This window comes from Camellia sinensis, unplaced genomic scaffold (assembly GCF_055761805.1).
Source record: "Camellia sinensis isolate YWXY unplaced genomic scaffold, ASM5576180v1 Unanchor1, whole genome shotgun sequence".
NCBI classification, from domain to species: Eukaryota; Viridiplantae; Streptophyta; class Magnoliopsida; order Ericales; family Theaceae; genus Camellia; species Camellia sinensis.
Window position 1 is genome coordinate 4,270,596 of NW_028128987.1, and position 144,179 is coordinate 4,414,774.

General features: G+C 38.6%; 1 protein-coding gene and 2 pseudogenes across 1 annotated transcript in view; 1 reads left to right on the top strand and 2 right to left on the bottom strand.

The window, feature by feature from the left end:
- Window positions 1-14,504: 14,504 nt before the first annotated feature.
- On the top strand, window positions 14,505-15,135 carry LOC145814304 (putative 3-beta-hydroxysteroid-Delta(8),Delta(7)-isomerase pseudogene; annotated as a pseudogene).
- A 7,241-nt stretch (window positions 15,136-22,376) lies between these two features.
- On the bottom strand, window positions 22,377-88,851 carry LOC114269099 (beta-glucosidase 12-like; annotated as a pseudogene).
- A 48,558-nt stretch (window positions 88,852-137,409) lies between these two features.
- LOC114269100 (beta-glucosidase 12-like) overlaps window positions 137,410-144,179 on the bottom strand; it is an 11,647-nt gene continuing 4,877 nt past the window's right edge. Inside the window, exons 4-13 of the mRNA XM_082910772.1 lie at window positions 141,853-141,928; window positions 141,433-141,510; window positions 141,258-141,345; window positions 139,161-139,416; window positions 138,831-138,946; window positions 138,493-138,710; window positions 138,375-138,406; window positions 138,150-138,252; window positions 137,916-138,024; window positions 137,410-137,782 (exon numbers count right to left, since the gene is read on the bottom strand). Coding sequence (XP_082766898.1) covers window positions 137,605-137,782; window positions 137,916-138,024; window positions 138,150-138,252; window positions 138,375-138,406; window positions 138,493-138,710; window positions 138,831-138,946; window positions 139,161-139,416; window positions 141,258-141,345; window positions 141,433-141,510; window positions 141,853-141,928 — 1,254 coding nt within the window. The 3' untranslated portion in view covers window positions 137,410-137,604. The remainder of the gene's footprint in view (window positions 137,783-137,915; window positions 138,025-138,149; window positions 138,253-138,374; window positions 138,407-138,492; window positions 138,711-138,830; window positions 138,947-139,160; window positions 139,417-141,257; window positions 141,346-141,432; window positions 141,511-141,852; window positions 141,929-144,179) is intronic.

Genomic DNA, 144,179 nt, shown 5'->3' on the forward strand with positions numbered 1-144,179 from the left:
AGTTTAATCAGAGTTATTTTTGGAGATCCATGGAGTAATTTCAGATTTATGGTGACGAAGTCAATTATTATGAGGTAAATTCGGGTTGTATACAATATGCTCTATTTAAATCTCTTTGCAAAGAGTTCTATATTTTTAATCATCCTCAATTTGTAATCCACTTGATTAATGTAGTTATTAATAGATTTCGTAAAATCGTTCGTTGTTGAATCGTTGATATTCTGATCGTTTGGTAAAATTCTCGACAAATATTTCTGTGTTAAATGGTGATTTGTCTGGCTGAATGACATGGAAATACTCCGTACATGGATCGAGTGAATCTTATTAATTGTTTACACCAATATGCCCGGATAAGCGTGAAGCTTGGGTGAGGTGGGTGAATAAATGAATTTATTCACTGGTCATGTACTGAGTATGACTGAGTGTTTGGTCTAGATAAATTATGGTTGATTTGTTGTGCAGTTTGGTAAATTGCTTGATTATCGTATCGTTGATTTAGTGTCATAAATTGTTGGGTTTCTGTTAATTTATTCTGTATCCGAGCCTTGTATTCCCGTCGTATTGTATACTTCCCGAATTAATTTATTTTTCAGGTGCGAAGCAGATTTTAGCAGAGCTCGAAATTGAGAATTAGAAAGATTTATTAATACAGAGATTTGGGATCTACCACTTTAATTATGGAGATAGTTGTAATATTTTTTATTTTGGAGGATATTGTACCATTTGGAGACAATTTTGTAATTATTATTTTTAGGAGCAAAACTTATATTTTTTTTGAGGCTATTTTAGTGTATTTAACGACCCGAAAGTGGGGCATTACATGAGTCCGTGGCAGGAGTGGAGCTCAGAGAGGATGGGGGGCTAGTTGGCCAGCACTGCCCGTGACGATGACATGCAGAGGGCGGGGTGGGGCGACTTACCAGATCCCCATTGCTCCCCCTCCGGCTGATCATGAGCTAGTCGGGTTCTACGGCTTGCCTCCGATATGTACTACTGTATTTTGCATTTTGCACCGTTATTTCATTTCATTTCACTTGATATTCTGCAAAATACTAAGACTTCTAACACTTTTGTAGGCTTCCTCCGAGTACACTCGCCAGTCCCTGGAGTTGACCGCCTCTATGATGGGGATGCTCCAGCAGAGCCTCGACCTTCTGGCGATTTACAGTATTCCGATATGTTCTTCTGACCATGGTTTCAAACCGTAAACTATTCCACACAATCTGATGCACAACACAACACTTGATGCACGGCCATCATGGCATCTGACACATTGTAGCCCATAGACTGTTCACAGCACTACTCGCGGCATTCATACGCTGTACTCATACACTGCATTCTGCACTGATACACTGCTCACAGTATTCACACACTGTATTCATACACTACATTCTGCACTGATACACTACTCACAGTATTCATACACTGTATTCATATACTGCATTCTGTAGCATACTGATGCATTTGCCATTTGTACTTTTCAGCATCCCTTCCAGATTCCTACTGTAGGAGGTGCTCCAGCTGGATCATCTGTTCCTGTTCGAGGGGGAGATGGAGAGGGCAGAGTATACCCTCGCACCAAGGCGGGGCACACTCATGTTGGGAGTAGCTCACGGGCACCAGTCCCTGATGATGATGAGTCCGAGGCAGAGACGGAGGCAGAGTCATCTGAGGAGGAGACCGGAGATGGCACTGACTCAGGCTCAGATGACGGCGCTGATGACGATGCTCCTGGACCTTCGTCCAGGAAGAGGATGAGGACAGAGCCTTAGGCCTAAGGCCGCTTGACATTGATCCAGATTTTTGCTGCTTTTCTTCTTCTTCTCATTTTTTGTACTTTTCTTTTTTGCTGGTAGCTAGAGTACCTTGTATTGCCACAGGCAGGTTTTGTTTTTTCCAAAACTTTGTACTTGAAAAAGATAATCAAATAAAACAAAGCTTTTTATCTGAAAAAGTGTTACATTACATTACATCACATCACATAACAATGTAAATGGAATTGATCTCCCGTCTGAAAGTCAAATATTTGTATTGTAATAACCAGGTAACAAACCGGCCAATGGCAAAACAACTCATACAACCCACTACTTAGTCTGAACACTCGGCCCATACTCTGCTGGGAATTAATCTGCATACAAGCCATTTTGTTTATCCTACACACGGCAAACCCTGAACAAACAGTCCAATCTGACAAGATGGAATACAAAGGTAGAATCGGCTGAAGTTGAAGCACACTCGGACGCGCCAAATTTTTCCTTTCCTTTTTGCTTCGCATAAATGTGGAGAATGGCACAGCACTCTAAGAACAACATGATTAAAATTTTTGAGATTGAAAAAGGGGTTTTCAAACCGAGGTATTGAGCCTACAACTGAACTCAGTGAAAATGACTCAACAGCGGAAACAAAAGGGTAAACAACCTAAACACAACAAGACACGCTCGGAACGACTCAAAGCAAGAATCGAGACAAACAAAACAAAAGACACGACATACCGACGTGTTTACAAAAATGAGAAACCTTAAATCACGAGGAGCCAGTTCCTCCGGGCATTATCTCCCACCCTTTCTTATTTGTGATTCTCACATCACTCGGCTCTCAGGCTTGGTTTTTCTCTCAAAACCCTTTGGCCTGCTTTTTCTCTCAATTTATATCTCTCTATTCTTCATTCTCTCATTTTTTTATCCCTCCCTGAGGTGTTTGATGGATGAATAGAAAGTTGTGGGTTCATACCCGATACGGTTAGCTCGCGGCTATTTCTTCTGGTGGCGTTTGGTCGATGCCCCAGACAAGGGAATGGAGTATCTTGATCCGTTCCAATTTGTGCTTCGCACTTGGCTCAATACCTTGTTGCTTGGAGGTTGTTGAGAGCTTTCAGCCCTTTACTGACAACTTCAGTTGTGTCTTCTTCTGGCGAATATGCTGGCGATGGGGGAAAGACAAGAAGCCTGACTCGACTGTGCCCCTAGTTCATCATTTTGACCATTTTTTGTTTTGATTTTCTACTAAAACAAATTTAACCAAAACGAGAGTTAGATTAACATACTTGTGCGATTTTCTGATTTAAAATCATGCAAGTCAGGCTATGAGCACTGAAAATTTTCCTTTTTTGGGTCCAAGAAAATGGTCCAGTTTTGGAAAAGATAGAATAATTTTCGAGAAAATAGTCAACCTCAGTAAAAAATTCTCAAAAACTATTTTTACAAACGATCACTGCTCAACGAGCACGGAACTTACTCTCGAGATGTACAACCTCGGTTCGGAGGCAATGGAAAATTGCACCTTGCTTGAAAAAAGCTGCACGGCAACGGAAAGTTGTCCCTGGTTTGAATGGTGACTCATGGCAATGGAAAGTTGCCCCTTGTCTGGATAACGCCACAGCATTTTGTAAACAGTCCTCATTAGTGATAATCACGACCGAACTCTCAGACACGGAGAAGACGAAGATGGTAAAAACCAATATATGGACATAGTCACTTTGGAAGTGCGTGGTACTGAACTTCAGGACGAAGCTGCCTATGTATCCCAAACTGCCTACGTATCCCAAACATGGGAATCAAGGATGATTAAAACCATTACATGGACTTAGTCGCTATGAAAGCGTTGGGGGCTGGACTTCAGGATGAAGTTGCCTACGTATCCCAAACATGGGAATCAAGCCTTACGTAGTTCCGATTAAGGTACACTCAGGTATTAACCTTCACTTTTTAGGCTCTAATTTTTGCCAAGGCGCCCGTTGCGGGTTTTCGACCTTGCAAGCTTTGTTCTTCTTTCCTTTTCCAATTCTTTTCTTTTCTTTTTTCTCTCTTTTTTTTTTCATTTTTTTCTCATCATTTTTTTTTCATTTTTCTCTCATCATTTTTTTTTCTTTCTTTTTTTTTTGTATTTTTTCTTTCTTTTTTTTTTGTATTTTCTCTTGCTCTAACTTTTACTTGGGTCGCCCTTCCGGGTTTTCGGCCCAATGAGCCTCTCAAGGGGTAAAAGTGTAACAAGTCCATGCCAAATGGTTTTGAGATCCTAAAGTCATCGGTATCCAGGAAAACGACTGTTGTATTGATTTGCTGAAGGACCCATCTTCGGGTTTTCGAGCACATCGGACGTTTTCGCCCCTAGTTAGGGGGGTGCTTCTGTTCTAGCTTCACAAGCTTCTTCCGGTGAGATCTAATCTTCTTGATCTGACTTTGGTGCCTCTTGTTCGAGGGTTGCTTCTAATCTGGCCACGCAGGCCTCTCTTGATGGTCGATCGTTGAACACTCCGAATTGTGGTTCAAAGTTTTAAAGCGAGTGCTCAAGTCTTAAGGTTGAGAGCGATCCTAAGCCGCACAATCTCAAGAGCGTTTCCACACAGGTCTTCACAGGACCGCGCAAAACATTTTGTTTTTCAAAGTTTTTAAAGAAGCGACAAATCGCTCGCGCTGAAGATAGTGTGGAACCAGTCAAGATCAAGCCAGGGTCCTTCTCAGTACTCACGCTGACAAGCATGATTTTAATCATTAAGGGCTTAGCATGCCTCTCTTTCTCTTAATTTGATCAAAATTTTGCCAATCCTGGGGAATTCCTTCCCCTTTGTTTTCACCGCAGTGTTCAAAAAGGTTTTGAAAAACTTAGGTCAATGCAATGATTTTCAGGGCACAAGAGAGCAGGTGGAATGTACTGCTATTCCATTCAAATCCTCTGGCACAACTAGCTCAAAATAGCAGTAAGCATGGAAACATGATAGCCACAACTATTTCATTCAGATTCCCTGGTTGCAACTGGCTCCACAGCAGAGACAGACTCAAAAGAAAACAAAAAGATAATTACAAAACAAAACGGTGTTCGAGGCAACAACCCCAGAATTACCTGACATTCTACACAATGGGACTGACTCGACACAACAAGACAGACCCTTTAAGCAAGAAGACTGACTCAAGACAATGAGACAGACCCAAAACGAAAACCAAGAACTGACTCGACACCCAAGCTAGAAATTACAAAACTGCATTCACAAATGCTCTCGACAGTGCGTGCCAAACGCCACATCTGAAATATACCGAGTGTCGTCCGCAGGTGGTCCATCCCTTGATCACATACTCGCAGTATCCTCGAAGTCCAACAGCTCAGTGGCAACAGACTTTGCTGAGGTAGGTGGGAGGATGACTTCATTGTCGATCAAATCTTGCACTTCATGGCGAAGGCGGAAACAACCGTCGGTGCTGTGACCAGTTTGCTGGTGGTATGCGCAGTATAAGGCAGCATCATATGTAAGAGGGAGATTCTTTGGGAGAGGCCGAGGCTCGAGGGGTTAAAGATGCCCCTTTTTAGCCAAGATTTGAAATGCCCTAGACAAAGGCATGTAGAGGGCGTGAAAGACTCTACGCCCTCGAGGTAAGTACTTCGAAGTCTGAGGGTTCTTACTAGACGCATTAGCGAAAGGGTCGGCAGGCACTGCCCTGACTTTCTGATCTTTTCCCGATGCATAGTTGGGATTGAGAGAAACTATCTTGGCATGACGGGGCCCATCCTGATTTTTCGCCTGGCTTGAACTGCCTTCGGTTGGAATGGGGAAAGCATCATCCACAGCTTTAGCCACAACTGCGAATACTTGCTGCTTATTCATCCCCCCGGCTTTCAAAGCCTCGATTTCCCACAGCAGTTGCTCAACAGGATCAGCATCTGTTCTCACTTTATTCTTACCTCTAGCCTCAGCCTGATCAAGGGTTTGGGTTACTACATCAGAGCGAAACCCGGTTGTTGTTGACACGTCGTTGCTGTAGCTGGAGGCAACCTCTGGTTGGCTGAGCTCGATCACAATCCTCCCCAGTAGCAGGGGCTCCTATGGTACAAAATTCCCGGCATATGATGTGGCTGGTGGCGAAGCCGACATCCCATAGGCCAGATCAGCCACAGATCTCTGGAGGTCGCCGATCATTCCCATTAATTCAAACGTGGTGGGCTCACGAGTCTGATGCAACTGGGGGGTCCAGATCGTGTGTGCAGCAGGCGACCTAGGTGGATGTGGTACATCAACATTGGTCTCATCCTGCAAGATGATCCCTTGGTCTAACGCGGCTGCTATAACCACAATTTCCTCTGAACTTTGGGTCATCATAAGTCTGCTGAACTGAACGATGACCGACGAATCAGATATCTGTCTTGCCTCAGCGAAGGAGAACACGAAGTCTCTGAACGCAAATCTCTGAACTGAAAGGGAAAACAAACAGTAGCTCAACCCAGACGGAACAGACATGGCTGAATAACCGTACTCTACTACTGATCACTGTTCCCCAAAATCGTTATCCCAAAACTGAGTCTGATACCCGCAGATATAACTGATTCCCCAAAACACTGATACTGATGCCCTCAGGTCTGGTACTCAAACTTGCAAACTGATTCGCGCATTCCCCTATAGAGATACACTCTAAAAGCACATAGCAAGTAAATGAGAACCAAAACAGCCCTATGCTGGGGTGGGGTTTCCCTGTCCTATTTTATCAGGAGCTAGGGTTTCACTACGCACGCAGCGGTTTCAAACAACCTAACATCGGGTAAGCAACCTGTCCTAGTTTGGAATGGTCACTACGGATTTCGATATGCACTAGGTCAAATGGTCAAAAAGGGTGCCCTGGTAACAATCGGGGTTTGTGTTCCCATACTGGCAGAGCTCACAACCGGTCAGCCATATGGTTATGCCTTGACAAGGCAAGCCACTGGCAAATCGCTCAAGAATAGCAGATGGCAAACACGGTGTCCTAGGCGCACCAATGCACATGCAATGCAAAGAAACACATAAGTGTAGTCAAAACATGATATCATGAATTCGAGTCAACTTCTCTAATGTCCCCAGCAGAGTCGCCAGAAACTGTAGACGTCCCCGAACGCCTTGGGAGGATGAGTCTCGTTCTGTTCATATTGGGTTCACTACAGTTCAGGACTCTCAAATTGTCACGGTTTTTAATCTGAACCAAAGAGTCCAAATCTGGCAAATCATTTTGGAAAACAGTTTTTTAGAAAAGAAGTGCCAAACATGGACTGCTTTGCCAGATACAGAGTCGCCACCTAAATATTTTATTTTGAAAAATTTAGGAAACCCTGACTCGGTGCCAAAGGCCACGTGTCCGTCATCACCAAAGTTGCCTCGGCTCGGGAACTTGGGTACGATTGGGGAAGGTCAGCTATGAGCACCCCCTTTCGCCCGATCAAAGATCGGCCTCTACTAACCGTGATATCTTGTTTTGAAAGCATTATGTGTTCCTATTCCGGTTATTAACCTAGAATTACTATGTGATGCGTACAGCAAAACAAGTATAGACTAAATTGCCTAAGTAGAAACAAAGCATCGCATTTCCGTTTGTTTGGAAAATGATTTGAATTTTGCTACTAGCGAGTAGGCTAAAATACGAATTTCGATGAATTATCCCAATTCAAACAATCCAACCTTCACCCATAAGCACTCATTCAGTAATATCACATAAGCACATAGCCACATGGTAAGCATGCTGTCATGTTAATATTCACACTCATGTGAGATGCTAAAGCATAAATACTTACATCGTACTTCGTGCCAAAATAATGAACTAGTTAGTAATCATGCATGATCCTAGTTCATGTTAAAGTGGCTAATGCATCACATACAAAAATGTCATTAGAGTGGACTCGGCTAATCTAAGGATGACATGTGAAATACAAGAAATCGATGCACGTATTCAAGTTTGGAATTGAAATACTATGCGGTTAGCATGATGCGCCGAGCCCGGTGCATGCAAGGCTGATGAATGATGCACGCATGCATAGCATAAGGTATGCTAAATTAAACGTGCCCTAATACTAACCATCAAAAGCAGGTAAGTAAAAGGGAGAATGAAGTGGGGGTTAGAAGACATGCACACACGCACCAACACTTATTATAAATTCGCCTTCACTCGGAGGGACCAAAAGAATAATACAGATTTAACTAACCAACAAGCTAATTAAATATTACAGGCCACCCAATTAATTAACAAATCAATTAAGTAAAGAAAGCGATAAAACGCCTCAGGAAGAGGGTCCAATGCATGCGTGCTCGGATTTGCTCGGAAACCCGTTGCCATGCACAAGTTGCCTCTGTTTTCCCTGCTCTGCTCCTCTGAAAATTACAAAAGTCCCAGGGAGCACTCTATGGACACTGTGGAACACCACCGGCTAAGACAAATGGTCACCGACCATGGCAGGATGGTCATTGACCATTGATTGAGCTCTCGGCCACAAACTTTTGGTCGATCGGCACTCTATGTAGTCGATCGGCCATTTTTTTCTGCAGAAACTTGTTTTGACAGCAGCAGAGGGCAAAACATGGCATGGCAATGCATTTCAAGCAATGCTTGCACTAACCATACTCCTTATCATATTCATGACTCAAAGGAGCATGGTACTTGATTCTCGGACCACCAATCGTGCATTTCAATGCGTGATGGCCCAAGGAACCAAGTTATGCATTTTGATTTCAAATGTAATGCAAACCAAACAAACAAATGAGGCCTAACTTCTATCATACTCAATTCAAGAGGCAAGGCATGCATGTCAAATACAACCTAAGCATGCACTCTAAAAATGCAACTTGAGCATGCAAGGATGCAACTAACAAGCATGCAAAGTGTAATGTCAACATGCACACATGCAAGGCATATAACATGTTAGACAACTTAAAAAGAAATGCATACCAAACGCAACACTATTCAAGCATGCAACAACATGTCATGAACCAAATATCTAAACATACAATCATGCATGCAAACATGGTTCGACACTTAAGCACAAAGAGACAACTTTTAAGAATACTTAAAAGGAGATAAACATGGGCATATAGCAAGCATGCTAGGCTCTGAAATTGCATAAAATAGAGGTGCCAAACCAACTAATTAAAGCAAGCAAAGCATGCAAGCAAAGCCAAAACTCAAGGCAAGCCAAAGATGTATTGAACTACACTTAGCAAAATCAAACATGACATGATTTGAACAACCAAAATCAGAGTCTTAGAATGTTAAAACAAAGCCAAAAACACATCCAGATGGCATCCAAATGGTCTAAACATGCAAGCATACAAAAGAGGCCAAACATGGAGCATAAGATGACAACCTTATAAAGCATTAAAGGGACATCAAATGCAAGCATACAAGCATTCCATGAGGACTGAAATGATGCTATAAGTGGTTCTAAGCCACTGAAATGATGCAAGGATAGCATGCTAGAGGGTTCGATACTTAAGGCCAACAAGAGGGATTACATGGTAGCTATACAAAGCAAATCATGGATGACCCAAACAACCAAAAATAGTCCTCAAGCACACTAAAACATGCATAAAAGCTTCACAAAGCTAAGCCAAAACAAGTAAGCATAGTGGTCTAAATGCTAGATACATGTTAAGGCAATTTCATGGCATTACAAGACAAGTATGCAAAGCAAGCATGGTGTGTCTAAACCAAGTAAAAATAGTGCTATATCATGGCAAAATAAGCACAAATAGCACTTAAGACATGGCCAACATGAACTTAAAAAGGATGCTCACACATGAGGCAAAAATTTCCCTTTTCAAGGACAACAAGGAGAGGGGGTGGCCCTCTCCTTCTTAGGACCTCAAGGCACCATCCTCACCACTGAAATCCCTCAAGATTTCAGTGGTGAGGAGGCCCAAACAAGGTGGTCCCGAAGCTCACCCAAAATAGCACAAAATGGGGCCAAACAAGCCCCAGGAGGGGTCAAACGACCTCAAACAACAAAACACTCTTAAACAACTATTTAGAGCAAGCAAAAACAAGACTTTTATGTGCTACACATAGAGTCTAAAAATAGTTGCAAGATAGGCAAAAAGACTATGCAAATATGGGGTAAAAAGGACAAGAATCTTACCCTTGTTGACCCTCTTCAAGAATGATGCTCCAGCAGCTTCTTCAAGCTCAAAACCACCCAAAAACACCAAGAACAGCCTTCTGGTCCCTCAGCAACCAAGAGAAGGTGTAGGACTACGTGTTTGTGTGCAATAGTAAGACTAAACACACACACACAAGGCAAAAGAGATGGAGAAATAGAGATAGAATAGATACACTATGCTAACCTTAGAACCAGAGCTCCCCTAAGATTTTTTGTCTAACCCTAATGGAGGGACAAGAGGCTCCCTCTTATAGAGCTCACTCTTGTAAAACTTCTCAAGTAAGCTAGTCAAGAGGGAGATCCCTCCATACACGTGTATGGAGGGTAGGAAAGTGTATGCCAGCTAGCACAGCTCGCATAAAAATATCTGCAAAAGCAGATGAACAATGGTCGGCCAGCCAAAAATGTAATTTGACCAAAATACATGGTCGGTCGACCATCTAGAGTGCCGGTCGGCCAAATACTTGGCCGATAGCAACAAAACACAGCCGGTGGCCTTAAGCCATGGCCAGTGGAGTGTGGGGATGGCCAACAAGCCATTCTCTGCCCTCCAAAGCAAAAACACAAGTGTTTGGTGTGAGACCAAACACAAAACAGTGGAATCGAGAGATCCTGAGGCAAGACGCGTAGCCGAGATCTCCGGGAACACAAGACGAGCACAAACAAGGATGATCACCGAGTGTTCAAACAGTGACGTCCAAGTCTTGAGGACGGTCAAAAATGGGGTGTCTACAGCATCAGATTGTAAATCTAGGCTAATAATCGGAATAAGAGCACATAATGTTTTCAAAACTCGATATCATGGTTAGTAGAGGCTGATCTTTGATCGGGCGAGCGGGGGTGCTCATAGCTGACCTTTGTATATGCAATAAGGCCGATCTTTGTATGTGTTCTTGTCCTCATTTCCATAACACTTTGGCCACTGATTTGGGCTTATTTGAGAGCTGTCCATTTTGGTTTAAGTCCATCCCCGCATATTGTTGTATGCTTGCCTTGCATATTGTCACATGCTTGTTGCATATTTGGTAAATTGCATGTTGTGACATGCTAGTTCAATAGTGCCTTGTTGCATATTTAGTCTATTGGCATGTTGTTGCATGTTTAAGAGGTATTGCATTTCGCATGCATCTTTGGTTAAGTTGCTTTGCATGTTTGCATGCATTGTCCCTCACATGTTGTTACATGCTTGCCTATCCTTGAGTGTTGTCACATGCCTTGCATGTTTGCATGCTTGTTCACATGCTCATGTTACATTGACTTAGCTTGCATGCTTAAGTTGATTACATTGGGTTGCATTGCACATGTTGCATTACATTGGTTGCATGCTTTGCATTGTATTTGTTACACTTGCATAGCGTTATGTTTGGATTGGGGTGTCAAACTAAACACAAGGATCGAGGGACGTTTCGTACTTGAAGTGACGAAACGTGCCTCAATCCTTGGTCGCCAACGCTCTTGATCTAACATGATAGAGTGTGAGGCATTCATGTGTTTTGTGCATTCATTGTACATTAATTTGCACACTTGGCTCATTTGGCCATCATGCATTGAAATGCGTAATTGGTGGCCCGAGGGTCGAGAGCCATACTCCTTTGAGTCTTAAACATGATAAGGAGGCTGGTCGTGCACACATTATCTTGTAAATGCCTTGCCATGCTCTGTTTGTCCTCTGCTGCAGCAAAACAGCATTCTGCAGGAAAAGATGGCCGATCAGCTATCTGCAGTGCCGATCGGCTAAGTATTGTTGGCCGAGAGCTTCATTTTTGGTCGATGACCAATTCCCCTTGGCCGATGGCCTTTCCACTCGGCCGATGGCCTCTCACAGCACCCAGAAGGTGATTCAGAAGCATCTTTGAGACTTGTGCAGTTTTTAGAGGTGTAGAGCAATGCAAACAAAGGCAACATGTGGCATGGCGATGGATTTCTGAGCGAAGCCGACCGAGCATGCATGCATCCCTCTTCCCGAGGCTGTTCTACTGCTTTAGTAGCTTAGTTAATTTGTTTAATTAATTAAGTGTTGTGTAATAATTAATTAGCTTGTTAGTTAGTTAATTAGTTAATTTGTATTATTCTTTCGAACCCTCCGTCGAGAGGGCGCATTTTGTAATAAGTGTGCGTGCGTGAGTGAATGTCTTCTAACCCTACGTCTTTCTCCCTTTTACTTACCTGTTTTCAATGGTTAGTTTTAGGTCATATTTCATTTTAGCATCCTTATGCTATGCATGTTTGCATCCATTCATCTGTATTGCATGCACCGGGCTCGGCGCATCATACTAATTGCATCGTATTTCAATTCCAAGTTGAATACATGTATCGAATTGTCGCATCTCACATGCCATCTTAGAATAGCCGAGCGTATTTCTAGTTGCATTTTGCATGTGATGCATAAGCCATTGTTAAACATAAACTACAATCACGCATGATTACTAACTAGTTCCTTGTTTTGGCTCGGAGTACACTGTGAGTGTTTACGCTTTAGCATACTGCACGTGTGTTAATGTTGCCATGACAGCATGCTTGCCATGCGGCTAATTGCTTATGTGACTTAAACTACCTGAATGCCTATGGGTGAAGGTTGGATTATTTGAATTAGAACAATTCATTGAAATCTGTATTTTAGCCTACTTGCGAGTAGCAAACTCCAAACCATTTCCAAACAAACGAATATGCGATGTTTCGTTCCAAATTAGGCGATCTAGTCTATACTTGTGTGTTGTGTGCATCACATAGTAATTCTAGCTAATTAACTGGAATAAGAACACATGTGTTTTCAAAAACAAGATATCATGTTTAGTAGTGGCTGATCTTTGATCGGGCGAGCGGGGGTGCTCATAGATGACCTTCCCCAATCGTACCCAAGTTCCCGAGCCGAGGCAACTTTGGTGATAACGGACGCGTGGCCTTAGGCAACGAGTTAGGGTTTCCTAAATTCCCCCAAAATAAAATATTTAGGTGGCGACTCTGTATCTGGCAAAGCAGTCCATGTTTGGCACTTCTTTCTTAAAAATCAGTTTTCCAAAACGATTTGTCGGATTTGGACTCTTTGGTGATTTATCAGTCTTGCATTACACTTTGCGAGATCAGATTAAGAACCGTGACAAATGAGTCCGAACTATGGTAGCATAAGCTCGAGGGCGCGTCCACAGCCACGGTTTGGACAAGGTCAGATATTGCACACGCCGTTGGTGTGCTGAGTCGTTTTCTCTCTAATCCAAGTAAAGAACAATGGGTAGCGGTGAAATGGATTCTAAGGTTTCTTTAAAGGACTTTGAAGGTGTATTTGTGTTTTGCGAATGGTAAGCCGATGCTTAATAGGTTCACGGATTCTAACATGGCCGATGATATTGATTCTAGAAAATCTACTTCAGGATATTTGATGACATTTGCAGGGGGGTTGTGGCATGGCAATCTAAATTACAAATGTGTTGCTCTCTCAACTACTGAAGCTGAATTTATCGCCATTATGGAAGCTTGTAAGAAAGAGCTATGGTTGAAGAAATTTGTGTAAGAGTTAGGTTTGAAGCAAGAGAGGTATGTACTTTATTGTGATAGTCAAAGTGTTATTCATTTGAATAAAAATTTCACTTTTCATTCAAGATCAAAACACATTCATTGGATTTGTGATGTATTAGATTCGAAGTTATTGTAACTCAAAAAGATTCACATGGATGATAATATTTCGGATATGTTGACAAAAACTTTGTTGAGGGAGAAACATTTGAAGAGCCAAACTTTGGCGGGTATGGTTAATGTCTAAGTCAGTGGGGGAGAATTGTTGAGTATACCTCCTTAATGGAGTATAGGACCTAATTGGTTTATTAAAAATGTTTAATTTGGTTTGGTGTTAGTTATAATATATTTTAATATATTATATCTGACTTTTAGAGGCCTAATAAGTATTTAATAATCTGTTTGGTAACAACTAGGGTTTTGACAAAAAAAAAAAACCCAAGAATTAACAATATTTATGAGTATTGTTTTTGTTTTTCCAAAGAGAGGGCAGCGGCTGATTGACCTTTTCGGGGTGTGTGCTTGGTGATTATTTTCGGTGGGTTTTGGTTTTGTGTGGTAGCATAATGCTTTGTAAAAGTTCAATTGGTGGTTCCATTGGTATAGTGGCTGTGTATTTTGCTTTACTTCACTTTGTTTGAGCGTTTTGACAACTTCGACTCTGCTTTGAAGGTGCTAGTTGGATTCAAATTTGCGATCTTCTACATTCTGTTTCGAAAACTTTTGTTCATCTATTTGGTGAGATTTTCCATCTTATTTATTTGTGATTATTTAAAATTCACGTAAGGGTGGTTTATGAGACCATTCGTGTTTCGTTTGTAGTCGTTTGAAAACTTTTGGTTAATAGGGGAGTCGGATTGCGATCTCATAGATGTACCTCACATTGAGAGAACCATGTAAAATTTTTTGTGTAATTGTTGATTTACTTTTTCCGCATTATTTTTATTTCCATCGATTGATTTACCGTGGAAAATCATCTATTTTCTCTAACAAAAAAATTGGTCTCTAGTCTCCTTAAATTACATATAAATGATTAGGAGCAGACCATCTGAATTTAAACAATCATAGTTCTCTCTCATCCCTTCAAAATTTGCAAAATTCTGAACACAAACATGGAGGGAGCTGAAATAGACCTCCCAAGCTTTGTGCCTAATTCTCTTTCACAATCAACCATTCATGCCATCTATGGCATCTCTTCTCTACCGATCCTCTCTCTGGTTTGGCTCGTCTCTCTCCCCTTCACCAAAACTATTAACAACCGATCACCTCCTCATGTGCTGGTTCATTTTCACAGGCCTCATTCACATAATCCTCGAACGCTACTTCATTTTCTCACCAAAATTTTACAAAGACAAGACTGGTTTTTACTTAGCAGAGGTATGGAAAGAGTACTCCGCAGGCGATTCAAGGTATGCACTGAGAAATTCTTATGTTGTTTCTATTGAAATAATCACTGTTTCATTGGTGGGTCTAGCATGTCTTCTTGCTTTATATGCTATTGCCACAAGGAAGCCATACATTTACATACTTCAATTGGGTATTTCTGTGTGTCATCTCTGTGGACTTGGTGTGTATCATTTGACTTCTTACTTGGAAGCTGATAAGTTTGCCGCTAGCTTGTATTACTATTATGTTTATTATATTATTGCAAATACTACTTGGGTTGTGATTCCTTTTCTTGTAGTTGTTCGATGCTGGAGGAAAATATGTGGAGCTTGCAAGATTGAAAAAAGACCAGAATAAGATCAAAATTTGGTGAGATGGGGTTTAAAGTTTAGACTTTGCCATGTCTCAAATTCTGGAAATTCAGTCTATGTTTATTTGAAGTGGATTAGTTGGTAATTTCATATTTCTGTAATTTTATATCTTCATAGATTGATGTTGTTTTCACTATGCAAGGTTGCTCAAATTTGGAAAAAAATTATCCCAACAACTTTTAACTCTACGAATTTGTAGTCTAAGTCCAACACTCTTTTAACCTATTCGCAAATTTTTAGAAGTAATCGATAATACAATAAGTAAAACCTTAGCATCACTTGACGGATAATGTCACACATGAAATATTGAATTTTTTTATTATTGCATCATCTTCATCCATGTAATTATTCAATACACTAAAGTTTCTTTTTAAATAAATTTTTTTGGATGATAAGAAATTTTCAAACTAAGAAAATCATAAATTAACTAATATATATATATATATATATGAATCCATCTTAAAGCCAAAACCAAAAAGTACATGAGAATGCCAAAAAATAAATGAATGAATGAATAAAAATTAAAGAAATTTTAAGCAAATTAAAGCAAAAAAAACTAGCTCAATGGTTTCGAAAGCAAATTTGACTTGATTTTGGCTAGCAAGGCTAGGGCCTATGTGTGGGATACAGTTTTAGATTTTAGAATAGGCCCAACTCGAATTTGTTGTTAATTGGTCAAAGCCAAAAGGTTGGGTCTATGTTAGGCCCTTGGACAACTAGTTTGTGGTTTGGGCAAGCCTGATCTAACTTGACCTGTTAATGATCCTTAGTTGTTTGGCTTTTTCAAGGAAAGTCGTGAGAATGTGACCTTTGAAAATGGCAATTCTACACAAATCCTTGAAAATGGGAACAATGGTTTCTCTTGGTCTATCTAGACTGGAGAATATTCTTTATTTTGAAGGTAAATTTGTTTAGTATTAGCCAAATTTGTGATCGTGATCACTATATGTGTTCTAATAATAATAGTTGGTCTATTCTTTTTTCTTTCTTTTTTTTTTTTTTTTATCAACAAAAGAAAATTTTTATTGATGAAAGCCATACAAAGCATATGAATTTACATCAATAAAAGAGGTGAGAATAGTACCATATAGAGGTGATAGAACCACCATACAGAGCCCCAACCCAAACTAGTTAGTGAGAAACCAACCAAATGAGAAAAAAAACACCAAGAACACAAGCAAGACACTACCCACCAACCCCCAAAAACAAGACACCACCCTCCAATCCCCAAAGTAGCCCCATTCTTATCTATATCAGTACCATATCAGCTAGTAAAACCAGATTAGCACTACGTTGAAGCCCTCAGACCAACAGACCACTAATAAAGCTCCCCGAAAGATTAAACCCATCGAACCTTCCTAGATACAGAAGTAACAGAGTAACTAAGCATTTCCCCATAATCTGTTGAACCTGATTAGCTACATCTAATCTACTAAACATTATTGATAATTTCATGCACAACGTAATAGCAGCCTTTAGAATGAGGTTTTACCCAAATGGCAATTCTAAACTTGATCAAATTGCATACCTTCTCTAGATGCACTTGCTTTCAATTGAATACCACCTCGTTCCTAAGATTCCATAATGACCACATGACAACCATTGGTACAGCCCTCCAGATCAAATTTGCAAACTTTCTCCATCTAAAACCCCTCCACCAGTCAAGAAGATCCTCAACATTCTGAGACACAACCCTGTGCATCCCCCATCATTACATCAGACTTGACCATACTCTCTAAGCAAAAGGGCACCATAGCAACATATGGTGTATTGTCTCTAACTCCATCTTGCAGAATATGCACAAAACAGACGCATCTAGACCAAGAATCCCAATTCTTTACAAAAAAAATATAAGTCTTAAGTCTCCTATTGCAAGCCAACCACCCAAGAAACTGCACTTTTGGGGGAAATACATTGATCCACAGTAGCTTAGTGGCCAAAAGGAGGATAGAATGCACCGACAAAGAATAAAGGGAGGAAACACTAAACTGACCTGATGAATTTTCCACCCACCTTATGCAATCAGCCCTGTCTGATAACCAACCGCAATAGCATTCAGAAAAGCAGCCAATCTGATCAACTCATCTGATTCCCAACCCAGTAAGGCTTTTCTAAATCTGAAGTTCCAGTCTGTCTAGGCCTCCCTCCTCTCCACCACCACTCCAAGAGTGATATCCTTTTCTGTTGATAAGCTAACAGGCCTTGGAAAAGTAGTCTTAACACATATATTACCCACCCAACTATCAGTCTATAAATGGATTATGTTACCATTTCCCACAATCAACTTAGAATTTTCCATAAAAATATTGAAAAGATGAGAATTTGATTGACTAACCTTGAGAATACCATCTCAAATTTTTGAACAAATACCCAGTATTTCTAAGAAAGGGTACCACCTCCCACCATTTGAAGGATACTTACTACATATTACTCTTTTCCACTGGGAGCTATCCTCACACCCAAATTGCCACCACCATTTAGCTAGTAGACAATCATTCACTTCTTGAAATCTTCTAATACCCAAACCCCCATTGTCTTTGCTCTTAGTTGCTTCAGCCCAACTAACAAAGGTGAACTTTCCTTTTCAGATCTAACCCTCCTCCCCCCCCCCCCCCTCTCTCCCGGCCACAGAAAGTTTGCTTGAATTCTATCAAATGCCTTAGCCACAGATGAGGGCATCTTGAAGATAGATAAATAGAACGTAGGTAAGCTGGACAGTACAAACTTTATGAGCGATAACCTTCCTCTAAATGAGAGGAGTTTCCTCTTCCATGAGGCAAGTCTGGCTCTACATTTATCAAGTACAGGCTTTGAAGTCTTCTTAGCTACTGATACCTACAATTTAGTCTAGATGCAAACTCCTCCAACTCTTGCTCAGACACGCCTATTCCACATACAAAGCTTTTATGAAAATTAATTTTCAAGCCAAAGACTAACTCAAAGCATCTCAAAATCCTTTTAACTACCGTTATCACCTCTATGTCAGCATCGCAAAAAATAATTATTACGCTAGTGAATTGGAGATGTGAAACCGTAACATCTTGACCCACCATAGCCCCTCTAAGTAGCCCCAAAGACCTTGCCCTTAGCATCAGCATATTGAGACCGTTGACCACTAGGTTAAATAGGAAAGGAGACAAAGAATCACCTTGTCGAAGGCCTTTACTAGGGTTGAATTTAGTTGTAGGAGATCCATTCACAAGAACTGAAATTCTAGAAGATTCTAGGCACTCCCTAATCCATCCCCTCCACCTAACTCCAAAACCAAACTCATCCATTATAGATAGTAAACAACCCCACCTTACAGAGTCATACACCTTCTGGAAATCAAGCTTTAGAATAACTCTCTTTTTCTTAGTAACCTTCCACCAGACAACAATTTCATTAGCTATTAAAACCCTATCCAACATATTCCCTCCACCCAATAAGGCTGATTGTGCCTTAACAATAACCCTTAACATCACCTTCTTTAACCTATTAGCTAACACTTTGGCAAGAATCTTATACAGGGACCCAATTAGGCTAGTAGGTTTGTAATCTGAGATGCTAGCTGGACAGTCAACTTTGGGAATTAGAGTAATAAAAGAATTATTCACCCCAGAAGCCAACTTTCTATTGACCACCTTCCAACAATTTTGGAAACAAACCAAGTTAAACCCATCGGGCCCTGGGGCTTTATTCCCATCACAACTTTTAATAGTGGCCCATACTTCATCTTTCGAAAAATCAGCTTCCAATCCATCTACCAATTGGTCCTGGCCAATGGATTTAAAGTGCCTTCTCAGCTGTGGTCTTTTCCCCCAACCTTTACTAAACACTTGTCTGAAATGCCTAAGCACATCTTCTTTCACCATGGTTGGGTCCTCAAGTATTACCTCATCAACTGACAATGAGCTCAAAGAGTTCCTGCAGTGCCTACTCAATGCTATGGTATGAAAGTACCTTGTGTTTTTGTTGCCTTTCATGTCCTAATCAAACTTGGACTTCTGTAGCCACAACCATTCCTCCCTTTTGGTCAATGACCACACTTGTCTCCTTACCTCATTTCTTCGTACTACTTCATATTCTACCAAGTCTCTGGATTCAGCCACCAAATCCACCTCATGTAACTCTTCCTGAGCCCTCTTCAATGAAAAGGACACATTTCCAAACACCTCTTTATTCCACTTCTTTAGCTCCATTTTGAGATTTCTAAATTTCATTACAATCACAAATCCTGTCCACCGAGTAAAGACTGATTTCTCCCATGACTTCTTAATAATTGAAGAAAAGTTTGGATGTAAGAGCCAAGCATTGATAAACCTAAACGACTTTGGCCCCCAATCCCTCTCATCTTCCATCAAAAACAGAGGGCAGTGATCCAAAACACCCCTTAGCAGTTCCCATAACTTCAGCTTAAACTTCGTCATCCACTCTGATGACAATAATACTCTGTCAATTCTACTCCATCTGCCCCATCAGCTGAATTACTCCATGTAAATTGCATTCCAAGCATTGGCATATCAAATAGCTCTAACCCTTCAATAAAGTTATTGAACTCTAACATGCCTCTGTCCCTTCTTGTACATCATTTTCTTTCCTGTAAATTCCTAATCTCATTAAGGTCCCCCCCCTTCTAAACACCACGGACCAAAAAATCCTGACGTTAAATTAACGATTACATTCCACAAATGTCCCCTCATTGGAGCATCATTTGGTGTGTAGACATTAATGGAAACACAATCAAAATCTGGAAGCATAATACCTGATAGTAGTATAAAACATCTTAAGTTGTAACACTGTAACAGTACAAAAACCGATGGTCTCCAAACACACAGCAGCCCTCCAGCCGTTCCATTCGTATCTACACCCATAAATTCAAGCTCATCATCGGGCCAAACCGAACGCACCATATCTCTTGACATCCCATCTTTCTTGGTTTCTTTAAAAAAAAAAAAAAATTTGATTTTTCTCTCCTGGAGTAACCCCCTTATTTTTCTCATTTTCTCTGGTTTTCCAAACCCCTAACATTCCAAGACAACACCTTCATTAGCAAACAGAGCACAACACCAAGACCACCTGATAATGTTATTCAGTGATGAATAACACCATCCCTCTATGCTTCTCTCCTCGCATTGTCCTCTTCTAACTCCACGATTCTCTGTAATGCTTCTTGTTCATTACCACTGAAGTTAATCCCCAAAGTTCACCCACTTTTAAAGTCTCCTTCGCCTATTCCAAGACGGAATTTCCACCCCGATCAGACTGACCTCCCAAGCTTGATCTTGACGGCATTGCCGCAGCCACTCTAAAGACAGGTTCTTTATGCCATACTCCCATAGAAGACGAACCACCAAATCGAACAGCTCCCTTCCCACCTTTCTAAGCCAATCTACCTCTTTTTTATACCCTCTCCGGTACTAGGGCTGTTTTTCTTCCCAATGAATTTGCAATTCTGATTATGGGACACTCCAGATCCTCCAACAATCTTTCCCAAAATAGATATGGGCTATGTAGATGACAATGGTGAACACCTATCAACATGGACCTGAGTCACTTCCTTCCTTTTAGGACTATGTCTCACTCCCACAATTTTTTCATTGGGCTTGGCCACTCCCTTTGCTTTAATAACCTCATCCAATAATATTTGAATATTAATCCCAGGCCTTTCAGGCCTAGTACCGCTATGGCTTCTCATAAACCCAATCGTAACCAACCCCACCTCCTCCCTACCCCTCTCATTAATACTCCTCTAGATCACAACTATGCTATCATTGGCAATACAACTATTGCATGCGTCTGGTAACTTTGGGTTCTCCATACAAGTGTTTATAGTTTCTCCCACTACAAATAGATAAGAATCGTCCAGCTCTTTACCTCCTCCACTACCCTCATTGATTGCCACATCCTCCTTTTGGAGAGAGACCATGTCATCCTGGCTTGCCACTTCATTATGCATAATGCCTTTCACCTGCGCAACTTCTTCCAAGACTGGACTCCCATGGCTACTAAGCTTGTTCTCTGTACTGTTAGAGCTACAATAGTCATGAGTAGAGCATTTACAAGCTTATACTCTTGACACCATGACTTGCTCCTCACATACTCTTACTGGATAACTTTTACCTCTACACCTTACTTGCACTACTGTGCTAATGAAGCCCATAATCGTTATGGTAACTTTGACTCTGCCACATCTAAATGATAACTGATTAGACTTAACTTTATCCACCCTAATTACCTTCCCCCCATAGGCTCCCAATCTTGTTGAAAGTGTCAACACTCCATAAGTTAAATAGAACACCCTAGCAGCACAACCATACTCATCTCTCGTTCTCGAAGTGCCCTAACTTTGACCACTCTGTCATAGAATCACACCATTCCTTCCAGCAGCTTTCTAATAATACCAAGTTTGCCTTCAGCTCAATAGATGATTTGACAGACACCGCCGCTATCCTTCCACAACCTTTTCTTACTACAACTCCTTCTGGTCCTACATCACTGACTGTTTTTTTAAAGTCTAAGAAAGTATAGAAGGCTTTTAGCTTAACAGTAAGACTGTCATTTGACCACCCATTTCCCACTTTATTCTCATCAATTGGGCGGCCCGTAGTCTCCTAAACATTTCCCGCCTGAACGGCTTCCGCAAATGACTTCAACCCTATGAATGATGACGTTGATTTCCCTAGGTGCCTCCTACTATTCTCATCACCTCGCCCATTACCATTCCCTGCTACTATAGATTGACCCACTCCCCTAACACATGATGTATCCTTTGCAAGCTTTACTACATTGACCAGCAAAGCTTTATCATCGCACCACACTCCACTAGTCTTTTAGACTGCCATGTATGCCGCTAAAAGGCAATCAAACCTTGATCTTGTTGTTTTCCTAGTCTTGTTTGGAATGAATAGATCTCTAACAGCCCCAAACTTCATAAACATCGCATAAAGTCCCTTTGGATTCATAGATGAGGGAATATTGTCCACAAAGATTGTGTGAATACCTAGATTGCCATCGTCAGAACTTTGAAACTCTCTCCCTCTTCCATACAACACCGGTCGCCAACCTTTCGCCTCCCTTGCCATTTCAAATAATCCAATGTTGGCCTATTCATGATAATTTTGGTTTGTGAAAGGTAATAGATATTTTGGTAACTGTTACTGATTTCTTTCAGTTACATCTTTTTCTTGCATGACCATTAAATTATGTTTAAAAGCATATTGCTAGAGATTATTACAAAATGTAGAGAAGAATCTAACTTATTTTACTAATACATTTGTAGGATGTAAAATGATTGGAGAATTACATTTTGAATCATATGTCTCCATTTTGGAGAAGATTCTTGAACCATTTGGCTGAAAGTTTGGAATATCTTTTCAAACCATTTTTGTAATCCACGTAGTTGATGCCAAAACGAACTGTGTAACCCGAGCTCCATTCAAAATTATCCAGCAGTGACCATGCAAAATATCCTTTCACATTAGCACCATCCCTATATGAAAAACAAAATCAACAGCAAACTTCGTATGTAATAAAAAAAATTATAATTTCTAAAATTGTAACTTTCGCACTCATATATTTTGTAAATGCAACATTATTTGTTAGTCATCTTCAGAACTTACTTGATTGCTTGTAGAAGGAAAGAAAGATGGTGATAATAGTAATGTATCCTCGTGTTGTCGGCAAGTGCTTCTTCAAGTGATAATGTAGCGTTATTTGCCTCATCAATCCCTGAAATGGATGGGCCAAGAATGTTTAGTGTAAACTTAATTTGCAATCACAAATTTATTAGATTTATATGTTACTATAAATGAAACAATTTTATGTTAATGCAAAATTATTAATGAATTGATTACCATTCTCCGCGATATAAATAAGCGGATTATTATATTTTTTCTTCAGGTAGAGAAGAATATCATAAATGCCTCTTGGATAAACAAAAAAGCCAAGTTGAAGCAGCCTGTAAAATCGTGTAAAGTTATAGAGTTGATTATGAAAAACCTCTATTCATATGCAAGTTAGTAAATATATTAAATTTAAACAAGCTCCACAAGAAGAATTGCTTAAATTTCTATTTCTTACCATGGCACCGATAGGAACCTCATTCCGCTTAGCTAGCATAACAAAAGAATCATGTCTAGTTAGCATATATTAAGTTACAATAACGTTTTTAATTAATGGTACAAAACTTTGAACTTACTTGTAAGGTTAACTTGAGAATCTGTTAAATAACTGGCATTTACACTATTGGAGTTTGGTGCATATGCTGCATAATTAGTGGTGTAATAGTTCAGCCCGAGAAAATCAAATGATCCTTTTAACATCTTGGACTGTTCTTTGGAGAACTTAGGAAGTCGTTTTCCCACAAGAGTCCGCATTGTATGTGGATAGTCACCGGTTGTTAGAGGGTCCATAAACCTCCAATACACAAGGAAAAACATAGTTAGGACATATTATAAATTGATGACCCTACTTATGACAATATTGTTCAGTACCATGTATGCATTATCACAAAAAGGATAATTATAAAACACTCACCATCCAAACATAAAATCAAGGGCCCTTAGTGCAGCAGTATGGTCTTGTCTTTCTTCTGAGAAAGGTACCATCCAATGTGATATGAGTGTAATTCCAATCTTTCCTTTTTGTGATGTCTGTTTACATTTCCATCACTTGAGTAATTCAAAACTATCTAATATATTTGTATCCAAAATTTATCATATGTAGCAAATCGATTCTTAAACTTAAAATTACTTTAGTTTCCATCGACTATGGTTAGGAAGTAGCATTAAAATTAGCATATACTTCAAAACTCTTTGATAATAATGTGAATTATATATGTAGTTTCCTTGGGTTTTCAAGTGAGACCTGATACTTTCGCTTGTACAAATTTACTGCAGTTGCATGAGCGAGAAGTTCGTGGTGTGATACAATATATGGCTCAGTGCTTGAATCTCCACCAGTACAATTTAACTATAGCCATGTAGAGCATCGACCTGGTGCATAGTTAACAACTGCGTACCCACTCATGCGCTATGACCACAGCTCATTTAAGGTGATCCAGTGCTTCACCCAATCACCAAATTCTTTGAAGCAAAGTTCTGCAAAGCCTTTGAAATCATCCCTATAAAGCCGATCATCAATGTTGGAACATGACACAAACACAATACAATGTTTTACATATAACTTCAGGACTTCATGATTAATAATTCAATACTACTTCCATTTCTAGGTTACTATCGGATGCTAAAGTCCGACACGGGGTCCTCACTATAAGCACAGCAGGATGTGCGGTGCTCTAATACAGTACCGTTTTGCTTTCTTTTGGTTCCATTTCTTATGAAAGGTTCCACACAGCCACATTCAAGATAATATGATTTGCACATTTTTAATTATGCATATCTTTTAGTATATTTTTTGGGGGGATTTTGTGATAGCCCTCTCACTATCTAATTTGTCTTTCAAAAGGACAAGAATTATATAAGTACTTTCAAAACCCCTTAATATTTTAAAACTTATTTCTTTTACTATATTACCCTCATATCTATCAGCTCTCCTATTAAGTCATCTTCACTATATATTTCAGAGTAAAATTTTACTCTGTATAAAAGTAAAATTTTACTCTGTATGAAAGTAAAATTTTACTCTGTATAAAAGTAAAATTTTACATTCTGAAACTAAAAGTAAAATTTTACTCTGTATAAAAGTAAAATTTTACTCTGAATAAGAGTAAAATGTTACACTCTGAAACTAAAAGTAAAATTTTACTCTGTATAAAAGTAAAATTTTACTCTGAAAAACTAGTAAAATGTTAGACTCTACACAAAAGTAAAATTTTACTCTGTATAAAAGTAAAATTTTACTCTGGTTCTGTCAAATGAAATTAGATAAAAAAACAACAAAAATAAATAAAAAACAAACAAACAAACAAAAACAAAACAAATTAATCAAAAATCAACATATCTAATTGAGAAGAAAAACTTCTAAAACTCGATCAACAATCACAAATCTCAATGAAAAGAATACATGTGTTCAACAACACTCATACACACAAATATATATATATATACATACATACATATATTCAAAACTCAAATCTGTGTTTAAAAAAATATGTATAACCAACAACTCCACCCGCACTCTTTTCCACGTGGTCATTGCGAACTCGATGGATCTTCAAATTGCAATAGAAGCTTCAAATTGAGTCTAATTTCGCTTCAAGATAGCAAACACAAGTCTGATTTCGATTCAGTTAGCGAAGTCGATCTGCAAGTCGTTCGAACTTAGAGTTTACAACCTTTAAGCCAGATGCAAACTGAAATCGCAATTCCAATTAGAACTTGAAATCCAAAGTTCTCATCGAAGTTGACTCAAAGAACAACGAGTCACAAGAGAGAACCCAAGGTCAGATCGCGAAGGACTCCAGTTCGTAATCGCGAGTTCCAGAAGCTTGAATTCGGGTTGATTGTCGAATCGGATCAATTTTACGATGAAGTCCTTGGTTTCTTAACAAACGCAAATTAGATTAAAGCTTCAAACTAAGCTTCAATTCAAATACACAGGTCAGATTGTGATTGCTTGAACCAGGTCAGTGTTCTAGGTCAAAGATTGAATGAATCTTAGGCTTAGATGAACTCGATTTTGGCTGGCCAGAGTCATAGAGACCAAGAAGGTGGAGAGAGAGTGGGTGGAGAAGGTGGGAAGATTTAGTTGAAGGTATAATAGTCTGAAAAAATATTTAAATAATAAATTTTGTCATTTATGCAAGATTTTATAATTATGAAGGGGTTTAGAAAATTTAATTTTTTTCTTAGTCTTTTTAACAATGAAAGGAAAGTAAATGGGGTTTATAGCCAAATTTCCCTTTTTTTAAAAAAAATACTATGTACTAAGAAATACTTCCATAGTTTAAATTTGTAGTGTGCAATTAAGGTAAATACACTTTGTCCCTTTAAGTTTGGTCATTTTTACACTTTGTTCCTTAAATTTTATCCCCCACTTTAGCTCTTCATGTTTCAATTTTTATTTATTTATTTTTTTTTTAAACTCTAAAAGCTAACTTACGTCCAAAATTAGATATAAAATGATATATTAACAGTCATACGACATAAAAATATTTTATTATATATAACTCACAAATTTAATATAAATTCAAACTTTAATATAATAATATATTTTTTTACCATGTGGCAATTAACGTAATATTTTTTTGTTTAATTTTAAACAAAAACTTGGGGGGGGAGGGGGGGGGGTGTTTGTAAATTAAAGGTCAAAAGTGGAAAAATTGCCATACATAAAGTGAGCAAATAAAACAATTAAAAGGAAAAAAGGAAGAAAAGAAAAAGAAGAAAGAAACAAAGCGAAAACAAAACACAGCATCCCTGTTGTTCAGTAGGCATCCCATGTCCGCTAAAGTCCACGTTTCATATGGAAATGTCTTTCAATATTCTATAATATATATACTATTAGAACGTATAGGTGCCGTTTGGTAATACTTACGTTTTCAGTTTTCTGTTTATATTTACAAAAATTTAAAAAACTCAAATAAAAATTTGTTTGGTAAAATTTTTGATTTATAAATCAGTGGTCTCAGTTTATAAATTTGGCCAAAAAATGAAAACACAAAAAATGTGTTTTCATTTTGAGTTTTCAGTTTTTTTTTTTTTTTTACCACCCAACACTAGCCACCACCCGCCACCATTTTCTACCACCGTCTTCCGCCACCACCACCACCATTGCCTACCACCCACTTGCCATCCACCCGCCACCACCACCTACTTGCCACCACCACTCACCACCCACCTGCCACCACCACCAGCCACCTGCCACTCACCCGCCACCACCACCCACCACCCACCACCTACCACCACCACCATCACCCACCACCCACCCACCTGCCACCACCACCCGCCACCACCACCCACTCGTTACCACCTACCACCCGCCATCGTCACCCACCCACCACCACCACCATCCACTACCTAACCGCCACCGCCGGCCATCCACCACCCACCTGCCACCACCACCCACCACCCGCCACCACCACTACCACCACCCGCCACTGTCACCCACCCACCCACCATCACCACCCACCACCACCCGCCATCCGCCACCCACATGCCACCACCATCCACCACCCGCCACCATTACCACCACCACCCACTCGTTACCACCCACCACTCGCTACCGTCACCCACCCACCCACTATCACCACCCGCCACCGTCACCCATCCACTCACCACCACCACCCGCCACCTATCCGCCACCTGCCACCACCACCCGCCACCACCCACTCGCTACCACCCGCCACCATCACCTACCCACCCACCACCACTACCATCCATCACCACCAGCTACCCACCACCCACTGTCACCACTTTTCACCACCGTCTTCCGCCGCTACCGTCACCCATCCACTCACCACCACCTACCCGCCACCACCACCCACCTGCCACCACCACCAACTCGTTACCACCCGCCACAATCACCCATCCACCCACCCACCGCCACCATCACCCACCCACCCACCACCACCACCACCACCACCACCACCCACCGTCACCACTTTCCACCACCGTCTTCCACCGCCACTTGCCACAACTTGCCATTTCTCACTCTTTTTTATATTTTAAATTTTTTTTAAATATTTTGTCAATTACCAAACGCATTTGTAGTTTATGTTTTTCTAAAAATAAACAAAAAATAAACAAAAACCAGTTTATAAAATTTTTGTAAATATAAACTGAAAACGTAAACGTTACCAAACACACCCATAGTGTTCTAATTTTTTCATCAAATTTTATGATTTTTATTTTTAATTCTCAAAAAATAAATTGAGCACTCACTTGCAAGGCTTTGCGATGAAAATAAAGGATTCAACTGTTCACCCTAGTTTGACTTAAATAAACCATTTGACAACCATCAAAAACAAAGGAGAAAAACAAAAACTCAACTATTAAGAACCAGGGCCGGCCTGAGTTTCGGGAGCTTAAGGCGAAATAATTTATCGGAGCCTTTTTAGATATTTAAAAAAAATAAAAATAAAAATCACTCTGTTTGGTTTAGAATTTTTAAAAATAATTGTCTGAGTTTACAATTCGTATTTTTTAATATTTTTTGTATTTGGTAACGTTTTTAAAAAATACATATATATAAATATTTTAGTTTTTAAGTGTATCTAAATTAGATGTATCTACAAAATAAATAAATAAAAATTGTGTAAAATATTTTTAAAAAAAAATACTAAAAAACACATAATTGGGCCATAAAGAGAGAAAAAAATAGGCCACACAAAATTAGGTTAACGACTAATACATATACATATATTTAATATTTTATTTTTTTAATTGGACTAACAACTAAAACTTATAAATATTTTTTAATTGGATCTTTTATCAATTGGGCCAAATAGATTTTTTGAGGCCCCTTTTAAAATGGCCTAAATTAATTAAATAGAATTGGGCCATTTTAAATTTTTAATATAGTGTAAGACTAAATTTGGAGCTCTTTTTTGGGCCTAATTTTTGGGGCCCTAGGCACATGCCTCATCTGCCTTAGCCCAAGGCCGGCCCTGTTAAGAACTTATTGTCACTACAAAACTTTAAAGTTTTAGAAACCAAAATTTAAAGATAAAATTATTTTTTAAGAACCAAATATTTTTATTGCGAAAAGTGTTGTAATTATATTTTTAGCAACAAAAATTAGACATTAGTGATGAAATATTATTCTTTTGAGATCAAATTTTTTTTCTAAAAAAATAAAAGATTTTGAGACCAAATTATTTTGTCTCTAAAAGTCTATTTATTAATGACATTTTTAAAATTTTGTCGCTAAAAGCCTTATTTTTGACTTTTTAGAATGACCTTTTAGCGACTATCCTCATGACGATAGAAATTGGTTCCTAAATGTCTTTTGCACTAAAATTTTCATTTTTAAAGACCAAAATATATGTTGTAGTGTGTGATTTTAAATGAAGAGATTAACCATCTCAAAACTATAAGAGAAAAAGCAATTTGCTTTATTCCCTTTGATATATATTAAGTATGAACCAATAATTTAATTTAAAAGCAAAAATAGGGAATTTTCATATGCTTCTATCTAGTTTAAATATATACAAATATCACAAATTGACTAGCTAAAAAATTGAATCATTAGAAGAATATATTATTACTTACACAATTTTTGGACTTAAGAAACCACCATACTCATCTTCCAATGCTTGGGGAAGATCCCAATGGAAAAGAGTAAGGATTCTCTAGAGTTTTTTTTTCCTAAAGTTTCCTAGAGTAGTGCGTTGTGTGGTTGAGATTTAATGACAAGTCACATCAATTTTTCAGCATTAAATCTCAACCACACAATACACCACTTTAGGAAACTTTAAGAAAAAAATACTCTAGAGGATCCTTGGTGTCACAAATGGCTTTATACCTACAAATGTCAGAATAAGAAGATAAAATAATTTTGAGGAGAGAGATGCTATAGAATATATATATACATATGACAAATCTGGGTAATCACACTAGGAAAAAAAGCCATCAATGTGAATTACAATTTTAAAATTGCTATTACTATATTAACTTGGTTGGAAATATAAAAATTTTCATTCTGAGGAGAACTCTATACAAAATCAAACAAGATAGTTAATGATGACATCATTGAGTTGAGTCATAACCTTTTCCCAAGAGCTCATCTATAAGGTGGTTGTAATATTTGATTCCTTCCTTGTTCACTCCACCACTTATGCAAATATAGGTAAGAAAGATAAAAAAAAATAGTATGGTAACCACTGATTGGATCATCCTAGTTCATAACTTCTACCAATTTTTTCCCCTTTTTTGTTAAATGCCTAGGATTACTCAAATCAAATGATTATAATCTCATTTTGGGTCTTACTTTCTTTTTACATCTTCATTTGAGCCCATTTTTCGCATATTCTTTGTTACAATTGTGGTTTCATTTGCTTGTTCTTAGATAGGTCACTTCTTCCATGTATATATAATGCATATTTGACAACATTTAGAGAAACTGTATAATTGATCATCTTACGTGGCAATACTCTAGACCATGAGATAGAGAATCTGTAAGCATCTAGACCCATTTCTTTCATGATCTTTACATCTCCCTGTAACATCATTAGAGAAAAAAAATAACCAATAATTTTTTTTTTTTGGTGCAACAAATCAATTCAATTGTATAACTAAAATTTACTTATGAAAAAATGTTATATTTTTCCAGTTAAATTTACAACATTTCCAAGTGCCATAAGCTAGTGAGATTTATGTAAACAACATTTACTACATTTTAACTCGCTATAATAGTTGAAGTCCATCATTGGATTGTTGACCAATGTCAAAAGATGGAAACGATCCAGGCTGCGAGAAATTCTTGAAGTGGTTTAAAATACCAAATCTGGATCAAGAGAACCTTCTCAAACCTGAAGCCATGGTAAGTCTCATTACGATTTATTTGAGCCTCATATGAAACTTCTAAACCCAAAGGTGAATTTGGATTTCATAGGCAATTTTACATGAAAATTTCCTAAATTTTTAAATTTACCAAGACCATTTATTCATACTATTAAAAATATTTTCAATGATATAAAATTCACTTCATTCCAATTTGAAACCAAGACTAGGTAGTAGTGTCCTTTTAGGACTTCTATTAAGTAATTGGTTACTTATTGAGACTCTTGGCTTATTTTTGTTGTATTTATTAAAATTGTAATAATCAAGAGTAGTGATTAGCCTATTTTATAACCTATTTCAGAAAATTATTAAATTATCCAGAAAAATGGATTTTTATAGTTAACATCTTAAAATAGCTTTTATTTATTTTTTATTTTTTTTCAAAGAGTTATCCAATAATAGATTTTCTCAAACATTATCACTGAAAATGGATATTTCCTCGAATTATCACTTCTTTTTTTTTTTTTGAATTATTTTCAAATTGGATTTTGGATAAAATCAATCAAAATTTGGGTTGATTCCCCCCTTGGATGAGCTATTCCAATCAAGGATAAGACCTTATCCTCACCCCAAAATAGTTATCTTGTCCTCATCACAATTTTTTTGGGGGGAAAATTTCATATCAGTGTATAACTCAAAAGCTAATTACAAATAAGTGGTAAAGTTTATAAATATTAATAATTATAATTATAATTTTTTTTAATAAATATGTAATAATTATTTCAAATTACCATTGATTGGTGTAATTTCCCCACCTTTGTTTTTTTTGGAAACTTTGATCTCTCAGTACTCTGTATTATTAGTTATATATATATATATATATTCACTACAACATATAAGAGTTTTAATAAAACTAAATTTTTCAAATTTTAAAAATGAAAATTTTGTTGCAAAAGACATTTAGGGATCAATTTCTATCGTTGTGAGAATAGTCGCTAAAAGGTCGTCCTGAAAAGTCAAAACAAGTCTTTTTGCGACAAAATTTTAATAATGTCACTAATAAATAGACTTTAGGGACAAAATAATTTGGTTTCAAAATAGTTTATTTTTTGAGGCAAAATTTGGTCCAAAAATGATAATAATTCATCACTAATGTTTAATTTTCGTTACTAAAAATATAATAATAACACTTTTTGCAATAAAAATATTTGATTCTTAAAAAATAATTTTATTCTTAAATTTTAGTCTCTAAAACTTTAATTTTTTGTAGTGATTGGGAGAATGATTGATCGATGGGTCATGGTATGGCACACATACACGTATGAATGTTGGAACTTTCCAAATATATATAACTATTTACAATTATTGATTAATTAATCTATAATTACAAGTAAATGTTTGTAGTATAGATTCAATTTTATTTATTTCTATTTTTTATCAAAATTTGTTGGATATTTGCGATGAATTTTCCTCTAGTCACAAATCCCTAATTAATTTTATAATAAAATGAATTATTTGCTATGACCACAAAAAGGTGGCCAAAGAAGTTGCTACGGGGTAACATTTGTGGCTATGGTTACATATATATATATATATATATATATATATTTGTTTTTTTTTTTGTTGCACCGGCAATTTGGTGGTCGCAAATAAACATTGGACTTTTTCGTGGCCGGACACTTGCCGACACTGAAGGCATGTTTTTCATCGGCATTTGGGTGGTCGCAAATAAAATTCACAGCTAGTTTAGTGTTGATTTTCAGAAAATTTAATTTTTTTTTTCGTTTTTTTTTAATGATTTTTTTAAAATTTTGAGTAATTTTTGTTTAATTTTTAGACACATAACATAAATATACTTAAAAAGTATAATATTTATGATTTTTTTTAAAAGAAATTCACTAAATACCAAAAATAAAAAAACAAAAATTCAGTACATTTTTCATATTTTTGTGTTTATTGATTTTTAAAAATATTTTTTCCCAAACATTTTACTATTTAGATACATCTAAGTAAAGTGAATCTAAAAAAGTAAAAAATTTGCTTAAAATTTTAAAAATATTCATTAAAAACAAAAAAATTCATAAAATAGAAAGGGAGATTCGGTGAAGGATTCCTCAGTGTCTAACTTATCTTTCAAAAGGACAAGAATTATATAGATCCTTTCAAAATCCCATAGTATTTTAGAACTTATTTCCTTTACTATTATACCCTTATATATGTGTGTGTGTGTGTGAGTGTGTATCAACTTGTAATCACTCTCTCTCATCTCAATCTCTCTTCTCTCTGTCTCGCACTTATCACTATTCTCTTCATCGACACTACCACTGCTCACCATGGAACCCTTTCTCTGCCGTCTTCATCACCACCATCATCTGTTGTATCCACAACTTCATATCTGAGATCATTCACAATTGTCGTTACCGAAAAATGACGATTTATGACGGTTTGCAAATCTCAAATCTGAGATCCTTCACTCTTTCTCTCTCTCTTTGGTTTTGATGGTACATGCTCTCTCTCTCTCTCTCTCTCTCTCTCTCTCTCTCTCTCTTTTCTTCTTCTTCTTCTTCTTCTTGTTCTTCACTTGATCATCTGTTTCCGAACTCTGTCTCTCTACCTCTCTTTCTTCTTCTCATGATACTCTGTTCTTTCAACAGTAAAATTTTACTCTGGTTTATGACACAAAACTCTTCTGTAAAGCCATCATTGCAGCTTGTTTCAGAGTAAAATTTTACTTTGAATTATAATAAACTTTACTCTGATTCAGAGTAAAATTTTACTCTGTAATTAAACAAAAGAGAGAGAGAGAGAGAGAGAGAGCGAGAGTAAAATTTTACTCTTAATCAGAGTAAAATTTACTATGATTCAAAGTAAAATTTTATTATCATTAAGTAGATCAGTATATTGCTAACCAGAGTAAAATTTTACTAGTTTGAAAACATAGTACATATTAAATGAACGAACCAGAGTCAAATTTTACTTTTAGATCTATAAACAAACAAACAAAAAAAACTCTTAATTTTTCACTGCAATATCTCGATTTCTCATTTTTCTGTCAAATCTAAGTTTTTTTTTAATTATTTTATTTTTATCTCTGATCTAAAGTTATTGATCTCAAATATGAGTTCGTAGGTATCAAATCTAAGATGGTGATGGTTTAATAGAAAAAATGGTGATTGTCGGCCGATGGTGAGGATGAGCAACATTGATAGACAATGAAGATGGTGAAGACGATGAACAACCATCGAGTTTGTGAAGAGAGAGAGAGAGAGAGCTATAAAAGAAATGGAAGAAATAAAGGGTATAATGATCCGATAAAATATTCAAATAACAAATTTTATCCTTTATACAGAATTTTATAATTATAAGGGAGTTTTGAAAGTATTAAAAAAAATTTCCTGCCCTTTTAGTAAGGAAGGAAGTGAAGAGGGGTTTATGGCCAAATTTTTTAAATAAAAAACTTAATTTTTAAAAAATTAAATTTAAAAAATTAAAATCAAGCACACCGCATATTTTTTAAGAACTTTTTTTTGGGGGTAAAGTTGGCGACATTAAAAGTATGTCTTGCCGTAACGAATAATTAGTTACGGCTTAACTGCAGCGACAAATTTTTTTTTTTTTTTTCACCCCAATAATCGTGTTCCTTCTATGTTGACACAAAGCGATCCAAATGTTGCGTTTGCCAAACCTCGCCACTAGCCGATGCAAAAAGGCATTCTCTACTAGTGGAATGGCCTTGACAAAATGTAGCAATTATCTGGTAAGTTAGGGTGACTACATATGTGTTTAGTCAATGATATAAAATAATTTGTCCACCTTCTCCCTGTTATTTGGGTAATTTATTTAGTTATCTTTCTACTACTAATTGGACATACAACCAATATAAAATTCCTGTAAAATAAAACAATTATTTGACAAACTAGCCTTTGTCTCATGATGAATCCAATGTGAGCCATGTAATAATTTAGTCTACGGAAAAATTACAAGTGGAGTTCTGTTGAATAGACTTAAATACTTTTAAGTCTTGTACACCTTTTAAATATACCAAAAAATTATAAAATACTTATTTTATCCTCATTTTTATTTTGTGAAGGCCAAAAGTGTAGCGATTCCAATTTGCCACTTCGCTGAGTATATCGCGGATCGAGCTGCCCGGTTAGCTCGCGGGGTCCAGGGGATAGCGTCCCTTAGTGGGTCCAAAGGCAACGCCATGGTGGGAATCAAGCTGCCCGGTCAGCTCGCGGGGATCCAGGGGACAACGCCCCTTGGCAGGTCCAAGGGCAGCGCCCTAGCGGGGTCGAGGAGCAGTGCCCCCAAAGCAAAAATACAAAATGCATTCGAAATTGCTTATCTGCTTGAGCGGAGAATGTTTAGTTTCAGAAGTTTGACCTGTCTACAAAAGTACTGGGATAGTGTATTTGACGCTCGAGCGCGGCTTTCCACGCTCGAGCGGACCATGTTATATCAATTCGTGAATCTGATATTTCAGATCACTTTTGTATATATATCTCTCTCTAAAAATCATTTCATCTCCCTTCTCTCTACATTTCCCTATACCAAATTGGATCAAAACCTTGATTTCTCAAGATCCATTAGAGTTCTGCTATAGTTCCTTCATCAAAGTTGGTTAACTTCTTGAGGGTTTCGTTGTGTGTGATGAATATCGAGTTTCGACACCGTTGATTTTGGGGGTTTCATCTCATTTCTTCTTTAGAACTTGAGTTAGGAATTTTCTTAGAGTTATATATATATATTTGCAAGATCTATATGAATTCCGAAATCATTTTTCGATAGCTTTGAAAATTGATTGTTAATTCAAGAAATTGAGCGATTTTGAAAGTGGGTTTGTCTCTTGTTCTTTTAAAATGATCTTATGGATTTTGATCTTCGTTGATTGAAGAAAATGTGATTTTAGAAAGTTTTCTTTCAAAATATTTGAATTATATAGTTTTGGTGAAAAAATCTAGAATTTGGAGATTTTTTTTATGAGATTGAAAATCCATGAATGATATTGTTATATTTATTTTGTGTGTCAAAATAAATGGATATTCGGAAAATTTCTTATTTATATTTCTATAAATGATGAATTTCAGAGAATATGAGAATTATTGTTCATTTTGGAAATTATTGTTCAAAACGTTGAAATAGTCTTGAAATGACTAATTGTTGAGGATACTTGAGAAGAGAGAATTGTGTTATTTCTTGGATGATGAATTGGAATAACAGTATTTATATTCATCTTGTGTTATTGGCATATCAATTCATTTGATTACATTAAACTTTGAAAGTTGATTTGAAAACTTGCATTGAGAAAAGAATGTTGAGAAACAAGTTTTCATGGAATGGTTTTTGGGTAAATACATTGTTAAGTCTTGATAGGTGGTGTAGATGATATTGACTAAGTTGGCCTGAGAGTCTGAGGTGAAAGACTGAAAACCCGTGCGGATAAGTGTCAAGCCTTCCGGTTAATACCGGTAAAAATAACAAATTGGTAGTACTTGTATAGTCTACTTGCAGATACCGACATAGGGATTACCAAAGTCGTATTTACCACTCTTGAAATGAATTGTTAAGTTTTGAAGAATTGAAATTATATGACATCATTGAGCATGATGGTTTTCAAAAATGAAAATGTGATTTTCTTTCAAAAGGGTATAGCATGACATGTGCTTTCATCTCTTGAGACTTGTATAAAATGTATATATTTTGTTAAGGATTTCCTATTGGGATTTATGCTCACCCTACGGGATTTTTGTGCAGGAAAAGATGTGGTGATGCCGTCTAACTAAAGGCGAGGAAATGTGTGTTGAGAGTACGAGACTCTCATTTTGCTGTGACTCTGTGTGTAAGCCAAGGGCTGTATGTGTGTGGGTTTGAATAACCGTTTTGTGTAACCAGGCTTAAGCCTTGAAAACTTGTAAACCCTTGGGAGTATTTATTTGTTTATTTACTTGTTGTTAGATTAATGTATTGTTGCATGGAGAATTATTGTATCATGTAATGTAAGTTTGGAAATTTGTATTTGGTTTTTTTTGAAAGAGCTATGATTGTTGTATTATCATTTGGGCTAGAAATTTGGGGCGTTACAAAAAGGCAGCTCTTTCTCACTCCACTATCTCTTTAAGAGCCTCAAACCACCATCTGGCACCTCCACCTCCACTTTTACGATCATTAATCTACAATTTATTGTCGCCAATCTACACTAAAATCTCTTACCTATACTTTATCGTTGTTGATCCACCACTGCCGTTCACTAATCACCTCTACCATCACCAATCTATATTTCACTATCGCTGATCTTTAGAGCAACCCTTTAGATCTAGCCATTTATAGAATCGATCTACGATTTTGGACATTGATTTGGAGCTGTAACCATCTTCGCTGTCAAGATGTAGCCATTACATGGTGTACGAGCAAGAAATAATCTTCTCGTATAATCATGTTGATCAAATCCGCGCTCCTCCAAACGTCGTCGCTTTACTCCCTGAAAACACAAACATGAGCTAGCCGGCGGGTGTGTGTCGGATACCTCTCCGATGCCTAAGTCAGCAAAATGGACAAATAGACAAAAGCTCTGTGTATTCGAGAATCAAAGTTGTGTTACCTCTACATAGGTGATGTTGTGAGCTTTTATAGGTTCCGTGTGGCACAATCCAAGTAGGACTCTTACTCCTCCATGTAGAGTCCTCCTAGGAATCACTTTCCTGAAAGATAATGCTTATCCTTCAACACCCCCCTCACTGCTTAAACCAAGTGAGATGGTTTTACCTCGGTTGGATGTCAATACGACCGAGCTAACATGACCATGCTAAAGCCGCAGACTAGACCGAGCTCCAACTAGCTCGGTTCTTCCTTTCACTGCGTGCGCCTCGGTTTGACATACTCCAACTGGATTGTTTATTTAATACCGAGCTAACCAAGCTTGGTGCTCTAATTCACAACACCAAGCTAGCTAGGTTCTCGTACAGTTGTACCTTGGTTTCCTGTTGAAACCATGCTATCCATAGCGTGCCCAGACCGAGCTATTCAACAGCAAGGTCTTGATTAAAGGCCCACAATACCTCGGCTCAATTGGGTTTGACCGAGCTAACTGTCGCCGCTCTGACCATGCTGACCGAGCTAACTACAAAGCTCTTTCAGACCAGGCTATCTGCAAGGCTCCTCTGGACCGGACTAATTACAAGGCCCTTTTACTCCGTCCTTCTTACTGTGGCCTACAGAATGGCCCATTACCCAGCTCGGCCCAATTTATATATAAATTACCCTCTCAATTGCCCCTTAATTCCATCTGCGCAGCATGATAGGGATTACCTGTTAGCAGCCGAGCTAAGAAAAGCTTTAGCCTTCCAACCGAGCTAAAAAACTTTAGCCTTAGAACCGAGCTAAATTCATACTGTGCTATCAATCTGTCCAGTCAAAACGTCTCTTCAATCGTTGTAACTGAATCGCTTCTTATCCCAAGAACACATGGCACATTATCATTAGCCCAATGCAACTGTCACGCCGTCTTCGTATTTCGCGTAATTTGAACAGTCCCGCCCAATTTCTCCTTCTTCACACAAAAATCACTCATTTTGAATCTATCACGTCTACTATTCATCATTTTCTCTTTTTGAGCTTCTTCTCCCTTGTTCTCTTGCAACTGTGGAGCTCGTGTTCTTGCTAGGATCTTTTTCACCTTTGGTCCCTCCATTTTGAACTGGTAAGTAACTCAAATCTGTTTCCTGTTTGTTGATATCGTCCATGTTTATATAGCATGCTTAGTTGTATGTTTTTTCAAAACATATTCCATGTTTGCTTCCATTTTTCTGTGAAAAACCATGTGATAGAACCGCTTGTACTCGCGAATAATCTGAAGAACGATGTATTTGATCCAAAATCACACACCAACCGAACTAGGAAGTTGTTTTTATTAGGTGCGAACCCAGCCAACCTAAACAACTAAACTAACACTTTATGTCATACTTGTAGTTTCAATAAGTCTAAATACCTTGTGCTTTACTGGCCGAGCTAGCGGACTAGCTAAGGTTCGCGCAGTACTGTGCTAGAAAGCCTTACCCGTCAATCGAGCTATAACTTGGGCTAAACCAGCTCCCTTAGTTAAAATCGAACTAGGAATGCTGCTCTAACAGCTTTAACCGGGCTAAAGTCTCTCGCTCAAACCGAGCTAAAAACGATAGTACCCCATGTAGCCGAGCTAGGACTTTATTTATCTTTCCTTTGTTTCTTTCAGCATGGTTCAACGATCTGTGCTTAACACCTTTCTTTTTTACTTTGCAGACTCTGACTAGGTTGCCCAGGCACTCCTTTGAACGTTCGACCGAGATATCCAACATCTTCTCAGCACCGAGCTAACACTTAGGCTAATTTATACATAATTTAAACACATGGGAAAGTATAGGTTTTTAGTAAACTCACCAGGTGCTATGGCCGAGTTACGAAGGGACTACCATATCCCTGATGATATCCACCTCACCCTAGCCGAACTAGATGTCACACCTTGGGGAAACCCTGGTTTTGTTCCCTTTACCCTTCTTTCTATTGTAGAAATCGGACTAAGATTTCCTGTACAGCCTCTTCTCTGTGAATTCCTTAGGCAAACCAACCTCTGCCCTACCAGTTTTCCACAAATTCGTACCGTATAATAAATGGTATCGCCGAGCTAAACCGCCGGGCTGGCCTTAACCTCGGTTTAGCCGAGCTCTTCCATCAATACTCCATAGGATCGGCTGAAGATAGCTAGGTTTACTATTTAAGAATAAGGCACCGATGTGAAAAGATAATAAAGAATACCCCGGATAAAGATGTGAATGATAATGATTTCTTTTGGGTATCTGCAAACTTTGAGGACCAACAGGCCCAGATCCCGAGTGACAGAATAAATTGGAACAAGGGTGTAGCTGGTAGGATTACCTCAGCTTAATTCCATGCTTTTATTACTTCGGTTTCTTATCTTGAACCGTACTAACTGTTATCTTTTTTCTTTCATGCAGATTTGAACTTCCTTAAGTCTCAGTACAGCTACTCAAACTTAAACGTGCTTCGTGCGCACTCCGATATCCAAACAGAGGCTGGGCCGAGCTACTGAATTTTGAACCGACCTACCGATATAGTAGCCGCAGGAAGACTAGAGTGACCGATTTCCTCCTTGAACCTTCGCCAGAGCCAGATCCATCATTGCCTCAAATCAATCTCATCCCACTAACTGCCGAACAAGAAATGGCCAAGAAGAGAGCCGTAAGAGCACTCCTCACCGCGACGAACCCGCCCAAGGTACCACAAGCCGGTCAAACCCAGGAGACTGTGGTAGCCCTACCATCCCATCAACCTGAATCATCTCGGACTCGCAAGCGCGCTCGGTCTTCCACTACCGAGCCATGCCTCGTTGACGAGGATGAAACTGTGCTTCCCCCAACTGAAGTACCAAGCCCACAACCTGAGAGCCCAGACCGAGCTAACTCTTCTGATTGGGCACCGAAATTAACATTTCAGAACCGAGCCATCAGACCAACAGATTCAGTGGTGGCAGATAAAGATCACATGCTGGCCTTCAACTTGGCTAAGAGCGTGTGTCTGCCCCCTGATATGGATCACCACGCCCACCTTACCGAGCTAAAAGCTATCCGATTGGCCACCAAATCAATGGTGCTAGTGAGTACTCTTTCCTTTGTTTTCCTGTTTTGTGCAACTGTTAGCTCGATTCTCACTCAAAATTGCTTACCACATTTATGTAGGCCATGCAAAAGAACCAGATTGCTCATAAACGTGTGCTAGAGTTACGCAAAACAACAAGGCAAGCCGTGGCGGAGGCTGACAAGAAGACGGCCAAGCTAAACGAGGCCAAACAAAAAATGACCGAGCTACAATCTAAGGTCGCCCACCTCACCAGCCTAGTTGACTTAGCCGATGTGGACAAACAAAAAGCTTTGACCGAGCTGAAGGACTACTACCTGTGTGAGCTTGCCACAATGGAGCAGAACAAGAACGCCGAAATAACTGAACTTGAGAAGAAGATTGGCGATGCGGAAGACCATGGCTACAAAGAAGGTGAAGCAACCTACATCCTGCAGTGTGAAGCTACCAAGGATCTATTTTTCAAGTGCGGGTGGAAAACGGCGGTGGAACAGCTCGGTCACGGTCTAGAGACTGAGGTTTTCCTGAACCCTTCATCGCACTTCATACCGAGCTGTATAGTGGAGTATGCAGCCGCCATTCAACAAAAATTCCTTGAATCTGAGGATGATGAAGAAGAGACCGTGCCTAACAATGCCCCGGTCATCAATGATCCAGCCATCCAGTCAGCGCGGGTTGAACCACCAATGGAAGACCTGACAACTGAGCTACCAACTGAAACTGGGCTCCGACTTGAAATGGATGCTGATCTTGACGACCTGTTTGCTTGACTTTGTATTTTCTTCTTTTTTACTTTTGGAAAGAAAACTGTAGCCAGGCTGAAATCCCACCCTTTTGTAACTCTTGATTTGCACTTTCAATGAAATCTTCTTTTGTTCCGACTATTATTTCGGTTAACTTTCATGCATGTACTTTACTCTGTAATCTGAATGAAGTATAATATTCTCTGGCCGAGATACTTTATCTCAGTTTTAACTTTGCAATCTAACTGGCCATACATGCCAACCTCTTCAGCCTAGATCCTTATCTCGGTTGAAGAACAATAAGTGTTGGTTTTTCCAGCCAACCTCTTCAGCTTAGATCCTTATCTCTACTGAAGAACAATAAGTGTTGATTTTTCCAGCCAACCTCTTCAGCCTAGATCCTAATCTTAGTTGAAGAACAATAAGTGTTGGTTTTTCCAGCCAACCTCTTCAGCGTAGATCCTAATCTTAGCTGAAGAGAGCTCAAAGTTGGTTTTTCCTGCCAACTCTGAGGGAAGTGTTTGGTTATTCCTGCCAAACGTCTTGCAGCCTGGATCCTTATCCTGGGCTTAGGAGGGGTGTTGGTTTTTCCAACCAACCTCTAAGTTGGTTGTTCCTGCCAACCTAGAGTAAAGTGTTTGGTTATTTCGACCAAACGTCCTGCAGCCTGGATCCTTATCCTGGGCTTAGGAGGGGTGTTGGTTATTCCAGCCAACCTCTAAGTTGGTTACTCCTGTCAACTTAGAGTAAAGTGTTTGGTTATTCCGACCAGACGTCCTGCAGCCTGGATCCTTATCCTGGGCTTAGGAGGAGTGTTGGTTATTCCAGCCAACCTCTAAGTTGGTTATTCCTGCCAACCTATAGTAAAGTGTTTGGTTTTTCCGGCCAAACGTCCTGCAACCTGGATCCTTATCTTGGGCTTAGGAGAAGTGTTTGTTGGTTTTTCCAACCAACCTCTTCAGTTTAGATCCTAATCTTAGCTGAAGAGAGCGCAAAATTGGTTATTCCGGCCAACTCTGCTTCTGTTGCTCCTAGCTCACTAAAATAATTTTTACAGAATAAAACAATTATACTGAAAAGAAAACTACTTGTTTTATTGAGGAAAAGAAAAATGACAAGTATGTCTAAAGAGAAAGCTAAAAAAATAAAATAGTTTGAGATTGGCAGTGTTCCATGGCCTAGGAATAGCTTTGCTATCCTCGTCTTCCAAGTGGTATGCCCCTTTTCTTGCTAACCCAACCACTTTGTAAGGTCCTTCCCAATTGGGCCCTAACTTTCCATCTCCGGGTACTAGGGTGTTTCCCATTACTTTGCGTAGTACCCAATCTCCAACCTTGAATTGCCTTGGATGTACTGTCTTGTTATACTTTCTGGACAACTCTTGCTGGTATGAGGCAATGTGAACCAGTGCTCTTTCTCTTCTTTCTTCCGCAAGATCGAGCTCCAATGCTATGGCTTCCTCATTTAAGTCTGGATCAAAATTTTCGCTTCTGATGGTAGGGAGGCCAATTTCCAGTGGGATTACTGCCTCCATGCCGTAGGCTAAGGAGAATGGCGTTTCACCTGTTGATCATCGGGGTGTGGTACAGTAAGCCCATAAAACATGAGGAAGCTCCTCAACCCACTTTCCTTTTGCTTTCTCTAACCTTTTCTTCAATCAATCCAAGACAACTTTGTTTGATGCTTCTGCCTAGCCATTTGCTTGGGGGTATGCTGGTGTAGAGTTGTAGAATTCTATCTTGTACTCCTCACAAAAACCTCTAAAAATTTTGCCGTCGAATTGGGTGTCGTTGTCTGATATCAGTGCCTTGGGTATGCTGAACCGAGTGATGATATTCTACCAGACGAACTTCTTCACATCTTTCTCCTTTATTGATGCTAGTACTTCTGCTTCCACCCACTTTGTGAAGTAGTCTGTTGCTGCGAGGAAGAACTTTCTGTTGCCGGGTGCTGTTGGAAGTGGTCCTACTATGTCCAAGCCCCATATTGCGAAGGGCCATGGACTAGTTAAAGGTAGAAGCTCTCTGGCTGGCTGATGTATTTGGTGTGCGAACTTCTAACATTTCTCGTACTTCTGGACATACTTCTCCGAATTTGCTTGCATGTAAGGCCACCAATATCCCTGCTAAATTGCTCTGTAAGCCAATGATCTCCCCCCTTGGTGGCTTCCGCATACGCCTTCGTGAATCTCGAACAGGAATGCTTCGACCTTGCTGGGATGGACACACTTCAGGTAAGGTCCTGTGAACGATTTCTTGTACAAGGCCATTGATGAGGAGAGCCAAAATCGCTGTGACTTTGCTCTTATCTTGTTGGCCTCCTTCTTCTCTTCAGGTAAAATGTCGTCTTTTAGGAACACTATGATGGGATCCATCCATGAAGGGCCTAGTTCGGCGCAACATACTTCTTCTACTTCTGGTTCTTCAATGCTTGGTCTAGGTAGGAAGTCGATCAGTAGCGGATGTGGGATGGATGTATCTGCCATCGAAGCAAAGCCTACTAGTTCGTCTGCTCTGCTGTTTTCTTCTCTACCAATCTGCTCTATTCGTACTACTTCGAACTTCATGATCTCTTTTCTGACTAACTCTTGGCACTTAGCCATCCTTTCATCCTTTGCTTCGTAGTCGCCTGAAATTTGATTTACCACCAGCTGTGAGTCACTGTAAGCCATTAGCTCGGTGGCCTTCATGTAGAGTACTGATTTTAGTCCTGCCAGAAGCGCTTCATACTCCGCTTCATTGTTTGATGCTGGAAAGCCAAGGTTGACTGCCTGTTCCACTACTAGGCCATCTGGTGAGATGAGGACTATGCCGAATCTTGCTCCGTGCCTGTTGGATGCTCCATCCACAAAGAGCTTCCACATTTCTCCAACGAATAGCTTCCAACAGGTAGAGGGATCGGATGATGCCTTGGGGTCCTGAGTGTTGCTGGTGTTTTCTTCAAAGTCCACATTTACTGTTTGCCCCTTGTTATCTGATTGTACCAAGTCTTTATTTGTCGATGGGTCTTTGCTTGGTGAAGCATGGTTTGTTTCTCCCTTCTTTTGTTCACTCTGGTCTGTCCTGGGATGTGGATGGGTATCCTGTATTAGGGGTTGCGCTATTCCGGCGCCACTTTTCATCCCTATTTCGGTTGTACCCGTTAAGTCAACTGGGCAAATGTGATGACTTCCTGGTGTGAATTCTGCGACAAAGTCTGCCAAAGCTTGGGCTTTTATCGCGGTTCTGCGTTGAAACTTGATGTCAAACTGTCCCAACTCTACTGCCCACTTCAAGATTCGCCCAGAAAAGTTTGCTCTCTTAAACAAAACTTTTAATGGAAAAGTTGTGAGGACGATTATGGTGTGGGCGTGAAAGTAGTGTGACAATTTCCTTGAAGCCATCATCAAGGCTAAGGCCAGTTTTTCCAATGGTAAGTACCTGGTTTCTGCGCCCAGCAATGTCTTACTGACATAAAAGATGGGCAGATGTTGGATTCCTTCCGCTCGGACCAACACTGCGCTAATTGCATGCTGCGAAACTGCCAGGTACAAAAATAGTTCTTCTCCAGGTATTGGGGTTACTAGCAGTGGTGGAGAAGACATGTATTCCTTCAAACTCTCTAGGGCGCGGTCACATTCTTCATCCCACTCAAACTTGGCCTTTAATGCTTAAAAAAATGGTCGACATCTGTCTGACGAACGACTTATGAACCGGTTTAGTGCGGCTACCATGCTGGTGAGATGATGTACTTCTTTTACTGAGTTGGGCCTCTCTAGATCCTGAATTGCTTTGATCTGAGAAGGGTCTACCTCTATACCACGGTTGGTCACCAGGAAGCCTAGGAATTTGCTTGATCCTTGTAGACACCCCATTTTTGACCGTCCTCAAGACCTGGACGTCACCGTTTGAACACTCGGTGATTATCCATGTTTGTGTTCGTTTGGAGTTCCCGGAGGTCTCGGCTCACGCGCCTTGCCTCAGGATCTCCGAACTCGACCGTTTAATGTCTGGTTTTGCACCAAACACTTGCATCTTGCCTTTGAGAGGCAGGGTAGGGCTTGTAGACCATCCCCACCCACCACCGGCAGTGGCTAGAGGCCACCGGCTGGTTTTTGCTGCCACTGGCCGGCACTATTTGTTGTCGGTCAGCACTATTTAGTGCCGGCCGGCACTCCTTTTGGCCAAGATGGCATTTTTGGCCGGCCGATTACTGTGCATCTGCTTTTGCAGATATTTTAAGACAGCTGTCTTGCTTTTGCTCCCCTCCATACACGTGTATGGAGGGATCTCCCCCTTGTGAAGCTTGTCTTGTAAGCTTTACAAGACAAATACTTCTATATAGAGAGGGGTTGGTCTCTTGGCTTGAGGGGTTAGACACTTAAGATATTTTGAGAGCTTAGACAGCCATTGTTAGGGTTTGAGTTCTAGGGTTAGGGTTTGTTACACCTTATCTCTCTCTTTCCCTCTCTTTTGTGCTCTTGTGTGTGTTTTAGTCCATACTATTGCACAAGAGCACCTAGTGTTTCACCTTCCTCTTGGAACTGAGGTTCTAAGGGACTGATTTTGAGGTTTTGAAGCTGATTTCAAGCCAAGGAGGGCCATTGGAGCATCTTTGTTGAAGAAGTCTTCAAGGGTAAGAATCTCACCCCTTTTTATCCCATTTTTGCATTGTATTTCTACCTATCTTAAATTCGTTTTTGAGCTTAGTGTATAATACAAAAAAGTTCTGTTTTTAAGCCCTCTTGGTTGTTTGTTAAGAGTGTTTTGTGGTTTGGGTAAGTTTGAATACCCTTAGGCCTTGAAAGGCCTCATTTTGTGCCCTTTTGTGTGAACTCCGGGATTTTGGTGTTGAGGTCTCTTCACCACTGAAATCTTGAGGGATTTCAGTGGTGAAGGTGATGCCTTGAAGTCCCAAGAAGGAGAGGGCCACCCCCTCTCCTTGTTGTCCTTGAAAAGGGCATGTTTTGGCCTCTTGAGGGAGCACCATGTTAGAGTGTGTATTGACCATGACTTGGCTGCCTTTTATGCTTAATATGTCATGTTATGCCTCTGTTTTTACTTGGTTTTGGTACTCCATGCATGCTTAGCATAGTTGCCATGTAATGCCTTGTTTATGCCTTGATATGCCTTAGGTTGTTAGCCTTTGTTGGAGCATGGTTTAGGCTTAGTTTTGTGAAGATTATGTGCATATTTTGCCATGTTCTAGGTCTGTCCTAGGTTGTATAGGTCGGATTTGGCATGCATCATATGGTCCCTTTGCATTCCGGCTTGTTGGCCTTAAGTATGTGCATGTATAGCATGGCATCTTTGCATTAATTTGGTGATTTGGGACCATCTTACATGTTATTTCAGTCCCATTTTCATGCTTGTGTGACTACCTTGCATGCCTCTTTAATGCTTTGAAAGCATGTGTTGTATACCCCATGTTTTGGCATTTGTGCATGCCTTTGAATTTGAGTCATTTGGATGCCATCTAAGTGATCCTTAGGCCTTGTATTAATGTCCTAAAACTCTGTTTTTGGTCAATGAGTTCATGCCATGTTTGGTCTTGTTAAGTGTAGTTCAATGCCCCATTGGTTTGCTTTGAACACTTGGACTATTTGTTGCATGTTTGGCTTAATTTTGTTGCTTGGTTTGGCACCATGTTTTAACATGGTTTTGATGCTTATGTTGCATGCTATTAGTCCATGTCATCCCCCTTCCAAATGTGTTTGAGGGTTGTTCAATTTGTGCTTGAGTGTTGGCCCTCAATTATGTGCATATGTGTATGTATTTGGTCCCTCATATTATAGCATTTTGGCCACTGTTTTAGGCCCATTTAGAGCTGCCTAAATCATGTCTAAGTCCATCTTGCCATCCATTTGCATTGCCTCATGTTTGCTTGTATGCTTGCATAAGTGCCTTGCCATGCCATGTTGCATCCTTAGCTTGTATGCCTAGGTTGCATTGCATCTTGCATGCATGCCTTGTTCCTTGACTTAGTGATAGGAATTGGGCCTTGTTTGTTTGATTGGTTTGCATTTCATTTGACATGAAAGTTGCATACTTGGTTCCTTGGGCCATCATGCATGGAAGTGCGTGATTGGTGGTCCGAGAATCGAGGCATATGTCCCTTTGAGTCATTACAATGATAAGAGACATGATTGGTGCATACATGCCTTGAAATGTGCTGCCATGTTTTGCCTTGCCCTCTGTTGCTGTCATTTGCAAATTCTGCAGGAACACCCTGCCGACCGGCAGTGCAAAGTGCCGACCGGCAATCATTTCCCTGCCGACAGCTTAATTTTGTGCCGACTGCCACATACCACTGCCGGTGGCAATTCCATCTAGCCGGTGGTGATCCCCTCTGTCCAAGGGAGCAGTCCTGAGGTTTTGGTAACCTCCAGAGGAGTGAAGGAAGGAAAACGGAGGCAGCCTATGCGTGGCGGCGCATTTCCCGAGGCGGTTTACTGCTTTTCTTAGTTTATTTAATTTGTTAATTAAATTAGGCAATTTGTAATATTAATTAGCTTGCGTAGTTAATTAATTTGTAATATTTATTCGGTCCCTCCGAGTGAGGGCAAATCTGTAATAAGTGGGTGTGAGTGGTGTGTATGTCTTCCAATCCCCACTTCTTTCTTCCCTTTTACTTACCTGCTTTGATGGTTAGTATTAGGGCACGTTTAATTTAGCATACCTTATGCTATGCATGCGTGCATCCATACATTTGTATTACATACATCAGGCTCGGTACATCACGTTAACTGCATTTGTACTTCAATTCAAAAACTGAATATGTGATAGTTGCGCATTTTCACATGCCATGTTTAGGATAGCCGAGCCTATTCTAGATTGCATTTTTGCATGCGATGCATTAGGCACTTAACATGGACTTGGATCATGCATGTTTGCTAACAAGTTCTTTGTTTTGGCACGGAGTACTATGTGAGTATCTTAAAGCTTTAGCATGTCGCATGTGTGTGAATGCTACCATGACAGTATGTTTACCATGTGGCTAGATGCTTATGTGTTAAATTGTTTTAATGCCTGTGGGTGGAGGTTGGATTGTTTGAGTTTGAAAAACTCGTTGAAATCCGCATTTTAGCCTACTTGCGAGTAGCAAATTCCAAAGCGCTTTTCAAAACCGAACGGATATGCAATGTTTATTTCCAAATTAGGCAATCTAGTCTATACTTGTTTGCTGCGCGCATAACATAGTAATTATAGGCTAATAACCGGAATAAGAACACGTAATGTTTTCAAAATCGGATATCATGGTTAGTAGAGGCCGGTCTTCGGACCGGGCGAAAGGGGGTGCTCATAGCTGACCTTCCCCGATCGTACCCAAGCTCCCGAGCCGAGACAACTCCGGTGATGACGGACATGTGGCCTTCGACACCGAGTCAGGGTTTCCTAAATTTCCCTATAAAAAATATTTAGGTGGCGACTCTATATCTGGCAAAGCAGTCCATGTTTGGCACTACTTTTTCAAAAATCTGTTTCTTAAAACGATTTGCCAGATTTGGACTCTTTGGTTCAGATTAAGAACCGCGACAACGAAAAATCGCAAGTCCGAACTGTAGCACCGAGGTCCCCTCCGCGGGCTTGTTACAGTTTCTGGCGACTCTGTTGGGGATTTTTTTAGAGAGTTTGACTCGAACTCGTGATATCCTGTTTTCACTTCATTTATGTGTTTCTTTGCATTGCATGTGCATTGGTGCGCCTAGGAACACAGTGTTTGCCATCTGCCATTCTTGAACGGTTTGCCGGAGGCTTGTCTTGTCAATGCATGACCATAAGGCTGACCGGTTATGGGCTCTGACAGCATGGGAACACAAACCCCGGTTTACCGGGGCGCCCTTTCGACCATTCGACCTAGTGCATATTCGGATCCATAGTGACCATCCCAAGCTAGGACAGGTTGCTTACCCGATTATAGGTTGTTTGAGAACTGCTGTGTGCATAGTGAAACCCTAGCTCCTGACAAAATAGGACAGGGAAACCCTACCCCAACATAGGGGTGATTGAGCTCTCTTTACTTGCTATGTGCTTCTAGAATGTATTTCTACAGGGAAAGTACATGTCAGTTTGCAAGTTTGAGTATCAGACCTGAGGACACCAGTATCAGTATCAGTTATGAGAATCAGTTATCCGCGGGTATCAGGGTTCAGTTTTCGGGAACAGTGATTTCTGGGAACAGTGATCAGCAGTAGGGTACAGTTGTTAGGCTACACCCGTGTTTGATCAGTTTGGGCTGAAGTGCTGTCTGTTTTGTTTTCTTTCAGTTCAGAGAGTCGCAGAGTTGATACAGAATAGCCAGTGTCTCCCCTTGCTGAGGCAGGATTTATGGCGGCACAAAATTCAGAAGAAATTGTAGTTATGACGGCTGCATTGGAGCAGGGAATCGCTCCGCAGAGTGAGGCCAGCATCAATATGTCACATCCACCCAGGTCGCCCGTTGTGCACCCGGTCTAGGCTCCCCAGTTATATCAGGCTCGTGAACCCACCACCTTTGAATTAATGGGGATGATAGGTGACCTCCAGAGGTCCGTGGCCGATCTGGCCTATGGAATGTCAGCCCCACCCCCAGCAGCACCGTATGCCGGGAATTTCATACCACAGGAGCCTCCGCTGCTGGGGCGGATTGTGATAGAGCTCAGCCAGCCAGAGGTGGCTTCCAGCTACAGCCGCGACATGTCAGCAACAACCGGGCTTCGCTCTGAAGTAGCAACCCAAACCCTTGACCAGGCTGAGGCCGGAGGAAGAGACAAAATGAAGGCGGATGCCGATCCTATTGAACAACTGCTGTGGGCAGTCGAGGCTCTGAAAGTCAGAGGGATGAACAAGCAACAAACATCTGCGATCGTGACCAAAGCTGTGGATGATGCTTTCCCCACTCCAATCAAAGGCAGTTCAAGCCAGGCAGAAAATCGGGATGGGCCTCGTCATGCCCAGACAATTCCTGTCGTTCCCAACCCTGCACCGGGAAAGGGTCAAAAGGCCAAGGCAGTGCCAGCCGACCCTTTCGCTAGCGCATCTGGCAAGAATCCTCAAGCTTCAAAGTACCTGCCCCGAGGGCGCAGGGTCTTTCACGACCTCTACATGCCTTTGTCTAGGGCATTACTAATATTGGCGAAGAATGGGCATCTTAAACCTTTAGAGCCTCGGCCACTCCCGAAGAATCTCCGCGCCACGCATGATGCTACCTTGTACTGCGCGTACCACCAACAGTCCGGCCACAGCACCGATGGTTGTTTCCGCCTTCGTCATGAAGTGCAAGATTTGATTGATAGCAAGGTTATCCTCCCACCTACCTCAGCCAAGTCTGTTACCACCCAGTTGCTGGATTTCGAGGGCTCAGATACTACGAGTATGTAAAGTGAACCGCCTGCGGGCGACATTTGGTATATTTTGGATGTAGCGTCTGGCACGCATTTTTGAGTATCGGTGAAACCGAGTTTTGTAAATCCTGGCTTGGATATCGAGTCAGTCTTTTGTTTTGAGTTTGTCTCTTTGTCTTGAGTCAGTCTTTTTTTTGCTTAAGGGTCTGTCTTGTTGTATCGAGTCAGTCCCCTTTGTATATAATACCAGGTGATTCTGGGGTTGTTGCCTCGAACACCGTTTTGTCTTGTAATTATCTGTTTTGTTTTGAGTCTGTTTCTGCCGAGGCGCCAGTTGCACTAACAAATCTGAATGAAACAGCTGTTGCCATCTCACTTTCATGCTTACTTTCAGCATAAGTGCCAGAGAATTTGATTGGGTTGACAGTACATCTCGCCTGCTCTCCTGTGCGCCAAACTCATTGCATTAACCTAAGTTTTCCAAAAACCTTTTGAACACTGCGGCGATAAAAACGAAGAGGAAGAAATTCCTCGGGTTTTGCAAATTTTGATCATTTTGAGAGAAAGAGAGGCGTGCTAAGCCTTTTATGAATGAAACCATGCTTGTCGGCGTGAGTACTGAGAAGGATCCTGACCTGATCCAGATTGGTTCCACACTATCTTCGGCGCGAGCGATTTGTCGCTTCCTTAAAAACTTTCAAAAACAAGTGTTTTACGCGGCCCTGCGAAGACCTGTGTGGAATCGCTCTTGAGATTGCGCAGCCTAGGATCGCTCTCAGCCTCAAGATTCAACCCGCCCGCTTCGAACCTTGAACCCGTTCAGAACATCTAAACGGCCGACTGTCAGAAAGGGCCCGTCTGGCCAGTTTTGAAGTAGTCTTCAACCAAGAGGCGCCGAAGCCGAATCAGAAGGAGTAGACCTCGCCGGATGAAGCTTGTGGAAGTAACCGGGATGGATTCTCCGCAAATCAGTGCAATGGCCGTTCTCCTAGACACAGAGAGGCTTCAACTTCAAAAACCCATTTGGCATGGACTTGCTACACTTTTACCCTTTGAGAGGCTCGCTGGGCCGAAAACCCGGAAGGGCGACCCTAGCAAAAGTTAGAGCAAGAGAAAAATACAAAAAAAGAGAGCAAAAAAAATACAAAAGAAATGAAAAGAAAAGAAAAGAAAAAAAAAGAAGAATGTAAAAAAGAAATGAAAAAATTTTAAAAGAAAATGAAAAGAAGCTCGCAAGGTCGAAAACCCGCATTGGGCGCCTTGGCAAAAGTGAGAGCCTAAGAAAAGTGAAGGTTAAAATACCCGAGTGTACCTTAACCGGAACTACGTAAGGCTTGATTCCCATGTTTGGGATACGTAGGCAACTTCATCATGAAGTCCAGCCCCCAACGCTTTCATAGCGTCTCAGTCCATGCAATGGTTTCGATTTCATCCCAAAGTCCAGTCGTCAACACCTCCCAAGGTGACTGTGTCCATATATTTGTTGTGACCGTCTTCGTCATCGCTGTGTCCAAGAACTCGGCCACCGTCAATGAAGACTATTTGCGGACTGCTGCGGCACCATCCAAACAAGGGGCAACTTTCCGTTGCCGCGAGTCGGCGTGAGACGCCATTCAAACTAGGGGCAACTTTCCGTTGCCTCCCACCCCCCTTCAAACCAGGGGCAATTTTCCATTGCCTCCGATTCGAGGTTGCGCATCGCAAAGAGTAAGTTCCATGCTCGTTGACCATTGACTGTTTGAAAAATAGATTTTGAAAATTTTTACTAAGGTTGACTATTTTCTCGAAAACTATTTTGTTTTCCAAAACTGGACCATTTTCTTGGACCCAAAAAGGAAAATTTTCAGTGCTTGCAGCCTGACTTGCATGCTTTTCAAATCAAAAATTGAACAAGTACGTTGATCCGACTCTCATCTTGATCAAAACTGTTTTAGTAGAAAGCAAAAACAAAGAATGGTTAAAATGATGAACTAGGGGCACAGTTGAGTCAGGCGTTCTGTCTTTTCCCCGTCATCGATGTACTTGCCAGAAGAGCGCTCTACCCGCCAGAAGAAATAGCCGTGAGCTAATGGCATTGGGCATGAACCCGCAACTTCCTATTCACTCATCAACACCCCGGGGAGGGATGAAAAATGAGAGAATGAAGAATAGAGAGGTGTGAGTTGAGAGAAAAGAGAGAAAAAAGGGTTTTGAGAGAAAATCCGAGCTTGAGTGCCAGAGTGATGTGAGAATCATAAAATGAGAAGAGGGCGGGAAACAATACCCAGATTGAACTGGCTCCTCGTGGTCCAAGATCTCCCATCTTCGCTAACGCGTCTGTATGTCGTGTCTTTTGTTTTGCATATCTCAACCTTTGTTTTAGGTCTTTTTCGAGCGTGTCTCGTTGTGTTTAGGTCATGTACCTATATTTGAGTCCTCCCCCCTGTGTTCGGTTGTAGGCTCGATATCCTAGTTTGAAAAACCGTCATTCGATTTCAAAAATCATTTACACTCGGAATGCTGTGCCATTCTCTACATTTGAACGTGTTTCGACTCCAACCGGTTCCATCTTTGAGCTCTGTCTTGTCAGATTGGGCTGTTTGTTCGGGGTGTGCTGAGTGCAAAATGAACCGAATGCTGTGTTATGGGCTGTATGCAGATTAATCCCCAGTAGAGCAAGGGCCGTGTGTCCAGAATCAGGCAGTGGGCTGCTTGGGTTATTTTGCTGTTGGCTGTTTAGTTATCTGATTATTACAGTGCAAGTGTTCAATTTTCAGACAACCAATCAATTTCATTTACATTGAGGTGTAACATGATGGAATGCGATGCAATACATGAGATATGTAAATGTAACACTTTTTAAGCAAAAATCTGTTCATTTCATAATCTTTTTCAAGTACAAAGTTTTGAGGAAAACAAAATCTGCCTGCGGCAGTACAAGGTAATCTAACTACCAAAAGAAAAGAGAAAAAGTACAAGAAAGAAGAAAAATAACAAAATCCGCATCTGTGTCAAACACTGCGGGGGGCCATCAGTCTGTCCTAGTCCTCTTCCTGGACGAGGGTCCAGGAGCATCATCAGCATCGTCGTCAGAGCCCGAGCTAGAACCGCCTCCGGTCTCCTCCTCCGATGACTCGGACTCCGCCTCTGCCTCCGCCTCTGACTCCTCGTCATCATCATCGTCCGGGACTGGAGCTCGCGAGCTACTCCCGACATGAGTACGCCCTCCCCTGGTACGGAAAAATATCCTGCCCTCCTCATCTCTCCCCCGAGCAGGGACGGAAGGTCCAGCTGGGGCACCTCCTGCCATGGGAATCTGGAAAGGAGGCTGAAAAAGTACACAAAAGGGGAAACGCATCAGTATACTGTGAACAGTTTAAAGGTGCAGAATGCAGTGTATGAGTACAGTGTGAGAATGTCGTGGGCAGTTTAACAGTACAGAATGCAGTGTATGAGTACAGTGTATGAATGCCGTGAGCAGTTTGTCAGTCCAAAATGCAGGGTACAGTGCAGAATGCAGTGTATGTAGTGTGTCAGATGCTGTGAGATCAGTGTATCAGGTGTTGTGCCATGCATCAGATTATGTGAAGCAGTGTATGAATGGTTTGAGGCCAGTGTCAGAAGAACATACTGGTATACTGTAGAGGGCTAGGAGGTCAAATGTCCGCTGAAGCATCCCCATCATCGAGGCATTCATCGCCAACGACTGACGGGTGTACTCAGAAGAAGCCTGCAAAAGTATCAAATGCATCAATATTCTGTGGAATATCAAACTAAAATGACATAACTGTACAGAAATGCAGTAATACATACCGGAGGTAAGTCGGGGACACCGACGAACTCATGATCAGCTGGCGGAGGGGCGAAGGGGATCTGGTAGGTCGCCCCACCCTGTCCCTGGAAAGTCAGTACAGCAGGCAGGGCGGGCCAGCTAGTCCCCCGTCCTCCCTGAGCTCCGCCCCTGCCACGGACTCGGGCCCTCCTCGCAGCCCCTACTCCAACTCCCGCTCCGGCTCCAGCCGCCGATGCCACCGGCCTCGACCCCTCTGCTCGACGGCCACCGCTCAAGGGCCGCATCAGATACGTCTGCATGTACTCCCGATAGTCGCCGGTGCCTCGGAAGCCGGCCTCCTCCTAGCCAATGGTGTAGTCGTCCATCTGCTCGCTGGTGAGCCTCTCGGTCTCCCTCATGTCCGCAGGAGGGTGAACCGGGACTATCTGCTCAGGTAACCCTAGGGTCTGGCGTAGAAAACGCTCCCCCAGGTACCAAGCCCGACAGACCGGGCCCTCCAGCAGGATCCGGAAACGCGAGGTCTCCTCAGCACCAGCAAACCGATCCCGCATCGCCGCCGGCAATGGAGCCCACGGCCGCCAAGTGATCTGAAAGTGACATACAGTTTGTTATCTACTATTTTTGAAAAATACAGTGGAAAAGTGAAGCTTAAATGAACTGTAGGTAAAACATACCTCGACCGGGGTAATGGTGTCGAAGTATCGGCGGAAAAAGCCGAAAGTCTCTCGTGGTCGCCGGGTGCACCTCCCGTCAAAGCGTTGTGAGAAGGGGACGACCAAAGGAGTCTCTGTGACTGGTACGGGGGCAAGCCTAGGAAAGTAGGCGTAAACCCACAACTGCAAAACAGATGTCAGTATGACCATCAGATAAAGCAGAATATACAGAGTAAAGCAGAAATGGCAGAGCCGTGTGTTGTGCAGTGTATTGTGCAGAGTGTACAGTGTGAGCAGTGTACGGTCAGTATAAAGCAGAGTATGTGTGTGCCGTGTGTACAGTATACAGCAAGTATAAAGTAGACTACAGTGTGTGCAGTGTACAGAGTATAGAAAATACCGGACAGAAATGAAAAGTGGAGAAGAAATGTACCTCCCAAGCTCGCCAGTAGCCACCAAGGAGCTGGCCGCTGCCGCACGAAGCCGAGCTCATGTACCCGTAGAGAGTGGCCAGAGCGGCGCCACCCCAGTCATAGTGCAAAATGTCCCGGACGTCCACCAATGCGCTGAGAAGACAGAGAGGCACGGTGTTCGCCCGGTCGGCGAAGATGGTAGTCCCGAACAGGAACATGAGGAAGCCACGAGCATACCTCTCCACGTCCTCCTGGGTCATCTGCGCCTCCTCCTCCAACACGGGCTGAACCCGAAACTGTACCTCGAACCAGGAGTACCGCACAAAACCTGGACGAGCTAGTGGTGGCGCCTCCCCCAACAGATAAACCTGAGCGGCGGTCCACTCATCCATCGCTATGTCAAAAGGGATCGGATCACCCCCTACCCCGATGCCTGTGAGCATCGAGAAGTCATAAGGGGTCATCGTCATGTCCCCTACAGCGGAAAAGTGAAACGAATCGGTGGTGTCCCACCATCTCTCCGCCAGAGCGGCAAGGAGAGGTCTGCATGTGGAGAGCCTGGAGAGTCCTCGGTAGAAGGCGCCGAAACCTGCTCGATCCACGATGCGTCAGACCGCGTCAGGGAGCTCATCATACCACTCATGAGCGCCAGTATTCCCATACCCGCGGATGGTATGGGAATCCCCCTGCAAACAGAAAATAAGAATTGCAAGACAATATTCAAAATGCAGTTTTGAAAGAGCAAATGTAGCATGTATGCAAGTTTGACAGATTCAGACAAGTACCGGGTGTCGGTGTGCTTATAGTGAAATAATACGTGTGATGTGTCAGCGTGTTTGGGTGTTTCAGAACAGATATAGCATGTGTGCAAATTTAACAGATTCAGACAAATACCGAGTACCGGTGTGTTTAACAGTGAAAAACAGTGTGCGCCGTGTGTTTGAGTGATTCGGGGTTAGTGCAGTGTGTGTGCATGTGCCAATCTCAGACAGATGTCAGTTGTATGTATGTTTACAGTCGACTACAGTCTACGGTATATCAGATTCAAGCAGTTAAAGAGTACAACTAACTATAACAGTTTTGTATCCTACATTGCGGAAAGTAAAGCAAAAGAAAGAAAGGTACCTCGGAAACGCTGAAGGAAAGGTGGGAGGTAGGCTTGCGCAGTAGTAGCTCAGGCGCCACGTGCCTCTCGAAGCTCCGGAACTGACGCAGGCTGTCGGGGGGCAGAACATGGATCGCCGGTCGGTAGGTCGCCGGGTCGAACGGGCGCTCGCCCAATGGTAGGAGCTCGACCCCGGGATCTATCTCGTGGTTCGGGGGAGTCCCGCCATGTGGAATGTCATCCGCCATGTCAGGAATGATGTGAAAATGGCCGGAGGAAGGAAAACCGGGCCGGAATGCGAAGAGTCAACTGAAAAGTCAACTCCTGAGAGGGTCAAAAATGGCCGGAAAGGCCGGAATGTGAAGAGGCACGGGAATGAAGAGGAAAACAAGGGGAGCAAACCCCGAAAAGGCGGGAACGCCAAACGAGGCACCGAAACAAAAATGTGATCGGTTGAAAATGTCCGAAACGCGAAGAAAATCGCGAATCCGACGACGAAACGGGCGTAGAACGCGAAGAAACGGGCGAAAAATGAGAGAAAAACACACTAGAGAGAGAGAGCAAGAGTTTTCGGCGGTGGGGAAGTGAGGAAATAGGGTTTGAAACCCTATTTTAAAACACCCAAGGTGAATTGCCGAAACTGCCCCGACTCAGCAACTGTTTGCCGGTCAGCAATATTTTGTGCCGGCCGGCACAATATTGTGCCAATGGATTTATTTTTCAGCCGGTGGACAGCCGGTGGCCTCCCCTTCCGGCCGGTGGGGTTCCCACAGCCTTGTTTAGGCCATATGAGAAGTTTTTGGTCTTCATAGCTCAAGAAAGTGCAAGAAAGTGCATCTCCGATGCTCAACCGGCCTCCGTTTTGACCTCGGGTTGTGTCTTCTGTGCGTGGCACTCCAATTCATACAAGGTGTATCCTTTTCGTATCCTTTTGACTTTTACAAGATCCAAAAGTTGCCCCATGTGTATCGCATATCAATCGCACTGTTTTGTGCATTTCAAACCGTCGCACTGTTTTGTGCATTTCAAACCGTCGCGCTGTTTTGTGCATTGCATTCCGTTGCGCGGTTTTGCGCGTTTAATTACATTACCTGCGTAAACCGCATGTTTGTAATCATTTCTTTACTTGCGTAGACCGCATGTTAATTACATTACCTGCGTAGACCGCATGTTTGTAATCATTTCTTTACTTGCGTAGACCGCATGTTAATTACATTACCTGCGTAGACCGCATGTTTGTAATCATTTCTTTACTTGCGTAGACCGCATGTCAATTACATTACCTGCGTAGACCGCATGTTTGTAATCATTTTATTACTTGCGTAGACCGCATATTTATTGTTCAATTTCTTTACCTGCGTAGACCGCATGTATTGCTTGCGTAGACCGCATACTAATTGTTCAATTCCATTCCTTGCGTAGACCGCATATTTATTGTTCAATTTCTTTCTTTGCGTAGACCGCATATTTATTGTTCAATTTCTATACCTGCGTAGACCGCATGTTTTGATTGCGTAGACCGCATATTTATTGTTCAATTTCTTTACCTGCGTAGACCGCATGTATTGCTTGCGTAGACCGCATAATTATTCAATTTCATTACTTGCGTAGACCGCATATTTATTGTTCAATTTCTTTACATGCGTAGACCGCATGTATTGCTTGCGTAGACCGCATAATTGTTCAATTTTATTACTTGCGTAGACTGCATATTTATTGTTCAATTTCTTTACCTGCGTAGACCGCATGTATTGCTTGCGTAGACCGCATAATTGTTCAATTTTATTACTTGCGTAGACCGCATATTTATTGTTCAATTTCTTTACCTGCGTAGACCGCATGTATTGCTTGCGTAGACCGCATAATTGTTCAATTTCTTTCCTTGCTTAGACCGCATATTTATTGTTCAATTTCTTTACCTGCGTAGACCGCATGTATTGCTTGCGTAGACCGCATAATTGTTCAATTTCTTTCCTTGCGTAGACCGCATATTTATTGTTCAATTTCTTTACCTGCGTAGACCGCATGTATTGCTTGTGTAGACCGCATAATTGTTCAATTTCTTTCTTTGCGTAGACCGCATATTTATTGTTCAATTTCTTTATCTGCGTAGACCGCATGTATTGCTTGCGTAGACCGCATAATTGTTCAATTTCTTTCTTTGCGTAGACCGCATATTTATTGTTCAATTTCTATACCTGCGTAGACCGCATGTTTTGATTGCGTAGACCGCATATTTAGTTTCATTACCTGCGTAGACCGCATGTATTGCTTGCGTAGACCGCATAATGGTTTGATTTCATTACCTGCGTAGACCGCATGTTTTGCTTGCGTAGACCGCATGTTAATTACATTGCCTGCGTAGACCGCATGCTTATGATCAATTTCGTTGCCTGCGTAGACCGCATGCCCCACTCACATGTTTGTATTTTCACAGCGTTGTTATGCTCCCCGCTTGCTTTGCGCTGTCACGCATTTCAAGTATACTACTATGCATGTTGCTAACCATATTGTACCTGTTAAGTTTGTTTTCTTTTCAGGCACGATATTGTATGTATGGTTCATTTGAGGCTGGTGCAACCAGACGAGCCGCACAGGTATTGTATCTCCCGAGTGAGACGTATTGAGAATTGCATAATTCTCTTACATCCTTTCTGCATTGTAGTGTAGCCTGGTGTATGCTAGCTTAAAACCGTCACATGTTTGCTTCGTTACAGCTTTCTTTGCATGATCATAAGTTATGTCCGGCTCTGTGCATTGTCTTGCATTTTGCCCCTGCCTTCGGGCACATATCTTGTTTGTCTTGTATGTTTGTCTAAGTCTTCGGCCTTGTCAAAAATGGGTCGTCTCTGGGCTTTGACATTCACTCCCGTCATTGTTATGACTTTCGAGTTCTGTCAAAGAGGGGCAACTGTAGACACCCCATTTTTGACCGTCCTCAAGACCTGGACGTCACCGTTTGAACACTCGGTGATTATCCATGTTTGTGTTCGTTTGGAGTTCCCGGAGGTCTCGGCTCGCGCGCCTTGCCTCAGGATCTCCGAACTCGACCGTTTAGTGTCTGGTTTCGCACCAAACACTTGCATCTTGCCTTTGAGAGGCAGGGTAGGGCTTGTAGACCATCCCCACCCACAACCGGCAGTGGCTAGAGGCCACCGGCTGGTTTTTGCTACCACCGGCAATGTGTATTGCCGGCCGGCACTATTTGTTGCCGGTCAGCACTATTTAGTGCCGGCCGGCACTCCTTTTGGCCAAGATGGCATTTTTGGCCGGCCGATTACTGTGCATCTGCTTTTGCAGATATTTTAAGACAGCTGTCTTGCTTTTGCTCCCCTCCATACACGTGTATGGAGGGATCTCCCCTTTGTGAAGCTTGTCTTGTAAGCTTTACAAGACAAATACTTCTATATAGAGAGGGGTTGGTCTCTTGGCTTGAGGGGTTAGACACTTAAGATATTTTGAGAGCTTAGACAGCCATTGTTAGGGTTTGAGTTCTAGGGTTAGGGTTTGTTACACCTTATCTCTCTCTTTCCCTCTCTTTTGTGCTCTTGTGTGTGTTTTAGTCCATACTATTGCACAAGAGCACCTAGTGTTTCACCTTCCTCTTGGAACTGAGGTTCTAAGGGATTGATTTTGAGGTTTTGAAGCTGATTTCAAGCCAAGGAGGGCCATTGGAGCATCTTTGTTGAAGAAGTCTTCAAGGGTAAGAATCTCACCCCTTTTTATCCCATTTTTGCATTGTATTTCTACCTATCTTAAATTCGTTTTTGAGCTTAGTGTATAATACAAAAAAGTTCTGTTTTTAAGCCCTCTTGGTTGTTTGTTAAGAGTGTTTTGTGGTTTGGGTAAGTTTGAATACCCTTAGGCCTTGAAAGGCCTCATTTTGTGCCCTTTTGTGTGAACTCCGGGATTTTGGTGTTGAGGTCTCTTCACCACTGAAATCTTGAGGGATTTCAGTGGTGAAGGTGATACCTTGAAGTCCCAAGAAGGAGAGGGCCACCCCCTCTCCTTGTTGTCCTTGAAAAGGGCATGTTTTGGCCTCTTGAGGGAGCACCATGTTAGAGTGTGTATTGACCATGACTTGGCTGCTTTTTATGCTTAATATGTCATGTTATGCCTCTGTTTTTACTTGGTTTTGGTATTCCATGCATGCTTAGCATAGTTGGCATGTAATGCCTTGTTTATGCCTTGATATGCCTTAGGTTGTTAGCCTTTGTTGGAGCATGGTTTAGGCTTAGTTTTGTGAAGATTATGTGCATATTTTGCCATGTTCTAGGTCTGTCCTAGGTTGTATAGGTCGGATTTGGCATGCATCATATGGTCCCTTTGCATTCCGGCTTGTTGGCCTTAAGTATGTGCATGTATAGCATGGCATCTTTGCATTAATTTGGTGATTTGGGACCATCTTACATGTTATTTCAGTCCCATTTTCATGCTTGTGTGACTACCTTGCATGCCTCTTTAATGCTTTGAAAGCATGTGTTGTATACCCCATGTTTTGGCATTTGTGCATGCCTTTGAATTTGAGTCATTTGGATGCCATCTAAGTGATCCTTAGGCCTTGTATTAATGTCCTAAAACTCTATTTTTGGTCAATGAGTTCATGCCATGTTTGGTCTTGTTAAGTGTAGTTCAATGCCCCATTGGTTTGCTTTGAACACTTGGACTATTTGTTGCATGTTTGGCTTAATTTTGTTGCTTGGTTTGGCACCATGTTTTAACATGGTTTTGATGCTTATGTTGCATGTTATTAGTCCATGTCATCCCCCTTCCAAATGTGTTTGAGGGTTGTTCAATTTGTGCTTGAGTGTTGGCCCTCAATTATGTGCACATGTGTATGTATTTGGTCCCTCATATTATAGCATTTTGGCCACTGTTTTAGGCCCATTTAGAGCTGCCTAAATCATGTCTAAGTCCATCTTGCCATCCATTTGCATTGCCTCATGTTTGCTTGTATGCTTGCATAAGTGCCTTGCCATGCCATGTTGCATCCTTAGCTTGTATGCCTAGGTTGCATTGCATCTTGCATGCATGCCTTGTTCCTTGACTTAGTGATAGGAATTGGGCCTTGTTTGTTTGATTGGTTTGCATTTCATTTGACATGAAAGTTGCATACTTGGTTCCTTGGGCCATCATGCATGGAAGTGCGTGATTGGTGGTCCGAGAATCGAGGCATATGTCCCTTTGAGTCATTACAATGATAAGAGACATGATTGGTGCATACATGCCTTGAAATGTGCTGTCATGCTTTGCCTTGCCCTCTGTTGCTGTCATTTGCAGATTCTGCAGGAACACCCTGCCGACCGGCAGTGCAAAGTGCCGACCGGCAATCATTTCCCTGCCGACAGCTTAATTTTGTGCCGACTGCCACATACCACTGCCGGTGGCAATTCCATCTAGCCGGTGGTGATCCCCTCTGTCCAAGGGAGCAGTCCTGAGGTTTTGGCAACCTCCAGAGGAGTGAAGGAAGGAAAACGGAGGCGGCCTATGCATGGCGGCGCATTTCCCGAGGCGGTTTACTGCTTTTCTTAGTTTATTTAATTTGTTAATTAAATTAGGCAATTTGTAATATTAATTAGCTTGCGTAGTTAATTAATTTGTAATATTTATTCGGTCCCTCCAAGTGAGGGCAAATCTGTAATAAGTGGGTGTGAGTGGTGTGTATGTCTTCCAATCCCCACTTCTTTCTTCCCTTTTACTTACCTGCTTTGATGGTTAGTATTAGGGCACGTTTAATTTAGCATACCTTATGCTATGCATGCGTGCATCCATACATTTGTATTACATACATCAGGCTCGGTATATCACGCTAACTGCATTTGTACTTCAATTCAAAAACTGAATATGTGATAGTTGCACATTTTCACATGCCATGTTTAGGATAGCCGAGCCTATTCTAGATTGCATTTTTGCATGCGATGCATTAGGCACTTAACATGGACTTGGATCATGCATGTTTGCTAACAAGTTCTTTGTTTTGGCACGGAGTACTATGTGAGTATCTTAAAGCTTTAGCATGTCGCATGTGTGTGAATGCTACCATGACAGTATGTTTACCATGTGGCTAGATGCTTATGTGTTAAATTGTTTTAATGCCTGTGGGTGGAGGTTGGATTGTTTGAGTTGGAAAAACTCGTTGAAATCCGCATTTTAACCTACTTGCGAGTAGCAAATTCCAAAGCGCTTTTCAAAACCGAACGGATATGCAATGTTTATTTCCAAATTAGGCAATCTAGTCTATACTTGTTTGCTGCGCACATAACATAGTAATTCTAGGCTAATAACCGGAATAAGAACACGTAATGTTTTCAAAATCGGATATCATGGTTAGTAGAGGCCGGTCTTCGGACCGGGCGAAAGGGGGTGCTCATAGCTGACCTTCCCCGATCGTACCCAAGCTCCCGAGCCGAGACAACTCTAGTGATGACGGACATGTGGCCTTCGGCACCGAGTCAGGGTTTCCTAAATTTCCCAATAAAAAATATTTAGGTGGCGACTCTGTATCTGGCAAAGCAGTCCATGTTTGGCACTACTTTTTCAAAAATCTGTTTCTCAAAACGATTTGCCAAATTTGGACTCTTTGGTTCAGATTAAGAACCGCGACAACGAAAAATCGTGAGTCCGAACTGTAGCACCGAGGTCCCCTCCGCGGGCTTGTTACAGTTTCTGGCGACTCTGCTGGGGATTTTTTTAGAGAGTTTGACTCGAACTCGTGATATCCTGTTTTGACTTCATTTATGTGTTTCTTTGTATTGCATGTGCATTGGTGCGCCTAGGAACACAGTGTTTGCCATCTGCCATTCCTGAACGGTTTGCCGGAGGCTTGTCTTGTCAATGCATGACCATAAGGCTGACCGGTTATGGGCTCTGACAGCATGGGAACACAAACCCCGGTTTACCGGGGCGCCCTTTCGACCATTCGACCTAGTGCATATTCAGATCCATAGTGACCATCCCAAGCTAGGACAGGTTGCTTACCCGATTATAGGTTGTTTGAGAACTGCTGTGTGCATAGTGAAACCCTAGCTCCTGACAAAATAGGACAGGGAAACCCTACCCCAACATAGGGGTGATTGAGCTCTCTTTACTTGCTATGTGCTTCTAGAATGTATTTCTACAGGGAAAGTACATGTCAGTTTGCAAGTTTGAGTATCAGACCTGAGGACACCAGTATCAGTATCAGTTATGAGAATCAGTTATCCGCGGGTATCAGGGTTCAGTTTTCGGGAACAGTGATTTCTGGGAACAGTGATCAGCAGTAGGGTACAGTTGTTAGGCTACACCCGTGTGTTGATCAGTTTGGGCTGAAGTGCTGTCTGTTTTGTTTTCTTTCAGTTCAGAGAGTCGCAGAGTTGATACAGAATAGCCAGTGTCTCCCCTTGCTGAGGCAGGATTTATGGCGGCACAAAATTCAGAAGAAATTGTAGTTATGACGGCTGCATTGGAGTAGGGAATCGCTCCGCAGAGTGAGGCCAGCATCAATATGTCACATCCACCCAGGTCGCCCGTTGTGCACCCGGTCTAGGCTCCCCAGTTATATCAGGCTCGTGAGCCCACCACCTTTGAATTAATGGGGATGATAGGTGACCTCCAGAGGTCCGTGGCCGATCTGGCCTATGGAATGTCAGCCTCACCCCCAGCAGCACCGTATGCCGGGAATTTCATACCACAGGAGCCTCCGCTGCTGGGGCGGATTGTGATAGAGCTCAGCCAGCCAGAGGTGGCTTCCAGCTACAGCCGCGACATGTCAGCAACAACCGGGCTTCGCTCTGAAGTAGCAACCCAAACCCTTGACCAGGCTGAGGCCGGAGGAAGAGACAAAATGAAGGCGGATGCCGATCCTATTGAACAACTGCTGTGGGCAGTCGAGGCTCTGAAAGTCAGAGGGATGAACAAGCAACAAACATCTGCGATCGTGACCAAAGCTGTGGATGATGCTTTCCCCACTCCAATCAAAGGCAGTTCAAGCCAGGCAAAAAATCGGGATGGGCCTCGTCATGCCCAGACAATTCCTGTCGTTCCCAACCCTGCACCGGGAAAGGGTCAAAAGGCCAAGGCAGTGCCAGCCGACCCTTTTGCTAGCGCATCTGGCAAGAATCCTCAAGCTTCAAAGTACCTGCCCCGAGGGCGCAGGGTCTTTCATGACCTCTACATGCCTTTGTCTAGGGCATTACTAATATTGGCGAAGAATGGGCATCTTAAACCTTTAGAGCCTCGGCCACTCCCGAAGAATCTCCGCGCCACGCATGATGCTACCTTGTACTGCGCGTACCACCAACAGTCCGGCCACAGCACCGATGGTTGTTTCCGCCTTCGTCATGAAGTGCAAGATTTGATTGATAACAAGGTTATCCTCCCACCCACCTCAGCCAAGTCTGTTACCACCCAGTTGCTGGATTTCGAGGGCTCAGATACTACGAGTATGTAAAGTGCCCGTGTGCACGTATTTCGAGGCATCTCTTTTTTTACAGCATAGTGCATACTAGGTTGTATCTTAGATCGCATTCTGTCATTTTCTCGGTTTGCGTGCCCCCGTGCACGCATTTCGAGACATCTCATTTTCATAGCATTGTGCATGCTAGGCTGTATCTTAGTTGCATTCATGCATATCATGCATATCGCATCGTGTTCGGAATAGGAGTTAGCCCGGGCACGGGAAACGAGGTGCGTTTCGTACTCTGAGTGACGGAACGTGTCTCAATTCCCAGTCACCGACACTCCGGATTACCCATGATGGAGTTAGGTTCTTGTTGTGTTTACACGTGTATTCATTCTATATTAAGTTGCACATTTCGACTCCTCTGCCATCATGCATCGATATGCGTGATTGGTGGCACGAGGATCGAGGCATGCATATATTTGTGAAAATACATTGCTATGCCCCTTTCCTGCTCTCTGTTGCAGCAAATGAAGAATCAGCAACTTTCTGGAGCTTGGCACGCATTTCAAGAACGAGTGTAAACAGAGGCTAATTGGGGCATCCCAGTGGATTTTCGCGCAAGGCAGCCCAAACATGCATCATTCATCAGGAGCAAGGCAGTCCCTGGCTTGCACGCCGGTTTTACAGCTTTCTTAGTTAATTTGATTAATTAATTAGGAATTTGTACATTATTCGGACTGTAATATTTGGACTGTAATATTCTTTTATTCGGGACTGTACATTTATTTGGACCCTCTGCGCGAGGGCATAACTGTAATAAGTGTGCGTGTGTGTGTTGTATGTCTTCCAACCCCACGTCTTTCTCCCTTTTATTTATCCGCTTATGATGGTTAGATTAGGGCATATTTCAATTAGCATACAGTATGATAGCATGTTTGCATCATTCATCTGTTTTGCATGCACCGGGCTCGGCGCATCATACTAACTGCATTTGTATTTCAATTTCCAAGTTGAATACATGTTAGCTGTAGCATTCCATATGCCATGTTTAGAATAGTCGAGCCTGTTATAGTTGCATCTTGCATGTGTTGCATTAGGCATTTCTGTATACTTAGGATCATGCATGATTTCTAATGTAGTTCCTATTTTGGCTTGGAGTACTCGGTAAGTTTTATGCGTTAGCATCCTTGCATGCGTGTGAGTGACTGCCATGAATAGCATGCTTACCATGAGGCTATTTGCTTATGTGATATATCTGCCTGAATGCCTGTGGGTGAAGGTTGGGTTACTTAAATTGGAATAAATCAACTGTGAGTTTTAAGCCCACTAGATAGTGGCAAAACCATCTTTTCTAAGCCCACCCGAGGGTGGCAAAATCTGCATTTTAAGCCTACTTGCGAGTAGCAAACCATCTTTCAAATAAACAAACATGAAATTTTTTGTTCCAATTCGGGTGACCCAGTCTATACTTATATGTTGTGCGCATCACATAGTAACCTAGGCTAATAACCGGAATAAGAACACACAGTTTTTCAAAAATAGATATCACGGTTAGTAGAGGCCGATCTTTGATCGGGCGAGCGGGGGTGCTCACGAAGTGACCTTCCCCAATCGTACCCAAGTTCCCGAGCCGAGGCAACTTTGGTGATGACGGACACGTGGCCTTTGGCACCGAGTCAAGGTTTCCTAAATTTCCCATTAAAAAACATTTAGGTGGCGACTCTGTATCTGGCAAAGCAGTCCATGTTTGGCACTTCTTTCAAAAAAATCTGTTTTTCTCAAAACGATTTGCCGGATTTGGACTCTTTGGTTCAGACTTAGAACCGTGACATTTGAGAGTCCTGAGCTGTAGTGACCCCAAAATGAACAGAACGGGAGCTCGTTCCTCCCGGGGCGTTCGGGGACGTCTACACAATCCTACACCAAATGCGCATTTAGATGCATTAAAGCGCAATTTGTGCTTCTTTAGGATCTGAAACATCTCACCTAGGTCCCTGAGATGGTCATTCTCATCCTTGCTTTTGACTACCATATTATCGATGTAAGCCTCCATTATTCTGCCTAACAATGGTTCGAACATCTTGGTGATCATCCGCTAGAATGTTGCCCCTGCGTTTTTTAGGCCAAAGGGCATGACCTTGTAACAATACAGTCCTCTTAGTGTCGTAAAAGATGTGACCTCTTGGTCTGGCTCATACATAGCGATCTGATGGTAACCTCTGTACGCATCAAGAAAGCTAAGACGGTTGTGTCCTGCCGTCAGATCTACCAGTTGGTCTATTCGTGGTAAAGGAAAGCTATCCTTTGGGCATGCCTTGTTGACTGTTTTGTAGTCCACACAGACACGCCATTTTTCATTTTTCTTTGGCACCACTACTGTGTTGGATATCCACTTGGGATAGTGCACCTCTCTGATAGCTCCTGCCTCTAGAAGGTTTCCTACTTCTTCCGCCATTATTTCGGTATGGTGGAGTGCTAATCTACGAGTGCGCTGTATGATTATTCTTGCAGTTGGGTGGACATTTAATTGGTGACAGATGAAGTTTGGATCAATGCCAGGCATGTCATACGGCGTCCAAGCAAACACTTCAATGTTAGAGGTCAAGAATTCCATGTCCGGGTCCTTTTCATCTATTCTTACCTATACCAAGTCTTCCACTGCCTTCTGTTCAGCGGCTTTGCCAACATCCGCAAACAATTCATTGCTCTCAGGTTCTTCCACCATCTGAACAAACCCTTTGGCAGCTCGGCTTCCATTTACTGTGACGAAGCATTGCTTGGACATAATTTGGTCTCCATAGACCTCTTCAATTACTCCAGCTTCGTTGGGGAACCACATTACTTGATAGTAGGTTGACGCTACCGATCGCATGGCGTGCAGCCATGTCCTCCCCAAGATTATGTTGTAAGTGGAAGGGACTTTCAATACCCAGAATTTCACTTGTTTCGTCATACTTCCTGCTCTGACTGGGAGGATAATCTTGTCAACTGGCCACTCTGGCATTGAGTTGAATCCGATCAGGGGAGATACGGCAGGTGCCAAGTCTTTGTCCTCCAGGTTCAACTATTTGAAAGTTTCCTAGTACATTATCTCACATGAGCTCCCTTGGTCGATCAAAATTCGCTTGACGTCGTAATCCTTGACGCGGAGAGTGACGACCAGAGCATCATTGTGAGGGCAATATATCCTTGCCAAGTCTCTGTCTGAAAAAGACATGACATTCGTAGCCTCTGTTCTCCCCTTTTTAATGGTGGGCTGTGCATTTAATACCTCCCTTAAGTGCTCAGCCTTCTTTATCATTCCCTTGAGCTCATTTACTCGCTCAGGCTCGAATACCCCATGTATTATGTTTATCACGCCTTGAGGTGGGGCGTCAGTCGGTGTTTCGTCTGAGTGATCGTGGTTTTGGGGGGCTGGCTGCGTCCTTCTTTCTATGTACCAGTCTAGGTGACCAGCTGCCACTAACTCCTCCAGATGCTGTCTCAACGGTGTGGAATTTTCAGTGCGATGCCCCTTTTCCTTATGGAAGGTCCACCGAGATCTTTCGTCGTAGTCCTTTTGCGCTTCTCCTAGCTTAGCTGGCCATCTGATGAAAGGTTCATCACGTATCTCACTGAGAATTCGGTAGATTGGTTTCTTGAATACTGTGGTAATGGCAGTGCGGACTCTTAACCATCTTTTATCTTGGTCTTCTCCGTTGTCTCACCTGGCTCGCCCGTTCTTGCTTGGACGTTCTACCGTGTTGACTTTTGCTGTAGTTTTCTTATCTGGCGCTGCTGTTGCACCAGATTTTGTCTTCGCTCGGGCGCTGTCCTCCTTCACCTGAATGTGCTGGTGTACCCTCTCCATTAAGGCTTCCATTGTGAGGGGGGGCGTCATGGTAATTGAGTCTCTCAGCCTATTTTCGACTGGAAGACCCCTTTTGTATTGCGCGATGGCGAGATTTGTTGGGCAATCTCCTATCTGGTTGAATGTCTCACAATAACGACTGTTGTAGGATCTCAACGTCTCCTTGTCGCCCATGTCAATGGAGAGTAGCTAATCGATCTCTACTGGCGTCTTGGTGTTTGTTCTGAACCTTGTCACGAACGCCTCCGCTAATTGCGCCCAGGAGGCTATGCTGCCTTCTAGTAGCCTTTCGAACCAGGTTAAACCTAGGTCGCCAAGGCTGGATGGGAATATGATTGTAGACACCCCATTTTTGACCATCCTCAAAACTTGGACGTCACCGTTTGAGCACTCGGTGATCATCCATGTTTGTGTTCATTTGGAGTTCCCGGAGGTCTCGGCTCGCGCGCCCTACCTCAGAATCTCTAAACTTGACCGTTTAGTGTCTGGTTTTGCACCGAACACTTGTGTTTTGCCTTGAGAGGGTAGGGTAGGGCTTGTAGACCATCCCCACCCACCACCGGCAGTGGCTAGAGGCCACCGGCTGGCCTTTTTCTGCCATCGGCACTTTTGTTTGCCGGTCGGCACATTTTATTGCCGGTCGGCATAGTTTGTTGCCGGTCGGCACTGTTTTTTGTCGAAATGACATTTTTGGGCAGCCGACCACTGTTCATCCACTTTATGGAGATATTTTGTGCCAGCTGTGATAGCTGGCACCAACTCTCCCCCCCTCCATACACGTGTATGGAGGGATTTCCCTCTAGCCAAGCTTGTTGTATAAGCTTTGCAAGAGGGAGTCCTATAAGAGAGGGGCTTTCCTCTTGGTTCTAGGTTAGACTCTTTGAAGCAAAAACCAGCCCTTAGAGATATAGATACATATTATCTCTATACCTCTCTCTCTCTCCCTTCTTGTGTGTGTTTCTTAGCTCAAAAGGTGGTTTTTACCTTACTTTTGCACCATTACACACACCATTACACCTTATTCCGAGATTGAGGGACTTGGGGGGTTGTTTCTTGAGTTTTTGGACTGGTTTTGATCAAAAGAAGAGGGCTAGACCATTTGTTCTTCAAGGGTTCTTCAAGGGTGAGCATCTTGCTTTTTATTCCCCAAACTTGCAATAGTTTTCTACCTATCTTGCTTGCTGTTTTAGCTCTTATGTATAACATCAAAAAGGCTTATATTTTCCTGCTCTAGCACTTTCATTAAGGTCACTTTGTGGTTTGAGTGCAAACTCACCCTTATAGGCCTTGTTTGGTCCATTTTGGTGCCTCTTTGATAAGGTTTTGTTCACTTCAGCATTTTGATCTTTTCATCACTAAAAACCAGTTCATTTTTGGTGTTTAAAAAGTTGGTTTGAAGTCTTGCATAGGGGAGGGACACCCCTCTCCCTTTATGGTTTTGTTTCCTTGCTTTTTGGGCTCAAAAGGATAGCATGTGTGCTTGATGTTTCTTGGCCTCATTTCAAAAGTTTTTTAGGTGTTTTATATCATATGTAACCTCTGTTTTTGGTCGGATTTGTGCCTCCTTGTATGCTTGTAATACTTGCTTTGTATTGCTCCATTTTGCTTAGAAGTGCATCTCATGATTAGGCCATGATTCTTGTGTGTGTTGGCTTGGTTCCATGAAGCATTTAGCATTGTTTTTCCATGCTTAAAATCTGTTGGTTATCAACTTGGTCATGATTGGCATGTTTCTTATGGTTGCTATGCATTTTGGCTTGTGAGCCCTCAAGTATATGAGTCATAAGTGCTTTGGTTGGTCTACTTTGATGAGTGGAGGTTGTTTGCCATGCTATTTCAGTCCAAAAATCATGCTTGTATGTGTGCATGCATGGCCTCTTTTATGTCTTGAAGGTGTCCCCTTTTATGCCTATACATGGGCCTTAGTGCATGTGCATCTTGGGAGTCATCTTAGCTGCCATACTAGGAGGGTTTGGAGCCTTATTTTGCATGTTAATATTCTGTTTTTGCTTGCCCCAATCATGCCATGGGTGGTCATGTTGGTGGGGGTAAGTTGTCCCCTTTTTGTGCCTTAACTTTGGGACCATAAGTTTGCTTGTTAACATGAGTTGATTGTCTATCATTTTGAGCATTTTGGCCACTGTTTTGAGGAGGGTGAGGGTCTGCCCCTTTGCCATTTTAAGCCATCTTTGCATGATTGCTTCATGATTGATGTATGGTTGCTTCATATGTTGTTGTAGCATGGTGATTCTATTGCTCAAAGCGTCCGTGTTTACATCACATTTGTGTCTTGTATGTCTAATATTGCATGCTTGCCATACTAGTTGCATGATTCTTGGCATACCTTGCACATTGATATCATGTTGCATTTTAAGCCATGTTTTGCATAACATGCATTGCATTACTTGGTTTGGGGTGTCAAACCAAGTATGAGAGTTTAGGGGCGTTCATACCACAAGTGATGCAACGCGCCTTAACTTCCGGTCCCCGACGCCTTTGACTTCGCCATGATAAGGTTTCGGATTTCATTGTTTTTGTTACATGCATCCTTACATTAAATGGCAAATTCGGTCCTTTGACCCGCCATGTACCATTGATGGTTCAAGGATCGAAAGTCATGCTTCCTTGAGTTCAAAACATGACAGGAAGTATGACCATGCTTACATGTGCCTGAAAATCCCATGCCATGCACTGTCTGTTCTCTGTTTGCTGTCAAAATTGTCTTCTGCAGGAAATTTCTGCCGACCGGCAGAATTTAGTGCCGACTGGCAATCTCTGGAGTGCCGATGAATCCAATAAAATGCCGATGGAAATTTTGAAGTGCCGGTGGTGATTCTGTCCGGCCGGTGGTGCTCTGCAGGATGTAAGGAATTTGCTCCAGTACTTTGGCAATTTTCAGAGAGACAAAGCAGTGCAAACAGAGGCGGCAGGAGTACAGTACGGGTTTTCCGGGCGAGACGGATTCGAGCATGCATCATTCGCACATCCCGAGGCAGAGGCTGCGGCTACCCTCTTTTTCTCCCTTGCCATCTTTTCTTTTAAATTAAATTCGAAATTTTTTGTAATAATTTTATTTATTTATTATTTTGGGACTGTAATATTCATTTGAACCCTCTGAGTGAGGGTAAACATGTAATAAGTGTGGGTGAGTGTGTGTATGTCTTCCAACCCCCATTTCTTTCTTCCTTTTTATTTACCTGCTTATGATGGTAGATTAGGGCATTTTTGAAATTAGCATACCTTATGCTATGCATGCGTGCATTCATGAATTTGTATTACACGCATTAGGATCGGTACATCATGCTAACTGCATTCGTATTTCAAATTCCAAATTGAATACGTGAATCAATTGGTTGCATCTCATATGCCATATTTAGGTTAACCGAGCCTACTCTAATTACATTTTCGCATGCGATGCATTAGTCATTTTAACATGAACTAGGACATGCATGTTTGCTAACTAGTTTACTGTTTTGGCGCGGAGTACAATGTAAGTAGTTATGCTTTAGCATCCAGCATGCGTGTGAGTGTTGACATGACAGTATGCTTGCCATGCGGCTAAGTGCTTACATGAGATAAAATGCTTGAATGCCTGTGGGTGGAGGTCAAATTGCTTAAATTGGGATGATGCATTAAAACTATGAATTTTTAAGCCCACTAGATAGTAGCAAAATCATCTTTTCCAAAAGCCCACTTGAGGGTGGCAAAACCTGCATTTTAGCCTACTTACGAGTAGCAAACCATTTTCAAAACAAACATGAAATGCTTTGTCCCAATTTGGGCGGTTTGGTCTATACTTGTTTGCTGCGCGCTTAACATAGTAATTCTAGGCTAACAATTGGTTTAAGAACACATAAAGTTTTCAAAAATAGATATCACGGTTAGTAGAGGCCGGTCTTCGGACCGGGCGAAAGGGGGTGCTCATAGCTGACCTTCCCCGATCGTACCCAAGCTCCCGAGCCGAGATAAACTCCGGTGATGACGGACATGTGGCCTTCGGCACCGAGTCAGGGTTTCCTAAATTTCCCCATTTTAAAATATTTAGGTGGCGACTCTGTATCTGGCAAAGCAGTCCATGTTTGGCACTACTTTTCTAAAAATCTGTTTTCTCTCAAAAACGATTTGCCAGATTTGGACTCTTTGGTTCAGATTAAGAACCGTGACACAAATCGAGTCCGAACTGTAGTAGCGAAGGGCCCCTCGCCGGGGCGTGTCTACAATGATGCACATCAAAACCTTGTTCCGCCGGTATACTGCCATGACCTGGCGAAAATGGCTTAGGTGCATGTAAGGGTCCGTCTTCCCCTTGTAAGTCATAAATTTAGGCTGGATGAAGCCTGAAGGTAAGGGTGCGTTCTCAATCACCGGAACGAACGGCGAGCTATGTAGTCTTGCCAATGCTTTATCTGTTGGTTTGTAGGCAAGGTGTGGTATTGACATTCCTACCTCAACGCTTCCATGTGTCCGAGGAGCCAACCGCTGAAGGGCTGAAACTCTGTGTGGTCACGTGCCCTGGCATCCTCCTTCCGTCGTGCCCTTTCTTCAAGCACAGTCCGTAAGTTGGACGATCTAGGCAACTCCGTTTTCTTGGATGATGTCTGGTGCGTATGTGAGGGCCGATAGGTTCTTCCCTCAGTGTAAGACCTCAATGATCTCGTTCTCTCAGACCTGGAGTGACGAGTTCTGGAAGTCCTTAATTGAGTGTCGCCTGTGCTGAGGCTCCTACTCTCTGTTTGCGATGGCGTGGTATGCCTACCACGATCTTCTGAGTAGCGAGGAGGCGTATTGCTTTTGCGCCCCTCTCCTATCGCCACCCCTTTCCCTTTTATCTGGCGCATCATCAATTCCATGTCCGCCGCCATCTTCCTGACTAACTCATCTTGCTCCTTTACCCGATCCTCCAAAACTTGAGGGTCGAGCCTCCTCCTCTGCCTGTCGGGACTTGATGAGCGACGGGGGCTGTTACCTTGCCTTTCCCTTGCATCCCTCCGGGGATTCTGTCGCTGGGGCTCCAGATCTGCCATGGGAGGGATGGAAGGCAAGCCTTCGCGCCTCCCACCTCCCTCTGGGGTTTGCCCGTCAATGGCGGACTGTGGAAAATCTTCATTGTGCGCCATTGCGTCTAATCTAGCGAGGAAAACTTTGATCAAGAGGTTTTGTTCTTTCTGTGATTCCCACAGGCGGCGCCAATTGTACGAGCAAGAAATAATCTTCTCGTATAATCTTCTCGTATAATCCTATTGATCAAATCTGCGCTCCTCCAAACGTCGTCGCTTTACTCGCTGAAAGCACAAACGTGAGCTAGCCGGCGGGTCTGTGTCGGATACCTCCCCGATGCCTAAGTCAGCAAAATAGACAAATAGACAAAAGCTCTGTGCATTCGAGAATCAAAGTTGTGTTACCTCTCCATAGGTGATGTTGTGAGCTTTTATAGGTTCCGTATGGCACAATCCAAGTAGGACTCTTACTCCTCCATGTAGAGTCCTCCTAGGAATCACCTTCTTGAAAGATAATGCTTATCCTTCAACACCCCCCTCACTGCTTAAACTAAGTGAGATGGTTTTACCTCGGTTGGAACTCAATACGACCGAGCTAACATGACCATGCTAAAGCCGCAGACTAGACCGAGCTCCAACTAGCTCGGTTCTTCCTTTCACTGCGTGCGCCTCGGTTTGACATACTCCAACTGGGCTGTTTATTTAATACCGAGCTAACCAAGCTTGGTGCTCCAATGCACAACACCAAGCTAGCTAGGCTCTCGTACAGTTGTACCTCGGTTGCCTGTTGAAACCATGCTATCCATAGCGTGCCCAGACCGAGCTATTCAACAGCAAGGTCCTGATTAAAGGCCCACAATACCTCGACTCAATTGGGTTTGACCGAGCTAACTGTCGCCGCTCTGACCATGCCGACCGAGCTAACTACAAAGCTCTTTTGGACCGGGCTATCTGCAAGGCTCCTCTAGACCGGACTAATTACAAGGCCCTTTTACTCCGCCCTTCTTACTGTGGCCCACAGAATGGCCTATTACCCAGCTCGGCCAAAATTTACATATAAATTACCCTCTCACATGGTAATCAAAGCTCTTACTAGTGAGATCTCTCTCTCTCTCTCTCTCTCTCTCTCTAAGTAAAGATCTAGTACCAAATTTGTTGTTCATAAAATCCAAATAAATTTATCAATGAATAAAGTTACAATAATAAATTTGTCAATCTTACTTTTATTATTTATTTTTTATTAGTTACAATACAATTGTGTGTGTTTGTTTTTTTGTGAATGAATAATTGAGTGTGGATATAAGAGAGAGAGAAAGTAATTAATTAGTATTATCAATGATAAATTTATCACTACCAAATTTTCATTCTTCCCTTTCCTTTCTCTCCATCCATTTCTATTGTCACTGCCAGATCTGAGAAGATGGTGAGAGTAGTGACATGGCTAGTGGTACAACTCAGACGGATTTGGTTAGGTTGGAAGATCGTCCAAACCCAGTCTAAATTGTGCCGAGATCTGTCTAGTCCAGCCCAAGCCTGAATTATAACCCGAGTTTGTCTTCCCAAGCCCAATCTGAGTTAAATTCGAGTTGTCTGAATTGCACATAGATTTCAGTGTTTTTTTTTTTTTTTTTTTTTTGCGCAACTAAATTAATAATTTATTAAAATTAAACTCTATTTACAATTTTGTTTAGAAAATCATTAATAACATGAAAACAAATAATTTTTTAATGTAAGAGAGGTACCACTATGGTAGTCTTTACAATTTATAAGTGAAAATAAAAAATAGAAAAAATAAAAAAAATATTTTGTGTTGTGTTACTTGTGTATATAATATATTCAATATAATTTAATGATCTAAATTACTTTAATATCATGTAATGGCTAATAATTTTATATATATTTAATATTTTATATATATATATATATATATATAATTTGGGTTTTGGGTTGCTCAGGATGTCTTTGTCCAAATCCACCCAAATTTAATTCGAATTTCCAAATTTTTCTTCAAAAATATCGTATCCAAGCCCTAAAAAAATTAGGGCTGAACTCGGGTTGCTTAAGTTAATCCTGCCTAAGTTGCATCCCTAGACATGGTGGAGATGGACGTTTTTTCTAGAAAAATTGTTGAAAAAATATCTCCAAATACCAGAGGTGGTTGCTAGTGGCTAGAGACGGCTACCAGAGATGACGACTAATTGTCAGAGAGGTTAGCTAGAGGTTATTGGTCAAAGGAGGGAGGGAGTCCTAACATTGTTGATAATGGACATCAAGAAGGTGAGGGGAGCACATTTTGAGAATATTAATATATGATTAAAAAAAACGAAAAAAAAAAAGAGAGTAAGGGCTACAAATAAATAAGTTTGGTCAATAAAATTGATTTGTAAGCATCCCTAAATACGTTGAAGTGGGGTTTTGGAATTGAAAGGCTGTCAAATTCTTTGTAGTATGGCTGAGCAGCGGATATGTCGATCTGTCAAAATTGACCGAACCGATCCGATTCGATCTGCTGCATTTTGGACGGATGCGTGATGACGAGTGGACAGTTGCGGATTGATTTTCTCCAATCCGCCAATCTGGCGGACGAATGGCGAATTTGAGATTTCTTTGGCCGCAACCGAACCGCCAAACCGCGAGCACCTCTAGTAATTTATAAGACTTTGTGTTTTCAGTTTGTTTAAATATTCTGTTTGTGTTTTCAATTAAAAAAGAGTTTAAATATTCTGTTGGAAAAAAAGTTTTCAACTTGAATATCTTTTTTGAATTGAAAAAAATAAACGTATTATTTATCTATGTTTTTTGGTGTTTAAATCTATCTCTAAAAATAATAAATAGAAAATATGATATATGCTGGTTGATTTTTATTTTCAAAAACAGATATAGATGTAACAATACAGAGACATACAATCTCTACTACTGCTCTGTTCATGGTTTTAGTGGTTTGAATTGCTTTTATATTTTAAGAACCACAGATTGTAATATTTTATGTGGATGAGACATGTTGTGATTGTAGTATGTGGATGAGGCATGCAGTGATTGTAATATTTTAAAATTTCAAACTTTCTTGCTTTGGATAAGGCATGCAGTTATTATAATATTTGTTTAAGTCATCGACTATAATACTTTCTTCTTTTTTTTCTGAGGAAGTACACAAGTTAAATTATGTTGAAAATTTATAAAATTTTAAACTGCCAAGCCGATTCACATCCATCTACCAATCCACTCAATCCACATCTGCCGGATTGGCAGACGAATGCAGATTGATTTTCTTCAATCCGCCAATCTGACGGACGGATGACGGATTAGAGGTTCCGTGGCCGCAACCGACCTGCACCCACCCTTACTTTGTAGCCCGTTCACAATAAGCCCAAATTTAAATACAACGAGCTTACCTAAAAAGTATAGCACTGCCTGGGATATATATTTAAATGGACCAACATGTACTTTAATGGTTTTGTGAAGTTGAAAACAAATTATGTAAACAACCTGATAACGCTTAGATGGATGTATACCTTGTAACGATGATAAGAATCAATAGCCACATCTCCATTACCACCATCCTGTTTTTTTTTTTGATCAGCGAAGAAAAAGGAACTATTATTGATGAAGACCGAATAAAGAAATACATCAATAAAGAAGACGAGGAAGGGGGGTACAAAGAGCATCATAGCGAAACAAAACAATCCCAACTAGGTTGGCACTATTGAGAACGCCCAATCATATGCTAGCACACCGCCTAAAGATGGTGAATTGGTGAGAAACCAACCATAACAACAAACCCACACCAAAAATACAACCAAACCTAAGACATGCCAAATCCAACAGATAGAAATACTAAACCTAGCCAAAAAGCAAAATAAAACCAACAATAAAGCCCTTTGCTGGAGCATCCAGACAGCAGACCACACACACTGACAAGAAGCAAACCATCAGTCAGGCAAGGAGATAGCAAACCATCAGTCAGCCAAGAAGCAATCCAACAGATAGCAAACCATCAGTTAGCCACCATTCCTCCAAGCACACAAAAGCTCCTATGCTAACACAGGACCACCTTACAACCAAGCCCACAGAACTCCTTTGCTAACAGAGAGCAAATGACACTCAGAAGGCCTCTGTACTGCCTTCACAGACCAGCACCTAGCTGATACATACCACTCTGCAACCAATCTGCATACATACCAATCTGCTTTATACCCATCTGCTACCAATCGCACTGCTACCAATCAGCAGAGAATGATCTCTTCTTCCTTGTTTCCATCAGCAAACCATATCAGCTAATCAGCAGAGGATGGACATAACCTCACAGCAATGCAAGACTATTAAACAAAGGCACACAGCCAGCCCCCTAGAGGCCAGAAGCTCCACCTTACTGCTGCTAGGCAGTAGGACACAGCAGCAGACCAAGGCAGATTCTAGAACACTTCAGTAAGGAGCACCTGCAATGTCAGACTGTAGGACACTTGTGTTCAACCCAGATTTATTTAGAGCTAACTCTGTAGCCTATAACCAGAGACAAAATTACAATGTATGCAGAAAAACACATGGGGCCTGGCCAAACAAACACTTTTTCACTCAACCTCCATTTCTAATGCAGAACTTCACCTGTGGCAGGTTAAAGACCAAGTCATTAATAGAAAGCTCCACCTGGGTTGGTGAGGCTTTGAGCCACATAGTTACACGAACCTTCACTATTTCACACAGGTCTTCCAAGTTTGGTTGAAAGCCATTAAAGATGCAATCATTTCGATGCTTCCATGTAGACCACAGGACAGCCAGAGGAAGAACCTTCCAGATTTTCTTTTCCAACTTCTTCAATCTACAACCATCCCACCAATTCAACAGTCCATTCACTGAACCTGGTAGCACCCATTGCATACCCCACCATCAGACAATGTTGGACCAAAGCAGCCAAACGAAAGGGCAGTACAATAGAATATGTTCCATAGTTTCAATCTCATTGTGACAGAAGACACAATCCAGATTTACATTCCCTGTTAGAATACCAATTCTATGAAGAAAACTCGAAGTTTTAATCTTACCCAGCCAAGCCATCCACCCAAAACATTGAACTTTTGGAGGAGCGAAATTATTCCAAATTGAAGCAGTCACTGGTAGTATAGGTCCCAGATGTGATTCACTCCAAAGATATACTGAGGAAACAGAGAAAGTATTAGATGGGTCTGCACCCCATATGAGCTCATCAGATCTAGAATTGCACAGAATTGGTGCAGAATTTAGCAAATGAAACAGTCTGTTAGCTTCTTCCTCCTCCCATACCAACAGAGGTCTTCTAAAGTCCATGTTCCAGCCACTATTCTCTTCCCTTTTTTCGAAAAACACCCTTACCACACCATTTTTATCATTAGATAAGGAAAAGAGCCTTGGGAATTCCTCCATTAGGCATACATTACGCACCCACTTGCCTCTCCAAAATCGAACTCTCCTTCCATCCCCAGAACAATCTGAGCATTAGAAATATAAAAATGGTGCAGCTCTGGATTGGACATTACAGCTTGAATAATATCCGACCAGATCTTGGATTCTCTGCCTATTAACTGTGGTGTCCATCTTCCATCCAATGACACATACTTGGAGCAGATCACTTCCTTCCAAAGGGCTTTATTCTCTACACCAAATCTCCACCACCATTTCAGCAAGAGACATTGATTGAAACTTTTTATCCTCCTCAACCCTAACCCACCTAATTTCTTATTTTTAGAGACCACCTCCCACCGGACCATATGTATTTTCCTTCTAAGATCGGATCCACCCCAAAGAAATGCAGATTGTATTCTCTCAATTTCCTTTGCCACTCCAGCAGGGATTCTAAACAGAGAAAGATAATAGATGGGCAAATTAGACATAACCGATTTAATAAGAGTTAAGCGCCCAGCAAAAGATAACAACCTTCTCTTCCATGTGGACAATTTTTGTTTGAACTTATCAAGAACAGGTTTCCAAGTACTCCTCCTGCTGGGATTAGCCCCTAAAGGAAGCCCCAAGTATTTTAGAGGCAATTTATGGTGGCAACAATTTAAGGAGGAAGCAAACTCCTGCATCGAACCCTCATCTACCCCAATCCCACAGATAACACTCTTGTGATAATTAATTCTCAGACCTGATACAATCTCAAAGCATCTTAGAATTCTTTTAATGTTGCCCACCTCCTCTTTATCCGCATTACAGAACAAAATCGTGTCATCCGCAAATTGCAAGTGCGTGATTCTTAACCCACTAGAGCCCACCACCGCCCCTTGAATTAGGCCCAGCTGTCTAGCTCTGCTCAGCAAAATATTAAGACCTTCTGCTACAATGTTGAATAGGAATGGTGACAATGGGTCTCCTTGCCTCAGGCCTCTTTGTGGACAAAACTCAGATGTTGGTGACCCGTTCACCAAAACGGATATCTTAGCTGAGGAAACACAAGTTTTCATCCATTGTACCCAACGCGTTCCAAAACCAAACTTTGCTAACATGTCGAATAAAAACTCCCAATTAATAGAGTCATAAGCCTTTTCAAAATCCAATTTAAGCACCAAGCCTTTTCTATTAGATCTTTTCCAACCACCCACTATTTCATTGGCTATCAAAATACCATCTAATATATTTCTTCCCCCCAAAAAAGCTGACTGAGCTTTGCCAATAATCTTGGGCATTACCTGCTTCATCCTGTTCGCTAGCACTTTAGCAACAATTTTATACAAGGAGCCAATCAAGCTAATAGGCCTATAATCATTCAAGCAAGAAGGGCTTAAAACTTTGGGGATCAGAGCTATAAACGAGCTATTTAGCCCACAAACGAGCTTTGCATTCTGATGAAAATCGCTCATAAATTTTAGCACATCAACCCTCACAATTTTCCAACACTTTTTGAAAAATGACAAATTAAACCCATCAGGGCCAGGTGCCTTATTACCATCACAACACATGATAACATTTTTAATCTCCTGCTCTGTAAACTCTGCCTCCAATTGTGCCACAACTTGAGCACCCCCTATGTTCTTGAAAGGGCCAGCCAATTTGGGACGGACCTTCCAATTTTCTGAAAAAAGCTTCATAAAATGAATCTTAACGGCCTCCCTAATTGCCAAAGGCTCCTCTAGCATTGAACCATTTACAGCAATTGAACACAAGGAGTTTCTACTATTTCTGCTACATGCCATAATATGGAAGAACCTTGTATTTTTATCCCCTTTAGATGCCCAATTCATTCGAGATTTTTGTAGCCAAATCCACTCCAACATTTTACGTAACCTCCACACTTCACCCCGCACTTCCTTTCTCCTATACATTTCTGTATCAAGTAGTGGTCTATCCTCAGCTAACAAATCAAGAGCATGAGCCTCATCTTCTACACTTTTCAATTTTGATTCAATCTTACCAAACACCGCAACATTCCACTGTTTGAGGACCTGTTTCAGTGCTTTAAACTTCATAAGACATTTAAACCCTACCCATCCATCCACAGCAGATTCCGACCAACTTTGTTGAACACAAGATAAAAATTTGGGATGTAGAAGCCAGACATTGAGGAACCTAAAAGGCTTCGGGCCCCAATCCCTATCATCCTCCATCAAAATAATAGGGCAATGATCGGACAGAAATCTAGGAAGCCCCCATAGTTTGAAGGAAAAATTCTGCACCCACTCATAATTGAGAAGAAATCGATCAATTCTGCTCCATTTCTCTCTAACTTGAGAATTGCACCAAGTAAACTTCCTCCCTAACATAGGAATGTCTATCAACTCGAGTTGTGCAATCATATTATTAAAGTCCCTCATCCCACGATCCCTTCTCGAACACCCTATTCTTTCGGAGATGTTCTTAATTTCATTGAAGTCACCCCCCATACACCATGGCCCCAAGAAATTGGATTTCAGCCTCACTAACACATCCCAAGTCTCTTTTCTTTTAGCCACCTCGTTAGAACCATAAACGTTAATAATTACACAATCAAAACTAGAAAATAATGTACCTGATAAAAGGATGAAATTCTGGGTACTGCAGCAATCCTTCAGGAAAAACACCTCAGGGTTCCAAATACATAGTAGCCCTCCAGCTTGACCAATCGCGTCTACTGCCATGAAATCAAATTGATCCCCAGGCCACATAGACCTAACCAAGGTAGAATCAACTACTGCCTTCTTGGTTTCTTGTAATAGCACAATATCCACTTTTCTCTCTACAAGACTCTTCTTTATTTGTCTCCTCTTTTCAGGCCTTCCAATTCCCCTCACATTCCATGATAGTATCTTCATAAGCATATGAAAACCCTCTACCCAGCCGATCGTTTTAATCTAACTCGCATCCCCTTCGCCCGGCCTTGCTCTTTGTTGGTCTTGAGCTTCAAGATCATGCAATTTACTAAGCACCTCCTCTTCTTTACCTTCACACTCAAGGCCGAGGGCTTTGCCTATTTGAATTGAAGCTTCCGCCTCCGTCAATAATCTTCTTCCACTACTATTTCCGCTTGCCATTGATAGTGAGATGGCCGCTGCCGCCGACCTAAACACTACTCCTTTCCTCAAATTCAATGAAGATGCCCCCAACCCCGTGGAAACATCAAATTTCCTTTTCATTTGCTGCTTCTGAAACTGTTTTGTTGAAGCTGGAAGTGCTTTTCCTTTCATTTTTTCCTTCTTTGCTGGACAGACGGGTGCTGTTGCATTATGGGCTAAAAAACTCTTAGAACCAACAGTATTACGGTTAACACACTGCTCAAGCCCTTCAGGAGAAGTAATTGGGTCTTGGAAATTAGACTTGCCAAGGTGAACTAGCCCCTCAGTTCTTTAGGCCGACCCAACCAACCCACCCGCCATTTGGGCCCCATCAAGAGCCACTTCAAGGTGAATACCCAGCCTATTACTTCCAGACCCACTTAAACTTCTAATGAACCCAGGAGTGTATATGTCACCATCTACCCTACGTCTGACACTATCATCGCACTGCTTGCAGCTCATCCCTACCTCTGCCAATTGATTTACGCGTGCGCCACCTTCTGTTGACATTTCCTTCATCATATCAGTTTCAGCTACCCCTGAGACCTCTCTCAGTCTATCCTCCCCGTCCAGTTCAGCTGCAAGAATAGGTGATACAATAGTTCCCACTCCAGCCACATCACCCCGTAACTCTGATTTCTTGCCCAGCTGGACCTCCACATCACCCCGTAGTTCTGACTGCTTGTCCATCTGGACCTCCACATCATCATCTTCTTCCTCATACCTGCTGCTTTTGTCCGTGATCTGGGCCTCTGCACTTGTCTCTGAAAATGACCCCACTCCATTCTTCCATTTATTGGATTGGCATACACATTGATCCTGCAAAGTTTTAGAAGCTATAATTTGTTCCTCACACACCCGCACAGGATATAGTGTACCTTTGCACTCCAGATTAATGGTGTGATTAATAGTATCCATACTAGTCGTGGCTATCCTCACTTTACCGCAGTGGAGGGAGTTGAGCCGAAGAGTATCATCATCTATAGCATCCACTGTACCCCAGATCTTGCCAATGCTGCTAAATGTAGAGAAACTCCACAGATTTAGTGGAACTCCATAACAACTTAGCCAAACATGTCATTCTTGTTCGAGCACCAGCCTCTGCCGCCATACCTGAGCTGATTCACACCATGCGTTAAGCCACTCTTGCATTTCCTGAAATTTGACGTTCATATCTTCAACTGAGGTGAAGGTTAGAGCCATATCTCTTCCCCCACCCAGTCTCACCTTAACATCCCCAAAGCCTTGCCTTACTATTTCCTCCTTAAACTCAACCACTGATAAGGATGGTTTTAATCTTACTACTACGCTTTCGTACAACCAACCATTACCTTCCTCAACAACATGAATAGTTCAGATAGCAGCAGTTTGGATACCTCTTCCTCTGACAACCTCAGTAAAGGACCTGGTCCTTTGATATCCAGCAGTAACCATGAGACTGTCATTTGTAGCCATTCTTGTTTGTGGTACTTGTCTCGACCTGGGCTTCGGACCAAACACCTTTTCAAACTCCGCCATTTTGACCTTCAATGCTCTGTCATCACACCAAAGCCCATGTGCTTTTTGTACTGCCATGTCCGCTGCTACAGAGAAATTGTAGCGTACAAAGCCAAAACGAGATCGTGTCAACTTTCTTCGCTTGTTTGGAATAAAAGCATCCATGACTACCCCATAGTTGGAGAAGATATTGTATAACCCTCTAGTCCCCATAGCTTCTGGAATATTATCCACAAAAACAGAGTATATGGCTGCGTCTGCCCTGCTGCTCCACACTCCCCTGCCACCATGACGACGGACCACTGGTTGCCATCCACCTCCATCATTCCCATAACCATGCTGCTTGCCTTCTCGGGACATTTTTCAGTTCCTTAATACTTATACAGCTGATAATCGAAGCAGTGGTGATCATGACATGATCCATTACCACCATCCTGTATTTTACCTGCCACATCACATCAAAGGTTTATTATAAATGGTTTCTATCAAATTCAACTGTTGGTTGGGTGAAGATGAAGGGTTGTTTACGTCAAGTCGAGTTGTCAACCTAAGCCCGACTTGAATTATATAAATTCAACTTGGGCTATATTATTCACAAATTTAAGGTGAGTTACATTTTTTCTTTCCCAGCTATGCTGTTTAATTTTTTAATGTTGAGTCCTATTACCATTTTTTTTTTTTTGGACAAATCATAAGTAGCAACAATAACATAACAACTAAACTCTTTACAAAAATAATCTAATAATTGGTCTTGTTTGGAAAGTTGCCTATTTAGTTTTTTAATTATTTTAATTGGTTAAAAAAGTTGTGTTTGAGAAGTTGGTTGGTTTTTTTTTTTTTTTTTTTTTGTAGTTGATTTGATGGTTGTAAGAGAAAAAGTGAAGCGATCACGGATTAAATATAACATTTTGTCTTATTAATTATTTTAGCTTATTTTGTCTTAATAGGCTATTTTAGCCCAACTTTCTTTCCAAGCACCCCCAATATAACAAAGGGCAAAATAGTGTGTACCATTTTGGGAAGTGAATTAAAAGTTACTTTAGCTTTTAACCCACACTCTCACAAAAAAAGTCAAAAAATCAAAAAAAAAAAAAATCAAAAAATCAATTTTTAACAATCTTCTCAAAACACTCCAAGTTATGACATTTGTGGGGTTCACTACTATAAATGTCATAATTCAATACTATGCGAATCATAATTATAAAAATAATAATAATAATAATAATAATAATAATAATAACCAAAAATCACACATCTTAGGTCAAAATTAATATCATAATAAGTCATAATTAATACTATAATGTATATAAATAAATTATAACTAAAATTCTAATAAGTTATAATCAAAAATCACAAAAATAATAACTAGAAGTACCTGACACACCCCAAAATGAGTGGTACCATAAAATTTATCTATAACAAGCAGGACACCGAAACCACATAATATAAACTTAAGAGTAGAGAGCAGAGACAAATAGCCGAGATGGTTGCGTTATGAATATAGAAATGATCACATGAGTTAGGAATCCATGTAATTATGTGCCCATCTAATAATATCTTGTAATTTTTTAACAAATATATTAATTTTAGGGTTATGTAATCATTTAGGCCTTTATTAAGAGAAAATTGGTGAAAAATCAATTCTAAAATGGTACAAAGAATTTGATCTAAGAAAAATCTTATTTTGTGATAAGATCATGCCGGAAAAAGTTGTCGAAAAATTGATCAAAAAAGTCGTTGGCGACGGTGATGGCGGCAAGTGGGTGGTGGTGGTGAGTAGAGAAATGTGTGATATTTAATAGATATGTTGTTAAATGAGTGACATATGTCACATTTGAACAGATAGATTGTTGAATGAGTAACATGTGTCACATTTTAACAGATAATTAGTTTGGTAAATTTTAACAGATAGAGAGATAGATTAATTCCAAAAGATAGATAGATGTATTGATTTCAACATATAGTTATTATTTTGGACAAATTTTGTTTTTTTTCAAATTTTTGAATTGCCATTCAAACTCCCACTAAATTTAGTCTTTAGTCAAGTTGCACAAGTTAGCCAGAACAACTGATTATGTAAAACAAGACAGTTTAATATGTTATTCAAATCTTAAAAAATTTAGGGTAATTTATCAATAATTCTTAATAGTCGAATTTTATTTCCATCAACTCTTATTAAAAATAAATTCTAATAAAATAGTTGCGAAAAATGATTTTTTGTATTTCGCTAAAAATTTACAATTAGTAACTTTTTTTGTCATTATTTGTTTTTATAAATTGTTGTTAAACCTTACAATTAGTGACTTTTTTTGTGAATAATTTTTCAAACTGTCACTAAAAGTTAAAAATTGGTGACTTTTTTTGTAACGATTTTTTTAAATTGTCTCTAAAACTTATAATTAGTGATATTTTTATAACAACTTTTAAACTATCACTCAAAAATTAATAATTAATAACAATTTTTAATAATATTTAATTAAAAAATTATTAATTATTATAAAATTTATTAAACAATTAATTCACTTATTAAAATTTACACTTATCTCTTCCAAATATTTAAAATGGGGCTTCGATTGTTGTGACCCTCCGAATTGGACCATTATGTTTGACTGTAGCTGAAGGACATTACATAGTTACCGACGCTGCAGGTTTTACAAGGATAATAAACACAAAGATTCTAAATTGTTGATTTATTAATTGCACAATAGGACAAATAATGTTTGTCGAAATTGTTAAAATTTTTCCCATGCTTACCATGCTTTAGATCTTAAATTTGACCTCCAAACCTGAGGTTCTAAATAAAAAATTTCACTTATGTTGCATTTAAATCATAAATTTAAATTAAAATCTATATTAAAAAAAATAATAAATTATAAATACGCCCCCTGAGATTTACTTAAAATATTGATTGTTCCCTGTGGTTTGAAAAATTACAAATACTCATTTTTAGAATTTTTTATTTAACAGAATTAACTAAAAAAATGAAATTCATAATTGCTCTCCTATACAATAATAAAATTACCTAAATTATTAATTGAAACACATTTATAATATTATTAAAAATGGTTAATTGACTTGATGATTTATTAATAAAAGGAGCGATTTGTTATGAAATTAGAAATCTCAAAAGGTGAAATATAATTTTCAAAATCACAAGGAACGATTTTAATTAAATCTCAAAGGGTGTATTTGTAATTTACCAAAAAAAAATGCAAGTGCAATATATTCATTTACATTTCACTCACCTTTTCATTTTTCTTTACAAATTCATATTGAAATCTATAATTCAAACGAAATCTTAGGAATTTTAAATCTTATTCAAATCTTAGGAATATTTGGCATGATAAAACTCAAATATTGGGTTTGAATTTAAAATTTGTGGAGAAATTAATGAAAATAAAAAGAAAAAATAAAAAAAATAAAAGTAAATACAATTGAAGTTAATATTTTTTTCTTCATTTTTTCTCCCTTTTTTCTTTTTCCTGTATAAGTTTATTTTACAAATCCAAGATCTAAACTCCAAAACAAAAAAACAAAAACAAACCAACAAACAACAAATGTCAATACCATGGGCTTATGTCATTATCATTTAATAGAGGGATTTAAAAAAAAAAAAAAATTTAATATGAATGCTATTTCCAAACTTGAAAATTTTCATTTTTGACATTCAAAATGAATGAGGCCTATATTGAACTTATGTAAACAACTGCACTTTTGTCTACCAAACTTTATAGTATTCCTGGATTTTCCAACAACAATAATAATATGATGGGGAAAAAAGAAAATCACAATAACTAAACCACAGCTTCAAAATTTGAAACTTGAACTTTACTCAAAATTTTATCTCATTGAGTCGTCGAAAACAATCAATTAAATTTTGATTATCAAACTTGATATAATATACAATAAACAAGATTGCCAGAAATTTTCAATATCTTAAAATATCATAGTTTTATATTTGCTCGTATGAAGTGAAAATATATGAAATAAAAAATAGAATGAGAGAATGAATAATTTATAATTTTTATTTATCGTCTTCGCTGTTTAACAAAAGTGAAGTTTACATAGATTATGTAATCCTATGAATTGCATACACATATATATATATATATATTAATGAGCTTGCGATACATAGCACTCATTTGGAAAGTTGGATTGGGGTGGGTGGGGTTAAAATAGTTACGAAAAGATAATATAAATTTTTTAATTTAATAGGACAAAATGTCACATCCAAATCATAATCATTTTATTTTTTTTTTTATAAAAGTCAAATAAGTCAAAAAGTCCATCCCAACCAAGATTTTTTAGCTCCGGCTAAAATAGTCAAAAAGTCAAAAAACCAACTCATATTCCAAACCAACCCATATAAAGCTTGATTATTGAGTTTTTTTGTCAAGTTAATATTATTTTTTTAATCAAGCTAAGTTAACTTATTTTAGTCAAATTGAGTTGTAAAGATAAAATTCACTTGAGTAATCCTAAATAAGTCATTCTCAATATTTGTCTCCCACCTAAAAGACTCAAAAAAAAAAAAAAATAATAAATATATGGGAGAAGTAAGACTTTGAAATGAAACTTTTTAATTTTTGAAGCATTACATAAGTAATGTCACATAATAATCTATAAATAATAGATAATTATTGGTAAGAGGGGATACCAAATTAGAGAGAAAGAGAGAGAGAGAGAGAGAGAGAGAGAGAGAGAGAGGAGTATATAGATGAACTAATTTGACAAGTAGATTAATTAAAGAAGAAAATTTAATGTGAGAAGTGAGACCTGGATATCTATGCGTGAAGGTATCCCGTATGCTAGGACCTCTACCACCTTCATTTGCTGCACCTTCATACTGAAAAAAAAAAAAAAAAAAAAAGAAAAAGAAAAAGGCATGCATGTGAAAAATATTATTTGTCACCTTGACTGAATTGCTTCAGGCACATCTAAATAGTTCATTTGTTTGAGTCCTATATAAATTCCATAAAAATTAATGACTCATGTCTATTTGAAAGAACATGTCATTTTCCTATTGATCTTTTTAATTTTGATGCAAAAAACAGTTTACGAAATTAAAAAAAAAAAAGATATGTTTTTTGGTGTTTTGTAAAAGATTGTTATTTCAAAACAAAATCCCCCAAAAGTTTTAGGAAACAATTCACCAAACTTTTTTATTTTTTGTTTTTGTTTTCTAAAAATAAAAACAAAAATGAAAAGCACAAACCAAACAACATAACTTTTTCTTGATGGGCAAAACAGCATAACTAATAGCACAAATATGAACCATAATATACGGCAGATTGAGGTAGATATATAGGAACCTGATAAGCAGCAGAGGCTGTGCCAAAGGTAAAACCGGGTGGAAAACTGGTGCGATTGAGAGAGTCACTGCCATAACTACTATGTGTTGAAGCTTCTTCACTACCATTTGCTGTTGTTGTTCTTGATTGAGCTATTAGAAGGAGGGGGGACAAGAGTATATAGCCCATAACTGATTTTGGTTACCCTCTCAACTCTTGCATGTTTTGGCTTTAAATATATAGTGCCATGAGAATAGTTTAAAAATTTGTTTTTTCAATGAGAAATTTTTGTATGCTAATAAGATAATATGTGACATTATTTTTTATCAATCATAAATGTATATATGCTTCATATCATTCTCTAAACACCCAATATAAATGTAGTGGACCTTATTGTTAAAATCAATCACAATAGTAAAAGATACCACATGACATATACCTTATCCGCATACAAAAATTACTGATTTAGCGAAACGCGAAATGATAACAATGTTAAAATCCATTGATTCAAAAAAGAATATCAAAAGTAAGATTCCTCTTTAAACTCATTAATTTACAAAGAATACTGAGAATAAAGACTCAACAACAGTTGATTCACAAAGTATACCCAACGTTGAAACAAAAGAGTATAAAACTTGAAATTTATTAACTTTCAAAACTATCCCCCTTGCGCGAAACCTTACATCTTTATTTATAATAAATCCAATTTTTGTTAAATAAGAAATAAAATCGAGACTAATAAAATAGGAAATAAATTCAAAACTAATAAAGTAAGAAAATCGCATCATATCAAATCAGGAAACTAAATAACTATATAATTCTATAATATTCTATACTAAAATAGAAAATTCCTAATTTCAAAACAATAAAATAAAAATATTTATTTTTTAAATTTCGGCTTGCATCATTACGATTTTTTTTTTTTAAAATTCAGTTGCATCATTATGCAAGCCGAATTTTAAAAAATAAATATTTTTATTTTATTATTTTAAAATTCATAGTTGATTAGGAATTTTCTAGTTTTAGTATAGAATATTATAGAATTATTTAGTTATTTAATTTTCAAATTTGATATGATGCAATTTTCTTGCTTTATTAGTTTTGATTTTATTTCCTAGTTTATTAGGGTCTGTTTGGTAATGTTTACATTTTCAATTTATATTTACAAAAATTTTATAAACTGATTTTTGTTTATTTTTAGAAAAACATAAACTACAAAACGCGTTTGGCTTAGACAAAATGTTTAAAAAAATTTAAAAATATAAAAAAGAGTGAGAAATGGCAAGTGGTGGCGGGTAGTTGGTGGTGACGAGTGGTGGCGGCAGAAGACGGTGGTGGAAAATGATGGCGGGTGGTGGTAGCGGAAGACGGTGGTGGAAAGTGGTGGCAAGTGGCGGGTGGTGGCGGCGGAAGACGGTGGGTGAGTGGGTGGTGGGTGGGTGACGGTGACGATGGCGGGTGGTGGTGGCGGGTGGGTGGTGAGTGATAGTGGTGGTGGTGGTGGGTTGTGGGTGGTGGTGGCGGGTGGGTGGTGGGTGGCAGGTGGGTGGTGGCTGGTAGCTGGTGGTGGCAGGTGGTGGATGGTGGTGGCAGGTGGCTGGTGGCGAATACGTGGCGGGTGGTAGGTAGTGGTGGTGGTGGGTGGTGGCGAGCGGATGGATGGTAGTAGCGGGTGGTGGGTGGTGGGTGGTGGGTGGTGGCGGCGCGGATAGATGGTAGTAGCGGGTGGCAGGTGGGTGGCGGCGGCGAACGGGTGGTGGCGGCGAACGGGTGGTGGCAGGTGGGTGGGTGGATGGTAGGTGGTGGCAGTGGTGGCGGGCGGGTGGTGGTGGCGGGCGGGTGGTGGCGGGTGGGTGGTGGGTGGTGGCGGTGGCGGGGGTGGGTGGTGGTGGCGAGTGGATGGCAGGTAGGTGGCAGGTGGGTGGTGGCAGGTGGTGGTGGGAGGTGGGTGGTGGTGGTGGTGGCGGAAGACGGTGGTGGAAAATGGTGGCGGATGGTGGCTAGTGTTGGGTGGTAAAAAAAAAACTGAGAACTCAAAACGAAAACACATTTTTTGAGTTTTCATTTTTTAGCCAAATTTAAAAATTGAGACTATTGATTTATAAATCAAAAATTTACCAAACAAGTTTTTATTTGAGTTTTTAAAATTTTTGTAAATATAAACAGAAAACTGAAAACGTAAGTAATACCAAACGGTACCTTAGTTTCTTGTTTTACAAAAATTGGGTTCATTATAAATAATGATATAACCCTTAAGGTAAGGGAGATAGTTTTTGAGAATTAATACATTGAGTTTTATACTTTTTTTGTTCCAACATTGGATATTCTTTGTGAATCAACCATTGTTAAGCCTTTATTCTCAGCATTCTTTCTGAATCAACGAGTCTAAAGAGGAATTTTACTTCCGGTATTCTTATTTGAATCTGCAGATTTTAAGATTGTTACTATTTCGCATTTCACGCTGCATCATATATCCTATCTACATACAAAAATTACTCTTAATAAATTGAGAAATTAGTCAATAATTTATGTAAGAATACAGTTTGTTTGATCTTCTTAGTCAAATTCCATCATCTGTGTCTATTTAAAAAAAGAAGAAAAAAAAAAAAAAAAAAAACCATTGTGTTATGTCACAAAAATATACATTATCTCCTATGTAAAAAAATTATCTACAAAAATTCTCAAAATTTGAAATATTTGTCTCAATTTGACTCTAATGTGTTCCACTAAATGTACATTCAAACTTCAAATATTTTTCTCGATACATTTATACTCTCTCTCTAGCTACACATTGAAATCTTGCTTGTGAGCCATTTTATTTTGCCAACTTGACTCTTTTTTGCAGCAATCTCACTCACTGCCATGTGCTTTTTCAAAATCACGTGGTAGTAAGTAGGATTGTTTATTATGACATAGGTGCTATGAATTCAAATATCATAAACAATTTTTTCATATATTAGGAGATGAAAACGTGAACATTATACTCTCTCCAGACTCTCTAGTGATAAAAATCTTGTGCCACTGCCCTCTATCCTGATTGATGTTCATCTTCACATATCAAATTTAAAGTTTATGCTTATCATAGAATCGTTAGAGAGTTGAACCATGGCAAGTAGTGAACATTTTTTGAGAGAAATGTTATCTACAAGATCACACTTTGCAATGAGAAAAATAGCTTTTCAGACTTTGCAATGAGAAAAATGGCTGTGGTATCATCTTAAAAGTCATTCATGTTTGTTGATATCCTAATAAACAAACATGCTGATCTTTGTTCTTTTTTTTGGGGGGGGGGGATTATTGTTGTTTGGCTCCAGTTGGCTGTTGACCGTGTTGTTTTTGTTATGCTATTTGTGATGGCTATTTTTTCGTCTATTTGGCTGGTTTTTCACTAACTCTCGGTAGTTGTGCTTACATATAATTGAGCATAGTTTTCGGTGCCAACCTTATTGGAATCATCTTGTCTCTTTATGATGCATTTTGCACTCACCTCTTTTTTCTCTTTATTAATGCAATATCTTCTTATTTTGTCAAATTTTATCAATAAAATTTGTCTTTGCCCATAAAAAAAAAAAATAAGAAATACAAATGGGCAACCTTGTGCTTGGAAAATTATGCATTACACTTGTAAATGATGAGACTTTTAGAGTTGTTTTGAATCTTAACATACTGTTAATCTTTAAAAAATTGTCCAATAATGCATGCAATTTGATTGGGATGCAATTCTTTATTGGTTTAATGTATCCTCTCTAGTGTAAATTGGAATATAATAATTAGAAGATTTATGTCTTCTTTTCAATATGCATTGATTGAATTAGACTCCTACACAAAAATTGACTTTGACTCCCAGGTTCAGTAATATATGGTCGTGCAAATTTGTTTACGTTGAAAAATACGCAACATTTGATTGATTCATTTTGTATTTTTGGTGGACCATCTCCATGGTTCAATTAATGGAAGAGTAAATTACAGATACACTTCTAAAATTTGTTTAAAGTATAAATTATTTTTTATGATTTAAAAAATTATAAATATTCTCTTATTAAAAAAATTATTTAATAGAATTAATTAAAAAATAAAATTCATAATTACTCTCCTATATAATAATAAAATTACTTAAATTATTAATTGAAATATACGTTTAACATCATTAAAAAATATTAATTTATTTGATAATTTATTAATAAAATAGACGATTTAATATGAAATTAAAATTCTCAGGAAGTTGAATGTAATTTTCATAACAACAGCGAACAATTTGTATTTTTATTAAATTTCAAAAAATATATTTATAATTTACCTTTTTTTTAATCAACAAATAAAATCTGAATTGATGAAATCAGCATTACAATGATGACAGTTCCAATCACCATTGAGTTGACCATTATATTTACAATGATCATAGTTCCAATCATCATGTGGCACGAATTTCTTTGTAGTCTTTCAAATGTATAATCGATTACAATTATTTTTTCTTTTTATCTTCTAGGCAAATTAGACCATCTCCAATACTTCATTAAATTTGGCATCAGATTTAAATTTTGATAAAAAAATAACTTTTTAGTGTTTCAACGATTTTACCAAATCAATATCAAATCGAGAATTCACCAAAAGTTTCACCAAAATGAGAACAGACTTCAGATTTCACTATTTCACTGTGCGTTACCGTCGGAGGAAACCAACCGGTCGACCAGCCGGCGGTGGGCCGATTCCCTTGCAAATATTTTGGTTCAAACAGGTCAAAAGGTTCGAAGAGGTAAAAAAAAAAAAAATACACCAACCGGTCAACCCAATAGCTGTTTCAATCTACTTCATTCTGCTTTACCCAGTCGATCACAGGAGTCGGCCTCGTCGCCGACGTCTTCAACGAATCGAAGCTTGATCAGCTGGGTCTTCAATGCTAAAAAATGTTCAATTTTCAAAACTAGTTCTGATACAGAGGTGGTACTCCACTGTTAGTTCTTCACTCATGCATACCTGTTGTGCAGAAAATCAACCAGACCAAACAACTCCAAATTCACCATTACCATGGCTTTATCTTCTTACTCTACCCCCCACACAATCCTCACCACCACTCCCTCTTCCTCCTCACATTCACTCCCAAAACTCCTTCATCTTCCCCAGCTCCACTTCCTCTGTTTCCCAATCAAACCCACCACCACTCAATACATCCAAAATCTTTATGATGAAAGACGATCTTCTCTGGACTTCGATTTACATATTCCTTTTCCTTTTTTTTTTCTTCTGTTTTTTATGGTTCAAACAATTGGGATTTATGGTTTTGTGAATTCAATTTCAGTAGAGTTGTTGAAGTTCTGCTAGATCTTTGTTGAACCAGGAAGCTCCATGATTGCATCGTCACCTTCAGGGTCGTTGAAGAGAACAAGGGCTATTAATGGGACTCAAAATTTCAGAAATTGAGGAAAAAATTTCAGGTCAACCCACCGGACATTCCCAGCATTTTGATGCAAACCAAGTGCAACCGTTGGAGCACCTCGTATCAGATTGAGAAAATCGTCATTTTTTTCCTCAGATTTGATGAAAAAATAAGTTCACCGTTGGAGATGCTCTTAGTTAAGATTAATTGGTGAAAAATCCACTTTTTCCACGTGTATGACATATGGTCTTATGATTGATTTGTTTTGCTTATAAAGATGTATGATTAATGAAATATATTGATAAAAAATACTAATTATTATTTTAGAAGATAATTTTTTATCCTTTTTTTTTTGAGTAAATTGGTGATAAATCCAATCTAAGGAGGGTATAAGACATTAAGTCCAATGAATATTTTTTTATTGGTGAGAGATCTACCAATTGTGAAATAGTTTGGTGAGAAGTCCTTTTGTTAATTTTGAATGATTTTTTGTTTTCAATTTTACCCCTTAATATATTTGTTGACTTTTTTTATTTGTTGACTTCTTTTGATTATTTGTTCAAATTTATATCTATCTATTCAAATTTACATCTATCTGTTCAAATTATTAACTATATGTTCAATTTTTTTTGCTATCTGTTCAAATTTATATCTATCTGTTGAATTTTTTTTCCTATCTGTTCAATTTTTCTGTGAGCTTCTCTTTATTTGTTTAAAATCTATGAGTTTTTCTATCAATTTAAAAAAAATACAAAAATCTAATCTATCTGTTCAATTTTTTTATATTAATATTTTTAATCTGTTCAATTTTTTATCCCAAAATATTTTATCTGTTCAGTTGGCATACCTTACCTTCGACCAGAAACTTGCTTTTGAATTGATCTTGGTAAAAACTACTAATTATAAAAATGTTTGTGAGAGAGAGAATATGTTGTGTATGTTTTATTTGTAAAATTTTTAGATGAAACAACAAACTACAAACAAAATCACAATCAATTCCTATCTGTTCAAACCACTACAAAAAACAACTCATTTACATTAAATGTACAAAGCTCAACTCAACACTAGATTTGAATAGATAACCACAAAAAAAAAAAAAAAAAAAAACACTAGATCTGAATAGATCGAAGAAGAAGAAGTAGAATCTAGATCTATAAACCACCGGCGACTCCGACTATGAAGGCGATTACATATATCCCCAATTTTCCTTGCAAATGAAATATTTTATGTAGAAAAACAAAAATTGTGTGAGAAACCTAAGGACAAACAAATCACCAAAATCACCAAACAACAACTAGAGACAACCAAATCCACAAGATCTGCCCAAAGTTGAGTACGAAATCTCACATTCAGAGATAGTGTTATGAATTTTGGCGTATTTCTGAACGATGTTATGGTTGTTGAGACCTTCTCTTTCTCAATCAACGACTCAGTGGAGCCTCTATTTTTGTTTCATCGCCGCGAAAAAGGGTTTTTCCAGTGAGAGCTTGACTTTGGAGACGAGCACCCACTAGAATAAAAAGAACACAATTCTCATAACGGTGTACACTAGGATTACTATCTCTATGCTGAAATCTGAGAGCATTGCCTCCCTTATGATTAACCTTTTTGGTGGTAGCGTACGGTAGAGTTCGACTCACTCAGCTCGGCTTCATCGCAGTCTGTCGGTATCAGTTGTTAATCATGGACTCAAGAGAGAGAGATAGAGAGAGAAAGTTTGGTACAAGATAGAGATCGCGATGGCGATGAAACTACGAAACAAAGACATGAGAGGAAAGAGAGAGAGAGAGAGACAAGAGATAGGACGGTTTTGTTTTTTGCTTCACCGTGGATACCATATATATAAGGGTTATTTGGTCATTGTGTAGAAGCTTGTCCTTATGGACACAATAACTTTTCCCCTGGATCTTTGAACAAAAGAAAATCGAATTTGGACTTTTGAAGCGCCTTTTTTTTTTCTTTTTTCTATTTCTACTTTCTCAATCGCTACACATCGTCGCCTCTCATTACTACCTACATCGTCGGCGACTTGCTGAAAAATTGGCCAATGCTAAAAAAATCATCGTCAGAAAAATGGACACGTGTACTAAGCACAAGAGGATACAACCCTTATAACCTATAACTGATTTTGTTGCACTGTCTGCTCTTGTTTCATTTATATATGGAGTGTGTGCCATCCAAGAGGCACAATAGTTAGAATTTTGAGTCGAACACACCATTTAGTAGCAAGCTAGTTTCTCAAACAAACATGGTACGCCAGTTTAGTTTTGAAATTAATTAAAGAATTTTTAAAATTCAAAATTTATTTGATTATAAATTTTCAAAGTTATTTTGATTTTTATATTTGCAAAATAGAAAACAAGAGAAACTGGGGTCCTAGGCCATTCAGGTTCCTAAATGCTTGGATCCTGCACCCAAGCTTCACATTTGTTGTGCACAAATCATGGTTGGATTCGTAGGTGCAAGGGTGGGTTAGGTATAGAGTAAAGATCAAATTATACAGTGATAGGAAATAGCAGCAGCCAATTAAAGTCTATAAAAGGCGTGGATCCGACGGTTTTAATGCCCAAGCCTTAATTTGGCATATGCTAGATGATACAGGGCCTACTTGGGAGATTAACTAGACTTGAGATTTATTTAAAAGTGTCTTTTGAGTTTCTTAGGTCAAATGTCTTTAAATTTCTAGTCAAGATCTTTGGGTTATTTAGTTGGTTAAAGAGTCTTCTGGTATCTTCCACATAATTAATGTATTAAACAGTCCTAGGGAGTTTAAGTTAGTGATGTCATTTAATTTGGAAAGTTTTAGAGTCAAGATGAAGTTAGTATAAATTAGATTGTAAGTCTTGTGGCAAATGATGGATTGAATTAATGAAAATTAAGCTTATACTTTTATAATTGTGCGATGCAATCTTTCTTTAGTGCGATGCTAAAGAGCCCCTTGGTGTGATACCTTGGGTTTTTTTAGATGTGATACCTAGACCTATCCTTCTTTAGCCCTTCATCTACTTCCTACAACTCACTATTCATGCCTACTGTTCACGTCCACTGTTCACAGACCCCAAAACAAGCCTGTTATTTGTGTTTTGCTCATACCTAGGCCTATTTTGAATCTGTAGCGACCCTAATTTTCTTTAGTCATTATTTATTATTATTATGGTTATTATTATCTTATTTTATTTTTGACTTTATTAATTGTGTGGTCACATGAGAGTTAATGTGATATTTAATGGATTTAATGTTGTAATTATTAATTGGGTGGTTACATAAGATTTAATGTGATATTTAATGGATTTAATGATGTAATTATTAATTGGGTGGTTACATAAGGTTTAATGTGATATATAAGGCATTTAATGTTGTAATTAATAAATTTACTGCATATTATAGTTTATTAAGCTATTATATATTGAGATTTAGGTTTATAGTATAGTATTATTAGGTTATACTAGCTCTTAGGTTATTACATATATAATAACATAGAAGTATTCAACTAGGTTTAGGAGATCAAAAGGAAAAGAGAGTGACCAAGTTGTGTGTGTGAGAGAGGGAGAGAGATGGGGATAATTAGAGAAATCAAAGAAGACAAAGAAAGGGGCGGCAGCAAGGAAAAAAGAGGAGAGGGAAGAAAAGGAAAGATTAGGGTTTTGTTTTGGTGACTCTAGTAGTTTTCTAAATATTCTTTGATCTTCAATAAAGTATTGTGAGTACAAAACCCACTTCCCTTGATTTATATTTAATTCTTTATTTTTATTTATTTATTTGATATTAGTTTGATTTTGTATTCACATAAAGATGATAGATTGATTTTAATTATTTTGACTAGTGGTGTATGTAAAGTTTAGGGTTCTTAGATAATGGATTGATTTTAATTACTTTGATTAGTTGTGTAGGTAAAGTTTAGGATTTTTAGATGGTTGATTAATTTTAATTATTTTGTTTAGTTGTGTATGTAAGGTTTATGGTTTATGTGTGGGTAAAAATCTGACCACACTGCCTGCTTAGTGATCAACTGGAGAGCACAGGCAGAATAAATGGCTTCAGCAACCTGTAACAGAAAGAAAAAGCTCCGGCAGTGGTTCTTCCACCCGGGGGCACTCCGACGATCAAGTCAGTATATCTCTCAAAGATAATCAAGTGCTAAACTTAATACTCAAAACATAAATTGCATACCTTAGACCCACGGGGGTGCCTCTCTTTTATAATATACTCAATCCAAGTCCCACTAGAAGTATGACTTCTATGAACTCCAATTCTGTGCTTACTTTGGATTCCTCAAGAGATAAAGATAAACTTCCTAAGAGCTTTATCCTTATCTTGGTTAAGTCCCCTCTTCGTGTTAGGACTCTTGTCCCTTATTCGTTAATCTCGGACTCCGATATCTTCGGAGATAACCTCGGCAACACCGAGATCACCTCGGCTTAACTACCACGACACGTGGCACCTCGGCTGACACGTCGGCGTCACCATGCCACGTGTTGGTATTCAGAAAATATATCCCCACAACTGCCCCCTAGGTTCTATTACCTCGGCATTCTGAGGTGATGAAACCTATATTTGATATTTCTTTCTGCGTTGTGGCCAAGAAACTGTTTGACCGAGATAATTCTTTTCCAAGCCGATGTGTTCGCTTCTGAGAACAAGAATTCAAATGTACTCCACCACGCGCATGAGCTGTCATGCATATCTAACCGTTCCTTTCACGTGCTTTGTTTTTATTGGCCCGTTCCTGCGACGCGCCTTAAGGCTGTTTTTTCATCCGTCTGCGCCGTTTGACGTATCCGGTGCTCCAGGCGCAATAAATGCCCTGTTTTGCCGCCGTTTTAAGTTTTTGACAAAACTTTTCCTTGCCCCTTTCTTTCTTCACTTTTTCATTCTGATTTCTTGCTCTTTCTCTCTCCGAAAGCCCTTTTTTCTTCGAATCTGCCATTGCTCCAATCTCTCTTCTGCAACTGTCTTTAATCTTCCATTCTTGCGAAGCTTTCTTTGCTGTCACAACCGACATCTGATTTCGGCGAATACTGCTCCGGCTTCATTTGTTCTGGTAAGATTCTGTTCCTTTCACTTTTAGTTCTCTTTATGTGCTTTCGTCTGCCTGTTGTCATTATTGCTTTGTTCAAAGCCTTGGATTCGTTTGTATCTTGAATCGTGGCTACATCTTGAATATTTTGCACTATTTCACCGCTTTTCTTGCCATAATTCTTGACTCTTAACCCTTTGTATTCTTCGTGTTTCTGATAGCCCACCGTTGTTCTTGAATCTGAAATTTTACCATTGTTTTCTTGTTTTTTCGTATCTGTTTCAGATCTGTGCCTTCGATTTTGATCTTTATAGTTCTTTGGCTTGGGAGTTTGTGTGTAGAACCTTCAATTTTTTAGGGAAAACTGAAACAAGCCTTGTCAGTCCCTTCCTAGGTCTTTGCCGAGGTTATTGCATCCCTTCTTTGAACGCCCATTTTCTGAAATACATTCTTCTTTTGTTTAAGTCGACGTAATGGGTATGTGGAGGCATAGGGTTAATACCCCAACAAAACTCGAATACTTTAGGTAGGAATTCTCTATCCCAGCCGATGTTCACCTTAAGCTAGCTGGGGATAATGATACCATTATGCCCACAGACCATACGATGCCTTTTCCTATAGTAGCCTTCACTGAATGTAGACTTCGGCTTCCACTGAATCCCCTGTTTCGTGAAGTTCTTTATTTCTACAAGCTGAACCCTATGCAACTTACTATCAACTCCTATAGGGTGATTAACGGTATTATAGCTTTAGCTAGACAAGAAAATCTTAGGATCACCCTGGCCGACCTTCAGTACTGTTATACAATGTGCCCCCTCAACCTGAAGGAAAGGGGCTTTGTTTATTACCTTAAGCCGAGGTCTACCGAGTTCAAAATTGTAGCCGACCTCCCAGACTCCAACAAGGGGGCTGGGGATGACTTTGTTATCGCTTCGGGAAATTGGGAATTTGGCCCAGATGAAGATGTCCACCTCTACCCTCTTCCTCGAACAGTTAAAGAGGGCAAGGGTAAGAGACCAGTGCCGACGCTTAGTTGTTTTTATTTAAGTCTTTAATACTTTCTATTTCTGACGTCTGTTTCTTTGTCCTGCAGATCTTCATCAGCCACCGAAAAATTTCCGTCAATCCTTCTTCCCAGGAACAGATCTGAAAAAACTCCTTAACCTTCCAATCCATAAACGAAAAGCCCCACTGTTACTAAACTTCATCCCTACATATAAATCCACTTTACCCGACATCCCAAAAAGGAAGAAAAAGAGTCTTTCTCCACCTTCTGCCACAACTCCTTCCATTGCTTCCATATCACGGGCCGACGAAGGATCCACTTCTGATCCAGCCGATCTGCCATCTACTTCGGCCCCCTACTTAATACCAATTCCAGAACGTAAACGTCGACGAAGACTTGTGAAGACTGCCGAGATGGTTCGTCTAAGGCCTGTCGCTCAAGATCTTCTTGCCGACCTTCCAACTGACGCCGATGCTGTACCAACGCATGCGATGCCCCCACCAAAGCCGAAAAGAGTAAAAAAGGCTCAGCCCAAGGCCAAGGCTACGGATGCTGAAGCTAAGGATGCTTTGCCTATTTCTCAGCTGGTAGAAAGCAAAAAATCAACCTCTGCTTCTACCAAGAGGTCTGCTGAGGCCCAACCCTCAGGGTCTACACAATCAAAAAAGCCAAGGTCATCGTCTGCGATGACCTCGGCGTCCAAGAAGACCGACGTTCCATGGGCCCCTCAACTAACTCTGGAGGATAGGCCTATTATGGCCAGCGAAAGTGCCGATGATATCAATGTTGGTGTCGCCGTCAGCACTGCTCTTCTCCTTCCGAAGGATTTGGAGCGAAATGCTAAGCTCAGTGAGTATGAGAATTACGCTCTCATGCTCCAACACTCCGTTCAAGTAAGTGTTCCTGTTTGCACTTGTGATTTTTTCTTCTGTTTCTTACTGAGAATATTTTCTAATACTTCTGTTTTTTCTTCAGGCTATCCAACACGCCCATTCATTTTCAATGCAATCTTTTGAAAATCGTCAAAGATTGGTTGATATGAAGAGGGAGTCGTCCTCTCTGAAGAAGGAGATAAAGTCCCTTGAATCAAAAATGAAAAAACTCGAGGATCAGGCCGAGGCCGCAACTAAAGCCCAAACTTTAGCCGAAGAGAAGGCCGAATCCGCTGAGGCCGTCAAGAAAGTTGCTGAGGCCAAAAAAAGAGAGGCCGAGGCTAAGAAGGCCCAAGCGGAGAAAGAGCTCCAGCAAGCTCTGGCCACCAAAGAGGCCGAAGTCAAAGAGGCCGACGAAAAGGCCTATGCACAGGGCATGGCTGATGTCACTGAGGACTATAAACTTCAAGTCAGGCAAGCATGCAACAGGGGATTTTCCCTTGGTTGGATGGCCCTGATAAAGAAGCTTGATCTTCCTGCTGACTCGCCATTGCGCCAGGCCGACGCTATTCCTTTACCATTTCCTCCTCCAAGCCAGGTTGAAGATGAGTCAGAGCTTGAGGTTGATGCCGAGGATGAAGATAAGGAGATCAATGAAGAAGCCTTGGTGAGAAAACCCAGGGATGCTACCGAAGCCAAGTCCCCTCCTCCACCTGAACAGGTTATGGACTTAACCTTGGATGAGGAGAGTGATGAGGTTGAGGAGGCAGCCAAGGAAATTGTCATTGGGAAGCTATCGTCCGATCTTCTCTTGGTAGAAAGAAGTGTTGAGAAAACATTAGCAGAGATTGATGCCGAGGTACAAGCGGAAAAAGTGGCCGACAAGGTTCCACCAGAATCGCCCGAGGTCCCAGTCCCTGCAGCTGCTAATACTGAAGAGTCTTGATTTAAAATGCCTTTTGTACTTTTTTTCTCCTTTTTCTGCACTTTGCACTTTGTACTCTCTTTAATTTCTGGACAATGTAAAACTTCTTCTTATGACCGACGTAACTTTTTCAATATGTAACTGCAACTGTTCTTTCTATAGATGTTTTTTAATCTTGTGATGTTCCGTTGATTGCTTCTGTGTAATTCTACACTTAGAAATTTTTACATGCTTTTCCATCTTGCTTCCTTGGTGCAATCTTCTCGGGGTTACATACCTCGGGTATAACTACAAAACTTTTACTTCGGCAAGATACTGACCTGCAAACCTTGCACAAATTTTAACAAGTATAAAACATATACTACTCAATGTAAACTTTGCAAGCTTCTTCTCAAGTTTCAACAAGTATTAAACAGTGATCTCGGTCTAACCTACTTGTAAATTGCTACAAATTTCAACAAGTGTTTAAACAATATACTTAGCCTTGATTTCAACCTGTAAATTTATGTATACCTCAGCGGGTGATCATATGTTGGCTTAACATAAACTTGTAAATTGCTACAAATTTCAACAAGTGTTAAGCATCTTCCTTAGGGTGAAGCAACCCACATATTGCTTGTGAGACTTAAGCAATAACATTGGCTTAATTCCAACTTGTAAATTGCTACAAATTTCAACAAGTGAATTAAGGAATAATCTCGGCTTAACTTCAACTTGTAAATTGCTACAAATTTCAACAAGTGAAGATAAGGAATCATCTTAATTCCAACTTGTAAATTGCTACAAATTTCAACAAGTGAATTAAGGAATAATCTCGGCTTAACTTCAACTTGTAAATTGCTACAAATTTCAACAAGTGAATTAAGGAATAATCTCGGCTTAACTTCAACTTGTAAATTGCTACAAATTTCAACAAGTGAAGATAAGGAATCAGCTTAATTCCAACTTGTAAATTGCTACAAATTTCAACAAGTGAAGATAAGGAATCAGCTTAATTCTAACTTGTAAATTGCTACAAATTTCAACAAGTGAATTAAGGAATAATCTCGGCTTAACTTCAACTTGTAAATTGCTACAAATTTCAACAAGTGAAGATAAGGAATCAGCTTAATTCCAACTTGTAAATTGCTACAAATTTCAACAAGTGAATTAAGGAATAATCTCTGCCTTTTCTTTGCCCCCAATGTGAACCTGAGTTTGACTTGGGCTCATATTAATTATGTCTTCAATCAATGCATAACTTTATCAATTATATGTGTTGAAAGAATTCTGAAAAGACTTTATTGATGATATCGGCCAAAAAATGATGCACATCTAATAATAGAAAATTTTCAAATTACAAGTATTCCAAGGTCTGGGCAATGCTTTGCCCTCATTATCCTCAAGCCGATAAGCTCCATTGCCTAATACTGAAGTAATTCTGTAGGGTCCTTCCCAGTTTGGGCCAAGCTTGCCTTCCCTGGGATCCTTCTTGTTCCCGACGACTTTTCTCAGGACTAGGTCGCCGACTTGAAAATATCTTGGATTGACCTTCTTGTTGTAAGCTCTGGCAAGCTGTTGCTGGTATACTGCAAGCTGAATTGCAGCCTTCTCTCTTCGTTCTTCCAGCAAATCCAGATTTCGGGCTAAGAGGATGTCATTGGTGCCATTCTCTACTCCCTGGGTTCTGATCCCTGGGATGCCGATCTCCAATGGGATGACCGCTTCTGTGCCATAAGCCATGGCAAAGGGGGATTCTCCTGTTGATCTTCTCGGTGTAGTCCGATATGCCCAAAGTACGTTGGGTAACTCGTCTACCCACTTTCCTTTTGCTGCCTGCAGCCTCTTCTTTATTCCATCCATAATTATTTTGTTGGATGCCTCTGCTTGCCCATTGCTTTGAGGAAAACTTGGCGTTGAGAAACAATTCTTGATCTTGAATTTTGCACAAAAGTTCTTGATGAGTTTGCTGTCAAACTGTGTTCCATTGTCGGCAACTATTGCTCTTGGGATCCCAAATCTGGTGATAATGTTTCTCCATATAAAATTCTTGACGTCCACATCTCGGATTTTGGCAAGAGGTTCTGCCTCTATCCATTTTGTAAAGTAGTCTGTCGCTACCAGCAAGTATTTCCTCTGCCTAGTTGCCTGGGGAAGTTGTCCAACCAAATCCATCCCCCATTGGGCAAACGACCAAGGGCTGGATATTAGGTTTAGGTCAGCAACTGGCTGATGTATCAAAGGTGCAAACCTTTGGCACTGTTCACACTTCTTCACATAGGCTTCGGCATCCTTTTGCATGTAAGGCCACCAATACCCCTAGGTAATGGCCCTGTGGGCTAATGATCTGCCCCCAGCATGGCTTCCACAAATTCCTTCATGAATTTCGTAAAGAAAATCTTCAACCTGCAAAGGGTGTACGCACCTTAAAAGCGGCCTAGTGAAGGACCTCTTGTAGAGATGGCCTTCTGCTGTTAGACTGAATCTAGCCGACTTCAGTCTGATTTTATGTGCTTCCTTATGGTCTTCTGGCAGCTTCCCCTCTTTTAGGAATGCAATGATTGCATCCATCCAGCTTGGTCCCAAGTCCACGCACATTGCTTCTTGTTCGGTGCTCTGTTTATCTATGCTCGGGGCCGACATGTAGTCGATCATAATTGTCCTTGTTTTTCCAGTTTGAATTGAACTGGCCAGGTTAGCCAACGCGTCGGCGTGGGTGTTGTCATCTCGGCTAACTTGGAGTAATCTGCAGTTCTGAAATAGGGCTGCCAATCTGATGACTTCCTTTGCATATGCCGACATTCTTTCGTCCCTAGCTGTAAATTCTCCTGTTGACTGGTTAACAATGAGTTGTGAATCACAAAAAACAATTACATCATCTGCTTCTGCTGCTGCTGCCAGCTTTAGCCCTGCAATTAATGCTTCATATTCTACTTCATTGTTTGAGGCTTTGAACCCCAAACGGATGGACTGTTCTACTATTTCTCCATCTGGAGATATCAGTAGTACTCTTGCCCCTGCTCCCTGGCGGTTTGAACTTCCATCGACGAATAGTCTGAATGAATCGCCGATGTAGATGCTGCAGGGTCTGAGCTTCTCCTTCTCTTGCTTTTTTGTCTTTGGCTGGGATTCTTTTTGCTTGTTGGGACAATGCTCATCTTGGCTCGACGGAGCCTGATGTTCGATGGTTTCAGGTGTGAGCTCTGCGACGAAGTCGGCCAAAACTTGGCCCTTTATTGCTGTTCTAGGCCTGAACTCCAGGTCAAACTGGCCCAGGGTTACTGCCCATCTTGCTATCCTTCCAGTTAAGTCTCTTTGTTGCAATAAGGACTTCAGTGGGTGCTCTGTTAGGACCACAATCTTGTGTGCCTGAAAGTAATGGTTCAACTTCTTTGAAGCCATTACTAAGGCCAGCATTAATTTTTCCAGTGGTAGGTATCTTGTTTCTACGTCGGCCAAAGTTTTACTTACATAATAAATTGCCTTTTGCTCGCCTTTTTCCTCTCAGATTAGCACTGCACTGACTGCATGTTCTGAGACTGCTAAGTACAAAAACAGTTCCTCCCCAGGTACTGGGTTGGAAAGAACCGGAGTTGTGGTCAAGTACTTTTTTAGGTCGGTTAAGGCGGCTTCACATTCTTCTATCCATAGGAAGTCTGTGGCTTTTTTCACCAGGTTGAAGAAGGGTCTGTACTTATCTGAGCTTCTGCTGATGAATCTGTTTAGGGCTGCGGCCCTTCCAGTAAGCACTTGAACTTGCTTTGCCGATGTCGGGCTCTGTAAGTCCAGGATGGCCTTGATTTGGTCTGGGCTGGCCTCAATGCCCTTTCTTGTTACCAGATACCCTAAAAATTTACCTGATCCAACTCCAAAGGCGCACTTCGAGGCGTTGGGTCGGAGCCGATATCTTTTGAGTATGTCAAAGACCTCTTTTAGGTCAGCAAGATGACCCTTTGATTCCTTGGTCTTCACGACCATGTCGTCGATGTAGACTTCTACTGTTTTGCCAATCAGGTGCTTAAACATCTTTGTCACTAACCTTTGATAGGTTGCTCCTGCGTTTTTCAACCCAAAAGGCATTACCTTGTAACAGTACAGGCCTTTAGGGGTGATAAACGCGATCTTCTCCTCGTCTGGAGGGTACATGGCAATCTGGTGGTATCCTTTGTATGCATCTAAAAAACTCATCTTTTCATGTCCTGAAGTGGCATCTACTAGTTGGTCGATCTTGGGTAGAGGAAAGCTGTCTTTGGGGCAGGCTTTGTTGAGGCTGGTAAAGTCTACACAAACCCTCCATTTGCCATTCTTCTTTTTTACTACTACTATGTTGGACAGCCATGTTGGGTAATGAACTTCTCGGATGGCCCTGGCCTTCAAGAGTCTGTCTACTTCTTCTTCTACTGCTTCGACGTGCATCAACGTCGGTCTTCTGGCTCGTTGAATCACAGGTTTTGCCGACCTGTCGACATTCAGTCTGTGGCAAGTGACCTCGGGGTCAATGCCTGGCATTTCGTAAGGTGTCCAGGCGAACACCTCTATGTTTGCCCTTAAAAAATCTTCCAGTTCTCTCTCTTCTTCTCTAGCTAAGCCTGAGCCGAGAAGAAAGAAACGCTCTTCGTCGCCCACTTGGACGAAAACTTTTTTTAGCGCCTCTTCGCTCTTTTCGGCTGGTTCTTTCCCGACGTCTTCTAGGACCTCCATGTCCTCATCTTCAACTTCTGCTTTCCTTGGCTCTCGTATATTACAGCTGGACTTCATTGCTTCCATGGAGCAGTTTTTTGCTTACAGTTGATCTCCTCTGACTTCTTCAATCCCATGCTCTGTTGGGAACCGCAGTAGTTGATGCAACGTTGAGGGAACTGCCCCCATTGCATGCAACCATGGCCTTCCCAAGATGATGTTGTATGGTGAGGGCGTGTCAATTACCAGAAATTCTGTCTGGATCTTCTTAGTGCGGGCTTGTACTTCCAAGCTTGTTGCGCCCAGTGGCCATGTCGGCGTTCCATTAAAGCCGACCATCGGGCCGCTGGATTGTTCTAAGTCATCAGGGTGAAGGCCCAGCTCCTTGTAACATCTGACATACATGATGTCACAAGAGCTGCCTTGATCTATTAGGATGCGTTTCACTTGGCACTCCCCAACCTGGAGCAATACTACCAAGGCATCATTATGCGGATGTTGGACCAATTCTAGGTCGGCTTCAGTAAAGGCTATCATCGGCCCTTGGCATTCTTTTGGGCGATGTCTCTTCTCCCCGACTTGGTAGACATGCTGTAAATGTCTTACCCTCTGGGTCTCCCTTCTGACTTCGTTTTCGTTGACCCTTGAGTGGATCACATTAACCACCCTCGGTCCTCCTGCTTGTGGTAGCTGTGCTGGGGGAGGCGACGCTGCTGGTGCTTGAGGCAACCTTGCCTGTTCTTCCCTTGTCCTGGCTTCATCGACCAGGTCCCTTAGAAGGCCTTGTCTCACCAAGTCCTCCAAGTGTGCTTTCAAGGCTCTGCAACCTTGAGTTGGGTGCCCTTCTTCATTGTGGTAGGCACAACGTCTACCAACGTTCCTTCCCATGAATTCCCCTGGTGCTCTTGCCGGAGCCCTGAAATAAGGTTGGTTTCGAATTTGATCTAGGACTTTATGGATTGGGATTCGGAATACCGTCGTTACCACCTGTTTACTTCTCAACTCTGTTTCTTGTTTGGTCGGCCCATTGTTGCCTCGGCCTCGCTTCGGCGAGCCGTTTCCCTTTTCTTGCTTTACCTCTTTGTTTCCCGATGTATCTTCTTCGGCTCTGGCGTACTTCTCAATTCTTGCCATTAGTTCTTCCATGCTTTTTGATAATGTTTTTGCCAAAGACTTCCGTAGTGGGCAGTCATCTTTCAGGCTGTTCTTGAAAGACACGACCGCTACCTCTTGGTTGCATTCGGGTATTTGGTTGAACACCTCGTAGTACCTCTTCGCATAGGCCCTAAGGCCTTCTTCCTTGGTGATTCTTAGAGCCATCAAAGCATCAACCCTCAGGGGCTGCAGCTTGTTAGGTTATTACATATATAATAACATAGAAGTATTCAACTAGGTTTAGGAGATCAAAAGGAAAAGAGAGTGACCAAGTTGTGTGTGTGAGAGAGGGAGAGAGATGGGGAGAGAGAGAGAGAGAGAGAAATCAAAGAAGACAAAGAAAGGGGCGGCAGCAAGGAAAAAAGAGGAGAGGGAAGAAAAGGAAAGATTAGGGTTTTGTTTTGGTGACTCTAGTAGTTTTCTAAATATTCTTTGATCTTCAATAAAGTATTGTGAGTAAAAAACCCACTTCCCTTGATTTATATTTAATTCTTTATTTTTATTTATTTATTTGATATTAGTTTGATTTTGTATTCACATAAAGATGATAGATTGATTTTAATTATTTTGACTAGTGGTGTATGTATAGTTTAGGGTTCTTAGATAATGGATTGATTTTAATTACTTTGATTAGTTGTGTAGGTAAAGTTTAGGATTTTTAGATGGTTGATTAATTTTAATTATTTTGTTTAGTTGTGTATGTAAGGTTTATGGTTTATGTGTGGGTAAAAATTTGACCACACTGCTTGCTTAGTGATCAACTGGAGAGCACAGGCAGAATAGATGGCTTCAGCAACCTGTAACAGAAAGAAAAAGCTCCGGCAGTGGTTCTTCCACCCGGGGGCACTCCGACGATCAAGTCAGTATATCTCTCAAAGATAATCAAGTGCTAAACTTAATACTCAAAACATAAATTGCATACCTTAGACCCACGGGGGTGCCTCTCTTTTATAATATACTCAATCCAAGTCCCACTAGAAGTATGACTTCTATGAACTCCAATTCTGTGCTTACTTTGGATTCCTCAAGAGATAAAGATAAACTTCCTAAGAGCTTTATCCTTATCTTGGTTAAGTCCCCTCTTCGTGTTAGGACTCTTGTCCCTTATTCGTTAATCTCGGACTCCGATATCTTTGGAGATAACCTCGGCAACACCGAGATCACCTCGGCTTAACTACCACGACACGTGGCACCTCGGCTGACACGTCGGCGTCACCATGCCACGTGTTGGTATTCAGAAAATATATCCCCACAGTTTATAGATGATTGATTGATTTTAATTATTTTGATTAGTTGTTTATGTAAGGTTTAGGGTTTTTAGATGATTGATTGATTTTAATTATTTTGATTAGTTGTATATGCAAGGTTTAGGGTTTTTATATGGATTGATTTTATGATTGTAATCACACTCATGATTATATAAAATTAAAATAAACTTAGAATCCATAGATATTGGTTGAATGATGGATTGATTCGTTATTTTTATTTATTTATTTTTATTTGATGTTGGATTGAATTTGTATTTGCATGCAGATGATGGATTGATTTTAATTATTTTGATTAGTTGTGTATGCCATGTTTAGGATTTTTATATGGATTTATTTTATGGTTGTAATTACACTCATGGTCATATGAAATTAAAATTAATTAAGAACCTATAGATAAATTTCTTATACTCCACCATGACTCCATGGATTGTTGTTTTATTTGAGTGATGGTGAGAAAGAGTGTATAAAAAAAAGTGAGGATTATGAGATTTATTTGAATGCCTTAGACTTGGCATTGTTATGTTTATTCTCATATGTGAGATGCTGTGTATATATATATTGTTGTCTCGTTCTCATGAGTAGACGAGTGTTTTGATTTGCGCGCGTACGTATATGCTAATTATCCGGGGAGTGTGAGTCAAACTCGGGACGATATCCCCATACAAGTTTGGCTTCGGAGCGGTGTTAGGTATACGGGAGGCACATGGGATATATGTGTAGGCCGGAAGGGGAGGGCCGAAGTGGTGGAGTTAAAGTACAAAAATTTAATTATGAGTTTATTGATTTGTACATTTTGAAATATAGTAATCGACCTCAATAAATTATGAGTTTTGAGGAGAGGCATGTATACGTGATTTTGGACAACTTTTGTGTTGTAGTTTTTTATTAAAAAGATCGATTAGAACTTATAATCGGATGACATTGGTTATTGTCGGTTTGATTCATTTTGGTAATGTAGATTTTATAGGCTGTTTTAACCCACGAAACGAGTTCATTTTTATTGGTTTCGCGTAAACTGAAGTAAAACATTATTCTACACACTTTTCGTGTTTTGAAATTTTTCGAAAAAAATCATCTTAGGGCAGTTTTTATTCTTTTTCAGTTTCAGATTTTTCGATTGAATTCTATCTAGATTTTTATATCGAGTTTTTCTCTTAACCTGTTCAGTTTTTGTTAAATTCGTTCACGTTGTCTTTTAGGAAATTTGATTCTGTACAACTTTTGTTCTTTGAGTTTTGGTCAATTCAAATTATTTAAGCAGGAAACAGTGCATTTTTATACTTATTCAGCGAGTTACTTATGATTAAATTATACTAACTTTATTTTTTTTTGCAGGATTGTGGGTCTTACTAACTTTTTATGCAGGGCTGACCCACAATATTTTTATTTCTATTTTGTCTATTTTATAATCAATTTATATTTCGTTGTGTACGGACAAGAAACTAAATGCCACCGTATCTCGAGAAACTACCCATTCGTCTCAGTACGGTTAGAACTACTTGTCTTGTTCGTAACAAGAAATAATGTACTTTTTGTTTGTGTCTGGTGGACACGTGAGTGTCAATTCTTGTACTCATACCAGTATACCTGTATACTGACCCGTTTTGTCTCTTGGCAACTCGGGTGCATTCTGTTTGAGCACAGCTGAGCTTCCTTTGCAGGATTAGTAGAGGCTTTGGTGGTGATGTGGATTTACGATAGTGTTGGACCTATCGTTTGGACTTCTTTTGTTTTATTGAGCTTAGGATTGATATTAGTCTAGGTATTTATTATTCTCTTTATGACTTTAGTATTGGAATAATTTAGAATGGTTTGTAACCGTACATTATTTAAGTTATTGTTACTTTAATGTTGAGGTATTGGTTAGTTATGGAATTATGGTGAATGTTTTGGTTGGCCTTTAGTTTTTTTTGTTTCACCCCTAAGATTTGGATGATGGAATGTTATTGGGGTTTAGTCCTAATTTAATATTTAATTGTCCGAATTTTGGGGCGTGACAGAATCTGTCCTACATCATGCAGTCTTAAACCTAAATAGAAAATGTGGAACACTGAAATGTTTGGTTGTGTGGAGGATCAACTGAAAAAGATTGAAGATGAGTTGCATAAGTTTGATTTATTGGCAGAATTGAGGCTATTAGAATCTCTAAAAGTTGCAAGAAGAAGGGAGGTGAGGAATTTGGTATGGTCATTAAAAAAGAAAAAGAGTTGGATTTGGTTCCAGAAGTCTAGATTGAACTGGACTCAAAGTGGGAATAGAAATACTAGGTTCTTTCACATAATTGCTAGCCAAAGGCAAATAAAGAACTTAGTGGACTCAATGGTAATTGATGGTGTTAGCATTGAAGATCTAGAATTGGTGAGAGAGGAAGTGTTAAGGCATTTTACAAAGGCATTTTCGGAGGATTGGCCATCTAGACCAAAATTGTCTGGTAGCTTTGTGAAAGTAATGCTAAAGTGGTGGAGCTTCTTAAAAAAGAGTTCACAATGGAAGAAGTATGTGATGCAGTAAAAGGTTATGATGGGAATATAGCGCCAGGACCGAATGGGTTTCACATGGCGTGCATCTAGAAATGCTGGAAGCTCATGAGAAGTGATCTATTCCAATTCATGCAGGAGTTCTACAATAATAGTAAGCTGGTCAAAGGGCTCAATAGCTCATTTGTTACCCTTATTCTAAGGAAGATCAACCCCTCAGGTTTGACAGATTACAGGCTTATAAGTTTGGTGGGTGTAGTGTATAAATTATTGGCTAAGGTACTTTCAAAAAGATTGAAAAGGTATTACCATATGTGAGTAGTGATGTGCAAACTGCCTTTTTGGGAGGTAGGAACATCTTTAATGGAGTAATGATTGCAAATAAGGTAACGGATTGGTGGAAGAAGTCCAAAATGAAGGGAATGATATTCAAACTTGATTTTGAAAGAGCATACGATTCGATCAACTGGGAGTATTTGTTTTCTATGATAACAAATATTGGGCTTGAGGAGAGATGGTTGGGTTGGATACGAACTTGTGTCACTACGACAAGGATTTTAGTACTTGTTAATAGATTGCCAACCGAAGAGATTTGTCCACAAAAGGGATTAAGGCAAGGTGATCCTTTATCTCCTTTTTTGTTTAATATAGCACTTGAGGGACTCAACCTATTGTTGGAATGGGCAAATCTTTGGGGTTAATAAATGGAGCTACTATTAGGCTAGCAAGTTTGAAACTGTCTCATCTCCAATTTGCCGATGATACTATCCTATTTTGCAAAGTAAAGTGGAGGAGATTGTGGCTGTCAAAAGGATTCTTACATACTTTGGGCTTATGCCAAGACTTAAAATAAATTTCCACAAAAGTATGGTGTGTGGAGTTGGGATTAGTGATGAAATTTCATAAGTCTTTGCCTCAAAACTATAGTGCCTATGCCAGAAGTTGCCTCTTAAGGACTTGGGTCTACCAGTTGGGGTAAATTCAAGAAGAAAGAAGACTTGGCAGCCTGTGGTGGAGAAAGTAAAGGCCAAGTTAGCTTTATGGAAGAGAAAGATGTTGTCCTTTGTTGGTAGGTTAACATTGATAAAATCTGTCCTATATAGCCTCCGTGGATTTTACATTTCCATTTTCAAATTACCTAAAGGAGTAACAAAGGAAATTGATAAGTTGAAGGAAGCATTTCTGTGGGGTAGCTCAGAGACAAGAAGAAAAATTCATTTAGTGAATTGGAAAGAAGTAACTCTGAGCAAAGAACAATGAGGGTTAGGCATAAGAAGGGTAAAGGATATAAATGACTTTATGATAGCTAAGTAGTGGTAGAGGCATGAGGTTGAAGATGATTCACTGTGGAAAAAAGTAATTATCAGCAACTATGGGGCAGTATGAGGTAGATGGTTACCAGTGATGGAAGGGGTTGGAAATGAATCTACTGTATTGAGTGACATACTAAGTGTGTCAAAGACTAACTTTGGACTATTTGATTTTTTTCATAGCTAATTGTAAGATTATGATTGGCGATGGGTGTAGGATCGATTTTTGGCATGATAGATGGCTTTGGAACTTTCAATTAAAAGTGGAATTTCCCAGATTGTTTATATTATCTGTGGAAAAAGAAGGGACATTGAGCTCTTTCATGCAAAGGAGGGATAACTCAGGGGTTTGGAAGCTATTGTTCAGATGACCACTCCTTGCTTGGGAGGAAAATAAGGTTAGTAGGCTGAAAGCGTTGATAAGAGATGCTCCTTGGCTTAATGTAGGGCTGCAGGATTCAGTTAGGTGGGATGAATCCCTTGATGGTCAGTTTACTGTGGCAGCAATTAGAGAATGGCATGAGTTGAGTCAAGGTCCAAAATTGCAGGTCCCTAGGCTACTATGGAAAGGTGTAGCTCCACCAAAAGCTTAGTTCTTGAGTTGGTTGGCATGAAGGGAGAGGATGAAAACAACTGGTCTGTTACAGAGGTTTAGGGTATTGAGTAGCACTGTGGAAAATTTATGCCCATTCTGTAAACTGGAAGCAGAGTTAGTGGATCACATTATGTTGTAGTGGTCTGAGGTTTGGATGGTTTGGTCATCTCTATTAAAATGGTGGGGCTTATCTTAGGTCACACCTGTTACTGTTGATGGAGTGCTGCTATGGTGGCTGGGAACAAAATTTAAGAAGATAGTTAGAAAGATTTGGAGGCTTGTACCAGTTGCAATGTTGTGGTCAACATGGAGGTTAAGAAATGAGCGTGTTTTTAATGGGAGTCAGCCAAACATGAAGGAGCTTCATGAAATTGTAAAGGTAACGATTGGGTTGTGGGTGAAGTCCGGGTTGCCTGCGATCCCTTATTCAATGCATTATATTGTGGAGAACATAAATCAGGTACAGTTATGTATTTGAGGAGGGTGTTTAGTTGTATAGGTAAGTGCTAGTTTATGTGGGGTTGGTTTTTTATTGAATTTGTTGTTTGTTCTTTGTTAGTTCCTCACCAACTTGGGGTTGGGTGCTGTCATATAATTGTTCTTGTTTCCGGGGTGCCAACCTAGTTGGGATTTGGATTTTAAGATATGATGACTTTTGCTCCTTCCCCTCCCTCCCTCTTTCCCTCTTTTATTGATATAATATTTCTCAAATGTTGTATTGTTTTCTATTCATCAATAATGGTCTCTTTTTGATTGATCAATATATATATTCAAAATAGTTTATAAAAATTTGAAATTTGTTTTTTCAAAAGAGTTTTTTTTTTTTTAATAATTAGTTGTCATTTTAATTGGAATTAGTCAATAATAATTTATAGGACATACTTCATTTTACCTCTCTGTAGTTTAAGCCATGTGTGGTTTATCTCTATAATGTTTGGAAATGACCACATAACCTTCTTGTAGTAGTGGATTGAAGTACATCGTTGAACCCATTAACAATTTAATGAAAAAGACTAAAATATCATTATATTTTCGTTATTTGTTTAGAAAGTAAAGTGTACTTTAACTATATATACTTTATTCCATATATGATTTAACCTCGGTACTTTTTCAAATTATGCAATGATAGAAGTCTTATTGATGCAATGCACATACACGATGACAACATGAAGGCCCGACACCATCGTAAGGCCGATGAACATCAAGACTGTTTGCACTTTGAGTTTAGAAAATTTCCAAAAATCTTATCGACACCATCGTAGGGCCGATGAACATCAACACTGTTTGCACTTTTGAGCTTAGAAAATTTCCAAAAATCTTATTCCCAAATTGCACGACAAGATCTATAGAATGGATAATTTGTTAGGAATTTTATTGTGAAAGGAAACTAACTCCATAGAAATTGAAAATGTGCGACCTTTTAAGGTACCTGTTCGCATGAAATAATATAGCCCTTCATAAAACGAGTTATAACTTTTCAAAATAATCACCAATGCTACTAAAACACAATCCCTATGACATTTATTTGTAATTAGGGATGGCAATGGATAACCTATCCTGTGGGTATCCATGGAGACCCAACCCAAATACATGAGTTTCCCCTTTTTTTCTTATCCATTGGGTAGGGTAAGTGATATTCTTTAAATATCCATAGGGGATGGGTTGGGGATGGGTACCCACTAATTTCCCCTTTTTTTTTTTTTTTTTTTTTTTTTTTTTTAAGATTCACAACCAAAACTAAATATACATTCAATTTTTTTCTTTTATTTATTTATTTATTTTTTCAGGTTCACAACCAATTTTTTTTTTTTTTTTTTTTTTTTTTTTTTTTTTTTTTTAAGATCCACAACCAAAGCTAAATATACATCTAATTTTTTATTTTTATTTTTAAGGTTCGCAACCATTTTTTTTTTTAATTTTTAAGATTCACAACCAAAGCTAAATATACATTCAATCTTTTTCTTTTGTTTTTCTTTTAATTTTTTTTTTAAGGTTTAAGGTTCACAATTTTTTTTTTTTTTTTTTTTTTTTTTTTAAGATTCACAACCAAAGCTAAATATACATTCAATCTTATTTTATTTTATTTGGCTCAACAATAAAATCAAATACACATTAATTAACATTGTCATATTATTCTTGTCAAATTTTATGCATATCTAGAATTTTTTAAATTTATTTAAAAAAATTAAGGACACTGTCTAGTGCAAGTTTCGGTTTGCTTTTCTATGTTATTTTATTTTGTTATGTATTGTAATTTTCAGAATGGTTTGCTTGTTCTGAAATTTCAATTAACGAGTATGAATCTATTTGTTTTATGTTATCACACAATTTATACAACATATATATATATATATATATATGTATGAATGTATTTGAAAATAAGGAAATTGTAGAGAATCAAAATAAGCATGAGTCGTGATTGGTTAGAAAGGATGGGTACAAAGATTTATTTGCTGGAAAAATAAAAAGGGGATATAAAGTCTTACTAAATAATTTTTTTTTTTAAAATAAAAGAATTTTTCTTAGTTATGAACAGATTTAACTGAAATCAGCTTGTTTCCCAATGTTATGCTTCATTTATTTAGATAGAAAATATTTTTTAATGAAAAATATTTTTTATAAAAAAAATAAAAAATATATTTTTTTTATATTTGGTGGTGGTGGTGATGGAATGAAGGTGAAAGTAGAGATTGTGACATAGTGGTGGGGTGATGGCGGCAGTGATGATGGTAGTGGCTATGGTGATGGTAGTGTGACAGTGAAGGTGAGAATAATGGTGATGGTGTTGTGAAATTAGTAAAAATTTAATTGAAATTTTTTTTTTTGTTTTTTAAAAGTAACAAACAACAAACTTCGTGGGGGACTTGAGGAAGAAGATGGAGGATGGATTGGGTGTGGTAAGGCATAGATATCTTAAAATGAATGGTTCAGATTTGTTAAAGGTATAATTAGATTTTGGATAAATTAAAATGAATGGTTCAAATTTGCTAAGAGAAAGATGGTTTAATGTCTAAAATATCCGTGGCTAAGAGATCAACAAACAATTCCTTATTTATGCCCTGATGCAATTTAATATGGGTCTTATAACACTTTTGTAAAACAGGTTCTTTCACATTTTATTTCTTCAAACAGGCTCTTATAACATTGTAATCAGGTTCTTGTAACACGTAGGGGAGAGAGAGAGTGAGAGAGAGAGATGGTTGTAATTTTTTGTTAATCTTCCACGTTCTTCCACATTTTTTTTTCAATTACTAAAATTTATTTGATTGTCTCAAAATTATATATTTGATTATTATAAAAAAAACTTTTTAATTAATTAATTAATGTGTATTTGATTTTGTTGTTGAATCAAATAAAATAAAATAAGATTGAATGTATATTTAGTTTTGTTGTGAACCTTAAAAAAAATAAAAAATAAAATAAAAAAATAAGTTGTTAACATTAAATATATTAAAAAAGAAAGAAAAAAGATTAAAGGTATATTTAGATAAAACCTTTATAAAAAAAGAAAAGAAAAGAGAAGGTTATTAACATTAAATATATTAAAAAAGAAAGAAAAAAGATTGAAGTTATATTTAACTTTTGTTGTGAACCTTAAAAAAAAAATAAAAAAAATAAAATAAAATAAAATTGTTAACATTAAATATATTAAAAAAGAAAGAAAAAAGATTGAAGGTATATTTAGTTTTTGTTGTGAACCTTTAAAAAAAAAAAAAAAAAAAAAAAATTGTAAACATTAAATATATTAAAAAAGAAAGAAAAAAGATTGAAGGTATATTTAGTTTTTGTTGTGAACCTTAAAAAAAAAATTAAAATAAAAAATAAAAAATAAAAAATGTTAACATTAAATATATTAAAAAAGAAAGAAAAAAGATTGAAGGTATATTTAGTTTTTGTTGTGAACCTTACAAAAAAAAAAAAAAAGTGGTTGTTAACATTAAATATAAAAAATAAAAATGGGGATTAAAGTGGGTGGGGGAAAATCCATACCCATTAAGAAATGGGGAGGGTGGTACCCATGGGGAATGGGGAATGGGGAATGGAGAATGGAGAAAATTTATTATAGGGGAATGGGGATGGAGAATTAATATCCACCTCATTGCCCCCCATTGCCATCCCTATTTGTAATAAGAGTTTTAGCATTCATATACATTACATTAAATCTAATATAAAAGAGAAAATAAATGAACAACGGCATTCGTCAGACTCACAGATTGAAGTGTTGTTGCAAGATTCTTGATCGTTGTATTTTGAGAGACAGATGCCCATTCGAACTTGTGAGTACCAAAGAGAGGCAAAATTTGTTTTAAGGATATTGTGTCTAACACAAGTCTTAATCAAATTATTTTTTATTTCTAGAATTATACATTATATTTGGAAGTCTTTTCAGAATTATTTTCTAAATTCACCAAATTTATTTTCAGTTTCGATTTATTTATTAATTTCTAAATCTAGTTCAAAGTTTTATCTGCCACATATGATTTATTCTAACATGATTTACACTATTGACCTTGTCAAATTTTGGCCAAAATCAATCGTCTTGATGACGCTTTTGGCTTGTTTTTGTTTTACAATAGAATTTTCTTTTCTTATTTTGTTCTTTTTCAATGTTCAATGTCTTTGATTAAGGTATTGTTTAGCAGCTTTCCATTTTGTTTAATATTTGATTTTTTATTTTTCTCATTAATACACTCTTAGATTTTTTTTTGTTTTATTTTTTATTTTTCAAAAAAACTAAACTAGTTTAACAAAAATAAGCACTAGATATTTTTTTCTTCTTAAAAAAAGAAAAGAAAAGAAAAGAAAACCATATAAAATCATGAGTCTTTCTTTTTTTTCTTTTTTGTTTTCACCAATTTTAAATTTTTTGAAAACAAAACAAATAGAATTTGAAACTCAACCAAACAGAGTAAATAATATTTTGAAACTTTCTATATTCTTTGTCAATCAAACCACTACTAATATTTTGAAACTTTCTATATTCTTTGTCAATCAAGCCTTTATTCCAACCTTCTTTATGAATCCACGAATTTAGAAAATAATTTTGTTTCCGACATTGTGCTACATTTATTTAGGTGAAAAATATTTTTTAAGGAAAATATATTGTATGAATTTTTTTTTCTAAAAAATAAATATTTGTTTATTAATAAAATTTTAATTTAAAAAATATTTTTCACCTTTTGAAAGTGAAAAATATTTTCAACTCATATTAAACTTGTTTCTGGACCATAGAAAATGTTTTCCATACACCAACAAACACAAAAACCATTTTTCAACCCAAACAAATGGATTAGTTCAAATTGAAGGACTTAAAAGTCGTGTTATCTTATCTATTATACATTTCGGTTGCACGTTTCTATCACATCGCGTGTGTAAATTGTAATGGAACTGATATATTCATACATCAGTTATAAAAATTCATATTTGTCATATTATGAATCACAGTTTAAAGGAATCTTATCTACAAAAAGTAAAATAAAGATTAATATTTTTAGAGTTTGTTTGAGATGAGAGATTTAATAATAAATGAATAAAAAATTAGAAGTTATATAAAAAAAATTAAAATTATTTTTATTATATATATATATTTTATAAAAAAATTAAAAAACCATTTCCAAACAATTTAATTTTATTGATCTCTTATTTTAATAAAAAAACAACTTAAAAAGTGACTTTTCAAAACTTTACATCGAGAAACTTGTCATTGATGTTGATGTCACAAACAATATGCAAAGACCGGAAATTTCTCCTTTACTCTTCAAACGATAGACTTTAGATTTGCTAAATCTTCACATATAATCTTACAATAATCTTCACATTCAATTATTAGGTTAATTGTCAAATAATCTTCCTATTCAATAATTGTCTAATAATCTTGGCATTCAGTGGCGGAGCCACCTTGGGCGAGGGGTCACGTGCCCCTAATTTTTAAATTTATTATTATTTTTATTTTATTTTATTTTATTTATTTGTTTGAGTTTGGTCTTGCTCACAGTGTCCCTATTACACAGCTCTTCCAAATGCATTCCAAACACACTGACACCACATGCCCCCACAGCAATTTTTTTTTTATTTTTTATTTTTTGAATCTCAATCCCAACCAAAGACTGACATACAATTTTTTTTTTTTAGTGAGTGCATATAACTCTAATTACGGCAAGGCTAAAATCCTAAAATTCTAGAAGCATATGAAATTTTTTATTTTTTTATTTGTTCACAGTACTTGTTAAGTATTTTCGTTTTTTTTTTTTTTTTGTCTTTTTTGTCTCCCTTTATTGCTTTGCAATTTACTGACTGGCAATTCACCAGATTAGGATCACACAACACAGATTTGGGACCACACTACAATCTTGATATCTTCTCTTCATTGTTTAAAGGTTAACTTTATTTATTTATTTTTACTTTTAAATAAAAATTATAAGTACTAATTTATAGTTACTTGTTAAATTTTGATTTGTAAATTTTTTTTATTTGTTATTATTTATGTTAAAATAAGAGATATTGATATGTTAAAATTATGAATCTTAATTGGTGGTGATTTATATTAAAATTAGGGATTTTAGTTTATTGTTGTTTATGCTAAAATTAGGGATTTGATTTGTGCTAAAATTAAAAATATTAATTTGCAGTGATTAATATTTAAATTAGGGATCTTGATTTGTTATAATTTGTGCTAAAATTAAAAATTTTGATTTGTTGTGATTTGTGCTAAATTTAAATTTTTTGATTTGTATTAAAATTGGAGATTTTGATTTGTGGGGGTTTGTGATTTTGATTATGAATTTTTATTTTGATTTTCAATTTTTTCAAACAGTCATGGAGAAAGTATTTCAAAAGAAAATCACAGTTGGAATCATCTCTTCCTCAAGAACAAGATGATAATTATTCTTCCGTAAAATAAAGTCGCATAGAAATCAACTTAGTAGACCTTCCTGCAGATCCAGGACTACGACCTTGGATTATGGACTATAATGCTAATGATCGAGACCAAATTTGTAGGGCATATCTACAAAAAAGGTTCTTGTTAACCTCATGACCATAATTTTTCACAAAAATTATTTGGACAAAAATTTCGACGATTTAATCAGGCTTGATTTAGTGAATTTCCTAATTAGTTAGAGTATAGCGTAGCAAAAGATGCAACATTTTGTTTATGAATATTAATTTTTAATGTTTAATATTAGTTCGAAAATTATTATTATGTTATTGTTATTGATTGGGAAAGAAAATTTTGAGATTATAATTAATAGGTACCCCTATATTAAATTTCTGACTCCGTCACTATTCACATTCAATTATCAGGTTAATTGTCTAATAATCTCTGCATTCAATAATTGTCTAATAATCTTCACATTCAATTATTTATTTGGTTAATTTGTCACTAGTGTAACTTGAAATATTGGAGAGAGAGAGAGAGAGAATAGGGTAAAGGAATCAAATCTCTTGTTTGGTATATCCAAATCACTAGGAATTAAGATTGAGGCTATCCCTAATCGAATGTGTGACCAATGGTTGCCAATAGAACTGCACATTCTTGGTAGGATGGATATTCGATTCTCTTCATCTGTTTCTATCTTTTCCATTTCTTTTTATTGACAATTATGCGTGTAATCGAAATATTTAAATTAAAAAAAAAATAAAAAAATCAGATGTGTTATGTCTCTTAGTCGTCAGTCTTATATACCATTTTCCCAAAGTTCCATATACATCCCATAAGGATTTAGTGGGTGTAGTGGGTGTCTTTACCAATGAACAAAAGGATTATTGAGTAATTAACTGTTGATGAACATTTTGAAAAACAAGTATGCTAGAGACCAGATTAATCCATTCAGAAAATTTTGGGTAAGTAATTGTGTGGTGAAAATCAATTTGTACAGTGTGAGGTTTATATGTAGAATATATCTAAATCATAAAATGAAAATTTTAGATAATTTTTGGGAATTCGTAATATTATTCTTTGAAAAATTATTTTTTCTCACTCAACTATCGAATAAGTGTTTAGTAACATTTTTTATTCAAAAAATTTTCTACTACACTATTAGTTTAAAGTAGTACATGGTAATTTTCTATTTTTTATGTTTTAGATTTTAAAATGTATTGCGCAGTTTAGTTTCTTTTTTCAAATTTATTTATAAAAAAATGTTTAAATTAAAATTAAAAGCTAGTTTGGGTGGGAAAAACGAAATGTAAAATAAAAAGCACTCACTTTCATATAATTTTCTCTTTTTTAGGGTAAAAATATTTTTAATATTTATTTTCATCAAACTGATTTATATTATTAAAAAAATTAAAAGTAAAATTTTGAAACAAATCTAACCAGACTGAATAATTATTATGTTACACATTTCTAAAATTTATAATTTTAAAACCTATTATCATGATCTATCAAACAAGATTAGTACATTTTTTGTTTTTATTATTTTTTGAAATTTGATAATATCATAACTTTCATCGCACATTTCTTTTTATTTTTATTTTTATAAAATTATATATTTCAAACCTACTTATTGAGATCTTTATTGAATATAAATTACGTAATAATTAAAAAATATGAAAATTTTTATGAAGTAATTGTACACACCTATTAGTGTGCTAACATGAAAATTATTCATATGCATTATCGATTTCCAATTTTCCTTGTTAATATAGAAACTTCTCATTTTATTTTGTTATAATATATGTATTATTTGTTTTATTGAAAGAACTATTTCTTTTATTTTTAATTTCAAAAGTTGCTTTGATGAATTTATTTCATTTCATTTCATTTAGTTTTAAACTAATTGCTACATGAATAATTAGAAAGTGAGAAATTCTCAAATACAAAGAAATGGGGCAGGTTATAAGGGTGTGATGGAGAGAGGGGGATGGATTGCAGTGCTACAAAGAAGAAGAGGGGGAATGTCAGGAAATGATCTTTGTCAGAGGGATTGTTTACAGTATTTGTGGATGATTTACCAAACTCCATGCATCCAAAGAGGCTGTTCTCCTTGTTTGGTAAGTTCGAAGTAGTAAAGGATGTCTTCGTACCGACAAAGAGAAGAAAAGGCACGGGAACACGCTTTGGTTTTGTGAGGTATGATTGCAGGGTAGCAGCTGATATGGCGATTCAGAAAGCTAATGGATTGTGGTGTGAAAATAAGGCATTAAGGGTGAAGAAAGTCGATTACCAAAAAGGGGAGCGGAAGGTGAAGAGGGCAGGAAATAGAGGGGAGGCTTGGATGGGGAGGACATCTCAGAAGGTTCTTCCTCAAATAGGACTGAAGAATCAAAGAAGGCGATCATACGCAGAAGCCGTGCAGAATGATGCGACCGTAGAGAAGAAGCGGATGGTAGTTAAAGTAAGAGAAGCTGGAAATAGATGGTTGTATGAAAACACTGGTGGTCGGCCGGCCATCTGTGATGGTTGGAAAGGCACATCAATGGCTGGCAGACAAGAAGTGATGACCGGCAGCCTCCAGGGATGGCCAGCAGGCCACCAGAGATTGCAGGAGAGAAAGACCAAGGCATGGTCCAAAAATGAGACAAAATTGATGCAAGGTTTTGAAAGGCTCAAAGCTGTGGCGTTCCACTGAGGACTTCAAGCGCTCGACGAGCAATCAGACTCGTCATCGGATGTACTTGCAAGAATATCCAAGTCTTGAAGGACCATAAAAAATGGGGTGTCTACAACGAGGAATTAATTCCTTCAGTTTTTTACTATAATTAATTCTTCCCCTTGGTAGTTAAATTAGTCCTTCATTGTTAACTTTCAATACTTAAAAAACAATGTTATGCTACTGCTCTCTGTTCCTCAATGAAAGCACTTGGTGATTGTCTAGATCTTATGGTTAAATTGTTTGACCAATGAATTGATTATGGTTATATAGAAATGCAGGGTAGGGATTCATAAAGGGATGTTTCAAGGTTAAAACAACCACAAGCATGCCAAAAGGAGTGTATCTATTTATATTCAAGGAAAAGGAAGAGACTAGAACTCTATCCTTTGCCCGAAAGTAAACTGTAGAATAATGTTGTACAAATATAAATTTCTTGCAGGATGTTGTTAAAAATATATACATACATATATATACATATATATATATATATAGAATCATTATGAATGAGGCTTTTGTACAAAAATTTCTATATGCTTAGTATTTTTCACAGAAAAATTATGATTAAAAAAAAGGCAGGCTAAGTTTTTCTGGCAATGGTGACAATGTTGTGTTCACTTAAATATTTGATTAAATTGAGTACATACAACACAACATAGATTGATCTTCAATATGAGTACATACAACATAAATTGATCTTGATCAAGTATCAGGATACATGTAAAGATAAGCTACTTAGATTTTTGTTTCTATAAACAAAGCATAGATTTTTTCCTTCTGTTAAAAAAAAAAAAAAAAAAAAAGAACAGAGCATAGATTTTTCTTTCTATAAACAAAAAACAAAGCAACAAAAAGCACTACAAGATTTTCTTGCCATCTACCATAGATCCAAGGCACATAACTAAATAAAACAGAGCACTAAACCAAGACTAGCCACAGAACATCGAATTGAATATATTAAAAAAAAAAACTAAAAAAATAAATAATGAGAATGAGTTTCAAAATCAATGATGTAGAACTTGATAAAAATGAATGAAAATAAAAGATGTAGAATGAACTTGAGTTTCAAAATCAAAGATGTAAACTGAAAAAATCTGGAAAAAAAATGAATGAAAATAAAAAATAAATAGCAAACAAAATCAAAGATGTAAAATGAGTTTCAAACCTTAATGAAGATCGGAGATTACAGATCTGAACTTGATGCAAAGGTTCAACAGAAAATGGCCCTAGTTCTATTGTAGTGAAATAATGAAACTGTTGTGAAAGCCCAAATGGGCAAAAGATGAAGAAAAAGATATTAAATACTGAAGGGTCAAAAATGTAATTTCATTGGATAATCCCATGGGATAACTCATCCCATGATTTCTGTCCCACCCCTCCCCCCGGATACAAAAAATTTAACACCAAACAATGGACTATTAGTCTATCCGGACTAATAGTCTAATCCTATGGCCTAATCCTTCAAAACAAACACCACCCTTTTGTACACTTGTCACCTATTTGTCCTCATCACACATCTCCCCCACTCCCCCCCCCCCCAAAAAAAAAAAACCTTAAACTAAATAACATATGACTCCATAAGAATTGGACTTTTTACCAATTAACACTTTTTAAAATGTTTAGTATATCTCCTTAGTGGAGTATGAGACCCAATTGGTTTATTAAAAATATTTAATTTGGTTTGGTGTTGGTTATAATATATTATATATGACTTTTGGAGGCCCAATGAGTTTTTAATAATCTGTTTGGTGCAGCTAGGGCTCTGATAAAAAATCCAAGAGTCAACAATATTTATGATTATTGTTTTTGTTTTTTGAAAACTTTTGTTCATCTATTTAGTGAGGTCTTTCCTCTTGTTTATTTGCGATTATTTGGAATTTACCTAAGGGTGGTTTGTGAGACCATTTGTGCCTCGTTTGAAAACTCTTGGTTAATAGTGGAATCCGATTTCGGTCCCGTTGAAGTACCTCACATTGAGAGAACCACGCAAAAATTCTTGTGTTGTTGTTGATTTAATTTTTCCGCATTATTTTTATTTCCACCGATTGATTTACTTATGGGAAATCATCTATTTTCCCCAATAACTGGTATTAGAGCTTACGATTTATTTGGGTTTATTTACTTGTGTAAATCAATGGAGGGGAATGTGAGTCGTATGTCTAGCATCAATGGAAGTAATTGGATAACTTGGAAAACTAAAATGGAGGACATATTATTTTGTAAAGATTTGTATGGGCCTATTGAGGGTGATAGTGGAAAATCCGATGGTATGAAAGATGAAGAATAGAAGAGGCTTAATCGAAAAGTTGTTGGTGTTATCCGTCAATGGATTAATGACAGTATGTTTCATCATGTTGCTATTAAAACTTTGACACATGATTTATAGAAAAAATTAAAAGGTTTTTTATGACAGAAAATCAGCCACAAATAAAGCTTTTCTGTTTCATAAGTTGGTTAATTTAAATTATAAAGATGCTAGCCCCATTTCGGAACATTTGAATGAAATAAAGAGTATTATTAACCAACTTACTTCTATAAAAATTATTTTTGATGATGTGTTGTAGACTTTGATGCTACTTAGTTTTTTACTCGAAAGTTGGGATACTTTTATTGTGATAGTTAGTTATTTAGCGTCCGATGGAGTTGTCACAATGAGTCAAGTCACTAGTAGCTTGTTGAATAAAGAAATTAAAAGAAAATTAGTGGGTTCTTCTCATTCGGAGGCATTTGTTGTGAGAGGTCCAAGCAAAACAAGGGGGATGAGTAAGACTCCTTATGGTCCTGATCAAAGCCGTGACAAATCGAGAGATGATTCTTTTTCAAAGAAAGACATTGAGTGCAATTAGTGCCATGAGAAAGGGCACATGAAGCTGGAATGTCGAAAGCTCAAGAATAAGGAGAAAAGACGTGACAAAAGTATGGATAAGAAGTAAGAAGACACAGTGGCGGTTACTACCGATTATGATCTAATGGTCGTGTGTGAAAATGATTGTGTCAATTTTGTAGGCCAAGAGAACAATTGGATGATTGATTTTGGTGCTTTTTTTCATGTGACTTCTCGGGTTGATTTCTTTACTTCCTATACCAAAGGAGATTATAGTTGTGTTCAAATGGATAATGAAGGTATGTCCAAGATTGTTGGCATGTGTGATGTTTGCTCGGAAATAAATTTGAGCTGCAAGCTATTGCTTAAAGATGTGAGGTATGTTCCCAACATTCGCCTCAATTTGATCTATTTGGAAGCTAGATTATGAAGGCAACAACAACAAATTTAGTAATGGAAAATGGAAGCTAACAAAGGGTTCTTTGGTGGTGGCTAAGTACAAGAAGACTCGCATACTATATTTGATGCAAGGAAAAATTTGTAAATATGTTATTTATGCACTTGAGGATGATACTTCTACCGAATTATGGCACAAGCATCTTGGGCACATGAGTGAAAAAGAACTATAAGTTTTGTTTAAGAAAGAGCTTCTACTTGGTTTGAAAGGTGCGCATCTTAAAGCTTGTGTTCATTGCTTGGCGGGTAAACAACATAGAGTTTATTTTCATAAAAATGTTGCTTCTAGAAAAGAAAATATATTGGAGTTGATTCATTCAGATATTTGTGGTCCTTTGAAAGTTAGAACACTATGCTTTCTAATAATAATAGTTGGTCCATTATTTTTTTTGTCTCTTTTTTTTTTTTTTTTTTTTGATTAGCAAAAGAAAATTTTTATTGATGAATGCAATACAAAGCATATGAATTTACGTCAATAAAAGAGATGAGAACATTTCCATATAGAGGTGATAGCACCACCATACAGAGCCCCAACCCAAGCTAACTGGTGAGAAACCAACCAAATGAGAAAAAAAAAAACAAGAAGAACACGAGCAAGACAAAAACAGGACACTACCCTCCAACCCCCAAAGTAGCCCCATTCTAATCTATATCAGTACCATATCAGCTAGTAAAACCAGATTAGCACTACCTTGAAGCCCTTAGACCAACAGACCACTAATGAAGCTCCCCAAAAAATTAAACCCATTGAACCTTCCCAGATACAAAAATGACAGAGTAAGTAAGCATTTCCCCATAATCTGTTGAACCTGATTAGCTAAGTACTACATCTGATCTACTGAACATTATTGATAATGCCATGCACGACATAACAGCAGCCTTTAGAATGAGGTTTTACCCAAATAGCAATTCTAAACTTGATCAAATCGCATACCTCCTCCAGATGCACTTGCTTTCAATTGAATACATTCTAGTTCCTAAGCTTCGATAATGACTACATGACAACCATTGGTATAGCCCTCCAGATCAAATTTGCAAACTTTCTCCATCTAAAACCCCTCCACCAGTCAAAAAGATCCTCTACGTTCCGAGACACAACCCAATGCATCCCTCACCATTACATTAGACTTGACCATACTCTCTAAGCAAAAAGGCACCACATCAACAAATGGTGTATTGTCTCTAACTCCATCTTGCAAAATATGCACAAAATAGACGCATTTGGACCAAGCATCCTAATTCTTTACAGAAAAGTAGAAGTCTTAAGTCTCCCATTGCAAGCCAACCACCCAAGAAACTGCACTTTTGGGGAAGATACATTGATCCACAGTAGCTTAGTGGCCAAAAGGGGGATAGAATGCACCGACAAAGAATAAATGGAGGAAACACTAAACTAACATGATGAATTTGCCACCCACCTTATGCAATCAGCCCTATCTGATAACCAACTGCAGCAGCATTCAGAAAAGTAGCCAATCTGATCAATTCATCTGACTCCAAACCCAGTAAGGCTCTTCTAAATCTGAAGTTCCAGTCTGTCCGGGCCTCCCTCCTCTCCACCACCACTCCAAGAGTGATATCCTTTTCTGTTAATAAGCTAACAGGCCTTGGTAAAGCAGTCTTAACACATATATTACCCACCCAACAATCAATCCAGAAATGGATTCTGTTACCATTTCATATAATCAACTTAGAATTTTCCATAAAAATATTGAAAATATGAGAATTTGATTGACTAACCTTGAGAATACTATCCCAAAATTTTGAACAAATACCCAGTATTTCTGAGAAAGGGTACCACATCCCACTGTTTGAAGGATACTTACTACATATTACTCTTTTCCACAGGGAGCTATCCTCACACCCAAATTGCCACTACCATTTAGCTAGTATACAATCATTCATGTAACGCCCCGAAATAAACCCAACATGAATAACACATCAATCACGCACATTCCTCAATTACAATCATTCTCCATTCTCTGTCTAAAAAATATCCAAGGTTTATGCAAAGGTTCCACATGCAATTATACATTCAAAGATATGAAAACATATGAACTTCCATGTGAAAGTAAAATAAAAGAAATGCCCTTATGGGCTTACATCTTCCAAGGCAATAGCCTGGTTACACAAAAGTGGTCTCTCGGACCCATACCAAAAATAGCCCTTGGCTTTGCAAATTTTCACGACAAAATAAAGAGCACACTACTCTTCTCAAAATATTTCCACGCCCTTAATTCGGCGGGATCACCACATCTTTACCAGCACCAAATCTCATAGGGGTGAGCATAAAGCCCAGTAGAGAATTCTAACAAAGTATATACAGTTATGCTAAACTTCTTAACATCAGATGTAAATGTGTTACCATGCCATGCCATAATGAAGAAAAACGTCATTTTAATGCACCACTTGAAAATCACCATGTTTCAATAATACTTGGCAATGTCATCCATTTCAAACTTCCAATTATTTTAATCAAGGGGCGGTAAATACAACACTGGTAATCCCTAGGCTGGTGTCTGCAAGTAGACTCTACGAGTACTACCAAACTGTCATTTTTACCCGTATTAACCGGAAGACTCAACACCTATCCGCGCGGATTTCTAGTCTTTCACTATGGACACTCAGGCCAACTTATCTATCATCTACACCCCCTATCTGGACTTACCACCGTATTTACCCCATGAGCATTTCCACATTTCTCCTTCCAACATTATTCCCTTTTATGAAACAATTATTTCAAATCTAAGCTTACAATGCAAATTAATAATTGAATAAAAATGCAATGCAATGATTCTTCCATGATTCATAACATTTTTCTGTGTTCAAGCCTCTACAATAATATCAACATTCATGTTTCCCATTACCTCTTTCAATGCTCATCTAGACTACATGTAATGCTTTCAAACATAAAGTTTTCAATGTTTGTGTTTCTTACAAACCCAAGTGCTCAACAATTTGTCATCTTATTATCATATATTACCATATCCTTAACCATAGTTTCCAAACAAATTCTCTATTACCATATGACAAGCTTCCCATCTATGCAACCACATTATGAAATCTACACACTTTCATCTTTGATCAAATGAGAAGAAGATTTCATGGACAATTCCAAGTTTTTCCAAAAATCCCCAAATTCTAGGGTTTTGCATCAAAACCAAAATAACTCTCATTTTATGGTGAGAGTTTATCAAAATCTACTTTATGAGATCATAGATACAAAATCTTAAGGATCAACATGAAAATCTTTGAGCTTTTAAACTCTCCTTTGAGAAATTCCATTATTTTTTTGAATCAAAAACAAAATTTCTAAATAATACAAGAGAAGTACAAATTCAACACTCAATCTTGCAAAACTTGTATATATAACTCAAGAATATCCCTACCTCCCAGTAGAAGCCCAAGGAGAAGGGCTAGACAAAGGTGAAGCTTCCAAAAATGGCAAATCCCACTTCTTCTTGGATGGAAATGAAGATCTTGAAGAGCTCAATCTTTTTGTCTAAGGAAGAAGGGTGAGAAGACCACTAGATCTAGGTCAAATATATAAAGAGAGAGTATTTCTAGAGAGAGAAGCTCTTAACTTAGGGTTTGGATGAAAAAAAAGATGAAAAAGTTATGTAAAAAGTCGCTTTTACGATCTGATATACGCACAGTCCGCTCGAGCGGAGAGTTTCACGCTCGAGCGTTAGACACAACAACAACAACTCGCTCTAGCGCAAAGAGCACCACTCGCGCGTGGATTACACCCGTCCAGTATTTCACAAATTCCAGACAGCCGCTTGAGCGCCATAAGGGCCGCTCGAGCTTAGACACGCTTCAGCGTAAGAAACTCTGCTCAAGCGTGAAAAACACTCTTGCAGCACTTTTGCAGAGACACCCGATACTGAAAGATTGCAAACTCCGCTCGAGCGCAAGAAAGTCTGCTTGAGCGGAAGACCGAAATTTTGGGCAACAAGATTCTAGACCGAAAGGTAACCAACCTATTCTAAACACGCTCAAGTCATTCCAAAACTCAAATTCAAGAGGTGTAAGGAAGAAAGGCATAACCGGCAGTATCAAACAACAAGATTCGGATCCAGAATACCATGACAGTCGGGTAGAGACCCGGGGTCGCTATAATTCACCTCTTGAAATCTTCTAATACCTAGACCCCCATTGTCTTTGCTCTTAGTTGCTTCAACCCAACTAACAAAGGTGAACTTTCCTCTTCAGATCCAACCCCTCTTCCCCCATCTCCCGGCCACAGAAAGTTTGCTTGAATTCTATCAAATGCTTTAGCCACAGATGAGGGCATCTTGAAGATAGATAAATAGAACGTGGGTAAGCTGGACAATACAAATTTTATGAGCGATAAACTTCCTCTAAATGAGAGGAGTTTCCTCTTCCATGAGGCAAGTTCGGCTCTACATTTATCAAGTACAGGCTTCGAAGTCTTCTTTAGCCTAGGGCTAGCCCTCAATGGTAGCCCAAGATAGGATAGTGGTAGCTTCTGATACCTGTAATTCAGTCTAGATGCAAACTCCTTCAACTCTTGCTCAGACAAGCCTATTCCACATACAAAGCTTTTATGAAAATTAATTTTCAAGCCAGAGACTAACTCAAAGCACCTCAAAATCCTTTTAACCACCATTATCACCTCCATGTCAGCTTCGCAAAAAATAATTGTAACGCCAGTGAATTGGAGATGTGAAACCGTAACATCATGACCCACCATAGCCCCTCTAAGTAGCCCCAAAGACTTGCCCTTAGCATCAGCATATTGAGACCGTTGACCACTAGGTTAAATAGGAAAGGAGACAAAGGATCACCTTGTCGGAGGCCTTTACTAGGGTTGAATTCGGATGTAGGAGATCCATTCACAAGAACTGAAATTCTAGAAGATTCTAGGCACTCCCTAATCCATCCCCTCCACCTAACTCCAAAACCAAACTCATCCATTATAGATAGTAAACAACCCCAACTTACAGAGTCATATGCCTTCTGGAAATCAAGCTTTAGAATAACTCCTTTTTTCTTAGTAACCTTCCACCAGTCAACAATTTCATTAGCTATTAAAACCCTATCCAACATATTCCTTCCACCCAAGAAGGCTGATTGTGCCTCAACAATAATCCTTAACACCACCTTCTTTAGCCTATTAGCAAACACTTTAACAAGAATCTTATACAGGGACCCAATTAGGCTAGTAGGTCTGTAATCTGAGATGCTAGCTGGACAGTTATGTTTGGGAATTAGAGTAATAAAAGAATTATTCACCCCAGAAGCCAACTTCCTGTTGACCATCTTCCAACAATTTTGGAAACAAACCAGGTTAAACCCATCGGGCCCAAGGGCTTTATTCCCATCACAACTTTTAATAGTAGCCCATACTTCCTCTTTCGAAAAATCAGCTTCCAATCCATCCACCAATTGGTCCTGACCAATAGATCTAAAGTGCCTTCTCAGCTGTGGTCTTTCCCCCAACCTTTAGTAAACACTTGTCTAAAATGCGTAAGCACATCCTCTTTCACCATGGTTGGGTCCTCAAGTATTACCTCATCAATTGACAATGAGCTCATAGAGTTCCTGTAGTGCCTACTCGATGCTATGGTATGAAAGTACCTTGTGTTTTTGTTGCCTTTCATTTCATGTCACAATCAAACTTGGACTTCTGTAGCTACAACCATTCCGCCCTTTTGGTGAATGACCACACTTGTCTCCTTACCTCCTTTCTTCGTACTACTTCATACTCTAACAAGTCTCTGGATTCAGCCACCAAATCCAACTCATGTAACTCTTCCTGAGCCCTCTCCAATGAAAAGGACACATTCCCAAACACCTCTTTATTCCACTTCTTTAGCTTTATTTTGAGATTTCTAAATTTCATTATAATCACAAATCCTGTTGACCCAGTAAAAACTGATTTCTCCCATGACTTCTTAATAATTGAAGAAAAGTTTGGATGTAAAAGCCAAGCATTGATAAACCTAAACGGCTTTGGACCCTAATCTCTCTCATACTCCATCAAAAGCAGAGGGCAGTGATCTAAAACACCCCTTAGCGGTTTCCACAACTTCAGCTTGAACTTCGTCATCCACTCTGATGACAATAATACTCTGTCAATTCTACTCCATCTGCCTCATCAGCTGAATTACTCCATGTAAATTTCCTTCAAAGCATTGGCATATCAAATAGCTCTAACCCTTCAATAAAGTTATTGAACTCTAACATGCCTCTGTCCCTTCTTGTACATCATTTTCTTTCCCCTAAATTCCCAATCTCATTAAGGTCCCCTCCTCCCAAACACCACAGACCAGAAAATCCTGACGTTAAATTAACGATTACATTCCATAAATATCTCCTCATTGGAGCATCATTTGGTGCGTAAACATTAATGAAAACACAATCAAAATCTGAAAGCATAGTACCTGATAACAGTATAAAACATCTTAAGCTGTAACACTGTAATAGTACAAAAACCGAAGGTCTTCAAACACACAACAGCCCTCCAGCCGATCCATTCGTATCCACACCCATAAATTCAAGCTCATCATCGAGCCAAACCGAACGCACCATATCTCTTGACATCCCATCTTTCTTCGTTTCTTTAAAAAAAAAATGATTTTTCTCTCCTGGAGTAACCCCCTTATTTTTCTCATTTTCTTTGGTTTTCCAAAACTCTAACATTTCAAGACAACAGCTTCATTAGGAAACATAGCATAACACCAAGACCACTTGATAATGCTATTCAGTGATGAATAACACCATCCCTCTGTGCTGCTCTCCTCGCATTATCCTCTTTGAACTCCATGATTCTCTGTAATGCTTCTTGTTCATTACCACTGAAGCTAATCCCCAGAGTTTACCCACTTTTAAAGTCTCCTTGGCCTATTCCAAGAAGAAATTTCCACCCCGATCATATTGACCTCCCGAGCTTGATCTTGACAGCATTGCTGCAGCTACTCTAAAGACAGGTCCTTTATGCCATACTCCCATTGAAGATAAACCACCAAATCGAACAGCTCCCTTCCCACCTCTCTAAGCTAATCTACCTCCTTTTGATACCCTCTCCGGTACCAGGGCTTTTTTCTTCCCAATGAATTTGCAATTGTGATTATAGGACACTCCAGATCCTCCAGTAATCGTTCCCAAAATAGATATGGACTGTGTAGATGACAATGGTAAACACCCATCAACATGGGCCTGAGTCACTTCCTTCCCTTTAGGACTATGTCTCACTCCCACAATTTTTTCACTGGACTTGGCCACTCCCTTTTCTTTGACAGCGTTATCCAATAATATTTGAATGTTAATCCCAGGCCTTTCAAGCCCAGTACCACTAAGGCTTCTCATAAACCTAGTCATAACCAACCCCACCTCCTCCCTACCCCTCTCATTAATACTCCTCTAGATCACAACTATGCTATCATTAGCAATGCAACTATTGCATGCTTCTGGTAACTTTGGGTTCTCCATACATGTGTTTATAGTTTTTCCCACTACAGATGGATAAGAAGTGTCCAGCTCCTTACCTCATCCACTACCCTCATTAATTGCCACATCCTCCTTTTGAAGAGAGACCATGTCATCCTGGCCTGCCACTTCATTATGCATAGTGCCTTCCACCTTAGCAACTTCTTCCACGACTGGACTCCTATTGTAACGGCCGCAAAATGCATATCACAATTAGCTTAATGGAATTATGAGTTAATATGATTTAACTTGGAACTATCTGTCTGAATTGGGAAAGTATCTGTTGGAGCTATGACTTCAGACCTGAAATTGACGACCTTAATGGGCTTAGAAACCGAAATTGAGTTCATGGATAAACTAATGGGAATTTTTAGTACCATTTGGGGAGTTTAATTGAAAATTGATTCTGTCTGATTCGCTAAGTTATGTTTGGCTTTACTTTTATACAATTATATGTATATATGAGATATGAGCTCATTTGAGCTCATACTTATCCACTTAGACCCAACAAAAAAAATCGGAGAGAGAGAGAGAGAGAGAGAGAGAGAGAGAGAGAGAGAGAGTTTTAGAGAACACCAAGGAAGAGAAGAAGAAGAAAGCTTGAAAAAGAAGGAGGAAGAGTAAAGCTTTGACCTCCATCAATCATTAATCTAAGGTAAGACTTCACTTCTAATTCCTTGAATTTGAGACATCTCCATGCCTATCCTCTTGAATTTAAGCTTAATCAAGAAAGCATCATGCATCTTTGATAGGGGTTTTGTGGTGTATGAGGTGGAATACCTATATGAACATGCATGGCTAGATTTGTAGGAGTTAGTTCAAGATCTTGGCATACAAGGCATGGGTTCATGAAAGTCTTGTGCATACACATGTTCTCTTGCAAGGTTCTTGAGATTTAAAGAGGAAACTCCTAGATTTTGAGAATTGGAACTCAAGTATACATATTTTATGGTTTTACATTTCAAGTCTAAGTTTGATCCTTTACATGGAAATTGGGTTTTGAGATGAAGTGCTAATTTTTATTCATTCAACTTGTTTTGTTGAGTTTTGAGGCTTGAATTGCATGAAAATAAAGTTGATTTTTGCAAAAGAATGAGTTCCCCTTCAAGCAGATTTTTGGACTGAAAATATACCCAGACCGCTCGAGCGGCCTAGGCCACCGCTCAAGCGGCCAATCCCTTTTTGGCCAAAATTGCATTCTGAAATCACCGCTCATGCGACCAAACCATCGCATGTGCGGCCAAATAGGGCTCTTTTTTTGGTTTTGTTTTCTTTCCATTTTCTAACTTTTGAGCCTTCATTTATAGGGTTTTTACGTGAAATTTACATCCATTAGCATCTCATAAGCATGATAAAAATTAAAAGAAGCAAACGAATGAGGAACGAATAATTGAATAGAACCAACTGAATGAATAAGAGTTAATATAAGAAACTCCAAACCATGTTGGCCACTTGAATGTGTACAATGATAAGATACGCGTTGTATTATGTGCATTGTGATTGTAGGTCACGAGTCGAGGACGGCACAATCGTTTCTGGAAACCACTGTGAGTAACAACTTATATGTAATTTCTTATTGATATGATATGCTCTGTTAAACGTTATTTCCTGAAATAAATGAATGATTGTTTATTCTTTTGAAATGTAACGTGGCTTCCTGATGTTCACGTGGCCCTTACTTAAGGGTAACAATACCGTGGTTTATGTTTATATGTTCACGTGGCCCTTACTCAGGGGTAACAATACCGTGGTTTATGTTTATATGATCACGTGGCCCTTACCCGGGGGTAACAATACCGTGGTTTATGTTTATATGTTCACGTGGCCCTTACTCGAGGGTAACAATGCTCATGGGTAACAATACTGTAGCTTATGTTCAAGTGACCCTTGCCTGGGAGTAACAATACCATGGCTATATGTGTACAGAAGTCTCTGACATGGATGTACTGGAACCACTGTACTGTTATGCCAAGGGAGCTACTGACATAATTGTTTATAAGTATTGACATGACTGTCTACAAGTAATGGTATGACTGTGTACATGACCTGATAAGATATACTATAAGTATTGTTATGCTATAAGTATTGTTTATAAGACTGTTATGCTATAACGTTCTGATTCAAGAATCACAGATGACCTGAACTGCTTGAATTATTGATTTGGGACTTCATTCATTAACCATTTACCTTGTTGTTATTCACTGGGCTTTAGTTCACTGTTTATACATATATATATATAGATGAGCGCTTTGGAGGGCAAGCCTAGAAGGGTCTTTAGTCAAGCCACCGTTTGAAGCCTACCGAGTCGTTTTGTGTGCCTCTAAGTTGGGTTTAGGCCTGGAAGGTCATTGTTAATCTTTTGATCATGTTGTATATTTTTGACACATGTGTATATTTTGTATATAATATTATGTTATACGTGATGTATTCTAAGTGGGTAAATTAACGTTTTTGCATTTAAATATTTATTCATATAGATGAACAGCTCATTGGACTATTGGTGTTTTTGTATATTGTTTCTGCAAGCCTCGATTATTTTTGATTGTACAGGAAGGCCTTTGGTAATCTAAGGATTACTAGCCAGTTACGACACCAAACTTTTAGCTGTGGGTTTGGGCCGTGACACCCATGGCTACCAAGCTTATTCTCTGTATTGTTAGAGCTACAATAGTCATGAGCAGAGCATTTACAAGTTTCTACTCTTGACACCATGACTTGCTCCTCACATACTCTTACTAGATAACTTTTACCTCTACACCTTACTTGCACTACTGTGCTAATGAAGCTCATAATCGTTGTGGCAACTTTGACTCTACCACATCTAAATGATAACTGATTAGACTTATCGTCATCCACCCTAATTACTTTCCCCCCACAGGCTTCCAATCTTGTTGAAAGTGTCAACACTCTACAAGTTAAATAGAACACTATAGCAGCACAACCAAACTCTTCTCTCTTTCTCGAAGTGCCCTAACTTCGACCACTCTATCATAGAACCGCACCATTCTTTCCGGTAGCTTTCTAATAATACCAAGTTTGCTTTCAGCTCAATAGATGATCTGAAAGACACCACCACTGTCCTTTTACAACCTTTTCTTACTATAACTCCTTTTGGCCCTACATCACTGACTGTTTTTTTAAAGTCTGAGAAAGTATAGAAGCCTTTCAGCTTAACAATAAGATTGTCATATAACCACCCATTTCCCACTTCATTCGCATCAATTGTGCGGCCTGTAGTCTTCTAAACATTCCCCTCCTGAACTGCTTCCGCATATGACTTCAGCCCTATGAATGATGACTCTGCTTTCCCAAGGTGCCTCCTACTATTCTCATCATCTCGCCCATTACCATTCCCTGCTATTGCAGATTGACCCACTCCCCTAACACATGATGTATCATTTGCAAACTTTATTACATTGACCCGCAAAGCTTTATCATCACACTACACTCCATTGGCCTTTTGGACTGCCATGTTTGCCGCTACAAGGCAATCATGCCTGACGAAACCAAACCTTGATCTTGTTGTTTTCCTAGTCTTGTTTGGAATTAATACATCTCTAACAACCCCAAACTTCATAAACATCGCATAAAGTCCCTTTGGATTCATAGATGAGGGAATATTGTCCAAAAAGTTTGTGTAACTACCTGGATTGCCATCGTCAGACCTTTGAAACTGTCTCTCTCTTCCATACAGCACTGGTCGCCAACCTCCCGCCTCTCTTGCCATTTCAAATAATCCAATGTTGGTCTATTCATGATAATTTTGGTTTGTGAAAGGTAATTGATATTCTGATAACTGTTATTGATTTATTTCGGTTACATCTCTTTCTTGTGTGACCATTAAATTATGTTTAAAAGAAAATTGCTAGAGATCATTACAAAGTGTAGAGAAGAATCTAACTTATTTTACTAATACATTTGTAGGATGTAAAATGATTGGAGAATTACATTTTGAATCATATGTCTCCATTTTTGAGAAGATTCTTGAACCATTTGGCTGAAAGTTTGGAATATCTTTTCAAACCATTTTTGTAATCCACGTAGTTGATGCCAAAACGAACTGTGTAACCCGAGCTCCATTCAAAATTATCCAGCAGTGACCATGCAAAATATCCTTTCACATTAGCACCATCCCTATATGAAAAACAAAATCAACAGCAAACTTCGTATGTAATAATTTTTTTATTTATAATTTCTAAAATTGTAACTTTCGCACTCATATATTTTGTAAATGCAACATTATTTGTTAGTCATCTTCAGAACTTACTTGATTGCTTGTAGAAGGAAAGAAAGATGGTGATAATAGTAATGTATCCTTGTGTTGTCGGCAAGGGCTTCTTCAAGTGATAATGTAGCATTATTTGCCTCATCAATCCCTGAAATGAATGGGCGAAGAATGTTTAGTGTAAACTTAATTTGTAATTACAAATTTATTAGATTTATATGTTACCATAAATGAAACAATTTTATGTTAATGCAAAATTATTAATGAATTGATTACCATTCTCCGTGATATAAATAAGCGGATTATTATATTTTTTCTTCACGTAGAGAAGAATATCATAAATGCCTCTTGGATAAACAAAAAGCCAAGTTGAAGCAGCCTGCAAGATCGTGTAAAGTTATGGAGTTGATTATGAAAAATCTCTATTCATATGCAAGTTAGTAAATATATTAAATTTAAACAAGCTCCACAAGAAGAATTGCTTAAATTTCTATTTCTTACCATCGCACCGATAGGAACCCCATTCCGCTTAGCTAGCATAACAAAAGAATCATGTCTAGTTAGCACATATTAAGTTACAATAACGTTTTTAATTAATGGTACAAAACTTTGAACTTACTTGTAAGGTTAACCTGAGAATCTGTTAAATAACTGGCATTTACACTGTTGGAGTTTGGTGTGTATGCTGCATAATTAGCGGTGTAATAGTTCAGCCCGAGAAAATCAAATGATCCTTTTAACATCTTGGACTGTTCTTTGGAGAACTTAGGAAGTCGTTTTCCCACAAGAGTCCGCATTGTATGTGGATAGTCACCGGTTGTTAGAGGGTCCATAAACCTCCAATACACAAGGAAAAACATAGTTAGGACATATTATAAATTGATGGCCCTACTTATGACAATATTGTTCAGTACCATATATGCGTTATCACAAAAAGGACAATTATAAAACACTCACCATCCAAACATAAAATCAAGGGCCCTTAGTGCAGCAGTACGGTCTTGTCTTTCTTCTGAGAAAGGTACCATCCAATGTGATATGAGTGTAATTCCAATCTTTCCCTTTTGTGATGTCTGTTTACATTTCTATCGTTTGAGTAATTCAAAACTATCTAATATATTTGTATCCAAAATTTATCATATGTAGCAAATCGATTCTTAAAAATAAAATTACTTTAGTTTCCATCGACTATGGTTAGTAAGTAGCATTAAAATTAGCAGATACTTCAAAACTTTTTGATAATGATGTGAATTATATATGTAGTTTCCTTGGGTTTTCAAGTGAGACCTGATACTTTCGCTTGTACAAATTTACTGCAGTTGCATGAGCGAGAAGTTCGTGGTGTGATACAATATATGGCTCAGTGCTTGAATCCCCACCAGTACAATTTAACTGTAGCCATGAAGAGCATCGACCTGGTGCATAGTTACCAACTGCGTACCCACTCATGCTATATGACCACGGCTCGTTCAAGGTGATCCAGTGCTTCACCCTATCACCAAATTCTTTGAAGCAAAGTTCTGCAAAGCCTTTGAAATCATCCCTATAAAGTCGATCATCAATGTTGGAATATGACACAAATACGTTACAATGTTTTAAATTATGTTAAAAAAAAATGATATATGTAAAAATTGTATTGAGATTTTAAATTTCTTGAGGCTTTCTTTTTCTTATTAAAATTTCTTAAATTGTCATTAATATGACCCTAATTTTTAACACAGTAAGAAAAATAAATTATAAAGAAAGATTATAAATAGATTAAAGAAATGTAGTGTACTAAAAATAATATTTAAAAAACTATTTGAAATTTATTCAAAATTTGAATATGTACTATTTAAATATAAAAAAAATTGTATGGTGCAAATTTAAATTTAGGCCAAGTTTGGCAATTGCAAAATAATCCATCTTTTTATCTTTTTTCCATCACATCACCTCTCTACTTTTCTGCACATCTTTTCGTAAAAAGACAAAAAGTGCACTTATTTAGGTCATCCCAAACAATGTTTTAGTGTGCCACATTCAAGATAATATGATTTGCACATTTTTAATTATGCGTATCTTTTAGTGTATTTTAAAAAAAAAAATACTGGGTATGTTTGGTTTGTGTTTGAGAGATGTGTTTTAGAGATAAAAAGTACGAAAAGTTGTTTGGTTTGATTTTTTTCAAAAGATGTTTTGGAAAATTATTTTGAGAGAGAGTTTTGGAAAAAGTGATTGATTTGATGTGTGTGAGAGAGAGATTTGTTTGGAAAACTTGTTTGGTTTACAAGTTTTGAGAAATTTTTTTGGAAAAATTTGTTTTGTTTGATTACTTTTAAAAACTTATTTGTAGAAAAAATTTCCCAAAAATTTTTCAGAAATACAAACCACTTTAGAAATTTGTAGTGGACTATGTACTAAGAAATAGAAAACTATGTACTAAGAAATACTTCCATAATTTAAATTTGTAGTGGACAATTAAGGTACATACACTTTGTCCCTTTAAGTTTGGTCATTTTTACACTTTGTTCCTTAAATTTTATCCCCCACTTTAGCTCTTCATATTTCATTTTAAAAAAAAAAAAACTCTAAAAGCTAACTTACGTTCAAAATTAGATATAAAATGATATATTAACAGTCATGTGACATAAATATATTTTATTATATATAACTCACAAATTTAACATAAATCCAAACTTCAGTATAGTAATATATTTTTTTATCACGTGGCAATTAACATAACATTTTTTTGTTTAATTTTGAACAAAACTTAAAACATGTAGAGTCAAAGTGAAAAAAATAAAAAAATAAAATTAAAGGTCAAAAGTGGAAATATTGCCATACATAAAGTGAGCAAATAAAACAATTAAAAGAAGAAGAAAAAAAAAGTGAAAACAAAACGGTGCTGTTTTTGGATCATATGGAAATGTTTTTTAATATTTTATAATATATATATATATATATATATTATTAGAAAGTATAATACTCTAATTTTTTCATCAAATTTTATGATTTTTATTTTTAATTCTTAGAAAATAAATTGAGCTGTCTCACTTGCGAGGCTTTGCGATGAAAATATAGGATTCAACTGTTCACCCTAGTTTGACTTAAATAAACCATTTGACAACCATCAAAAACAAAGAAGAAAAACAAAAACTCAACAATTAAGAGCATATTGTGATTTTAAATGAAGAGATTAACCATCTCAAAACTATAAGAGAAAAAGCAATTTGCTTTATTCCCTTCATATATATATATATATATATATTCAGTATGAAACAACAATTTAATTTAAAAACAAAAATAGAAAATTTTCATATGCTTCTATCTAGTTTAAATATATACAAATATCACAAATTGACTAGCTAAAAAATTGAATCATTAGATGAATATGTTATTACTTACACAACTTTTGGACTTAAGAAACCACCATACTCATCTTCCAATGCTTGGGGAAGATCCCAATGGAAAAGGGTCACAAATGGCTTTATACCTACAAATGTCAGCATAAGAATATAAGACAATTTTGAGGCTATTAAAAAAGATAGTTAATGATGACACGATTGAGTTGAATCATAACCTTTTCCCAAGAGCTCATCTATAAGGTGGTTGTAATATTTTATTCCTTCCTTGTTCACTCCACCACTTAGCTTTCCACCTAGAAATATTACAAGTATCATCCAAAAATTATGCAAATATAGGTAAGAAAGATAAAAAAAAAATAGTATGGTAACCACTGATTGGATCATCCTAGTTCATAACTTCTATCAATTTTTTCCCCTTTTTTGTTAGATGCCTAGTATTACTCAAATCAAATGATTATAATCTCATTTTGGGTCTCACTTTATTTTTACATCTTCATTTGAGCCCATTTTTCACATATTCTTTGTTACAATTGTGGTTTCATTTGCTTGTGTTCTTAGATAGGACCCTTCTTCCTTGTATATATATAATGCATATTTGACAACATTTAGAGAAACTGTATAATTGAACATCTTACGTGGCAATACTCTAGACCATGAGATAGAGAATCTGTAAGCATCTAGACCCATTTCTTTCATGATCTCTACATCTCCCTGTAACATCATTAGAGAAAAAATAAACTAATAATAATTTTTTTTTTTCAATAAATCAATTCAATTGTATAACTAAAATTTACTTATGAAAAAATGTTATATTTTTCCCATTAAATTTACAACATTTTCAAGTACCATAAACCAGTGAGATTTATGTAAGCAATATTCATGTAAGCGTATACACTACATTTTAACGCACTATAATAGTTAGAAATCCATCATTGGATTATTGGCCAATGTCAAAAGCTGGAAACGGTCCAGACTGCTCGAACCTAAAGCCATGGTAAGTCTCTTTACAATTTATTTGAGCCTCATATGAAACTTCTAAGCCCAAAGGTGAATTTGGATTTCATAGGCAATTTTACATGGAAATTTCCTATACTTTTAAATTTACCTAGACCATTCATTCATACTTTTAAAAACATTTTCAATGATATAAAATTCACTTCATTCCAATTTGAAACCAAGACTAGGTAGTAGTTTTCTTTTAGGACTTCTATTAAATAACTGGTTACGTATTGAGACTCTTGGCTTATTTTTGTTGTATTTATTAAAATTGTAATAATAAAGAGTGGTGATTTTTATTATATGTTTGGATGATGATCATGTAATGGATGATTGTTTTTATTTTCATTAAATTAGTTTTTATTTTTTCAAAACTCAAATATATCAACTACTTTGATATCATTATTAAATCAATCCAACAAATCAAAAAATTCAAAACTAAAAATATTTCATATATTAAACATATTGAGTACACATTACAAGCTTAACAACTACACATTACATGATCATCATCCAAACATATAATAAAAATTAATTTGGTAAAATAAATAAATAAATAAATAAATGCGTAAAAGATTTATTAATTTTACATAATTTTATCTTTGGTGGGTAGAAATAATTTTTAAAAATTCAAAAATATTTCTTTGACATTTATTTTTATCAAAATTAGTTTATATTTTATCAAATTGAAGACTTGCCCTTGAAATTGAGTAATGATATCTTCAATTGTTCTTATTTGGAACAAGATTTAAAATTTATGGTCAAATTTGTTACAATCAAAAAATCAGGGACCAAAGTGACACGAGCCCCAAACTAAAGATTGTTAGCGTGATTCACCCTAAATTTATCACTACCAAATTTTCATTCTCCCTTCTCTTTCTCAATCCATTTCTATTGTCACCACCTGGTCTAAGGAGATGGTGAGAGTAGTGATGTTGCTAGGGTTACAACTCAGATAAGTTCAATTAGATTAGGAGGTTGTCTGAGCCTAATCTAAATTGTGCTAAGATCTGTCCAGGTCTGCACAGGCTCAAATTATAACTTGAGTTTGTCTTCTCAAGCCCAATCCGAGTTAAACCCGAGTTGCATGAATTGCACATAAATTTTAGTGGGTTCTTTTTTTTTTTTTCGCAACTAAATTAATAATTTATTAAAATTAAACTCTATTTACAATTTTTTTTTAAAAAAAAATCATTAATAACATTAAAACAAATAATTTTTATAATGTAAGAGATATGCCACTATGGTAGTTTTTACAATTTATGAGTGAAAAAAAATAAGAAAAAAGATTTTTTGTATTGTGTTACTTGTGTATATAATATATATTCAATATAATATAATGATCTAAATTACTTTAATATCATGTAATGGCTAATAATTTTATGTATATTTAATATTTTTATAATCTATATATATAATTTGAGTTTCGGATTGCTCGGGATGTCTTTGTCCAAACCGACTTAAATTTAATTTGAACTTTTAAATTTTTGTTTAAATCCGTACCGAATTCAAAAATATTGTACCTAAGCCCTAAAACAATTAGGGCTAAGGTCGGGTTGCTCAAGTTAAGCTCGCCCAAGTTGCACCCCTAGACATGGTGGAGATGGACGTTTTTGCTATAAAAATTGTTAGAGAAATATTGAAAAAATATCTCTAGACACCAGAGGTGGTTGTTGGTGGTTGAAGACAGCTACCAAAGATGATGGCTGATGGTCGGAAAGGGTGGCCAGAGGTTGTTGGCTAGAGGAGGGACGGAGTTCTAACATTGTTGATAATGGATATCAAGAAGGTGAGGGGGGCGCATTTTGAGAATATTAATATATGAGGAAAAAAACAAAAGAAGACTTACAAATAAGTAAGTTTGGTCAATAAAATTGACTTGTAAGCATCCTAAATACATTGAAGGAGGGTTTTGGAATTGAAAGCCTGTCAAATTCTTTGTCGCCCTTCACAATAAGCCTAAATT